Below are 123,567 nucleotides of genomic sequence, written 5' to 3'. Positions count from 1 at the left end.
GATTGTTCTCCACATCATTCACTTCACCTTACAAGTACAGGGATGTAGACAAAATGTAGCCCATCATTTCTGCACATGTCCAGAATTTGTTCCAATGTTGTCAAGTAAAATACATTTAGCTAAAACATGGTAAAAATGGATCCCCGTTGAACATGTGATAAGGCATCCTTCGCTTCCTCGACCGGTATTGTTCAATTGATGTCCCCATACTCGCAGTTAATATTGCCATGAAGTTAACAAACAGCTCCAGTACATGTAAGTTCAGCAGTTTGATTGCATTCACAGCTGCTCAAAATGACTGCACATTACAAGTGCATGTATACGATTTACGTGATAACAGTAAAGTCCAATAACTGACACTCGTTTGGGTAAAGCAGGTGAGTGCTTGCGAAAGCGAATACATCTCCCCTGCAATCCACCCTGAACACGAGCCGAGCCTGGATAAGTTAATGGCTTGCGTAAGGAAAACAAATCTTGTATCGCCGAAGAAATTTTCTCACGGAAATCGAAGTGAAATAACAGAGGGTATACAGTTCTCGAGGGCAGTGCGGGAAGAAAGATAATATCTAACAAAAACGAGGCGAAGCAATTTAGAAATGGAGAATAACTTACCTTGAAAACTACAACCAACTCGCGACGATGAGCTGTGGAAAATATTTTACAGGTACTCAAAACAGCAATGGCCACCGTATCGAACCCTCACGTCATATAAGCCTGCTCAATTCCTCCCAGAAGACCTCGCGATACGCTACACGTAGACAAATAAATTCCGCCGACGGTAACATAGTGGGGGCTGAAGCCCGGCCCCACAAAAACGAATAAACCGTATTTGTAAATAAGCTTACTACCAAGGCAAGTTTTAAAATTTTCTTTGTGTTAATAGGGAAAACAGCTCCGTAGACTGCCAAAATTTATCTTTCTGTTACGGTTGGAAATCTACAAGAAAGCGAGAAAATTTCCTGGATTAGAATATAAAAGCAAAAGTCACGTAACATATATGGCCATTTCCGGTAATTGTAGTCAGACTTCCTGTGCGTATGCCAACTTCCGGTAACGATGACCTCTTCGATTTCACGACATGACTTTTGCTAAGACGACTCGTCTCTACATAGAGACGACTCGACTCACTTTGAGTGTATTGGACAAACCCAGGCTAGCTAGCAACATGATAACATGAGGTTAAATAATGCCTGACCATTATTTTATTTTCTCTCAGTCTTGATAAAGGTCAAATGAACGAAAATTTAGACATCTTTTCTTCAGCCATTTTATATCGACGAAGTTTTAAAAAAAGACATGTAAAAGGAAACTTATGCGGAAATTTTTCTTTCTGAGCCGTGAAAAGGAATAAAAAAATTAAAAGTTCGAATACAGTCGATGACTTCAGGAAAACGTTTCTAAAATGACCGCGCACTTTAATGGAAGGAATGGAACTGAGATTATGTTTTGTGACGTCATTGTTGTCTTCAACATTGCTGCGTTTCTGCGTCAGTGATTCGTGGGGAAGGTTTTGGATCTAAGTACAAACCTTATTTTACTTGGGAAATGGCCGAGGAGTTCGACCGCTGTTCAGTGGGCAATATTCGCTTGTTTTTTGTTGTTTTTTTTTGTCCAATTGCCGGCTTGCAATCGTTGGTACCGCGTCTTTCTTGACTACAAGTTGACGAAGCTTGAAAGAGGGTCCCAACAAACTCCTTACTACAAGATTTCGTTCGAAGCTGTCTTCGGTAAAGTGTTTTACACAAACGCCCGAATGCTTCCGAGGCATGAAGCATTCTCGTTATATTTTTATAAGTCATTCTCTTTAAAGTTTTGGGTCCTGGGGGAACTTGAAAGCGCTAACTTTTAATTTTGAGTGGTTTTCCTCTGAAGCTCACTGTGAACTTGAAACCAAAACATTTTCAAATTTCCCGCATTTCTTGAGCTCACCAACATTGACGTCACAAGTTTTATTTCCGACAATTATCCGACAATTTTCCCAACCGCTCTACGATTATGAAGGATAAAACACAGTGATTTTAACATTCCAATATCTCCTCAATGCTTCGTCCAATTCGTTTGAAACTTCAGCATTTGTTCATTTTATACTTAATGAAAACATTGAACTCAAATGAGAAAAATGTCTAAATTTTGGTTCATTTGACCTTTAATTCTGTTTAAGTTAATTATCTCCTCGGCTCCTAGGTGCTTTTATCTATGACATCTATCACAAATGCGCAATCGCAAGCAAATTAAATCAATGGCCGTATTAGCCTAGAAGAACTATGACGCCTCATAGAAATAATACTGAGGCCAATTAAAAGTTTAAATGAGTAGTGAAATAAAACGTGTCATTGGTCTTCTTAGAAAAATGACCGTCGCCCGTATCTCAGTAGTTCAGACACTATTACGTCTCAGCCGGGTCCGGGGGTGCTCCTCATAATTGACTATTCGTTCGTGGAGGCTACGCCCAAACAGGGGTCAATTTTTTAAGCTGGAGGTATATAGAAGGGAAACGCTTTGACTAGTTACAGTATAATTAGTTTAATTTTTTTTTTTAAAGGGCGTTTCAAAATATTCCTTCCATATCACTATAATGACCTTTTTCAGCGAGTTTTAAATTAATGCTATTGGGATTTTGAGGGGTGGAAATTTTCTAGTGGGCCTTTCTTGGGTCGAAAGATTTGAGTAACACATTTTTTAGGGAATTTGAAAAGAGTGCCATTTTCTGTGGAAGGTACACATGAAAGGGTTATTTTCACGTCAAAATTGGTATATAAACGGAGTATAAAACTATGTTGAGCACTTCCTCCCCCATTTCCAACGGATGTGTTAGACATATTTTCTGGTAAACACGGCCGACGGTGCTTGTCAAGGTGACCTTAGAATGTTTTTCAAACTCGCAACTTGCAATTGTAATTTCTTTGTACATAGCATAGTTTATCCTAAATCTTTAAAGGCTAATACTACCTGTATGTACTTGTGTTAACTAATTTGAGGTAGGCAATTGCATTAAGAAGTAGAAGAGATCGTGTCAGGCGCCGATGCTCAAAATCTATCGGTCTGATCTTCATTTCAGATCTCTTAATGGGGTGAATGCTACCCCATGACATAGTACCATCGTCCGTTCCGTTCCGATAGATACCATTCAGGTTGCTCTCTCTACAGTCACCGTACCACCAGGCTCCTTTTAGATCTTTGGATGCTGCGCAGTTAACTGAAGATACGTCGTTATCATGATCTCGTGTAGTGAATGTACGGCCATTATGATAAGTCAGCCTATCTCCGGCAGTTCCTAAACCAAATATATCGGAAAACTAAATAAGAGAACGAACTTCAGTGTAGTCCTCGAACGAAACTATCAGAAATAATTGCACTTCTGACGTGGTGATAAACATGACAATAAAACGCATTGTTGGAAAACAAAAACTATATCTCTTAACTTCACCTTTCGTATGTTTAGACAGACATCTTCAGAAGTGACCGTTGAGAATAGAAAAAAAAACAACTAAATCTTAAATTTAAAATAAGTAACTAATTAACAACAAAAATGACAGAGGCTGAAAAAAAATTGCTAATAAAGGTAAAGCTTTTCGCAGCTAACATTATCATTTAGGGTAGGTTTCAATTCACGTATTAGTCTCTTTTATCTTGCAATGTGTATCTGACCGACCTTTTGCTAATATGTCAAAGTGCTCCCATTTTAAGTGATGACTAGTTGACTTGACCGGGTCTGCAATAGTAGATGCATGACAACTACTCGTGATCGCTTTACATGTAAAATGTTAAAAATAAACAAACTAAATTAACTTTGTTTAACGAGGGTAACACACAACAGTTTGACGACTGACAAACCCGTGGCCCTCGAATTCCCGATCGAATTGGAATTTCGAAATGTTGATTTTTGTGGAGGGAGGAAAACCGAAGAACCCGGACAAAAACCCTCGGAGCAAGGACGAGAACTAACAACAAACTCAACCCACTTATGACACCGGGTCCAGGATTTGAAGCCCGGTCACATTGGTGGGAAGCGAGCGCTCTCACCACTGCGCCACCCCCGCTCCCCCAATGTTCAGATTTTCTGCGTTTTGTTTTTCCAATGTTGGAATCCTGGCAGTCCCAACAACTAGCCTTATATACAACTTTTGACATTTAGGAACGGTTGATCCTATCTTTGCACGAAAAAAAAAAAAGACTTGATGGGAAGAGGGATTTGGAAAATAATTCTAAGGTCAATGCAACCATAAAATTCATTAATGTAGGTCTCCAGCCGGTTTGGTAATAATTTTGCTTTGTACATATACCCCTAAATAAGGTAGAAATAAGATTATTTCCTTTTGGGGACTTGACTAAATGAGACAATACAAATTTGTCTTGAAAAAATGTATGCCCTAACACTGCCCCGCTCAGTCTTGAAAGTTCTGCTTGAGTTTGCCACAAAGAAGAGCCATTTCATGTTTGATGGCTAATACTACCACCAAATTGAACCTAATTGACGTCAAGTAAAAAGACAGTTTCTGTTTTCCAACAAAGCGTTTTATTGTCATGTTTATCACGGAAGTTTGCGTGGTTTTTTGTTGTTAAGCTCCGAAGCCAAAAGAAAAGAGTAATTTCACTTATGTTTTAAATTTCTTTTGTTAAAATCTGTGTCCGGAGGTGCTGAAATCGAACGGTTTCAGAGAAAACAAGGGATATTTTCGGAGAGAAATCAGTCAAACGATTAATTACTAAAAAGATTTGTCCAAGACTTAACGAAATAGTGCGCATATCTCCAGAGCCACCTTTCCTTCGTACCAAGGCTCCGTTGCGCAAGAGGGACAGGTGAGTCTGGTGACGAAAATGCCCACAATGGGCTGTAACGCGACGGAAACGGGTTCTTGTCTCTTGCTAATTTCTCCCCTAAAAAACAGGGAGATAGAGAGAAACAAAACAAAACAAAACAAAACAAAACTGCAAGCAGCTTCCTGTAATCTGCTGATTAAGGGCGCTTTCCATTCAACCGAAATTTTAGAAACAGGGACAAATGATACGGAAATTTCCTGGAAAAGGTTTCAAAAAATCCGTAAATTGTTGAAATCGGAAAAGCGAATCATTCAACCAAAAATTACGGAAATTATAGGATGAAAATCAAATGAAACCGAAATTTCTAGGAAAACGTTTGGGTATACCTTAGGAGGTTGTCCTCTTTTTCGGAAATTATGTAAATTCGCAATTTTCTATTGCCGAGCTTTGTACTTTGCTTTGTCATGAAGTCTTTGTATCAAAATTCAGATAAAGAACTTCAATCATCGTCTATTTTTGTCCGCCATTTTGTCTGTCCAAGCTCAATTTTATCCGAGCTTTCAATCATTTTCAATTTCATCATTTTGCACTCAATTTCACTTTTCTGCACCGATGAAATTGCACTGACTTTGGATTAATTGACGGGCTCTTAGCCAATCAGAATATAGAAATTATTGCGTATATATTATTAGGAGTGTTAGCAACAACTTGCTTGAGCAATCTGCAAATAGTGAGTCCTAAATTCACTATGAACTCTGTGGAACTCTTTCATCGGATTTTGTCGATTGCACATTCATGTCCAATACACCCAACTAGAGCCGATTCGTCTGAGGCACTTGACGATTCGACTCGATTCACACGGAGTCGATCCGCACCACCGGAAGTTAAGACCCGTGAAATAATGATACATAAACGTTTCTCGTTCTTAAAACGTGACTACAAACTTGAGTCGATTCGTGTGAGGTACTTAACGATTCGACTCGATTCGCACGGAGTCGATCCGGACCACCGGAAGTCAAGACCCGTGAAATAATGATACATGAGCGTTACTCGTTCTTGAAACGTGACTACAAACTTGAGTCGATTCGTGTGAGGTACTTAACGATTCGACTCGATTCGAACGGAGTCGATCAACCTCGTTCCCAGGGTCTCTCATCTTACCGCCCTCTTCGCTCGCTCCAGGGGGCGGTAAAATGAGAGACCCTGGGAACGAGGTTGGGAGTCGATCCGCACCACCGGAAGTCGATACCCGTGAAATAATGATAAATGAACGTTTGTCGTTCTAAAAACGTGGCGACAAACTTCGGTCGATTCGGTGAAGCACTTAACGAAGCGACTCGATTGGTCGGGAATGTTTCCTGCAAAGTGAAATCGTGTCCCTTGCTGTCGATTCGTCATACCGGAAGTCGATTTGCGCAAGACTTAGAAAATATAGCGCATCTGGGCTTTGAGGGTGGGTTCAAAATGTTGTCGATTTGACACGACTCGATCGATTCGACACGAATCGTATCCCTTGCTGTCGATTCGTCATACCGGAAGTCGATTTGCGCGAGACTTAAAAAGTATAGCGCATCTGGTCTTTGAGGGTGGGTTCAAAATGTTGTCGATTCGACAGGATTCGACCGAATCGACACGAATCGTATCCCTTGCTGTCGATTCGTCATACCGGAAGTCGATTTGCGCGAGACTTTGTTAACAGATCCAGATAAAGGAGTAAACGCCTGCATCATACGTGTAAACCGTTAACGTCGGCCATGTGCTAACGAGTTATGCAATATATGATTTGCCGAGTTCTCATGTTCTCGTGTTATAATTCGAAATCTCGTGTTACTAAGTCGAGATCACGCATTATAAGTCGAGATCTCGCGTTATTAACACGAGATCTCACATTTTAAGTTAAGATCTGGCGTTATTAACACGAGATCTCACATTATAACTCGAGATCTCGTGTTACTAAGCCGAGATCTCGCGTTATAAGTCGAGATCTCGCGTTGCTAAGTCGAGATCTCGTGTCGTAAGTCGAGATCTCGTGTTATAAGTCGAGATCTCGCGTTTCTAAGTCGAGATCTCGTGTTGTAAGTCGAGGTCTCGTGTTATAAGTCGAGATCTCGCGTTTCTAAGTCGAGATCTCGTGTTGTAAGTCGAGATCTCGTGTTACAAGTCGAGATCTCGCGTTACTTACTCGAGATCTCGTGTCACTGAGACCCGAACGAAATCGACAGTAATATTTTGGTTAGAAAAAAAGATACTCAAATCCAGATGGCCCTTACGGGCCACCGTAGTTTGATGATCCGGACAGTGTTCTAGTAAAGTGCACAAACCAGCGTCAATATTCCGCGGAAAACGCCGTAACGGCCGTCTTTTTGTAAACATATATTACGAGCTTTAACTATAATGTAGAAATAAGAAACAGGTTATCAGAAAGGATTGTGAAGTAATAATAAATTAACCAATCGATCCAGTTACAAAAAAGCTTGGGCTCTGTTACCAATCGTTGTTGGGGAACAAAGCCAAAGCTTTTCTAGTGAAGAAAACACACATCGAATTGAAGAATAACATTTCAATATCACTGGATTAACATTAGGTAATTAACTTAGGTAATTTCTTTATACGCGAACAACGTGAAATTAACGTGCGCCCGACTCCAAACCTCGTTCTCAGGGTCTCTCATCTTACCGCCCCCTGGAGCGAGCGAAGAGAGTCGATCCGCACCACCGGAAGTCGATACCCGTGAAATAATGATAAATGAACGGTTGTCGGTCTAAAAACGTGGCGACAAACTTCGGTCGATTCGGTGAAGCACTTAACGAAGCGACTCGATTGGTCGGGAATGTTTCCTGCAAAGTGGAATCGTTTCCCTGGAAGTCTATTCGCAGTAGGCAGTAACTGGGATGTGAATTTTTTGACGATTCGAGTCGATTCGCCCAATTCGTCGCGAATCGTCTTTTGCAAAGTCGAATCGACTCACCGGAAATCGACTTGCGGTAGGCAATAACAGAGGGTGTGAAATTGTTGCGATTCGAGTCGATTCGGCGTTGCAAAGTCGAATCGTCTCACCGGAAGTCGACTCGCGCTAGGCAATAACTGGGAGTGTGAAATTGTTGCGATTCGAGTCGACTCGTACGATTCGTCGCGAATCGGCCTTGCAAAGTCGAATCGTTTCACCGGAAGTCGACTCGCGGAAGGTATAATAGGGTTAAGGACCTGTCATTAGGTTAAAAATAGTGGCATTTCAATAAAGTTAATTCACTCATTCATTCATTCATCCATCCATCCATCCATCCACACGATTTGCCCGTGGCCAACGGTTTGTTTAAAGGCCGAATACTTTGACCATACGCTCTCTTTGGTCACAGGATTCTTCTTGAAGGCGCACGTTAATTTCACGTTCGCGTATAAAGAAATTACCTAAGTTAATTATCTAATGTTAATCCAGTGATATTGAAATGTTATTCTTCGATTCGATGTGTGCTTTCTTCACTAGAAAAGCTTTGGTTTTGTTCCCCAACAACGATTGGTAACAGAGCCCAAGCTTTTTTATAACTGGATCGATTGGCTAATTTATTATTACTTCACAATCCTTTCTGATAACCTGTTTCTTATTTCTACATTATGATTAAAGCTCGTAATATATGTTTACAAAAAGACGGCCGTTACGGCGTTTTCCGCGGAATATTGACGCTGGTTTGTGCACTTTACTAGAACACTGTCCGGATCATCAAACTACGGTGGCCCGTAAGGGCCATCTGGATTTGAGTATCTTTTTTTCTAACCAAAATATTACTGTCGATTTCGTTCGGGTCTCAGTAACACGAGATCTCGAGTAAGTAACGCGAGATCTCGACTTGTAACACGAGATCTCGACTTACAACACGAGATCTCGACTTAGAAACGCGAGATCTCGACTTATAACACGAGATCTCGACTTAGTAACGCGAGATCTCGACTTACGACACGAGATCTCGACTTAGCAACGCGAGATCTCGACTTATAACGCGAGATCTCGACTTAGTAACACGAGATCTCGACTTATAATGTGAGATCTCGTGTTAATAACGCCAGATCTTGACTTAAAATGTGAGATCTCGTGTTAGTAACGCGAGATCTCGACTTATAATGCGTGATCTCGACTTAGTAACACGAGATCTCGAATTATAACACGAGAACATGAGAACTCGGCAAATCATATATTGTATAACTCGTCAGCACATGGCCAACGTTAACGGTTTACACGTATGATGCAGGCGTTTACTCCTTTATCTGGATCTGTTAGCAACGTTTGTGGCTGCAATTTTAAAGATCGCAAGCTAGCCGCTTTTGTACTTTCTTTGGTGTTGTTTTGTTCCAGTTTTGAAGCCGTTAATGCGGTGTTGCCATCTTATCTTCCCGCTCTTGGAATGGCTTACCATGGGAGAGACTCGTTAGTACAACAGTATTTTGATCTTGGTTTGAACTATGTTGAAATTATATCCTTTTTACTATTAGTTCATGGTACAAGTTTAAGTGTCAGGCAATTAAAGAGAATTCTTCGAAGGAAAGGCGTCACGATTCGATCGAGTCGAGTCGCATCGACAACATTTTCAACCCACCCTCAACGCCCAGATGCGCTATATTTACTAAGTCTCGCGCAAATCGACTTCCGGTATGACGAATCGACAGCAAGGGACACGATTCGTGTCGATTCGATCGAGTCGTGTCGAATCGACAACATTTTGAATGCACCCTCAAAGCCCAGATGCGCTATATTTACTAAGTCTCGCGCAAATCGACTTCCGGTATGACGAATCGACAGCAAGGGACACGATTCGTGTCGATTCGATCGAGTCGTGTCGAATCGACAACATTTTGAATGCACCCTCAAAGCCCAGATGCGCTATATTTACTAAGTCTCGCGCAAATCGACTTCCGGTATGACGAATCGACAGCAAGGGACACGATTCGTGTCGATTCGATCGAGTCGTGTCGAATCGACAACATTTTGAATGCACCCTCAAAGCCCAGATGCGCTATATTTACTAAGTCTCGCGCAAATCGACTTCCGGTATGACGAATCGACAGCAAGGGACACGATTCGTTACGATTCGATCGAATCGTGTCGAATCGACAACATTTTCAACCCACCCTCAAAGCCCAGATGCGCTATATTTACTAAGTCTCGCGCAAATCGACTTCCGGTATGACGAATCGACAGCAAGGGACACGATTCGTGTCGATTCGATCGAGTCGTGTCGAATCGACAACATTTTGAATGCACCCTCAAAGCCCAGATGCGCTATATTTACTAAGTCTCGCGCAAATCGACTTCCGGTATGACGAATCGACAGCAAGGGACACGATTCGTGTCGATTCGATCGAGTCGTGTCGAATCGACAACATTTTGAATGCACCCTCAAAGCCCAGATGCGCTATATTTACTAAGTCTCGCGCAAATCGACTTCCGGTATGACGAATCGACAGCAAGGGACACGATTCGTTACGATTCGATCGAATCGTGTCGAATCGACAACATTTTCAACCCACCCTCAAAGCCCAGATGCGCTATATTTACTAAGTCTCGCGCAAATCGACTTCCGGTATGACGAATCGACAGCAAGGGATACGATTCGTGTCGAATCGATCGAATCGTGTCGAATCGACAACATTTTGAATGCACCCTCAAAGCCCAGATGCGCTATACTTTTTAAGTCTCGCGCAAATCGACTTCCGGTATGACGAATAGACAGCAAGAGACACGATTCGTCACGATTCGATCGAGTCGAGTCGAATCGACAACATTTTCAACCCACCCTTTAAAGCCCAGATGCGCTATATTTACTAAGTCTCGCGCAAATCGACTTCCGGTATGACGAATCGACAGCAAGGGACACGATTCGTGTCGATTCGATCGAGTCGTGTCGAATCGACAACATTTTGAATGCACCCTCAAAGCCCAGATGCGCTATATTTACTAAGTCTCGCGCAAATCGACTTCCGGTATGACGAATCGACAGCAAGGGACACGATTCGTGTCGATTCGATCGAGTCGTGTCGAATCGACAACATTTTGAATGCACCCTCAAAGCCCAGATGCGCTATATTTACTAAGTCTCGCGCAAATCGACTTCCGGTATGACGAATCGACAGCAAGGGACACGATTCGTGTCGATTCGATCGAGTCGTGTCGAATCGACAACATTTTGAATGCACCCTCAAAGCCCAGATGCGCTATATTTACTAAGTCTCGCGCAAATCGACTTCCGGTATGACGAATCGACAGCAAGGGACACGATTCGTGTCGATTCGATCGAGTCGTGTCGAATCGACAACATTTTGAATGCACCCTCAAAGCCCAGATGCGCTATATTTACTAAGTCTCGCGCAAATCGACTTCCGGTATGACGAATCGACAGCAAGGGACACGATTCGTGTCGATTCGATCGAGTCGTGTCGAATCGACAACATTTTGAATGCACCCTCAAAGCCCAGATGCGCTATATTTACTAAGTCTCGCGCAAATCGACTTCCGGTATGACGAATCGACAGCAAGGGACACGATTCGTTACGATTCGATCGAATCGTGTCGAATCGACAACATTTTCAACCCACCCTCAAAGCCCAGATGCGCTATATTTACTAAGTCTCGCGCAAATCGACTTCCGGTATGACGAATCGACAGCAAGGGACACGATTCGTGTCGATTCGATCGAGTCGTGTCGAATCGACAACATTTTGAATGCACCCTCAAAGCCCAGATGCGCTATATTTACTAAGTCTCGCGCAAATCGACTTCCGGTATGACGAATCGACAGCAAGGGACACGATTCGTGTCGATTCGATCGAGTCGTGTCGAATCGACAACATTTTGAATGCACCCTCAAAGCCCAGATGCGCTATATTTACTAAGTCTCGCGCAAATCGACTTCCGGTATGACGAATCGACAGCAAGGGACACGATTCGTTACGATTCGATCGAATCGTGTCGAATCGACAACATTTTCAACCCACCCTCAAAGCCCAGATGCGCTATATTTACTAAGTCTCGCGCAAATCGACTTCCGGTATGACGAATCGACAGCAAGGGATACGATTCGTGTCGAATCGATCGAATCGTGTCGAATCGACAACATTTTGAATGCACCCTCAAAGCCCAGATGCGCTATACTTTTTAAGTCTCGCGCAAATCGACTTCCGGTATGACGAATAGACAGCAAGAGACACGATTCGTCACGATTCGATCGAGTCGAGTCGAATCGACAACATTTTCAACCCACCCTTTAAAGCCCAGATGCGCTATATTTACTAAGTCTCGCGCAAATCGACTTCCGGTATGACGAATCGACAGCAAGGGACACGATTCGTGTCGATTCGATCGAGTCGTGTCGAATCGACAACATTTTGAATGCACCCTCAAAGCCCAGATGCGCTATATTTACTAAGTCTCGCGCAAATCGACTTCCGGTATGACGAATCGACAGCAAGGGACACGATTCGTGTCGATTCGATCGAGTCGTGTCGAATCGACAACATTTTGAATGCACCCTCAAAGCCCAGATGCGCTATATTTACTAAGTCTCGCGCAAATCGACTTCCGGTATGACGAATCGACAGCAAGGGACACGATTCGTGTCGATTCGATCGAGTCGTGTCGAATCGACAACATTTTGAATGCACCCTCAAAGCCCAGATGCGCTATATTTACTAAGTCTCGCGCAAATCGACTTCCGGTATGACGAATCGACAGCAAGGGACACGATTCGTGTCGATTCGATCGAGTCGTGTCGAATCGACAACATTTTGAATGCACCCTCAAAGCCCAGATGCGCTATATTTACTAAGTCTCGCGCAAATCGACTTCCGGTATGACGAATCGACAGCAAGGGACACGATTCGTGTCGATTCGATCGAGTCGTGTCGAATCGACAACATTTTGAATGCACCCTCAAAGCCCAGATGCGCTATATTTACTAAGTCTCGCGCAAATCGACTTCCGGTATGACGAATCGACAGCAAGGGACACGATTCGTTACGATTCGATCGAATCGTGTCGAATCGACAACATTTTCAACCCACCCTCAAAGCCCAGATGCGCTATATTTACTAAGTCTCGCGCAAATCGACTTCCGGTATGACGAATCGACAGCAAGGGACACGATTCGTGTCGATTCGATCGAGTCGTGTCGAATCGACAACATTTTGAATGCACCCTCAAAGCCCAGATGCGCTATATTTACTAAGTCTCGCGCAAATCGACTTCCGGTATGACGAATCGACAGCAAGGGACACGATTCGTGTCGATTCGATCGAGTCGTGTCGAATCGACAACATTTTGAATGCACCCTCAAAGCCCAGATGCGCTATATTTACTAAGTCTCGCGCAAATCGACTTCCGGTATGACGAATCGACAGCAAGGGACACGATTCGTTACGATTCGATCGAATCGTGTCGAATCGACAACATTTTCAACCCACCCTCAAAGCCCAGATGCGCTATATTTACTAAGTCTCGCGCAAATCGACTTCCGGTATGACGAATCGACAGCAAGGGATACGATTCGTGTCGAATCGATCGAATCGTGTCGAATCGACAACATTTTGAATGCACCCTCAAAGCCCAGATGCGCTATACTTTTTAAGTCTCGCGCAAATCGACTTCCGGTATGACGAATAGACAGCAAGAGACACGATTCGTCACGATTCGATCGAGTCGAGTCGAATCGACAACATTTTCAACCCACCCTTTAAAGCCCAGATGCGCTATATTTACTAAGTCTCGCGCAAATCGACTTCCGGTATGACGAATCGACAGCAAGGGACACGATTCGTGTCGATTCGATCGAGTCGTGTCGAATCGACAACATTTTGAATGCACCCTCAAAGCCCAGATGCGCTATATTTACTAAGTCTCGCGCAAATCGACTTCCGGTATGACGAATCGACAGCAAGGGACACGATTCGTGTCGATTCGATCGAGTCGTGTCGAATCGACAACATTTTGAATGCACCCTCAAAGCCCAGATGCGCTATATTTACTAAGTCTCGCGCAAATCGACTTCCGGTATGACGAATCGACAGCAAGGGACACGATTCGTGTCGATTCGATCGAGTCGTGTCGAATCGACAACATTTTGAATGCACCCTCAAAGCCCAGATGCGCTATATTTACTAAGTCTCGCGCAAATCGACTTCCGGTATGACGAATCGACAGCAAGGGACACGATTCGTTACGATTCGATCGAATCGTGTCGAATCGACAACATTTTCAACCCACCCTCAAAGCCCAGATGCGCTATATTTACTAAGTCTCGCGCAAATCGACTTCCGGTATGACGAATAGACAGCAAGAGACACGATTCGTCACGATTCGATCGAATCGAGTCGAATCGACAACATTTTCAACCCACCCTTTAAAGCCCAGATGCGCTATATTTACTAAGTCTCGCGCAAATCGACTTCCGGCATGACGAATCGACAGCGAGAGACGACTCGTGTCGATTCCATCAAAGAGGGTCCTCCAATCGACATCCGGTTGGTCGAATCGTCAAGTTAAAACACGAATCGACTCTAGTTGGGTGTATTGGACAACCCTCTTTTTACAGGTGATACATTGCTCTTGAAGTGAAGGGTAGTTTTGGGATCTCAAGTGATGTACTTTTGGCGATATTTTCCTTTAAACTTCGCCTTTTTTATGGCGCTTCATGAGTAGTCCGAAAGGGAAGAAATTTAAAATTCTGTAAAAAAATCAGGTGATGATCAAATTGCCAAACCAGCCTCTCAATGTAACAAGAAACATTTGCTTGTCGCGAATAAAGGGTTTTTACCCGGATTTACATCGTTTTCTTTGTATGGCAAATTGTTAAAAATGTGTCCTAAAATGGCCGCTGAAAGCCCTCTCAAAGGGGCAAAACCAAGATGGTGGCCCCAGCGCTAAAATACGAATCGAATTGAACTGAAAGTTATATTTTTGTGAATCACTTATCTAGACCATTCATCTGAGAAAGTTTGAGGAATTTGATTTTTTCTGGTCCAAATGGCCATAGTTGAAATTTACAGAGGGCGCCTGTTAAGTTATGAAATAAAGCTTATCTTGATTCAGAATTTATTGTTTCAAATTTGATGAGCCATGTTTTTTTGTCATGTCCGGATCTTTTTCGATGATTCTAACGAAGGATATATTTTTCTCAAATTTATTAAGGAAGCCTTCGTATCGCCCAACAGGTGGTGAAATAAATTTTAGAATCAGCTTACAATTCTGAGCTTTTAAGACATGAAATATTTTTCTTCATATTCTTTGGTTCATAAGCTTTAGAGAAATGAATAGTTTTCTCCAGTTTAAAGTAAATCTTACCTGTGGAAAATTGTTTAAAAAGCGAGGTTTTTGATATATTCATAAATACAGAATCCTTCGCTTGTTGGAAAAATTGTTTATATTTCCTGTTAATATATGTTGTGCACAATGCAAAGGATAATTAACTTCTGAGCACAAAATATTTTAACTGAAAAAAAGCTTACACCCAACCCAGGGGTGAAAAGTTGGTCAGTTTAGGTTCGTAATTATTTTCAGACAATACAATTTGGAAAAGAAGCGTCACATATGATTAGAGGAGCATATAACAAGAGGATAACAAGTATAACAAGTATAACACGAAGGACTATATTTCGATTGCTTACTGTTTAAAGTCGACGTTCTCTTGACTAAAATGGTGTTTGTAAAAGACTGTCCGAAAACTGTACACAAAACGTGCTCGGGCCAATGAATGCCTGATTAACTACCATGCACAAAGGAACGAAAAACGCCGTACCGACCTTAAGACCATAGTTAATTAGAAAACATAAATAAAATAAATAAATATACATTTATATAGCGCCATTTTCCACTAATTGTCCATGGCGCTTTACAATACTTTAAAATTAAAATCCTAATTCTTTAAAAACCTAAAATCCTAAATCCTAAAAGTTAAAATCCTAAGAATTTAATACGCTATATAATACAATTAGGCTACAAATAAAAAGTAAAAACTACAAATCAAATGCACGCTTAATGCACGCTATATTCCTCATGTAATGCAGGTGAGAAGTTTTCAGATTCCCGGCCCCTGACCACATTTCTCTTCACATGCTACCGACAAACACTTTTAAGAAAGTAGGAAACGTACTGGAAATATCGCAACTGTTCTATACCATGGAAAACTTTAACATCATCACAGTGATGTAACTGAACTCTGCAAAAATTAACGGTATTGAACATGCAACTTTCTTAAGACAGAGGTTGCACGCAACAGGCTTGTGACTTACAAACCCATTGCCCTTGGATTTCTAATCAAATTCGAAGCTGTAATGTTGGTTTGGATAAAGAGAGAAAAGCCTACAATCACGGATGAAAACCGACAAGAACAATAAAAAGGTGTCTAAGAGAAGAAAAAGGAGACTCGGTCATGACACAGAGTTCGGGATGGTAAGTCAGGCCACTTGTGGGTATGAATAAGATTTAGAAAATAGCATCAGAGAGTATAAAACGCGAGGTTTATGGTATTAATTAAGGTGCAAGTTATGAAGTCACCCTCCGCTTGCGTTGGATAAAACACCATTGAAATCCATGACAGGAGAACGAGGAGCTGCGAAACATTCATTTTTACACCACAACGGATGTCTTCAGTTCTTAAGAATTGTGGAAAGAGTTATAGAAAATGTTAAGGTTACTGAGCTGGCACCAGCTAAAATTCAAGGCTCTGTAATGTGCCGTGTTACTGTAGTTGGAAACGTAGCAGTTGCAAGAGTTGAGCCATTGTCATTCAGAGTTATTCATGTTGGTTTGACACCTCCTGCTCTCAGTTAAGACTTCCTGTTTAAGTTATACATGTTTAATGTGTAACGGGGGTGCCATGATTTCATTGGCTGGCGGCATATCGTGTTAATATACATCTCGATAAAGGGGTGACTGTTTACAACTCTTCAAACGGCAATAACTCGCAATAGTTTTATGCGAGAGTACCATCTCTTTAAATGAATTAATAGGGTGTTTAGAGTTGGTAGATTATCACGAAATTTGACCTTTTCTTTTTATTTTTTTGTCTCATTCAGTTGTGTGTTTTAGGCATAGAAATTTTTTATATGATGAACGTGTCTAAAGTTATGAGGTAAAGCTTATCTTGATTCAGAATTTATTGTTTCAAATTTGATGAGCCATGCTTTTATGTCATGTCTAGATCTTCATTAATTCTAACAAAGGATATATTTTTCTCAAATAAGCCTTCGTATCGCACAACAGGTGGTGAAATAAATTTTAGTATCAGCGTACAATTCTGAGCTTTTTAGGCATGAAATATTTTTCTTCATATTCTTTGGTTTGTAAGCTTTAGGGAAATGAATAGTTTTCTCTAATTTGAAATAAAATCTTACTTGTGAAAAATTGTTGAAAAAGTGAGACTTTTTTTGATATATTTATAAAATGATAATCCTTTGCGTGTTAGAAATTGTTTATATTTACTCTTTATATGTTGTGCACAATGCAAAGGATAATTAACTTCAGAGCACAAAATAGTTTAACTTAAAAAAGCTTACACGCAACCTAGGGGTGAAAAGTTGTTCAGTTTAGGTTCGTAATTATTTTCAGACAATACACTTTGGAAAATAAGCGTCACATATGATTAGAAGAGTATATAACAAGAGTATACCAATTGTAACAAGAAGGACTATATTTCGATTGCTTACTGTTTAAAGTCGACGTTTTCTTGACTACAAAGGTCTTTGTAAAAGGTTGTCCGAAAACTTCGCACAAAACGTGCTCAAGCTAATAAATGCCTAATTACTACCTTGCACAAATGAACAAAAAATGCTGCCCCAACCTTAAGACAATGAATTAATAAGAAAACATCGCTATATTCCTCATCTAGTGCAGGTATAACAAATTTTCAGATTCCTGACCCTTGACTGCATTTCTAATCACGTTCTACCGACAAACACTTTTAAGAAAGTAGGAAACGTACTGGAAATATCGCAACTGTTCTATACCATGGAAAACTTTAACATCATCACGGTGTTGTAACTGAACTCTGCAAAAATTAACGGTATTGAACATGCAACTTTCTTAAGACAGAGGTTGCACGCAACAGGCTTGTGACTTACAAACCCATTGCCCTTGGACTTCTAATCAAATTCGAAGTTGTGAATGTTGGTTTGGATAAAGAGAGAAAAGCCTACAATCACGGATGAAAACCGACAAGAACAATAAAAAGGTGTCTAAGAGAAGGAAAAGGAGACTCGGTTATGACACAGAGTTCGGGATGCGAACTCAGGCTACTTGTGGGTATTACGCTCTAGAAAATAAAATCGGAGAGTATAAAACGCGAGATTTATGGGTATTAATTAAGGTGCAAGTTTTGAACTCACCCTCCGCTTACGTTGTACAAACCAGCATTGAAATCCCTGACAGGGGATCGACGAGCTGAGAAACTTTAACTTTTACAGCTCAAGGAATCTCTTGAGGGCTTAATTCTTGTGTATACTATCAATACAGTATTGAGTTATCACCAGCTAGAGATGCGTAGTCGAAATCACACCTCACTACGAGTCAGCAATGCGCACCCGTTTTTACGATGCAACTCGTCTCACTTAATAGTTTTAAAGGTGCTCTGATCTGTTTACTGACTTACTCGAGCGACTTAAACTTGATGGTTGTTTTTGTGAGTATGCAAACAGACAATTTGAGGCAAGTGAATTAGAATACAAACGTTTGAAGTAATGGCGAGAGTTGCAAGACGAAGCTGTGTTTATGCGCTTGGGCTTTAGCCGTTGAAGTTGACGACTTCAGGAAAGGCTGAGATTGCTCGGAACTATAGAAGCGGGAGGAGAAGAACAAACCTCTTCAGTCTAATCGGAAGATACGTCGCAGACAAAAAGCTGCGCAGATTCTGGAAAGCCAAGACCACAATTTTGTTTCTAGCGTTAGATGAACTTGGGAAATTATTGTTCCAAAAACAAACACTTCTGTTAAATTTAGGGGATGGCTCGTTTTTCTTGTCGATTTTCCTCTTGCGAACTTGACGAGGCACAAAAACAGAACGCGTGTTCTTATTATTATTTTTTTTTTTTGCGGTTTGACAGCTTTATTGAATGTTTAAATGCAAGCGGCTCCTTATTGGCCAAAATTAATTGCCAGCTCATTTAAGCTACCTGGTTTGGTAGCTGCCGACTAAAGTAAACTTAAGCTATTTGGACGACGCTAAGTGACTCTAAAAATCGCTCCTGAAAAATAGTTTAAAAAGAGAGGACGGGTTATTGACTAACGTGCTATTTTATTCCTGTTGGTTTGACTCTTCCTGCCCTTAGTTAAGACTTTCCGTCTAAATTATGCATGCTTAATTAATGTGAGCAAACGAAAATATTTATCTTCGGTATGGACTGGTAATATATAATATTTCTGCCGTTCTGTCTGCGTACGCTTTTAGCAAAGGATTCCATCTTTGGCGCCTTTTTATGGTCTCTTCTTTTTTTTTTTTTTTTTTTTGAATAAACGTTAGTAGTAGTAAACCATTGTGTAACACTCCTAAAGGGCTCGAATTCATATTGTTATCAATTACCCAGTGAAAAATCGCCAAACTCCACAACATTTTCCCTATTCCCTGTCATTGCTGTGGTATTTAATTGGACATTTAAGCTTTCTTTCTTTTTCCTCTAAAACGCTTGTTTTCTTCGACTTGACTCGCGGTGATGAAGTTAATGAGAATCTCGATGCAGTCTCGAGGTTAGCTTTTTTTCAAATTTAACACCTGGCTGCAATGCATTTAGTACCACTGAAAGTTATTTTTTTCAAATATCAGTACTATTGAATAGCACTGTCCATAATATTCATACGTGATTATCACTTTCTATGAATCTAGAATAAATTTGCGATAGAACGTTTTTGTCGGCATAAATTTCTCACGGTTTTGTTAGGCTGCAGTGGTTTCCTTATGATCTCTACATTCGTTGCGATCTCTCAAGAATTTGTTATTTTATTTTGACATATCGTTCGCAATAGACTTTCTAAAAGTCCTTTCCAATAATTCTTCCCTGGCCTGTTGGTTTCGCCGTTGGGAAGGACTTTTCCCACTTGTAGCGCGCGAAATTTTACCGTCGGATTTTTCCACCGGCGACGTAAATACACATTAGCCAATGAACAAACAGGTACTGACTATACGTCATGATGTCGCCCGCGATCAATGACACAACTCTCAGAGCAAATGTCTGCTGAGTTCAAGTGCTATAAAAATCTTTTTCATTTAGCTTTAGCTTTTGTTCTTGGATATACTTAACGATATGAATTTTATGGAAGCAATTAATTGAATATGGTCTATTCAACTTAATTTCAAGTCTTTGAAAGAAGGACAGGGAAAAGCAGTGGAAGGCTATTTATCCGACCAAATTGGTTACTTAATACGGGCGCGATAGATAGATAGATAGATAGATAGATAGATAGACAGACAGACAGACAGACAGAGAGACAGACAGAGAGACAGATAGATAGATAGATAGATAGATAGATAGATGGATAGATAGACAGAAAGACAGACAGACAGACAGATAGATAGATAGATAGATAGATAGATAGATAGATAATCTTTTTATCCACGGCACAAAATTCGTCAGCTTTAAAAATACCTATAAAAATACCTAATACTAATATAATGAGAAATATTTAAATAAAAAAGCAGCTTTCCATGAATGCCGTGCCTTACAGTTCTTCTTTGAGTGGTCGTTTGAATTGCCCAAGGGACTCTGTTTCCCTTAAGTTACAAGGAAGACTGTTCCAGAGAATGGCGCCACTATAGCTAAAGCTATTTTTATAATAGTCTGTGCGCGGTAATGGAACATTGAGTTTATTCTCAGAGTCCCTTAGGTCATATGCGATTTCTCGCCTTTCAAATTTAGAACTGAGATAGTTTCCATGTTGCCGTGCGTCTGTTCAGTAACAGATCACAGATCACGTCAAAATGTGGTAAGGACAAATAAGTGGCACACGAGGCGATAGCCGAGTGTGTCACTGATGTTCTTACCACATTTTGACGTCTTCTGTGATCTATTACTGAATAGACGCATGGCAACATGGAATCTATTTGCTTTATATAATAACGAAACAAACTACTACAGATAAAACTTTTTTATTTCAAAATCTTTCAACATAACTCGAAAGTCGGTCTTTGCCGACTTTGGCGAACACGATAAAAGCCATTTGACGTAATCTATTGTCTATACAAAATGAAGCAATCTCATTGTTTGCTATGCGTAGCAAAGAATTGTGATTGGTCCAGGAAAATCACGCCACTGTCAAACTTGACTCGAGCGTCGCTTCTCGTGGAATGAAAACTTACAGTGAAAGCAGAATTGAGCTGCGAAATCTACAAATCTAAAAGAAAATGCTGGAAAAGTCAAGTCAGTTTTTGTCATCAGAGCGGCCCTGTGAGCCGAAAAGTTTGGACGTTTGAACAGCTGACCGGCGTCTACGTCATAGTTTGAGTAGGTCGAAACACGGGCTGCTCTATTTTGTAGCTTTTGTACCTTATTCCGTAAAGTTATCCCACAGTTTCCCCAGACAATATTGCAAAACTCAAAGTGTGGCTGTATCAAAGCTTGGTATATTAGATCTCAGGTCGCCTGAGGGACAAGCTGCCTTATTCGTTTTATGGCCGCAACATCAGAAGCGACTTTCTTAGTTGCTTTCTCCATATGGCCATTCCAATCGAGTCTGTCATCGATGGTCACTCCAAATGATTTTGCGGTAGTGACCTGGCTAACTTGAAAATCATTAATTGCAAATCTCCGGGACTCTGTGAGAGTACTTAGCCTCTGCCTAGATCCGATAAGCACGAATTTGGTTTTCGTCATATTTAGGGTGAGTTTGTTTGCTCTCAACCAATCTAAGCTCCTGCCTGATCAGGATCGTTTGAGGGAATTAAGTTTGGACCTTTCGAGGAAGAACAGAGCCATTCTTGCAGTTTGTGTAATTGTTGCACTTTTAGTTGATTTAATGAATGACCAAGTTTCTTCTCTGCAAAGAAAGGGCATCGCAGCAAATTTGCATCGGCCGTTTTACCGTGCTGAAAGCAGTCGTCGATCGATGAAAGAATTTTGGGAACAGCGCTTTTATTCTCTGCCGTTCGTTGCGACTTCGATTCTCAACGTTATTTGATCAAGAGAGCTTTACAGATTAAAGTTCTCCCCAACTAATTCCATCTTCTTTGGTTCATTCGGATTCTTGTCGATACAAGCTACATCTACATAAGTTTATAACATTTGTCAGGCAGCTCTCTGGTCGATAGCTGGTTAATCTAGACTTAAACAAATAATTCTCGATGGTTTAAACACGGTTTTGTCTTTTCAGGAGGCGTTACTCAACGGAACAGCTTTCGCCGTTTGTCTGCTGGCTACATACTGCACTGTACACCAAGAAATTCATTTTAGTTAGGGAAGAGTTCTCGTAAACATTTTGATGGCAATCAGTTTTTGCTTTCGCGAGGATCGCGCGCGGAGCACATGAGAAGTGCGAAATGTCAATCATGTTTTTCGCGTCAAAAATTTACGCTCTGATTCACATTACTGCAGGTGAAACAAGTCGACCTCTCGCGACTTACGTCGCTCGCGCTCACCCTCACGACTTCGTCGCACGAAGATTACCCTCTCGGTTCGCTCGAGGGAGATAAATAAGTCGAGGTTTAAGGAAAGGTCAACTTGTGGCAAGTCTACGTTCGCAACAACGTACCTACATAGAAAACGTTTCCTCCTTTTTTTGTTTTTGTCAGTATTCAAGTTTAGTTAGGTAGAACTAACGTCGCTGTGGCGTCAAAGATCCCTGACTTTTTCTGCAGCGATCGCAAAGATCATTTGGAAACTGCAAGTAGCAAGCGTTTTGCGTAAGTTTTGACAAAGAGTGAATGTTGTGTCATACGCTTCTCGCGCTTAACCCCGAGGGGCCCACAGAGATTAAGCACAAGCAGGAGCCATAATCGGGGACGGAGACCGTAAGCACGCGCCATTTCTAGTATTAGGGTTGTCCCCATGATATGGGACAATAATTCTATTTTTAGAACAAATTGCGCCATCGCCTGCGGCACACGCGCGTACATGCTGCGAGGATTTTTGCGGATGTCGCGCGGGGGGAATGGCGTCCGAAATTCCCGAAATTTTTCATGTTCTTGGCCCACAACTCAACGCGTTTACGTCTGTTGGAATTTTGCTTAAGTATCTTCGTCGTAAGCTGCTCCAGTTTGAGTGAAGTAAGACAGTGTCGAATTTAGGTATGTTCCGCTTTAAAGCTTAGACATCTATCGCTGACCAAGCTGTGTTCCGACGGATGCTTCTTTTACATGAGCTGTACATTACTCCACTTTAAATTTCACATATGTTGAAGATTAATAGCTTTTCCATTACACAGGAAAAAACTAGCTGGATATATTTAGATATAGCAGAGCTTCAGGACTTAATAGTTTTCTAGCTCCTCTTGCCACACGCTTGCGAGGAATTTGTTAGTCTATCGCGACCGAAAAGTAAAACAAAATAATTCGGCTAGTTTGAGTTTCGCCTGAATTGTAAGCAACGCTTGATGCTTCATCAAGGCCCAATAACGTTATGTCCGTAGAAACTGCTTGGTTTTATTCGTGGAAAAATTCAGTAAATTCTCTGTTGTCGATGAATGAGAGCGCCCGCCGATGCTTATTTTGTACAGTCAGTAAACATGACAAATTGTACTTCCGCCGCACTTTCGTGTGAAAGCGTACATCGAACTCAAACAATAACTATAGTTTTTGAATATGTTTAAGATTGATAAATGTTTGAGAACATTTTAAAAGCTAAGCTGAAAATATGCGAATAAAGCAGAAATAATCAGCAAAGTTACGATGACGCTTTCTTTAATCAAAGTAGCCTTTTTTGCGTTCGTGAAATTTGTTGCAGCATCTCAGCACAAAAGATAACGAAAGAAATCTTTGTCAAGATTTGTTGACAATTGAAAACACCGACTCGGACTTGAAAGTGCACGAGCTGCACTATGCAAATGAGCTAATTGTACGCATCAGACTTTCCTTTCAAAAACTTTTGCAAACTCACCAAAAAAGCAGAAACAATAAGAAACCATTAAAACAGGTTTTGGTTATGATTAACCATTGTCTGAGAAACTGACAAATTAACTCGATACCAGAGTAGAGAGTTTTCTTGCTATATTCTTAAGTCTGAACAAACGCAAAAAAATACGCGTAAGCTTACAACTAGCGCGAGCAGATCTTATTATTCATTCCCAGCGGGAGATTGAAGTCTTGTTTTCGACCCTGAAAAACCCACCTTTTCCATTGGCTCAGAGCATAAAACTACATATAAGCACCCTGGTTTGTATTCCCTGCCTTATTCCCTGCCATCGGTGTGAAAAACACGCAAGATAATCTCTCAAGGTCTCTCAACTCTCACCATTTGATCATGCAACGTGACAACATTCACGTGAGAGCCCCCGACATGTGCGTGGATCTGGGCGGATATATGACGTCAGGATGGCGCAATTTGTTCTAAAAATAGAAAAATTGTCCCATATCATAGGTGCGCGCGGATCCCAAGACTTACGGTCTCCGTCCCCGATTATGGCTCCTGGCACAAGAAGACCTTAATTATCAAACACGAAAGACCGTGTTTCACCATATTACCCAGTACCGAAAAAAAAGTTGAAAATAAGACTTTTAGTGGGGTGTTTTCTGACGAACTTAGAGGTGTTTGAAATGTGTCTTAATATGAACATAAGTGTTTGATATATCTTAACAATCAAAACCGAAACTAAGGAGAAAATGAAGCAATAAAATTGTGAAAGTCTATGCTAATGAAGAACGTTCGCGCGAAAATTCTCCAGTCGACAGATTTGTTTAAAATTTCTACGGCAGTCAAATAATGAGTTACTTTTGTCAGAAATGCAAGAAAAAAAATAATAAAAATAATAAAAAAATGGGGCCACTAACTTCGTTTCAGCGATAAAGCGTGTGAAAAACTACCCTGATTTAAAAAAAAGAATTGGCGCACGTAATTCAGCATGGTTTACAGTGGTTTATAGTTAAAAATATCGAAGGTGAGTCAACGAACGCAAACGATCTTAGTCATATTTAGTAAAGGTGGGTCTGTTGCGTAAATAATTTCGAATTTTAACAACGTTTTTACAAAACGTAACCCTTCAAGGGGCATTTGAAACCGTCGCACAGATAAACTTAGAGTTTAAAAGAACGGAATTCGATGGTGCCTTTTGCAAAAAAAAAATCAAACTAGTCGATAGATTTTCTCCATTTTCTCACTAAACGTAGAAAACCTGTAGAGAAAATGATCTATCAAAGAAAAATAGGGGTCACCGAACGTCCAAGATCGTTAAATCCAGGCAAAGCTACAGCAATGGCCATCTGCCCTATCATTGTTCATTTTATTACTTAGCGCGCGCGCTCATGCATGACGTGGCGAGTGAATTTGCGTGCGCAGTAAGGATGCGCAGAAACATGTAGCGCGAACGTCCTTAAGATCAAACATCCAAACACTGTCATGGTTATGGCTTCGTTTGTTTAACCAAATAATGATTCTGAGAGTAGATGTTGAACATGATATTCTGCAGCCAGGCATGCACATTAAATGGTAAAACAAGCTAGTTATCCGACATTTGGGCAAACAGGTTGTCCGCTTCTAATTTTGCCATACTCTTGGGAAAAAAATCAAGTTGCGCATACGATGGAAATATTACAAACTTGATATTTCTGAAGACATTTATTTTCTATGTTTCAAGCTTACAACAATTTATTCCATAAACATGAAAATACCAGAGATGGTCAAAAATGATACATGTAAGGGTAAGGGTTTAGCCTTCGGGTGGGATCCTCCCCATAGAACACTCAATCCATCGGTTTAAACAAATCTGTCGGTCTGATCTTCATTTCAATCCTCTTAATTGGGTGAATGCCACCCCATAACCAAGGTCCCTGGCCCTCTTCGTTCGAATAGGCACCATTCAGGTTGCTGAGTCTACAGTCATCGAACCACCAGGCTCCTTGCACATCCGGTTGCGCGGCACAGTTAATGGGAGATGGGTCGTTATCCTGATCCTTTGTAGAGAATTTATGGCCATTATGGTAAGTCAGATAATCTCCAGCATTTCCTAAACCAAATATAAGAAGAAGATACGTCGTTATCATGATCTTGTGTAGGGAATTTATGGCCATTATGATAAGCCAGCTTATCTCCAGCATTTCCTAAACCAAATATATCGGAAGACTAAATAAGAGAACGAACTTCAGTGCAGTCCTCGAACGAAACTTTCGAAAATAATTTCACTTCTAATTTCCTTTGTTAAACCTGTTAAAGGTCCGTGGGTGCAGTAGTCGAACGGTTTGAGATAAAACAATGGATATTTTCAGAAAGATATTAGCATTGGACATGATGAATTACTAGGAGTATTTGCCCAAGACCTAGCGAAATAGTACGTATATCTCAAGAGTTACCTTTCCTTCGTACTAAGGCCCCGTTGGAAAGAGGGACAGGTGAGTCTGGTGACGAAAATGCCCACAAAGAACGGGAACGCGACTGAAACGGGTTTTTGTCTCTTGCTAATTTCTCCCCTGAAGACATCCGCCTCTCTTACATGCTGACTTTTGCGGAAGAAAGAAAGATAGAGAGAAACAAAACAAAGCTACAAGCAGCTTCCCTTAATTGGCTGATCAGGGGCGCTTTCCATTCAACCAAATCTTCCGAAATTTTCAAAACAGAGAAAAATGGTAGGGAAATTTCCTGGGAAAGGTTTCAAAAAATCCGTAAATGTTTGAATTTCAGAAAAGCGAACCATTCAACCAAAAATTACGGAAATTATAGGATGAAAATCAAATGGAACGGAAATTTCGAGGAAAACGTTTACAAAAATTTGGGTAATCCTCAGGAGGTTGTCCTCTTTTTCGGAAATTATGTAAATTCGCAATTTTCTATTCAGCGCTCTTTCTTTTGGGGGGGATCACAGCGAGTTGGACATCCCACACAAAGATTACGGCACGCAGTTGTCCGTTTCGTAAACGGTCGATGCCATTTACACGACACAGTTTTCTCTACTAAATCAAAGAAAAGAATATTTGTGAGTAGCCATTCAGTATCGTGCCCGGAATCGTCCTCTGTTTCCTAACACAACACTACCAGGTTGATCCGCCAAATCTCCGCAAAATGTAATCATAAAACGTGACTTTCTTAAATATTAATAATGGTAATTGAACTGAGTGGAGTGCAATTTGGTCTGAAATCATACGCGTGATTTCAAAATCGAACGAGCGCGTAGCGCGAGTTCGATTTGAAATCACAAGTATGATTTCAGACCAAAATTGCACGACATGAAGTTCAATTGCCACTTTATTAGATCCATTTTGAAATCGCACAATTTTATCGCCTTAATTTTTAGACTTTTGGTGTATTGTTCCAGTAGCCGGTTTGTTAAAAAAAAAAAAGCGGAACCGGAAACGCCTTTCGTCTCATTTAGTATGCAAAACGATGTCATGTGACGAAAACTCATCCGAGCATGACAAAGAAACAAGCGGTTTTGAAGTCAGAACGAAAATAGTCTGCTTCAGGTATAAAGGTTCAATTCTCGTCGCCTGAATCAATGATGGAAGGTCTTTCTTTCTTCTGTGGTTGAGGCTGAGACTTTTCATTGTCGTTGGAGAAGGAATTTGAAGGTGCATCCTGCGTAATTCTGCGATGGATTTCTTTTGAGTTGTGAAACTCCCTCGAGTGCACGATGCCCAGTGGATGGTACGTTTTTTTTCTTTCATACCGTTTAATGGCATGATTTGAAGGGAGTCCAGCTCGTTATCATCTCCGTTTCTTTTTGTGACCTCGGCGAAGGACTCAATACTCAGGACCTTGTCAAGTTCTTGCGGCGCCATTTGTTTCAAGATATTTCCAAGATGGCGGGACTAACACCAGCTTCGTAAGACGTTCATTCATTCACTGTTTTGTGGAGCGGGGTATATTTTGACTATGTTTATTCACAGCGACAGAGTTGAGCTCTTTTGTTGCTTCGTTTGAAACTACCAGAAACCTGGAAACATCTACCTTCTTGAGGTGGCCCTGAATTTGTTGTTGTGTGGTTTTCGTTTGTTTATGTTTTACTGGACTCGGTATCATACGGATTTTGAGCAGATGTTGAAGAAAAATCGCCAAAATAATCGTCAAAATGGACACTGAAAGTTGGAAACTTCCATTAAAGTAGGCGTTCAGCCTGAAGGAGCTGATAATCGTCATTTAGAAACTGTAATTAATTACATTCGTCAAGTTTTTTGGAAAAAAAAAACACAATAACAACAAAGTTTTGGCAATACTAGTTGCTAAATTCTCCACACAATGGCTTTTTGCCTTTCATTTTCCTGAAATGTTATTGTTTACTTTAAACTAATAGTGAAATCTGATTTGTTGTTTTGTTTTACTGTCCCATTCTCAATGGCTGAGAAAAAGATGCGATTTAGAGCAAAAAATAGTGCGATTCGTGAATAAATCGCACCATTGAGAGCCAATCAGATTGCAAGGATAACCAGTGATTTCAAAATGGATTTAATAAATGACAGAATTGCCCCAAGCATCAAATAAAAGGTAACCGCGAGCAAACCAGTGTGAGTATGAACCATTAAGCATTTGGTGAGAGCGTTATACTCCATCAACAAATTGTAACCAGTTTCTACATTGTCCAGGCCTAAACTAAAGCAGATATGGCGTCGTTCATTCTGAAAGGCTTAATTACCAATGACGGCATCGAACGAAAATCAGCTACGGCGACACGTATTCGAAATAAGATTAATATTCTATTTCAGAATCTTGCCACTTGTCTGTCAATAAATACTAACTTCAGCTAAATTCGCCAAGAAAGTGTTTAATTTCAATAATAGTAATAATAATAATAATAATAAAAAAAACCCGAAACAATATCCCTCCATGGTGTACAGTTGTTTTGCATAGGTTGGCTAAGAAATGTACGAAGATTTGTAACACGTGCAAAGGCTATTGTACCACTCATTGTAACATAGCGCGCGCGCTAGTCCTGTCTAAGTCCTATTGAGCCATCATGAACGAAATCTCTATATACGCACGGCCGTGCGTATATTAGATGACGTGTGCCGCTTCAATTTATCTGCAAAATTTCGGTCGAGTTTAGTGTGAGTTTCTTTTGTTTAATTTTCGGCAATGAGAAGATTATTTTGAACAATCCAAACTCTACTTCGAGCCTTTGACGTTTGCCAAGCTAAGATGTTTACTTAAACGTGAGTATTTTGACTTTGTTTATACTTTCATCCAGTATTTTTGACTTTGTCTGCCTACATTTTCATTATAATTAATTCGGAGAAGCGAATTTCTCATTGACAATTTTAGAAACCAGGTTAAGCGTTTTCGTTCAACTGTTGCTCAACTGATTGTGGCGTGTTGGGATCCTAATGACCTTTGCTTTTCTTCACCGTGCATTGATATACGCACGCTAGACATGAACCAATGCTTAATATAAACCCTTTTTTTGGGGACGTTTTCGCTGCCGTTGTGGTTTGTGAAAGGTCCCTGCTGTTGTGGTCTACACAAAGTCACGACGTCAACTTATAAGTCTTCTGTTTGCTTCTATATTTACGATTTAAACCTCAAAGTCATTGAAAAATTCCAAGCGAGCAGAAGTGCAGAATATCGTTGTCCACTCTTGTACAGTCAATCAGAAAATCCTGTTCTAATCGTCCCAAGAAATTTCCGAAAATTCAAATCGGAATTTTTGTACCAATGGAAAGCGTTCTAGATTTTACGGAACCTTTTCTAAACTTAAATTTTGTTCTTGCTCTAAAAAGGTAGTACTAACTGATATTAAAATTTATAAATCGATATCAAAGAACGTAACGAAATCAAACCTGTGTAACCTCCCAGGCTCAATCTGTATTTCCCTCCCTCACTCGCTACTTTAAAGGAATCGTATTCAGCGTAATAGGTGTTCCCTTCATAGTCTTCCAGATCAACACGAAGTTTGTACTCTTCACGGCTAGTCAGATGGTGTATATTGTCAAGCCCGAGCCAAAATTCACCATTCAGATTTCCAAAGCCACGTTTGTACTGGTTCCAGCCTACAAAGAAATCCACCGAGCCGTTCAGTCTCTTCTGGAACACTAACCACCCTCCTCCAGCTGTTATTTGGTCACAAAACACTTTAATGATCCCTGCACTATCTGGGTTGATCTTGTAAACACCGCTTTCCCTTTCTCCAGCTTTGTAAGTGTCAGCACAGTTCTTGGAAACTATGGAACAAACAAACCAGAAACAATAAAAAAAGAAGAAAAAAAACTTCTCCCAAACTTTCACGAGTGTTTCTACTAAACAATTATATTATGAGCTCGAGATTTCTTTCGCGTGATAGTTGACGAGGGCGAAGTCCGTATCACCTATAGCGCGATAGAAATCGATAGCGAATAATTTAGTTGTTTTAGTATCAATCTATTAGTCGTTCAAAACTTAATCTAATCCTCTTTGCAGACCCTTCGAAAACGCAAAGAAGCGGCCGTCATTTTGTTAACAAGGGCACACTGCTACGCTACTCACCATCTATCTCAGAATAGATAGTGAGTACCGTAGGCAATCAGAGAACGGTATTCGTGATAGAGCGCTAGTAGATTTATACTAAAACTCGGCGATGGAGACGCGGAGAACATGTTTCCATTTCTTTTAGAAAACACCGCAACGAAAAAAAGAAAAACAGCTTGTTTACTTTGATCATCAAAATGCAAATTCTCTTTGCTCGCGGCATCATTACGTCAACAGCTCGTGCTAGTTCTGTGTTTCTATCGAGTTTTAGTGTAAATCTACTAGCGTTCTATCACGAATGCCGTTCGCTGATTGGCTATGCTACTCACCATCTTTTCTGTGATAAATAGTGAGTAGCTTAGCAGTGTGCGCTTCTTAACAAAATGACGGCCGCTTCTTGGCGTTTTCGAGGTGGTTGTAAAGAGTATTTAGATAAAGTTTTGAACGACTACTAGATTTATACTAAAACAATTAAATTATTTGCTCTCGATTTCTGTGCGTGATAGTTGACGAGGGCGCATCTCGAGCTCATAATCTGACATTTTGATGGAAACACGAATTTTAACCAATCAGCGCGCGTACTTTCTTAGGGCTGTTTTCTAAATGTAGATGGCTCATGCACAATTTTTCACTTGCTAGAATTCAGCTGGCAATATGTTATACAAATTAATATAGCTATTACTCTCACGAAATATTAAAAATTGAATTTGTTCAGGTTATCTCCTAGAGTTACCTGTTTCACATTGTGTTCCATGAACGCCTGGTGCACAACTGCAGGTGAATCCAATCGCTCGGTCTGTACAGATCCCGTTGTTCTTACAGGGATTACTTGCGCAGTCAACAATATCTGTTTCAAAGGAAAAAATGAAACGGAGATTTAAACAATGATTTATGTTATATATGAGAGGACTTGCCGCATCAGGAACTTTATTTTTACCCTTTTAACACCTGCTTAATCGCCTTTACTAACCTCAATAAACCAGAGACATTAAGAAAAGATCGTTACTTGATAACAATATACACAGTGCGAAGGAGATGGTTTCCATTGGTGCTTGACATGTACTTCAAACCCTTGATCATCTGTATTTCTTACGCAAAAAAATCAGAAGTACCTTTGGATTTAGATAATTAACATAATCTGGATCTTATGGTCCACAATTTAAATTCTTACAGTGTAGTTCATTGTCGATTGATTGTCAGTATTAGGCCCCTATGTTTCAAAATAAATATTAACATTAATCTTTCTTATTCAAAACTTACAAGTTTCACACTGAGTGCCATTAAAGCCTGGTGCACAGGTGCAATTGAAGTCGTTTAACTGGTCTTTACAGGTCCCGTCGTTCTTACAGGGCTGACTTGCGCAGTAATCGATATCTATTTGAATGAATCAGATAAAAACGGCATTTATATAACTTGCTGCAAGGACAAAAGCCAGAACAAAGATATTTGCATTCTAGTCTGCTAATTAGAAAAAGCAAGCTCTGGTAGCGGAGCCCCCGCGCGCCGAAGTCGCGTGAGCGAAGCCTTATACCTTAGAGAATTATTTTGGTAACACATCGAGCTAAGAAAATTTGGTTGTCATCTGATTTTTACGACGCCCGCACGTGCGCCACTTGCTCTGTGTGTGCACGAGTTTTTCAAGGTCATTTATATTACCTCTTTTGGCCTAAAACTGCTTATGTTAATAAAAGAAACTCTACTTTCAAGATAAAATTTTGTTCTTAAAAGTCTTCCCATGTACACTGACATTGACAAGTAATCAAAGATGCATTAGATGATGCAAATTATTTCTGAAGGGCCAAAGTCTGCCTATATTGGATACAAGCTATGTGTAAAGTGAATGTAAAGCAAGCACACTGTTAAAGATGTGCATGGTTATCTTGAATAACCTAAAATTTCACTGAAGAGGTGGAAAATATCATTTAATATCTTTGCCGGTTCTGAGGTGGAGGGCTAGTACATGTAGATGGCTTATGCGCAATTTTTCACTTGTTAAAATTCAGCTGGCAGCATACAAATGAATATAGTCATCTGTTGGTGCGAAACGATCTAAAACAAATACCTATTACTCTCACGAAATAGTATTAATTGAATTTGTTTAGATTATGTCCTAGAGTTACCTGTTTCACATTGTGTTCCATGAAAGCCTGGTGCACAACTGCATTTGAATCCGTTCGCTTGGTCTGTACAGGTCCCGTCGTTCTTACAAGGATGACTAGCGCAGCCATCAATATCTGTTTTAAAGGAAAAGTTGAAATGGGGAATTATATAAAGATTTATGTCATATATGAGAGGACTTGCCGCATCAGCAACTTTATTTGTACCCTTTTAAAACCTGCGTAATCGACCTTAATAATCACAGTAAACCAAAGACATAAAGGCTGTTTAACTACAGTTTTGATGGGTTATAGCAGCCCAACTTCTAACTCTTTTGAAAAAGTTCTAAGATGTTTTTCCTTTCTTTATTTACTGTTTGCTTGAGTCTTTTACCATTGTAGGTGAAACTTAAACGATTTAAACGCCAAGAAATGGCCAAAATGAATGACCGAGTTCACAAGGAGAGATTAGGCACTAGTAGGTTAAATAATGTTTTTCTCAAAATCCACCCGAATGACCCCACCTCAAAATTTCAGGAGTAAGAAATTAACTCTGATTTAACATTCATGCAAAGTAAAATAAGAATCTGTAAGACAGATGTTTCGCAAAGCAAGAAAATGTGAAATCAAATATAGCTCCAAAGCTATCTTGCAGATTAAAATTTTGGCTCTAAACGTGATTCACCCCTACAAATCAACTGCGAAAATTTCATCATGGGTTGTACGGTAGGTTTTCGAGCAATCCTCGATGAAAGAGCAAGAGTGAATTAGTTAGCTTATCATGGCCTGTGTGATCTTGGCTTGATAGGAGTCACATAATGAGAAAAATTCAGAGATTTCCCTTTACGCGTTAATAGGTAATGTCAACACATTCAGAGAGTTGTAACCAAACAATTACCGTAAAGCCCTCAAGCAGTTTAGGGCCTGGGTCAGGAATGTAGTACGCTGGAAAAAACTGTTCTGGATCGATGTTTTACCACAAAAAATTAAAACAAACAAAGTGACAGAACTAATTTTGAAATTGTCTTAAACTCTACTAAAGTCCACACATGGAAACTTATTTTTATTTGGATCACGCACCTTGTCCAAATTTGCTAACAAAGTCACAAAAGTATGTAAAATCACGTTATTTCTGAGAAATAAGAGTCATATTTAGAGTGTTGTTTTGCGATGAAACTCTTTACGTGCTGGTGGATTTTTTGGCGAGATTTTGACAAGAAAGCATGAGAAAGACTTAAGGTTACCGTATACCTTCAGGGGTGTCTCGCGTCCAAGCGATGTAGCGCGTCCGGTTTAAGATGTGGATAACTGAACCCCTATATCAAATTAAAGCTTATAGAGCTGGCTATCAAACCATACCAAAAATTTTGAAATTAAATGAACTTCCGATTTTTTCACGGCCACTAAAAACGAGCGTCCTAATCATCTTTTGGTATTTATTTTTTTTCCTCGGTTTCAGCACAAAAAGCGCTAAAAAAGCGTGTCTGCGTTTTGCCATATTCAATTGCAGTAAAAAGTTACAGAACATTTTCGAAATAGGATTTAAAAAATGTGAAGTGATCGTACAAAAATTGCTGTCGGAGAAAAAACATTTCTAAATAAACAATTCGCAGACACGTGTTTGTTTTTTATATGTTAATCTAGCTACTGTCTAAATTTGAGGGCAATCAAACAAATCCCCTTTGAATTGTAACTCTTTAAAGTGTCTGCTTCAAGCGAAAAATTTGTTCGAGAAAACAGCGCTATGAAAAATCTCTTGCTTCGCAAACAAACTCCGCCCATAAACGCCTTCAACTGGGTTCTCAGATCACTGAGCCAATCAGCGCTTGGAAAATTTACTACCATTAACTCACGGTGAAATTTACGCGTGAATCTCCAGACAACACTTGTGTTTCGCAATGCGCTCAAGGCAGAGAGATAATTTTTCTGTAGCTCGGTTTTTCTTGAAGCTGGTCTGGCAAAATGGGGAAGACGAAAAAGGATACGAACGCTAGAGTGGCTGGGCGACGAGAACAAACTGAGCAAAAGGAAGCGCGGCGGAGCAAATGTGCATGGATAATATTCCAGTGGATCTCAATGAGTTGGACTGTTCATCGGTATCGGACTCAGCAAAAGAGTCACTGTAAACGTCGCTGTTATCGCTGTCGAGTTCCCAAATTTTTACAGAACCTTTCTCTTCTCTTAACTCGATCTTTTTGCCCGCTTGATACGATAGCTATAGCTTCATCCGCGAGGCCAACTTTCGCTTCTTAACTCACTGATGTGTTTTCATTCGTTCTTCGCTTTTTCGAACTGGTAAACAGAGTTTTCCGTGGTCCATGTTTACTTATAACTTAATAGAATTACACCTAATACGAAAAATGCTTGGACTAACAATGCTGATTAACTGAGTAGCCAGCCAGTTCGTAGTATCCATGTAGGTAATATTCCCGCGAAAGTAGTCTCGGTTGATTGCGTACACGTTATAGGGCTGTCAATCAAGAGGGAACTTTTACTTCCGGCCATAACGTAAAACCTCCATTTCTCCGCCATTATTAAGTTTTTTTTTTTTTCAATTTTGCTTTCAGAAATTAGAGATTACTCTTCGACCATTACTTTGAACCAAAAATCCAAATTTAAAGAAAATTGCCGATCTGAAGGTATACTGTAACCTTAAAACTTTATTTGGCCACTGAAATACGATACTGTCTTAGCTTCAGAGACTGATCTTCTTTGAAGTCTTAAGACTGATCTTACCGCTAGACCGGTCTTCCACCTGTTTTGAATATGGCTGCCTTTAGCTCGCGCTTCGCACAAGCCACAATTGTACGAGATACTGCTGTTAAAGCGTGTTAAAGCGTAATCGGGCGAGAACCTCAAACACTACTATTTTTGCTTTAAGGAAAGTTTTCGGAGCTTTTCCTAGGCTCACCTACCAGGAGTTTGCCATTTTCTCACAATTTCTTGCTTAACAGCTTGAAATAACTTTCTTTGGTTTGCCTTGTGGCCTTCAGTGGTAGTAGCATTACAACTTGAATCTTTGCTTCTCTAAACCGCTGATGTATTACAGGATTATAGTGCTATTTAGATCGATATCGCTCCCTCTTCATAACATCTTGTCTAATTCATGAAAGAATTCCACAAACACGCAACAATGTTCTTCGCACAACAACACTGATCTGAACACTACCATGTCGATGTGAATTCGCGCAATTTTCCGTACTTTTGCTATTCATTCCGCAAATTTAGATTCGCTGTAACTCAAGTCTTCCTTGTGTGATCGATATGTATATAAATTTCCATGTGTGAAATTTAATAAAGTTTAAGACATTCACAAAATTATTTGCATTGCTTTGCTTGTCTTAATTTTTTGTCGTAAGACGTTGATCCAGAACAGTTTTGTCCTGCGCACTAAAGTAGAATTATGGTTGGGCAGCTATATCTCTTGTAATATTTGTTTCACCGAGCTGAACTTTTCCCTAATTATTAAACTCGAGTCCTCCCTTGCCTTAACATATTATTTTGACCACGTGACATGTCACGTGATCATTTTGTTAAAATTTGGTGAATTGGAAAACTGGTGGCGAATTTTCATTCTATTGATCAATAAATGAGCGTTTGCGAAGTAAGTTTAAATTATCTACCTTGCTACGTTTGGAATGATCTCCCTTGATTTCGTTTATAGAAGATATAAATAGTCAAAAGTGGAGTTTTTGTTGAAAAAAGGACCTTTCAACCTATAACGTTTTTCTGTGAAAAGATGGACGGTCATTCCAAACGTGAGAGGATAAAAATAATTGACATGCATCTAAAACCCGTTTTTGCAGGATGTTATTACTAAAAACCGCCACCAATTCCTCAAATAACGGCTACTTTTCGCTAAACGTCACGTGATGTGTCACGTGACCTGTCAGAAGTACCAATTCTGCTTTAAAATGTTCAGGACGTCAAAACCTAACTGTGTGCTAAATCTGGTTTCATTGCCATTTATACCTTCCGCAGAAATATAACTAATAAATTATTTACACCAGTAAAAGCATGTGACCCAGGCCTTAAACTATTTGAGCAGCAAATTGGTGGGATGAACATCTTGAAAATCTCGTTTCAATGCAATACAGCACTTATACTGGAAAAGAAACACCTTTTCGTTCAGATGTAGATAAAACGACATCGAGCAAACAAACTCGCTCTACGTGAGAAAAGAAATCAAAAAGCTAGTAATTTTCTGATCGAATGCCATTTGCATACGTGTTGCCTGAATCGATTAGAAAACATGGATGCTCTCGAATCAATATATTGTTTACTATTATTCTGAACAGTTATTTTTATTGCGAATGTTACTGCATGTTTTCTAAGAGCCATACAGTTCTCATTCAGCTTGCTATGTATGGCTTTGCTCGTTCTTAAAAGTGAATGCTAGTGTCATAAGATGGTGCTGTCTGATCTGGAAGCCTAAACAACATACATTTGAGACATCTGGTCAGATCAAGTAAGTTGCGGAGTAAACAATAAGTCCTTCCTCAACCGTTCGAAACGCTTGTTCAGGTTTGATTCTTTAAAATCGAAGCAATGCGAAAATAAATTAAGCTAAAAACAACGAAATCCAAGTTTATAATAACTAAACAAGAGGTTATATTTCGATGGTTCTTTATTAAATATTTTCTTTGAACGCATGCATTCCACCTAACGTGCACTACAAGAAAAAATAAATAAATAACATAAATAAATAAAAAAATAATACATTGCGCTGTGTTCTTAACGTAGCGAAATACGAGAAACAAAAACTCGTATCTCGTATATTGCCGCTTTAAAGGCGGCGACGATATATTCGATATAAAAGCCCTCAACTTGGCTGATGTTTCGAGTTTTTCACCTTGCGTGATCAACTTTTTGTTGTGAATAGTAGAGAGCGGGTCTCCTTTGAGCAACAAATTTTGGCTTTGCTGCTCGTTCATCAAACTCACAAAGTGACGGTTTGTGTATCTCGTGAAGCAATCTCAAAGCCCACATGAAGCCTTACTTGTTACGAGAAAACAAACCTTGAATCCTGATAAAAAACAACAAAAATTCGACCAAATTTTTAATGCGTTTTGCTTCGCATCCGCGTAATGATCTCAAACTACACCATGAGCCCATGACTCAAAAGCAGTGGAAAACATTTGCATACAAGAAAAATTTTTACTTTGTTAACTTCTAATGCTGGGTTAGCATTAACCAGCTTCCAAAGATCCAGGCCCTGACTAGAACAAATTAACCTGGCATGAGCCCGCGATCCTATCGAAAACCAGTAACTCGGTCAGCGTTCAACTTTAAAAATGCACACGACCTTGACGAGCTTTAAATCTGAACCCGGGACATGATCACCTGATACTGGTCAGCGGATACCCTGTTTTTACAGGTGTCAATGGACCATAGCATAGATGTTCAATATCAAAAATATACGCTGTAAACCATGACTGCATGATTTGGTATTAGCTGGAGTATGGCCGTCATCCTGCGCGACGCCGTCGTTGGGTGCTCGCGCCCGCGATCCATGCCGCTGGCCATGTTGACCATGAAAAAAGAGTTGCATGGGTTTCTATTTCTATACATGCAAATGGTTCTGTTCCTATAGTTATGGTGCTCCACTTGGCGGCTCGTTGGGCCGCCGGAGCTCCGCAAAAAAGTCCTCCTTATTTGAAACCGTGCTCTTACAACGTTGTGTCGATATCATCGTTTTAATTTCGCTAACCACTAAGCAAACACACTCCAGTTGCTTTGTCGAGGTTGATGTGAATAATCGAAAACAAATACTTTTGTGTCCTTAGTCAAATTTTTCGCCGATAACTTCATGGCTAAAAGTAATAAAACCGTCTTTGTAAATACTGCCAAGCCTGATTTTGTGGTTTTCTTTGTGCTAATAAGGACAGCTGCTTCGTAGACTGGTAAAATGTGTTCTTTTGTTACGCCGGGTTGGATTAGCTTGGATTTGCTTAGAACTCTCCCAAGCTGGGTGAAAAGCACTTATCTACTTATTAATCCCTTCTAAATGCATTTCTTTGCATATTTTTATGGAGATTTCCTCGTTTTGTTTGTTCAATTCCTTCGGTTTTATGAAATGCTTACTGGTGAATTTCTTTAAAGGTTATTGCTAATTATAACGTACATTATAACTGCAAAACTGTCGGCACAATTAAGATTCAAATTACGCTTTAGCCTGAATAATATGAATTAACTTGAAAACCACACGTCTTTGAGATTTTGCATGTTTTCCGGCTTCTAAATTCATTTCTTGGCTTTATCTTGAATGATAATCGATATTAAACGAATTTTCTTTAACATTCTTTCATTCGTCGATTTTTCGATGAGAAATTTATGCTTATTGTGTTGATTAGTATTTAATACATGGGGGCTGCGCTTGTATTTTAGGCTTGGCGAAATATATATATCCCAACAGGCTGGCGCTTATCTTCGGTTTCCGCAGAAATAAGCGACTAGGAGTTATATCTACCTGCTCTTCCCCCCTTCTCTTTTTAATCCCTCGCAGGGCTACCCCAGCTTTAAATTCGTCAGAGCCCATATACACGTACACGTCAGTTGGCCAGGGCTTAAACCTGGACCACTGCATCCGGAGTCCAACGTACCAGCGATTAGCTACTAAGGCGCCAGTGTGCCAGAACATATCAAAACGTACTTTATTGACGACAACTAAGAATGCGTGCATATTTTTCTTTCCACAACATACACTAACACTCAGTTGACTGGAACAGCCTTTTTCACGGTTAGCTTTTCTCGTTTGCATTACAAATATAATCCAAGTAGTGGATGCGAGGCAATTCCGAACAGAAAGTACAAAATTGCCTGGAAATGCCTAACCACGATGTTGTATCATAATGTAATGTAAATGAGAAAAGTTAACCGTGGAAATGGTTGTTATCGAGACAAATGCGGAACTATACGTTACAAGCCAAAATCTAATTTTATGTTATATCCTTCATTTATCACTCTTTATATGATAATTAAATAAATGCGCGCGCTCTGACTGGCCAATCAGGTATGGTTTATTGTGCCAGTAAACTCATAGAAATTTCGCGTGTCTTCTGAATTATTGTATAAAAACAATAGACCACAAGTTTTTATGGTTTAGAGGCATGATAAACCACTTGGGATGTTGGAAGAACACTCGAACACTTCTCGTGTTCTTCCTCGACTGTCCTCTGTTCTGTTGTAAAGCACGCAGGAAGCGGTAGAGCACGAAAGAAGTGTAGGGGAAAACACGAGACGTAGTCGAGTGTTTTTCTCTATCTTGAGTGCTCTACTGCGTCCTAAGAGTGAATGCCTATAAAAATGGACCTAAATCGCCTATCAATGGCACAAGTCGGAAAATTGATTTCGCTTGTATTTTGTCCATAGATAGGTCCTAGTGAGAATAGAAACGGACCATAGTTAGTTTCTGCTAATACAGCTTTCTTTGGTAGAAATACGCCAAAAACGATTTCGACCCGATTGGGCTCTAAATCTACTTTCGGTTTTGCTGAATTTTCCGAATATTTGATTGCTTCGCGCTCCGCAGAACAGCTACTTGAGAATCTTTCAATGGATTTTATATTCAGTTCAGGTCTTCGTGGTATGACTGAGCGAAAAATAAAATAAATCAAAGTTAGTTTTGAGCCCGAAAAGAGATCAAACTGACACGCAAAATTTTACAGAGTGTTGCAAGAGAATTATTGCATGAAAACATCGCCATAGTTTTCTATGGGCTATAACTTTAAATACCATAAAAACACTTTCTATGGATTAAATATACAGCCACCTGTTAGGCTATCAGAAAACATCTCTGGGCAAATGATTTCAAGTCGCCCGCCTTGGCCTGTGTTTCTCATAGATTTTGCCCAAAATCCGCCGTTGGAATGTAAACAATTGCGTGACGCGGATAGCCACTCTCGAGTAAAATATTCGTTTCCAGCAATCCGATGAAAGCAATTTTTGAAACGTTGTTTAGATAAAATAATGGAAAATGTTTTTTGTTTTGTTTTGTTTTGTTTTTTGTTTAAGTTAGTATAAATATATATGTTTTTTCATTTGGATTGCAACACCCACGACATCCCTCATAAAGAACGTTTCTACAGTACTCCGGGAAATGATTTTAACACTTGTTTATTTTATTGGTTTCACTGATAACTTACAATATAGTGGCAGTTTTAGAGATACACTTAACAAATCCTCTATGGTTTATAGCAATTGAATCATTGACTGACAAATAAAGTCAAGTGGAAATACCATAATTTCTATAAAATACTAACTGCGTGATGGCATCTCCCAGGGGCACCCAACGACCGTTTTCTCTCGAATGCTGTTAGACGCTGTTTTAGGCTATCTGGAGTACTTTTAAAGCTCTGTGGGTTAATTTTAGGTTGCACTAAAAAAATTTTATCTGTTCGGATATTCTAGGGGAACTTGAGTATTCTCGAATTTATTAGGGCTTTTTTGTCCATTTCCCGAAAACCTTAGGTCTTAACGCCTTTCCGAAAATGATAGCTGACCTTTTTTCGGTACCTAAAACGACATTTTCAACAGTCCGAAAACAACAGACATTAAATTTCTCATATCACGAAAGTTTGAAGTGCCAATTCTCTCAAGAAAATCAGAGGGGATTATAGGCCTTCCGAACAGATAATTTACCGGAACGATCCGTTGGGTGCCCCGGATCTCCGCTCTTCTAGCTGTGTAGAAAATTTGTACCTACACAATATGCACAAACTCAGCTAGAAAACCCAGAATTTCTTAAATTGAATTAGAACAGGAAGTAACTGCGTTTAAGTTTCGATCATACTGGGAAAAAAACCATTTTTTCTACCTTGGTTGTTTGATCAATTAACTGAAATTTGCAGATCATAACACTGGTAGACAAATAAACATTACAGTGGTCGATCTAGGACTAGGTTTACACTAAAGGAGTTTTTTTTGGATTCGTAAAAGTTCCTGGATTCATCAATTTTAGAGTATTCGGATTAGTAGGGGCTTACAGTGAAAGGATATTCGGATTCTTAACCGTTTACACACGACGATAACTCCGGGAACATTCATGATGGAATGGTTAACAAGCAGTTTGTTGCCTCGACAACGAGAAACAAAATACCTCCGAAACTAAGGCTAGGGGTAGGTTGAGACAGTCTGAAGTTTTCTTTCAACTCGCTGACCACGGTACTGTTGTCGATCATGTCAGGTCCCTCCAGGTATTTATTCTGGTCTTTACTTAATATCTAGACCCGTCGAGGTTTTCGATCGTGCCATCGTCGTCATCTGCGCAGTAAAGTATAAATTGGGTTTCTGAGGAGTATGGCATTACCCATTATAAAAGTGATTACCTACACCTGAAACAGCATGAGGCAATCACCCAGCGACCGCCATCAAATGGCCATCAATGTGCCTACGACTCGACTACGACTGGATCATGTAATCCGCCATTTTCGTTCCACCGCAAACTCAAAAGATCACAGGCGGAAAAATATCCGGATTCGAGAGAAAATCGTTTACACGACAAAACTCTCCAGATTCAAAAGTTTTCGGATTCAAAGTTCCCACTTTAAATTCCGGATTCAAAATCTCTGGAGACACGACCAAACCGGAGAGTTTTTATTTCGAATTCGTCCACTTTTGTGTAAACGGCAAAATCAATCCGGCACTAAAACATTCGGAATTCATCACGAATCCGGAACAATTTCCTTCAGTGTAAACCTACAATCCTGGCCATAAGTTGTTGGGACACCTCCCCCTTTTGCGCGCTAAAACCCTCGATTTCAACTACGTCCTTAACGTTTTAGAACAAAAGATGAATAGAAGCAAGTACAATTGACCGCCCTCCCCCCTAGCAATGTTGCATGAAAACGAAGTTATTCTAAAGACTACATCGGATGTGGGAAAAAAGGAAAAATGGACAATAGAAAGTGGTTAGACAGTTGTGTTGGAACCAAACGCGATTGCTGGAGAAACGCTATTATTGGAATAAGACGTGAATATCTATCTTATCGTCTCTTTAGTTCGAGAATACTGTTCTAGGAGGCGAACAATTCTTGAAACGTGGCTATTCTGAAGCTATTGTCAAGGATTTTTTTCTTCAAGATTTTTATCAACATTGACAGGGGGAGAGGGGTAGGCGGGCTTGCGCGATTTTGGTCTTAAGAGAGGCTGCCTGTGAAGTCATCTGCCGTAACTGTCCCAACACTTTTGACCAGGATTGTAGTCTTACATGAATAGCGAACATCCATCTTGTTTTGTTAGCGGAAGTCGGTCACGGAAGAGCGAATTTCAATGAAATATATATATAATTTGATTAAGCAATTAGCCAAAAATAGGTTGGCTGCCAAAACAGTTTAGGGATTAGCCTAACTCTAACCTTAAGTTTTAAGACTGAAGAAAAAAAGAAAAAAAAGCAGTGAGCATTTCCGTTGTTTGAAACAGAAACATTCGCGCACAATGAACTATATGTATAGTACGTGCGTAACATGGAAAGCAATCCGTCTAGCACAGTAATTGTTCAAATTAACAGCTTACCGAGACACTCGCACTGTCGATGCCTTCTATTTATGATTTAAACTTTTAGGATTTGTTTACTTTACTTTTTCCGACTTTTTCCGACTTTTTCCGACTTTTTCCGACTTTTTAGCCGGAGGAAAGGCACTAAATGTGTTGGTACAAATAAAAAGGTTTAACCGAAAATCGATCCGTCCGAATCAACAAATACAAATTTAATCACTGTAGCGTTCCTTCAGATCACGTAAGGCTACAAACCAACAATATCAACTTGTCATCACGCTTAACAAATGAACTTAGAACGATTTTCTTTCTAGAACTCGCTCTTGTAATTAAAATGATCAAAGAAAGAACGACAGCTTAAAGCGACATAGCAGTAACACCCGAACTCCAAGTAAATTGCTTTTAATTGGCGTTTTTAACTAACGAAATTTCCAAAGCGATGACTTTCAAACTATTAAAGTTAAAAGTGGTCCATTATGTTTTTTTTTCACCCAAATGTTCTAAGATAGCCATCTGCGGTTTGTTGGAAACGAATTATGTATTCACGGTGACCGCCCGCGTCACACAATTGTTTACATTCTCACGGCGGTTCAGGGAAAAATTTCTGAGAAGCACAGACCAAGGCGGGCGACTTAAAACCATTTGCCCAGAGATAATTTTTGATTTTCAAACAAGTGAGTGTACAGTTAACCCGTAGAAAGTGTTTTTAAGGCATTTAAAGTCATAGCCCATAGAAAAATATGGCGATATTTTAATGCTATAATTCGTTTGCAACACATCGTAATATTTTGCGTTTCCGTTCGATCTCGTTTCGGGCTCAAACGAAACCTCGATTTATTTTATTTTTCGCTCAGTCATAACATGAAGACCTGAGCTGAATGTAAAGACCATTGAAAGATTCTTAAGTAGCTGCTGTGCGACGCGCAAAGCAATCAAATTTTCAGAAAATTTAGCACAACAGGAAGTAGATTTTAAGCTCAATCGGGGCAAAATCGTTTTTCGGAAATTTCTCCCCAAAAAAGCTGCATTAGCAGAAACTAACTATGGTCCGTTTGTTTACTAGCTAGAGCCAATCTATGGGCAAAAAATGAGCAAAATCGATTTTTCGACTTGTGCCGTTGTTTGGTCTGTAGTTATGGGCACTGGCTCCTAAGTGCTTTACAACAGAACAGAGCACAGTCGAAGCTTCTTTATTTGTTTTATGATAATGAATCCGATAATTTCCCCACGCATTCGGCTGAATTTTCAAGCCAAACTTTGTTTTCCAAACGAGAAAAAATGGCGTCAGCCATGCAATGTTCTCTGATAAAGCACGCTGAAATAGGCCAATCACAATCCTTGTTAGAGTCGTTCAAATAATTTGATTCGCTAACGAAGTGACAGCTCTCAATCACAACCTGGACTTCAGGTAAGCTTTCAGTTTCGAGTAGTTTGAGCGGCTTTCGAGAGAAGAACGATGCCTTCAAAGTTCGCTTTTAAGTTGATTTATAAATACGGATCTAAAGGCAGGTAAAGGTTCATAGTCCAGAGGAATCCTGCCATATTGTGACCCATGAAAACGTGCACTTTTCCAGTGGAAATTACGAAACGCGGAGCTCAAAGCTTGCGGATAAAAATGCGAAATCCCGACTTGAATTTGAAAGGAGTTACAGTTATTTACGGCTTGCAGCCGCTCGCCGCAAGATTGCCTGAACTAGCGTAAAAGTTAGAAAGACTTAACGGCTCCTACTGTTTCTACTCCGAGCACAGAAGAGAATATCAGAGCAAGCTTTGCACTGACCATTCGTCGGTTCACTTCGCTGAGATGAGTGGAGAAAGAGCGTTACTACACTGCATGTAAGTGTCGTTTGAGCAATTGAGCATTTTTACAAAAATAAAGCTTCTCATCATAAACAGAGACAGTTCAATTGTTGTTTTCTGTCGTCGTTTTACTTCTTAAGAATAATTCCTGCCTTCGTAACAAATATTATGTCTTTTATCGAAGCATTGTTTAGGTTACGAATTTGTTTGCTTCGCTACGTGTTTTGTCGGCGGGATCTGGCGAAACTTGTTATTTTAGAACAGTTTTAACACTACTGTTCCTAACAATGGTCTCTGTGAGCCATATTTGCTGCAGACAAATAGCTCGTTTCCACTGCGTTTGTCTGAGTCACAGGGGATGTTTAATTTGCGTCAAATTTGTCAAAATTGCGAAGCACAAATTTGAAAGCCAACTTACCGTCATCAACCCGTGCTCTGTTCTCTGATAAATAAACTTTGTCAAGATCATTGAGGATTTTTTTTAAAGTATTGTAAAGCGCCATGGACAATAAGTGGAAAATGGGGCTATATAAATGTATATTTATTTATTTTATAAATCACGCTGTTTCAGCCAATCAGAGCGCGCGTAATGTGGAAACTTTATTATAACAGCCTATAAACCATAAAACCTTCTGGTCCATTGCTTAATTAAGGTGGCTCAAAACAGTTTCCAGCACTTAGATTTTGATGTATCGTTATAACCACTCTTAATCAATTGATCCTACAATCATGGTATCAAAACACTGCCCAGTCATTGGTGAACAGGTTGTTATCATTTTCGTGACACATAGGAATAGTAGGACCTCCTAAAGACACCCTTAATTACAGCTTTAGGGGCTTATTATACAAAAACGGCACGGTGAATGTTTTTTTTTTTTTTTGTATATATTATAGAATTTTGAGAAGCATGATGAGATGCAACTTTTGGCAAAGTTTTAAAAAATTATGTACATATGGTTCAGAACCACCTTAAACTTTCAAAACTTTAAGGTAGCTCTGAACCCTATGTACAGAGTTTTTTAAAACTTTGCCAAAGTTGCATCTTAGCATGCTTATCAAAAGTTGGTAATATTAAAAAAAATTTCACCGTGCCAGTTTTGAGTCATGTTCCAAAAGCTTTAATTAAGGGTATTTTTAGCAGGTAATACCGTTGCTATGGTAACCTATTGTGCCACGAAAATTATAACAACCTGTTCACCAAAGATTGGGCAGGTTTTTGATACCATGATTGTAGCATCAGGTGATAAAGAGTGCTTATAGTGACCAATCGAAATCTAAGTGCTGGAAACTGTTTTGAGCCACGTTAAATGTCAAGCTAAATTCGAAACCGGCAGATGATTCTGTTCTGGGTCGCTGGTAAAAGTTGGGGTAAAAGTTCCTGGTATTTGTCCGCCTGGGTATGTATAACAAGATTATTTAAAACAAAGAGACTCTTTCTATGCAAAACTATGTGAAAGCGTTGTTCGTCTCGTCTCTCTTTCACTTTCACAGTACAATTAGGCGACTTACCGCTACAATTGAAGTTGCAATTTTTAAGAGCGGTGATAGTTTTCTCTATTTGTTGAATCAGTTCCTCTACAGAGGCCGACGAACTTCTTACTTCCACCATAAAAGTACACAGCGCGAGAAAAGCGAACACAATCCACTTTTGAGAAGCCATTTCTGAGGAAATGTAACCAACAAAGAACATATATACTGAGTTATTATTATTACTAGAGTGGGACTGGGTCGAGGTCTAAGTTGATATTAATACAGTCGAGCATTCAAGAATTAAAATGGTTGCTGATAGGGAGAAAAAATCATTGAAAAACCTTTCTATTTCGCTCAGAGATACCTTATGATGAGTTTATAAACATGATAAGATTTTTTTCTTAGGTCTACTTTTATTTTCCAGAAATTTCGCAAAAACTATAAACGACGCCGATGGACACAAAATGGGGGACATTAGCAACAACGCAAGATTTTCGGTTTTGAAAATTGCAAAAGGAAGCAGGTTCCTTAACTTTGGATATTTGTGTAGGAGCGCTATTAGGCATTGGTAAATTGTTTACGCGTAAAACCCAGTATTTTTCTCTTATTCGGAATTCACAGTGCGCGTGGATAAAAAATCTCATTCTAGGACAGTTTTTCATAAATATTTTTCCTATGCGGTATAGCCTAGAGTCACTTGGGATTAAGGTTGTCATTAGACGAAATGTTTTTCTTTTCAAGGGTATAAAAAACTATTTTGGGGCTTTTTATTACTGTATATATACGTATTAAAAAAGCACGCTCTAGTTCAAGTAAATTACAACCTCGACTTGTCAACAACCGCAAATAATTGTCGCTATTATCGCAACAACCAATATAAAGCACCCGTGCTAGTAAAATGAGGCTTTAAGGCTGGTTTTCACTAGTGACGGAGTCGTAATAACCTCTTACTAGCCGAGTTCGAGGGCCGAGCTGGAAGTTACGGGCCAAGATTTTTTCCCATGGCGCAACACACCAGTATTATTATTGTATCAAGTGAACATTATAACACTTGGCTTCACACTAAAAGCTAAGTTAGGTTTCAAGTCAGCACTTGACCCAAGTGTACTTGGAAATCTCAAATCGCACTTTACAAAACTTGGCTTCAAGCCTGATGATATTACTTGAAACATTTTCAGCATTTTTGCATTAAAATCAGTCACAAATATCACTAATGCGATTGTTCGGCAGTAGAATCGTGAAGAAATGCTATAGTTGCTTTGTTGATAAAGAGCAACACAACAATAGCAGCAACACAAAGGAACAAACGGCATCTTCTGTATTTCTCTAGAATGGCTCAACAAGGCAGTTTTCAGCAAAGAAATTGCTGTAGGGCTTTAGCTAACCTAGAAAATGCATTTCCGTGTCACTCGTCCAATGTTCAACAGAGTTGTTCGGGTGCAAAGAAATGACCTGGTTGAAACTTGAAACAGCAGCTGGTTTGCAATTTGCAGAAGCGCATTTGGTGTCGGATGATATGAAAAGCCATGGTTTAGAGGTGGTTTAGGCTGTCTCAATGAAATTCAAGCAAGTCGTTTATCAAACCGTTTATCAGAATTGTAGCAACGTTGCACATCGCTTTCAATTGGCTTCCATTTCCTATTGGTCAAGTGTGTTCTCAAGTGTGGTGTACTTCGGCTTTATCAGGTGCCCAACATGGTTGACCCAGCTATATTAATAATAACTGATCTTTTACTTTAAATTATACTGAATGTAGAGTATTTAGCATCATATCAGTGACTAGCTTTAAGCCAAAAATTGCAGCTCATTCACATTTGAGGGATATCAAACATCGGAGAATTGTTTTTAGTATTTGTTGGCAAACAGCTCCAATTTAGTTCGTCTGTAAGTCATTGTTTACATGTGACTTTTGAGGATGACTGCCATCTTGCGGGAGCGAGTGAAATGCTAAACCGTAGGGCAGAAATAGGAAAGACCTCAATGTTTGACATGATGTCATCGAAAATTATATGCCTCATTCCCTTATGGAAAGTCCAGTTGGTTTGAGTAATATTATGCCAAAGCCTAACATAAAAACTCATGTAACAAGCACCAAAGTATATCTGCGCCCGCTTGATTTCTTCCTCATTTCCTAATTGGCGAGAGGAACCCAGTAAAGACACTCGATTCGGTACTTGTTTTTTACGTATCAAACAGTGAAGTTAATTCGAGATCAATCGACTTTAAGATCTTCTATATATTGAGGCAGCCATTTATAAAATCTGTCTACAAATCATGCAAGGTATAACTTGACAATCAGTCATAATTTATATGGCATTTTGCGGGATAACAGCCATTTTGCCGAAGGGTAGAAATTGAGCTGAGAACTTTCACGATAAGATAAAAGAGTGAACTAAGCATTTACAAACAATAAAAATCTTACTTTACAGTTTCCTTCTCACATGAACAGAAGATACACCCAGGCTCGAGGTCACAACAATGAATCAAATCGAAGTAGCAGCCAAGTGAAAACCGACGAGTGACCCCGAATTGGGAAAAGTTTTTGTTTCCATCTGTAAAATTTTGACGCGCTGCATTATGGGAATGGTTTCCAGCCGCGTACCCGCCGTGTGGTTTATTCAGGGCGGAAAAAGGCTGGGTGGTTAAACGGGCAGTCCGCTCTTGGTCCAATGTGTGATGCAGAGAAGGACTGGCACGAGCGCTCCTTCCGCGCTTCCGGTGACATTAATGGCTGCCAAAAATCTCCTCTCGACGAACCGGAAATTAACTCTTCTTTATTTATTTCTGAGCCACCAGTTGTGTATTTTCAAAGTCTTTTCGATGATTTAGACCCAAAAGTCAATACGTTTATGGCTGTTGTAATGATGCTTAAGTAGTTTCGTCGTAGTGAAGTAAGACAGTGTCGAAGGCAGGTATGTCCCGCTTATTTTGTTCAAGCCGTGATCCGAGTACTCCACATTACTCCACTCTAAATTTTACATATGTTGAAGATCGATAGCTTTTACATAACATAGTCAAAAATAGCTTGTGCCACACGCTTGCAAGGATTTCGCCATAGAGTCTATCGCGAACGAAAAGACTGATTTGATAAATATTTGAGAACATGTTCGAAGTTTAGCTGGAAATGTGGGAAGACAGCAGAGATATTAAATCAGCAAAATTACGGTAACACTTTTCAATCAACCCGAATAACAATTTTATTTTGTTGTTTGAGTTCTTAAAACTCCTTGTCTTCTTCATTTTCGCAGTACAAAATTTCACTATGTCGAAGAAACCGTGATCTTAGTAGCTTTTTAGCGATGGCAAAGGGTAAGCGCATAATCTCAGCACAAAAGATGACGAAAAAAAATTCTTTGACAAGATTTTATATTGAGAAATTAAAAACACCTAATCGGATTTGAAAGTGCACGCGCTACATTATGCAAATTAGCTACTTGTACGCGTCAGACTTTCCTGCTCGCCAAACAAGCAGAAATAATAAGAAACTGATCGAAAACAGATTTTGGTCATGATTAAGAATTGTTCTGATTGTTCTGAGGAACGCTCAAATTAACCGGCGATACCAGAGTAAAGAGTTTCATAACGTTTATTCGTAAGTCAGAAGAAATGCAAAAGATTACGCGTACAACGAGCGCGAGCAGATCTTACAGCACGAAATATGAAGCCTTTTTTCAACCTGAAAAACTCACCTTTTCCCAATGCCTCAGAACAAAAATGCACCTAAAACCTTCCTTCTTCATATGGAAGGGAGTTTCGTCGAATTTCTTTACAAATCCAAGTTCCAGTGTAAGTAAGCGCAATCTGCTCGTTTTAGTAGACCCCAGTCTATTGCATCACACCTTTTTCCTCGGACCCGCTCGTTTCACCGCCCCACATATAAGCACCCTGGTTTATTCTTCCGCTTTCCGACTATCTACTTCTCATTAGATCGTAAGCGACAGAGTCATAAGCAGAATCGGTTTTCTGCTTCGGACTCCGTTGGTTTAATTACCAGTAGATCGTATAACTCTACATTTCTGACTGCGACTCCGACTACGACTCCGTCGCTAATGAAAACCAGCCTTTAGAGACTTTTACAAAGCACCAAAAGCAGAATCCGATTACTCTAATTCTGTCAAAAGTTTTTAAATTAAACTCGAAACTAGTTCGTGTATGCGGTCTAACTCCGCGGTTAAGTTTGTACTACGATCGTTTTAGCTTTCCATAGATATAAATACGTCTTTTTACTTATGCAGTTGAATTGTCCCGCAAGTTGAACTTTTCAAACGTCTTTACAGCAAGGATTTTGTTTGACAATAACACACTTGTATCGTGTCTTAACGACGAAAAAAAGTAAAAGGCATTTACAGAAAAATACACAGAAGAAAAGCATTGCAATAAGTGAGACTCTTTACCTGCAAATCTTCTCTTTGTCCTGAATATATATTCTATCAAGAATTCTTTGCACAACTCCTAGATTTCAACTGCCTAATGCATTCGTCAGTAAATACGCTGTTAAAACTACACGCGTCCTCCTGCTTTTAAAAGTTTTAAATTTCATTTTCGCGCGCGCATGATTACACTCACGCACGCGCTTAGACAAGTAGTCAAAAATTGGATTACACGTGACCCTCTTTGACACGGTGTCACGCCATGCAATTCTTCAATAACATATCTACCACGCTGCCTAACTAGATCGCAGTTTCAAACCGCTACATTTGAATTTTTTGCTCTCCGTTGTTTTACAAAAAGATACAGAGTGTGGAAAAATGATCAAAAAAGAAAAAGCGAAAGTTTCTCCGATATAACTGTCAAATTTACGGTAATTTTGGATTGCAAAGCTGTGGTTCATCACTTGATAGTGGTCACTAAGGATGGTGCCTACTAAATGCAAAGGTTTTTGCGCCACATTAGGATCATGCGGAAAAATTAAATCTTTTCAAAATTTGAAAACTTTCACGGCTACCCGTTACATTTTTTCCTGTCACGTCCCCAGTAGGTAAAACATTTGCGTCTCTCGCATTTGTTTTGCGAGCGCAGTACACCATCTGCAGGTACATGTTTACAGTTGGATTTCAGTTTAACAAATTGACGTCAGTTTTTCATGCGTCTGTCCTCTTATTGATGATAAATTGCGTCACTAACATTGTCAAAGTGGCTGTGGAACCACGAGCCGCAGGCGAGTGGTTCCACATTGACTTCAATTTGTTTGTTTGTTTGTTTGTTTGTTGTTGTTGTTGTTTTCTTTTTTACAATAACAAGACCCCTATATGGTCAAATATGAGGGGAAAAGACGCCGTAAACTTGCCGTAAACAAAGATAAGGGAATTTATTTCAAAATGACGCAAACATTGTCAATACCTTTTCTCGCTTTTTTGATTGGCTAGTTAAAATAGTCAATGAAATCCCATTGGCTAAAAAGTTGGCAGTTCGACAGCTAAAAGTTGAATTGTTGAAAGCTTGCATAAATTCAATTTTGTTCCGCCTGTACTCTTACTGATGATTAAAATGAGCTAATCAGCGCCCGAGAAATTAGACAGTTATTGTAAAAATCGACAGATAACAGCTAGTTTTCAGCTGGAAGCCGTTAACGAAAAGGTTCATTAAACTTGATTGGTGAGAGTAGGAAAATTTCGCTTTCATTTTAGTTGTGTACTTGGGACGTAGTTGATTAGGTCAATGCCAGCCCTAGCGCGCGCGTGGCGGTTAAACCATGCCTTGCGTAATGCGCAGAACATGATACGCTCGTTGATTCGTCTCTCACAACTTAAGGTGGCTCCCTATAGTTTTTCGACTGCACGCGCGCATAGGACGAAAGCTCAAGTAATCTGCCCGCGCTCAAAGGAAAACGTAAGTGTTTCGATTTTTGTGACGTCAACATGAGGTGAATTTTTTTAAATTTGACTCAGTTGTAACCACATATAATTCCGATAAAATATCCTATTTTTGTTAAAATCTGTCAGAACTAATCTAATATATTTAGAAGAATGACAAATTACAGAATATTGGAATGAACCGTCTGAACAATCTTGACTTTTTCCCACTTCAAAATGTCAAGCAATGTTATTAACTAAGTTTCCTTTTCTAACTCGCGCTCTATAGGGAGGGTGTTCGTAAATACTCTATGGAGCCACCTTAATTTGCCTTTGCTTGTGCCGCAGCGTTAATCTCATATCCAGATCTCACTCTGTTTGACGCCTGGCCGTGAGAGATCTGGGTTCGAGGTTATCGCAGCGTATGAAAATCTGCTCGCAGGCGTGACTCGATGGCCCATAATAATTCAATGTGGTCATCTCGCGCAGACTTCTAAATGACTTTGCCTATAAATAACCAAGTAGGCTAGTTCACATGTTGGATTATGTTTATAAACGGGACAACAAAATCGAAGTTTCGCTTTTGAAGGTTTATAAGTGACGCGATTTGTGAAAATGGCCTTTATAGTTTTCGTCTAGCGCACTTAACTAATTTTCACTGGCCAAACAAACCATTTAGATATGGTATACACATAGCATAACCCTCTTTTCTAGAAGCTCTTATTTGTGGAGTTATTCGTATACTAGAAGAGTTACAATTTCTCCTGTTCATTTTGGGCCAGTTTGTCATACAATAAGGAAAAAAATCGATTTTTTTTTATTTTAACCTCAGACCACTGGAGTCACGACGAACGTTGGGAATTCAAATCGCAATTCGATTTGTGTAATTCTTATATGATTCAACAGTAGTCTGAGCTATACCGAGGTAAACTTTTTGCAATTTTAATAAAAACTTAACTACTGAGCAGCACTCTGCCAACTGCAGTTGTATAACTTCTTTATTTCTCCTACGCGTTTCGTTTGACTAACGCACACTCCGTCAGGGCGTTGAATAATACAGCACGAAGCGCCTGTATTTATACCTAACTCATACTAGAGTTTACATTTCGTAAGAACACACCTACGGATATACATATAGGAATGAGAAACTCCGCGGTAATGCATCTAGTAAACAGGCGGTAAGTTTCGGAAAGGTGTGACATATTTTGTGTTTGTGCGTGATATAATTTTGGGACCCGCACTTTTAGCTAAAACTGTGGGCCGCAAAATTTTATTATACGAAACGCGTAGGAGAAATAAAGAAGTTATACAATCACAGTTGGCAGAGTGCTGCTCACTAGTTAAGTTTTTGTTATCATCATCATCATCATCATCATCATCATTATTTTTTATTTTAACCTCAGACCACTGGAGTCACGGCGAACGCTGGGAACTCAAATCGCGATTCGATTTGTGTAATTCTTATATGATTCAACAGTAGTCTTAGCGACACCGAGTTAAACTTTATGCCAAACCGTGGGTTGCTTTGGCCCTAGAGAAGACTTCATATTTTCTATTCCTGAAGTAGAAAGTTTGTTTAAACAGACACTGAGTTATATCATTATACTTAATAACTAACACTAGAAACTAAAAGGAAAACTGAGAGGAACTGAAAGGCCGGACTTCAAATTAAAGGCCTTGCAAATTTCGCTGAGTGGCTTTGATAACCGCAGTTAAGGGTGGAATCCAACTTTCTCGTTGTAAAGGAAGTAACAATATGGCCCGGCTTCAACAGAATAATTCTATAATAGTTGTCAGGCTTTGAAAGCGTTATTGGACGGGAAGGGGCTGTTGCATATCACCTGCACTACGCACTGAGGTTTGCCACCTTTAATGACAATCCGTATAATTCTTCTAAAATATGTTATGAATAATTATTCCATATCACGTTATTCGGGGTTCGACTGATTTGATGCAATCACACTTTCTACTTTGTTGCTAGCAAAGTCATTGGGAGATTGGTTACAACCAGTTTTAGTGAAGAAAAAACTTAGCTTAGGTTTTTTAGCTATTAGGAGCCAGTTCCTGTAAATACCGAGAATTAGATGACAGTCGCGAAATTTTCGATTTCTTCATATTTTGCCCAAATAACCTCTGTAGTGAGTTGTTTTCGAAAATACCATTCAAAGGTCCTGAAGCGCTTTAGTTTTTTCGAAATCGAGGAAAGTTTGAAAATCGCCATTTTAGCTGCCTGACGCCGCCGAAAATGGCCGAAAATTGTGCATTTTCTTTTCGCTCGTACAGATCAACGCGATGATATCTACCAATATACTTTGGGTAGCTCATAGTGCATGTCTTGCTGTTTCTAAATCATTAATTTGATTAGTAAAAGCTCCTAGTTTAATAATATTTTAGGCCGATAAAAGTACCTTCATCGAAGCTCGTAAGCGAAAGTGCTAATTTTAGCTAATTTCAATACCATCAAAAGCCCACTGGTACATTGAATTTGAAGTCGAAACTACAATTTTCTGAAAGCCCATACTCTATATTATGTTGTGTGTAAGTCTCTTCCGCGGCCCGGAAAAACTAACCCGTCGAGGGGCATAAACGTGTGGTACATTTTTGTAAATTCGTCATTCGCGGAACCAGCTACCTTCATCAAGAACAAAAATAAGCGAATGGAAACCTTTTTCGTCAATAAGGATACTTGTAATCTGTTTTTTTTTTCTTTTAGACTGACCACATGATTAACTTTTGCAAACATGTGAAGTTAAATCAAAATAGACGCTGCTTTTGGTACATTTTAATGTTATGCAAATATATTTCGATCCGCGCCGGCACGTGCATATCGCCCGGAACTGATTTTCCCTCCGCCTACTGTATGTTTCTTTTTGAAGGTTACAACTGTAGCACACATTATTCGTTCAATATCGGCAGTTTTAACTTTTGTGGAACACCCATGGCCACAACCAAACTTGACTTCAAGTGAAAAAAAAAACATTTTGAAACGTGAAGTTTGAGTAAACAATCGGTTACAGTTGCATCCGCCATGTTTGGCGTAAATATTCGAACACAATCATTTCACGTAAACAGGTACACTCTACTTTAAAAACAATCGTCTCATCGCGGCATTTCTTGAAATCGTGGTCTGAGACCAGGTAATGCCGATAACAAAGCGCGAGCAGTTGACGAAACTTCATGATCAACTGTCGAAACGTTGTACTTGTGGAATAAGCAAGATGATTCAAGCTTTGTATTTCTTACCCGTGTGCTTGCAATTCTTATGGATACAGTTCCCCTGTCTTTTACCACCAGATTTATAGATGAATTGTTCGTTTCCTATCACTTAATATGGCACATACCTCTGAATAAAACACATACTGTGACATCATTTTTCTTGGAGTGTTCCAACTGGCGTCCGCCAATTGCAAAACGTAAGCAACAAGACAGAAAACTACAAAGGCTTCTTCGTCAATCGCACTACGCTGTCCAGATTTCTTTCTTACAAAGTTTCCAGACTTCGCTCTCTTTTAAAATTCCAAGACTTCGCCGTTCTGTTGGCCAGTCCGAATAACTGTTATGGCCTTAGTTGAGTAAGTACTTGACTTTGTTTGGTGGTCCCAGTTCGGACAATTAGGCAAATGTGGATTGCGTGACAATCGGCCACTGTACCAAACAAGTCGATATCTGACGTTTTGCAAAGTGAGTGAAGGTGGCTACGTGGACCTCGAGGGAAGGGAGACACCCATATAAGAAGGACCTAAAAGGCATAGCTAAAGCTCCCGCTTTGGACCTTTTGAGGCTGAACACCCTGAGGGCTACTAAAACTTCATTTTTAACCCCTAAAAGGTACGACGAGCTCCCCCGTCCCGGGGGGGGCGTGGACAAGGAATCCAAACTGCTCCTTGCTCGCCTCGTGTAGGCAGGGTATTTTCTCTATGTCTGGTTGAAAAAATGGAAACTACAGTCGATCCTGCACAACCATCTCTCCACAAAGGACCACCTCTCTGCAACGGCCGCTTTTTTCACTCCGGCGGATGGTCACTCTTATTTTAATCTTTCTAGAACGGCCACCTCTCGACAGCAGCAACAGCCACTAAAACACGTCCCAACTGCCAAAAAAACCTCTTCACAACGGCCAGTTAATCAAGAACTGACGAACGCTGTCTACAAAACCCCATTTTTTATTGGACATGGTCACGAAACTTGATCCATGCCGCAGGTCTTTGGTCTCTATTTCTGTTTGGTTTCTGTCTTATTGATCATATATTTTGATCGTGTTACGAATTTACATGTTACACTAAGCCTTTTTTAAGATAACAATGTTGAAACCCAAGAAAATATCGGTGTCATATTTCACCCTACTGATACCGCCATATAACGGCGACTTTCCTCTGTCCCCAAAGTGGCCGTTGTAGAAAGTTTCGACTTTATTACTGTTAATAAAAAAACACACCCTTCCTATTGAACTTTAAAATACAGGTATATTGCTCCAGGTTTTTGGTGTAGAAATGCACCAGGGACATGACTGGGATGGAAAAAGAAGGCCTAGGAGGCACTAGTCTTAAATGGGTACGTGTTGAGAATTTACGTACATATTCACTCCTGTTACCGGTTCTTTTTTAAACCTATATAAACTATACAGTCGAACGTCCACTAACGGTCACCTCTCCACAGTGAACCCCTCTCTACAACAGACACATTTTTTTGTCCCAGTGGACAGTCCATACATTCGCTCTTATTTTTGCCGCTGAAATGCGCAAAATAAGGCTACAATACATAATGCTTAACTATTTTCTACCGCTAATTATTGATGGGAAGTTCGCTAGGTCAATAATTGTGAATTCTCAAGGTAAAATGAAGGAAAATTTTAGCTCCTCTGAGTGTCCGATGTTTGGAAAGCACAACAAGCAGAGGGCAACAGGAGTGAATACGTATGTAAACTCACACCGCGTATCAGATCTCAGATCTGATGCCCTCTAGGCCTCCTTTGTCCTTTTTGTATTCCAGCCCTATCACCGGTGCATTTCTATTCAAAAAGTACGAACGATAAACATGTATTTTAAAGGTAAAGAGGAAAGGTGTGCTACCTTGGAATCTACGAATCGCTTGACAGCCAGATTGAATAAGTGCTTCGGGTACTTAGGCTTTAAGAAGCAGCACATTCCATCAACCGACACGACCACACCCCCCATCCGGATAATTATACCATTTAAAGATCAGGTCTCTGCTAATGTAATGAAAAAACGTCTCACAGACCTTAGCTCAAAAAACAAGACCACCATTCAGCCCGTGTTCGTCAGCAGAAAACTCAACCAAGACCTTAAAGTTCGAGAAGTCAAGCCAGCCACTGTTAACCAACAATGTGTAGTTTATAAATTTCAATGTAACCCGTGTGATGCAGGATATGTTGGTTACACTCGCGGCCACCTCCACGAACGCGTTGATGGACACAAACAAAAATCGTCGTCAATTTGTAAACATTACTTTAGCGAACATAATTCCAACGTACCACCTTGTCTTTCAGAAGAATTTCACGTGCTTGCCAAATGTACTAACAAATTTGATTGCCTAATTAAGGAGATGCTTTTTATAAGAAAACTTAAACCATCCCTAAACGTGGAAACAGATTCGATTCGCCCAAGGTATTCACTTGAAGAATTTGTGATCCTTTGTTATTATGTTAATTTGTAGAGACTATAGAAATCAAATTATCGATATCGCATTATTTGTTCACTTCGCCTTGAGAATGGTGTCACGATGACGCCGAAACGTCGGCTTTTAACGTTAATATTCGCTTGTTTATGCTTTCATGTGTTGTTTGGACTATATTTGCTGCAGTTCAATAATTATGTGAGTTATTAACAGACCCAGTTAAACAAAGCAGCACTGAGTTTCACACATAATGTAAAATGCAAATTCAAAATAAATAGTGCTAACATATGCCTACAGATGCAAAAGCAGACAAAATACCAACATTTTGACCTGCACCTATAAAGAAGTAACTAATGTACAGAAAAGTGGTGGACAGTTGCTTTATAAACATGTTCTTACACTTTGAGTTAAAGTTGGCACTGAACAATTTTGATACTAAGAACAATGCAAGACATCTGCACTATGCCATGTCAGATGTGAGCACAAGAACCTAGTAAACCAAAGTCAGGTACACTCAGCAATGGGAAATGGGACACTCTGTTCTCCATTGTTATTTATTTTCTGTCATTGAAGTATTTTACTTTGTATCAACATCTCATCAATATGTTTTATGTGAGGAGTTGAGCTAATTCACAGAACTCTTTGTGCAACTACTATATTCTGAAAACCACTTGGAGACTCTGATCCTGTCATCAGGAACACTCTTCTGTCCAGCAGATATTCTACAAACCGTTACCCACTGATCAACATGTAACCTTACAACAAGCTATTGTAAGAAGTATAAAAAATGTACAGTGTATTAACATTATTGTTTTTTTATTATTATTATTATTATTGCGCTTACAGTTTCATTTTAATGAAAGAACTTAGTAAATTCTCCATGCAAATTGATTGTTGTTCAACATGTCTATATTTCCTTTACAGTCATGTTAAAAACTTGATATTAGAACTTCAGTGTAATTCAGGACTTACAGGATTCACGGTAATTCCATGAAACCATCTTGACACTTCATGTACAAGTTAATTTGACATCCCTCGGTAAACTAAGTCTTCTTCTGTCAATAGCATTTCCTGCTCAAATCTTATGTTTTGTTCCACTACTCCATGAACGGCTCACCCTTTGTCCATCTCTGATTATGGCTCCAGCTGACTGAAAACGCATTGAACACGCGTACGTATTGCGGACCTGTTTTTTAAACACTGAGAAGAGTCCAAATTATAGCACGGCCGTAGGCCTGTACTTTTGATGAAATTTAAGGTGTTTGGTACGAGGTGAAACACTCTCCCAAATGTTTGATATTTATTGGCTCTATTTACACTAGATGACGCATTATCCATCCAGACGGCTCATGGATAACGACAAGCTGCAGCGTAAATAACTGCCACCAAGATGATACAGTTCGTGGTGACAGAGACACCTTGCTAGGAAAGCGTGGCAGACATTCAAGCGATTGAGATTTACAGGATTTACTTTTCTACTCTCACACAGATTGACTTCGCTAACCAGCTGCTTGCTCATATGGCAATAGAAATCAAGCCTATAAACGACGATGAACATATTCATTTTCCATTCCCGGCTCGGGAAGCTAAAAAACGAAAATTGGGCATTATGATGGGAATTATGGAACCGGTCTGGAAAAAAATATATTATATAAATATTAACCCCCACCCCCCCCCCCCACCCCACCCCCCAATTCCCCCCAAAATTCCCCCCAAAATTCCCCCCAATTTCTTCAATTCCCCTGTCGAGGGGATGGTGTGGATATTTTCTGGGACCACACATTATAAAAATCTGTGCTATATATCTAACATTCTACATCCAGACAACTGCCATAGCTAATTGATTTCCTCTGTTTTAAACAAATTCATGAATTATTGGGTTGGAAAGGGATCATAGATATTTCAAGGCTGCTAACATTTGGGCCCGGTTCAGACGCCGTACTTTACATGCATGAGCCGAATCGAATTCAATGAATTAAGTTCATGTAAAGTACGGCGTCTGAATCAATTCGAAACGGCTGATTGAATTTGGATCGCCTCAGCTGTTCTTCACGCCTAGCTCAGCTGGGAATAACGGCTGTGGACCGGCTTTGATTCAGACGCCGATCTTTACATGAGCCGAACCAAATACATAAATTAATTTAATGTATTTTTAATGTATTTTGAAGACCTGAGTATGCGCAAAAGTATAAATTGTACGCTAGCGCATCAAAATGGTGGGTTTTGCCCGTCAGGGAGGAAGCCGATATATGCAGTTTGTCTTTTCCATTTTTCGTGTACAAACATTCGTCATAGTTTTCGTGCTTGTGCTTGAATTACGTGTGAACATTGCATTTGTGAATGAGCCTGAATATTGCAGTTGGGCTTTTTGCCCAAATCGTGTATTTCATGGCATACAAAAAGGTTGAAAGTTGAAATTGTATGTTGAAATAAAGTTCATGTGAAGTACGACATCTAAACCAATTTATCAGTTGTCTTCCTGCAGTTACATGTAAATAGATTAACGCAGTTTGCCTCATTCTGCTCCTTTTTGTCGACTTTTCTTATATTTTTCACAGGACAGCTTTGGACCGTGTTTGGTTGTAGTTTACTATATTTGGGAGTTCAGCACGTATCAGCGCTCATGCACTTTTATACCCTATTGAATTTGAGTCCAGCTGGAATTGAGATCGGCGCCTGAATCAATTTAGTCAGTCTAAATTAATTTGGGTCGGTCTAAATTCGAATTCGATTCGGCTCATGTGAAGTACGGCGTCTGAACCGGGCCTAAGAAATCCAAATTTGTGTCATAAGGCAGCCATTGGACTTGAATTGGTTGCCAGTAAAAAACAATTGTAAAAGTTTTGTATATCACCAATCAGTAAAGGATAATTGGTGTCAATGATGTTTTCTCAACATAACAAGAACATAACGTTCTTTTTCATTGTACATAATTACTAGAATGGTAATCTCACTCTTTATATTCTCATAATAAGAAAATAAGAAAAGAAATACACAGTCAAGGTCAGGCGCAGATTCCAGTATAGTCTATTAGTTTATAAAAAGTGAAGCCTATTGTTAGCTAAATGCTGATGGATCTCTGAGACCATTTTCTAAGATGAAGGCAATATCATTTCCACAATTCTCTTATTTTCATGGATGTATACAACACCTGGGCTAGGCCAAGGCCTGAGCCATGGCATTAAACCGCCAATGACGGGGAGGACACCCTGGGGACGAGTTTCATGAAAAAAATGGCGGCTGTCGCTCGAATTTACAACGCCTGATCCCCGCGCGCGTAAGCAGTTATTATTTTCTTTATAATTGATAAAATCATAAAATTTGGGGTGGGCCATAGGGTAGGCCACAGGGTGGGCCCTGGCCCAGGCCATGGCCTAGTCCAGGTTTTGTACACACCCTATTTTTATCCATAACAAGGGACAGACTGTTCTTCTCCTGGTTGGAGAAACACAAACACAAAAAATACTGCATGGGGTAAAAACTTTTGTTTATTTTAGAATGTTTGTTCTAGTAGCTGGTGTTAACAGCTTTACTCTGAAAATGTACATCCAAATTCAAAACAGTTCTTGAGAGCTGATCACTATTATTGCAATAAAAATGAAATTAACTCATCAGAAATGAGGCGCAAAATGATGTGTTGCGACGGGTCAATAAAAATTTGGAACAGTCGTGTTCCTTTCAGCTGCTTTTAAGGTACATACACTATTTGTTTTAGTTTTATGTCACTGAACAATAATTAACAACTTTTGATAATTTCTTCATATCAACTTATTCTCGATTACATGCATTCAGCCACTGATATGCATATACTTCATATGAAAAGGAAAATCATACAACACATAGTTTAGGCAAAAATGTTTAATGGGACAAGTTTGATTTCAGGTTAAATTTACTCAAAAAATAGTCTTATAATCAATGGGATTTAAATCATTACGCAACAAGAATGGCCACACAGGTAGATACTTAAAACATTGGCTTAAATTCAACTGTAGAAAATTAAACTCAACGCAACTAGATCTCGCTTGTGTTTAGGTTAAAAAGAAAATGTGCTAATTTTGAGTCACTCGGCTCAGTTTATCTTTTAAGTTTTAAACTTAGAATTGAGAGTTACATAAAAACTGAAAGCACCCTGCAAAAAATAACTATAATCTTCTTTATTTCAAATAGATACAGCCTTTCATGTAAAGTACAAACAGCAACTTACATTTCTGGATATAGTTTTACTTACCGTAGTGTTCCAGACTCTTTAACTAAGCGACCTGCTTCCCAAACCCAGTGAAATAATGTATTATCTTTCTAGGAAGCCAACACTGCCTGGTGCATAACGTTTCTGCGTTCTAAGGAAAATTTCGAACTCAACTTTGGCTGCCGTTTTGTTTTGGCCTTTTCAAAATGTCACGAGATAAAAATCTCCAAGATTTTTAGAGATTCCTGTCGCTGTCATACAATGTAATACGCTTCCTGCGTGACATTCTTCCATCCCTGGTAATTGGAATGGTTCAACTTTGAAGAGAGGTGTGCCTCCAGAAAATGTCAGTAGTACATGTCACGCTGCTTGGACTTGCCTAACTGAGAGACTTGCACGTTTAAGCTTAATACCATATGATGTCGGCGGGAATGGTGGTTGTTTCTTTAAGTCTGTTTTACATCAGCATTATGAAACTGCAGACTTGCACTTTCAAATTCGTTTGGCTGGAATTCAACATTTAAGTTATCATCCACAGTTGGCAAAATTACATTCACTTTTTTTTTCCGTAAACAGATCTTAAAATAGCAACATAAATGCCTATAAGTCCTTTTAACTCCCTCTCAAAGACAATGTCCTGTCGAACGCACTCCTCCAATCACTGATTACTACTAGTTCTTGATAGTGATGCTGGATCACATTTTAGACACAATAAAATACCGCATAAAATGGCACGTGGCTTAGTTTCCGTTAAAGGGTAGCCGCTTAATTAATACAGGTAAAAATAACAAAGAAAGACAAACATTGGACTGCTACAGGGTGGCCGCGGCCGCTTAATACAGGTAACAAATACAGCGCTTGTATGAGTGAAAAATTTGCACTTTGAAAATTGGCCGCTTAATAGAGAGAAGCCGCTTAATACAGGGCCGTTATATACAGGTTCGACTGTATCTCCTTGATCAGAAAGACAACATTTTAATGAACCATTTTATCCTTTATTAGTTAACATTAGGATTTCCCCATGACAGAATGCTGCACAATTTTTGTGGGGCATGAGTGAAATACAGCAGTTAAAATATGCTAAGTTCCTAAATCTCTACCATAACTCCCCAAAAAGTTGAAAAATTAATAGTATACCGTTGTGTTAAGTTGGAGAGTTAAATTACATCTAACTTGAAGATACAGTTAGTGCTCTTCACTTTTATATGAAGTTTTCTCCTGCTGGAATGGTTTGTGCCATCTCCCAAAGTAAGCATAAGTAGGGTGCAAAGAAATGAAAACCAATTCCTTGGGCTACCCTCTCGGTAAGCCGTAATTATGATGTACTTGCCCAAAAGCCCTTCTCGCTAACCTCCCAAAATTTCATCTCTCACAGTACTTGTACTTCTGTAATTTGATTTGCTCAAAGCATCTCCCACGGAATTATTAGGCCTGGAGCTATCGGACACGACTTTTTTGCAAGTAGGTTAACTTCGCTTGGACATGAGACACCTCTAAAGGTTTTACAGTAACCTTAGACCTTGTACTTATTGTCCTTCCTTCCATTTTTTTCTGAAACAATTTATGATACAGCCACCTTTAAACAATGTTTGCAATTGACTTAGCGGTGGCATGAATTCTTACACGAATTTTAAAACATAGTCTTGAATTGTTATTTGTTTTTATGCTGTACATCCAGCAATAGTTCAGTTCCTTTTCATAGTATATGCTATTAATACTACCCTTTAAACAAATTACTGGAATTCTACATAGTCTTGGGGCACTTCCCAAAAGTGACTGTGAAGACATATAGTTGAAAGTATGAGAGCTGTACAATACTAAGTACAGCTTACAGGTATTTAATAAGATCCATTCCGTACCACAAAATTGCAACATTCATGACATTTTCGTGTACCTAAGACCAATTAATTTAAAATACTGTAATTGCCAGGACAATTTATCTACATAATTACCATAATTACCAAATTTCTTCTGGTGAATATTTTACACTGCCTGGTTATATAAATAACTTTATATTTTCTAACACACAAGCGTTATCATTATTTAGGATAAAAGAAGCTAAGCAAAGCTAAATGCGCAAAAGCGAAGGAAAAAGAGGAGCGAAAAAGTCCAGACATTAAGCTCACTAAAAGGAAGGAAAATATGTGCACTATGAATTTTAGGGCTGCCAGAATTAAATAATTTGGGCCTTGAACTCGGAAAAACAAACCAAACTGTTTCCTGTGGTTTAAGTTCATATTATTGGTCCTCTCAGGAATATCACCATTCCTCATAGCTAAGCTATTCAGACATCTATAACGTCTCAGTTGTGTCAGCGAGAATACGTACTCAGCTGGATTTTTGCTGTAGGCAGTTCTATTAGGGAGCTTAAGGAAATCACGATGGCGACGCCAACGATAGAGTCACAGAACAAACCATTTAATGATCAGAACTATGGCTATGCACGTGCGTTATAAATCTTTGTACATTTCTTAGCCGTCTTTTGCAAAACAGCAACGCACGTGAAATGATAAAGTTCTCAATATTTTGGAGAACGCAAGCAAAAGCAGCTAATTTTTCGAATTTCAATTTGGAACTGAACGCTGGCGTTACACTTTTAGCTTGATAAAGTTCTGAGACCGATAGGCGTACTGAACAGATTTAGACAATTGCGAAATTCGAAGGTAACTTGTAAATTAATTTATCTTTCACTAGGCGTTGTCTTCAGGGTCGCCGTTGTCGTTGCTAAAGCTTCCAATTAACAAGCAGCAAGGAAGCGCTGATGCTAAAAATCCACTGGTCTGATTTTCATTTCTGTTCTCTTAATGGAGCGAATGCCACCCCATGTCATGGTTCCATCATCCCCTCCGTTCGCATAGACACCATCCAGGTTGTTCTGTGTACAGTCATAGAACCACCAGTCTCCTCTTATTTCATCGACTGTGGCGCAATTTGCTGTGGATACGTCATTATCCTGATCTTTTGTAGAGAATTTATGGCCATCATGTTCAGCCAGAAAACTCCCAGCAGTGCCTAAACCAAATATAACGAGAAAATAAATACGGTGAAGACTGGCTCCTCTTCAGGAAGTTTAAAACTCTCTCACACCTAGAAGAATTTCAGTAACGTTCTCGAACGAAACATGTAAATGGCAATTTTGTCCATGATTTCACCCCTGTTTTAAGGTGGCACCCTAGAGTAACACCCTCCCTATAGAGCGCGAGTTAGAAAACGAAACTTCGTTAATTTCTCTTAAAGTTTTCCCCGTAGAGATTTACCAGTACGGGTACTGTTAAAATAAAGCTTATAATATTCTGGTTGTCAATTTTTGGATTAAGGCCGTTACCATGGCGACATCTCATCTAATGACAGGCAGATATTTTCCTCACTTTGGCCTAAGTTCCTTAATATTTTTACTTTCCTTCGGTGAAATTTTTTCATACTTTGCCACATCATGGAAATGATATTGCCTGACATTTTGAATTGGTAAAAAGTCAAGGTTGTTCAGACGGTTTTTCCAATATTCTGTAATTTGTCATTCTTCTAAATATATTCGATTAGCTCTGACCGATTTTAACAAAAATTGGGTATTTTATAGGAATTGTATGTGGTTACTACTGAGCCAAATTAAAAAAAAAAATCACCGAAGGAAACGTAGTTTTGCTTTTTGTGCTCATGTTGACGTCATAAAAATCGAAAAACACTGACGTCTTCCTTTGAGCGCGCACAGATTACTTGAGTAAATCACATCCTAAGGTACCTTAGTCTAAAATGTGGGCAAACCCTTGAAAGTCAGAAACCCTTAACAAATTAAAAAGTCGGCTAAGAACACCGAACTTAACCGAACTGATTGTCGAAAATTGTAGCAATTGTTCTAACTAACCTTGCCTTGAACATTATAAAAAAAAAAAAAAAAAAAAAAAAAAAAAGTAGAAAATTATATGATTGGAATTGTAATCATTTTTATTAGCATAGCGAAAATTGTAAATTGCTTTCTTTAAATTGTAAATTGATTATCTTTTCTTGCTGTAATTAACTATGTCCCGTATATTTAGAATTATCTTTTTTACAATTGGAATTTTATTATTCTTATTAGTATAGGTGTCCTCAATTCGCTTCCTGTTTTACAGTGAGCTAGAATTTTTGCACGTTACTACAGTTATTTATTTATTTATCACCTTTTTTTAAACCTGTTTAAGCTAGGTCCGTAGGTACTGTAATCGAACGGTTTTAGTTAAAAATAAAATAAAATAAAATAAAAAAACAGAGGATATATTCAGAAAGGAAACCAGCTTTGAATATCTTGAGTTGGAGAAAAACTTAGTCCGAGATCTAGCCAGTAAATTCATTTCAAGTCCAAATGTCTTTATAGCCAACTATTTTTCGTGCCAAGGCCCCGCCGTTTAAGAGGGACTGGTGGCTCTGGTGACGAAAATGCCCGCAAAGGGCGGTAACGCGTCCAGAATGGGTTCTTGTCTCGCCCAAGCCTCTTTTCTTCTTAAATACCCTCACCCGTCTCAAATTCTGAGTGTCGCGAGAAAAAAAAGAAAGAAAGAAAGAAAGAAAAACCTACAAGCAGTGTCCAGTAACTCGCTGATTACAACTAAGGGCCAACTTATCAATCTTTTTAAACTAAAGCTTTGTTATAGCTCTACAGAAATCGTACTAAGTGATTTGAAAATTTATCAAAGAGCTTAACGAAATCATACCTGCGTATCTTATTCCCACGCTCAGTTTGTATTTCTCTCCCTCACTCGCCACTTCAAAGAAATCGTATTCAGCGTAAGTAATCTTTCCTGCAAAGTCTTCCAGATCAACACGAAGCTTGTTTTTTCTGCCGCTAGTCAGACGGTGTATCTTGTCAAGCCCGAGCCAAAATTCACCAATCAGAGATCCAAACCCACGTTTGTACTCGGTCCAGTCTCGGTAGAAATCCACCGAGTCGTCCAGTCTCTTCTGGAACACTAGCCACCCTCCTCCGGCTGTTATTTGGTCACAGAACACCTCAATGATCCCTGCACCATCTGAGTTGATCTTATAAACACCGCTTTCCCTTTCTCCAGCTTTGTAAGTGTCAGCACAGTTTTTGGAAACTATGGAGCAAACAAAAACGAAACAAAAACGAAAAAACAACAACAACAACAAAAACATACTCGAGGTTAACCCTCGTTTATATTAGCAAACTCATATCCTACCGCGTTACATTTTGAGGATGGATGGAGCTTCTCCCCCGGGTTTTCGTTCTGTTCGTTTACCGAGAATGAATCGCGGAGACACATCAATTTATGAGCAGATTAAAAAGAGCTCTTATACTAAAAACTTTATTGAGCTAGCTACAATACAATAACAATGACAATGGCAGTGGCAGTGGCAGTGACAGTGACAATGGCAGTGGCGGCGGCGGTGACGGTGACGGTGGCGGTGGCGGTGGCGGTGGCGGTGATGGTGATGGTGATGGTGATGGTGATGGTGATGGTGATGGTGATGGTGATGGTGATGGTGATGGTGATGGTGATGGTGATGGTGATGGTGATGGTGATGGTGATGGTGATGGTGATGGTGATGGTGATGGTGATGGTGATGGTGATGGTGATGGTGATGGTGATGGTGATGGTGATGGTGATGGTGATGGTGATAATGATAATGATAATGATAATGATAATGACAATGATAATGATAATAGTAATAGTAATAGCAATAATAATGGGCCGTTGCGATGGGAACTGAAACAGCAGTATCAAGGACACGAAGTGCGGCAATACAATATCATTATGGATGTTTCAGGCGGATTGTGCGGAAAGTTAGAAGTTACGCTAAAAGAGCTGGTGGGAAGGAGGAGCAAGGACGTTCTCCATAAAATGCAGAAAGCCGTGTTGTAGGGTTCCCTTAACATCGCTCAGACTTTTAAAGTTGCGACATGAACGTTGCTAAGTCCGTAGTCAACCAGGCAATGGACTGTAGAGATAGTTACTTTTGAACAATGAACATGGCTGAATCCGTAGCCAATGGGGCAATTACATTTTGGTGACTGTTTTTATTTTCCAAGATTTGTAATAGTTTTATTGTTACTATTAATGTTATTAAGGTAATTGAGAATGCTATTTCTGGAGAACTCTAGCCGAAGCCACGAACACTGAGCCAAGAAGTGGACCTGCATATAGCTACAGTGTATTTTTAAAGTAGAGTTTCTGCCATTTAAATGTGTAGAGTATTTTTTACTATTCTTATTTAAATTTTTTCGACAAATGACAATAGACAAATTTATAAGGGTTGTGAAGAATGAGTGTAATTTGTAATTCGTTTATAGGTTAGTATTTCCTTGACATATATAATGTCCTAAGAATTTTTACAGTTGTAATTTTTTATAAGCCACTAATAAACATTATTATTATCATTAAAAATTATTATTATTATTATTTAAATGTATAGAGTATTTTTTACTATTCTTATTTAAATTTTTTCGACAAATGACAATAGAGAAATTTATAAGGGTTGTAAAAAATGAGTGTAATTTGTATTTCGTTTGTAAGTTAGTATTTCCCTGACATATATATTGTCCTAAGAATTTTTACAGTTGTAATTTTTTATAAGCCACTAATAAACTTTATTTTTATTATTGAAAAAAAAAAAATAGTATTATCATTATTTACTTTTTTTTATTCTTTTATTGGTAGAGGTTATTTCAATAGCTAGAGATACTTAATTTTACAGAATTAAGGGTTTTCACTATAGTCAATGGGTTACACTCACGCGCCCCGTCGTACTATTTAATGAAGGCACAGTAGCATGCATACTACTGTATAATAATAATGATAATAATAATAATAATAATAATAATAATAATAATAATAATCAACATTTGTTTATCGAGGGTAACACAGAACAGTAGCAACTGAAAAACCATAGCAGAGAAAGATTCTCAAATATTAAAAAGCAGAGCATCCGATCAAGTCTAACAATTAAAACAAGAAAATTAAAAATTAGATGACAAAATGTTGTAGGGCCTTATAACTGTTCATAAATTGTTTAAAAATGGTATATGGACCTCGCATGCCGGGCGTTACTTCATAAACCTGCGAAACAAAAACACCAATACTTCTACAATACGGACTGAACAACCTAGTTCAATAACAAATATATATGAGTACCTTCGCAGTGTTCGCCTTGAAATCCAGGATTACAAAAGCATTTACATCCCTTGTCTGTAAAACCTGACTGACAAATGGCGTTGTTCCAACACGGTGGATTCTTTCCGCATGCATTCTACAAATAGAGAGAAAGTGCAAAAGAACAAATTTTGAACTGTTCCAAGGAAAACGGACTGAGATTAGAATATCATGGCCGTTTAGGATTTTCATTCAAATAAATACTACAGTTATAGCGAAACTTGGCAGGAATTTACACAAGTACCTTTGAGAGACAAACTGATGATTGCCATCTACCATTCTGCAACAATCGTGAAATCCAAGATGGCGGCTGTTGGAAGTTAATGATGGCACGTCTACGTTTTATGACGCCATAATTCAATGTTTGGGACCTCAAAGAAAGTTATTTTTGGGCATCCTATTAATCTTCCAAGTTTCACTGTTATAGCTTTAATACTCGGCCTTAAGTTGAAGGGTGAGAGTTTCAAAAGCCACCCCCTCCCCCCCCCGGAAAAAGCCCGTTCTAAATAGGGTTTGCTAACTTCTTTCGTCATCACTTTTGATAACAATTTGCTAATTTGGCAAATTAACGCGAAGGGCATAATTATATATTTTGATGTCCTCATTACCTTCGCACCACGATAATAGAAAACAGGGTCATTGACGAGGTCTGCGTCGTGTTCCAGATGAGTAGAATTATTAAGCTCGCAGGAATGCGTTCCACTTTTAATATCTTTGTTTTTAATATTAAAACTGACGCAGTTGTCATCCAGGTAGCAAAGATATTCACAGTCATCCAGGTTCTTGACAAGTAATGTTTTTATCGTGTGGTTCATTAAACGTCTCTCGGCAAAAAAGGAGTAGGCTGGAAAGTACAGCTTACGATCCTGTCCTGAAATAAATATTTGTAATTGTGAAGATTTCTAACTATGAAGATGATATTGTACTACAGCTTGTAGTCTTCACTGGAGATATCAGTGGACTTCCAGCTAGTTCTATTAGGCGTTTTCACTCACGTGAGCAGCAGTTGTTTAAAATAGTTCCATAGGATTGGTTTGGAAAACAACACGGCCCCGTTTTTTTTTTTCGGGATACAACACGACATATAGCAGACAATAGAGTATTTTCGACATATCAAAATTCATCGTGATAGTGAGGACTAGAGAACAAAAACAAAAGAAATGTATAAACATGTCATTCAATTTCCTTTGTTTGTGTCCTCTAGGCCTCACCATCAAGCTAAATTTTAATATATCGAAAGTGGCTTATTCAGTTAGAGGGAGCCGAAGAAATTGTGGCAGTGCGCAAGCCACTAAGCAACCCCCTTCCAAACCCCCTTTTCTCCTCTCCCTTAACCGAACGAAAAATTCACTTTTCTTGGAAATGTTGCTTAAAGAATTCTGGAAGCATTGATTTTGTGATCAAAAGTTAAGGATGAGATGGACTTTAAAAAAGGGCAAAGGGGAGGAAGAGATTCAGCCTTTGTCTTGGAGGTTCGAAAAGTGGCCGTTTCTCTACATTTTGGAACCAAAGGATCCCGTATCCTAAGACTAAGGTTACTGTAGATCTTCAAAGACCACATTTTTCATGAAAAAAATTCTTCGCTCAATGTACAGCAAAAACCTTGATTGATAGGAAGGTGGAGGCTCTCAAAATCGTTAAATGATATCCTGAGATATCGAGAAAAATAAACTGTTTTGGAAAAGTCTTAATGAATAGCTGGAGGCGCCCTGTAGATTCTTCGCGGTAAACTTTATCTGGATCTGGAATAATAACGATTAACATAGTTTGTTTCGTATCGGTTAAAGAAAGCATCTCTGGATTTTGGAATAAGAGTCTTTGGAAAAGTTATTAAGAGTTCTTTGAAAAGAAAGAAGAAAGACAAAGAATTATTTGATAAAAGCAACAAAGACGAAGTCGCGACTAGCAACAGAGGCTCATGGTTTTATGGCCTGCGTTAACTCGATCGTCTTAAATGCGGAAAAAGTAACTAAAAAAGAGCGCAAGGCTCTTTTGATATTTCAACTACTCCTCCTATAAGCCTTCTTATTTATAAATATAAAGATCAGCAAATATACTACTTGCGGACTCGAATCGAGCCGTGAAACATGGCGATTTCGACACGAACGAGCTCCTAGAATCTTTTAACCTGGTAGCCACAGTAATCGTTGTTATATCTTAAATGTGACAAAATTCCTAACGAACAAACTAATAGAAACGACGCGAAGAGGAAAGGGAGGAAAAGAACTCGAGAAGGAGGCTGCCAAACTGACGAAGAGGACGCGACTGAAATTCACACCTGCAGGCAGCCATGTGGACAATGCAGCGATGCAACGAATTCAAGACTCAGCAGCATTGAAAAGAAGCTCACCTTGCTCTTAGGTGTCTTTCCCGAGTTAGAAAATTGTAAGTCCAGAATCAATCAACTCGAAGAAGAAAATAAATCCCTACAAACAAGCCTGCAGTATGCTCAAGCAGAAATCGAAGATCTAACCAGTGACACAATCTTAGATAGTGCAGAGTGTAATGTATAGCTCTGGCACGATAGTCACACATGTCGTGCTCACTCCCGGTTTGTATTTACTTTGGTACCTAGGGCTTTTCCCCTTGCAGAATATGATCGGACAGAAACCTTGATAAGACATAATCTTGTCACAATCTTAGCAGTTCGTATGTTTCATGTCTGTACTTTTCATTCGATGTTCAACGATGACTTACAATTAGTGTTTGTCGAGACAACTTTCAAATTTTACACTGGTGTTTTACGTTGATTTCTGTTCATTTCAAAATCCAATAATACGTTGAAGTAGCAAATGTGACAATTTTTTGTACTGCTGTTTTCCTCGCAAAGGTATGTAACATAAAACCCTTGTAAAACTGAAGATATAAATGGAAGAAAGTAAATATCTTATGAGGAAATTGAACAAAGTTAAATGTCTTATGAGGAAATGGAAGAAGAACGATTTTGTGTTATTCAAAATGCAAGTTTTCTTTTCAGCGATAAACAAGAAGTATAATTTAATTGTCAAATATTCACGGAATACCCTTTTCTTACAGTTGCCACCTCAGTGATTGATTAATACAACTGAGAAGCGTTAGCGTTTCAACAAGGAGTATTGAAGGCGCTACTCAGTTGACCGAGATTATATATCCTAAATCGGTGAACTGGTCCCCTCAAAGACTGATTAAATTAATTTACGCTTTCATTACGTGCCACGGAGTTTGCAGCATTATTTGACCACTACCCTGGTTTCGTTTGTCACAAATTTACAATTTGAAAAGTTTTAATGCCACTAAATCGGGAAAGTTAGGCCCAGTTCAGACGTCGTGCTTCTGCCGTGCCGAAGTAAATTGCAATTTGGTTCGACTGTAGCACGGCAGGAAATCAACTCTGATTCAGACGTCGTGCCAGAGTCGAATCAAATCCAGGGTTTACTGAAGCCTCGTAACAATTCTCCTGCTAACTCCCCGAGGGAACGAAATCTCGCCAAAATACATTGACATAATTTATGAATTTAGTTTGGCGCGACAGAAGCACGACGTTTGAATCGCTGCCGTGCCAGCGTCGTGTAGTACGGCAGAGCTTGTCGAACTTAATTAATTGCTTGCCGAACTTAATTCAAAAGTTTGATTCAGACGCCGTGCTTCTGCCGTGCTTTTGTCGAACTTAATTCCTGAATTTAGTTTGGGACGGTAGAGGCACGATGTCTGAACTGGGCCTTAGGCTAGATATGAATTTTTTGGTCTCTTTCATAGAGATAATTGAAAGAGAAATAAATAAGCCGCTTGGGAGAAGCAGAACGTTTCCGTTCTTAATTTGAACTCTGCCAAAGTTTGAATATAGCAGATGATATTTGTTGAACCGAGCTGGGGGTAATTCTAAAAGATACTCAGTCACAGTAGCGCACTTTGCACTAAAACGGGAGAAGTGACGTTAGCCGAAAAATAACTGTTGTCCGTAAAATAAACTTATCGTTTATGACGATGGAAAGCAGCAATTAAAACACCAGGTACAGATGGCCTCACTTCAGAGTTCTATTGCTATTTTTGGAACGCTGTCGGCAAATTCATGTGGAAAGTTTTAATTATGCATTTCAACACGGATCCCAAAAAAGAATAAGAACGCGGAATATTTAACAAATGGAGACCAGTATCGCTCGCTACCTAATGATGCGGACTACAAAATTGCAACCAAAACTATTGCTCTTCGTTTGGAAAAGATTTTGCCAAGCATAATACATCCTTGTCAGTCCGGCTACGTAAAGGGTAGATTCATTGGAGAAAGTATCACACAATAGACTTCACTAAAATAAAAAATATATACCAGGTATAACTGTTTTCTTAGATTTAGAAAAAGCTTTGGATTCAATTAAATGGGACTTCATCTAAAAATGCCTTGAATCTTGAACTTTGGACCAAATCTCCGGCAGTGGATCAGCGTGTTCTATAAAAACATCTCCAGTGGTGTCATTAACAATGGCGTTGCCTCTAGACACTTCTACTTAGAACGCTGTATCCGTCAGGGTTGCCCCCTTTCAGGCATACTCTTTGTAACTGCTATGGAGCTTCCTGCCCAAAGTGTAAGACGGTCAAAAGACATCAAGGGCATATATTTCTAGGGAAATGAAGAGGTCAAGTTCACGCAATACGCTGACGACACAATTGTCCTTCTTGCCGATGTCCGGTCGGTTTCTAATTTGTTTGACTTAGTTTCACTGTTAAAAGAGTGCTCTGGCCTAAAAATAAATCAGGCAAAATCAGAAATGCAATGGCTTGGCTCCATGCGCCATAGGAAAGACGCAATTTGCAACCTCCAAATTAGCGATGATCCTGTTTACGCGCTTGGGGTGCACCATTTCTTGATACGATTTTACTTACAATATTGAATTGTCTCAAAAGGAAAATTTATTTGAAAAATTAGGTTCTCTAAAGAAAACCTTAAGTGTCTGGTCCCGAAGAGACTTATCTATGTACGGTAGAATAAATATTGTTAAAAATTTAGCCCTCTCCAAACTTGTATTCATTTCCAGCGTTATGAATATGAAGACTCCAAAGAACTTTGCAACAGAGGTCAATAAAAACGGCAACCCTCATCAAGAAGAAATCAGATGGCGGTCTTGGAAGGAAAGATTTTGTTCTTTTCTATAAGGCTTTGAAACTAATTTGGGTAAAACGGCTGTGCTCCGACCCAGATGCACCGTGGAAGTATATTCCAAAATCGTATCTCTCTACTGTAGGCGGCATTGAGCGCTTTCAACGTAGTTATGACTACAACCTTCTTGATCTTAATGGCCTTCTTCCGGAATTTTACAAACAAATTATTCATCATTGGCAAGAAATCGTCACAGCAAGACCGAGATACTGTCTCAGACAATCTGGAACAACAAATTCATTACGATTGACAAAAAAATGGTATATCTGCCTCATTGACACCGAGTAGGAATAAAGAAAATTTCAGACCTTTTTGACGAGCATGAAAATTGCTTCCTGCGTTTCCTTTCCTTGCGTAATAAATACACGCTAAATTGCAACTTTTTACAATATCATAGCCTTATATCATTTCACTCCAACCTAAATCGGCTAACGTCCGAACGCCAAACGGTGCAAGGCGAACGACGAACGGCGAACGGCGAACGGCGAACGGCGAACGGCGAACGGCGAACGGCGAACGGCGAACGGCGAACGGCGAACGGCGAACGGCGAACGGCGAACGGCGAACGGCGAACGGCGAACGGCGAACGGCGAACGGCGAACGGCGAACGGCGAACGGCGAACGGCGAACGGCGAACGGCGAACGGCGAACGGCGAACGGCGAACGGCGAACGGCGAACGGCGAACGGCGAACGGCGAACGGCGAACGGCGAACGGCGAACGGCGAACGGCGAACGGCGAACGGCGAACGGCGAACGGCGAATGTGTAAACCTGAAACAGAAACGAACATGGAATAAAGGTCTCCGATGATTGAATTGCAACTTTCAGATCAAAAGGGTATAATCACCATTGTCTTCATCTTCATAACGAAAAGAAGAAAGAAAAAAAAAAAATAACGCCCTGTCATTTTCGCACAGTTTGTCTTAATTATTCTTAGCCCATCGTCATTTATGCCACAAATACTACGAACAACGACAAAAAGGAATTGAAAAATATTTACTATTTTCTCCGTTTTTGAACGTGAGTTATTAAATCTCGTGATCTGAATTTAAACATGACCGCTGCGCGTGATCTAGCTGAACATAACAAATATTAAGGTTATTAGATATTCCACTTTCTTTGAATCGAAGGACAGCACGTAGTAGACCTGTGACTGACAAACCCGTTGCCAAATACCAAACCAAATTGGAATTTCAAAACGTCGGTTTTTATGCAGAGAGGAAGACCGGGCTACTGGAAAGAAAACCAGCAAGAAGAGATTCGACAAGAAAGTCAATCCACTTATGAAGCATAGTTCGGGATCAGTGCTGGCAACTCGCGTCCGCATTGGGTGTTAGGATACATAACTGAGTAGAGAAGTAAAAAGTACATTTTTGGAATTACAATATGCTGACAGTTTCGAACTCACCTTCCGCGTACATCGCAAAGAGAATCACTGAAATCCATGATAGGAGAAGGAGGAGAAGCTGAGGAATATTCATTTGTACACTACAACCGACGTCTTCAGGTCTCAAGTGTTATGGAAAGCGTTGAGACAGCAGTGAGCTATCGCTAGGGAGGTGTAGTCGAGATAGCAGCGCACTGCGAGTCGACATCACCACTTAACAAAATTGGATACGTTGGGTGACAGTGCGGTTGACAAGCGTGCCACCTGTAAACGATAAACTGTTTGCAGAGCGACTGTTTCTGCTCATGTCCGTTTGGCCCGCACCTGCTCTCAGATTGACAACCGTTTGCACTTTTATTTTGAAATAAAATATTTGCCCTTGGTATGGTCACTATTATAACATTACTGTGGTTTTTCTAATCTTCGCGTTTAAGAAAGTAATCAATCTCGCCCGCCTGTTTATGGGTGAATTTTTAGTTTCGAATGAAAGATAGGGCAAGTAAATCATTGCATAAATCTCCAGTTTCAAATTCAAGTTTTTAGCAGCAACAGTTAAAATCCTGTAATTTCTACGACATTTTCTCTGTTCTCCGGCTTAATTAGTTTGTGCCGTCATGGGTTTGTCCATTTAAGCATGCTTCGCATTACTGAAGTTCCTCGTAATATTTTTCTGCTTGACTTAGCTCACGATTAAGTAACCTGAAGATTGAATACAAATCTATGGAACATAGTTGCAATCTCTCGAAACCTCGAGCTTAGCTTATGTTGAAATTAAACACCTACTTGTAATTCCTTTAATCAGTTGAATGTTACGTCGTTATTTCAGTGCTTCAATTGAATAACACTGTCAATAGTATCCATAATTGATTATTACTCGTCATGAATCCAGAATAAATTAATTTTTAGGCTAAAAATTTAAATTTGTTAGCGTTTTGACAAAAGGGAAGATGTTAAACGTTATATTCTGCAGTCGGCAATGGTCAAACGTTAGTTAAACGCCATTTATTAATTAACTTTAGTAACTGGTCATAATTTGAATTTATTCTTTTTCCTTTTGGAAGTTTTGCCATACTCTTGAAAAACAATATCAGACGCTAGGTTTATCCGTTTTCTAATGTGAATACCGCAACCTTTATTTTTCGAAGACGTTTTTTTTTTTGTGGTTCAAGCTTACAGCATTTTTTTTTTCAATAAATTGAAAATGATACTGGACATATTTGCCCTGCACGCTTGAGATAAAATCAGTTGTTGTTCACTGCTTCACTGCTTCACTGCTTCACTGCTTCACTGCTTCACTGCTTCACTGCTTCACTGCTTCACTGCTTCACTGCTTCACTGCTTCACTGCTTCACTGCTTCACTGCTTCACTGCTTCACTGCTTCACTGCTTCACTGCTTCACTGCTTCACTGCTTCACTGCTTCACTGCTTCACTGCTTCACTGCTTCACTGCTTCACTGCTCCACTGCTTCACTGCTTCACTGCTTCACTGCTTCAATGCTTCACTGCTTCACGCCTTCACGCCTTCACTGCTTCACGCCTTCACGCCTTCACGCCTTCACGCCTTCACGCCTTCACGCCTTCACGCCTTCACGCCTTCACGCCTTCACGCCTTCACGCCTTCACGCCTTCACGCCTTCACGCCTTCACGCCTTCACGCCTTCACGCCTTCACGCCTTCACGCCTTCACGCCTTCACGCCTTCACGCCTTCACGCCTTCACGCCTTCACGCCTTCACGCCTTCACGCCTTCACGCCTTCACGCCTTCACGCCTTCACGCCTTCACGCCTTCACGCCTTCACGCCTTCACGCCTTCACGCCTTCACGCCTTCACGCCTTCACGCCTTCACGCCTTCACGCCTTCACGCCTTCACGCCTTCACGCCTTCACGCCTTCACGCCTTCACGCCTTCACGCCTTCACGCCTTCACGCCTTCACGCCTTCACGCCTTCACGCCTTCACGCCTTCACGCCTTCACGCCTTCACGCCTTCACGCCTTCACGCCTTCACGCCTTCACGCCTTCACGCCTTCACTCCTTCACTTTCTGTTAGACATTTGAAACCCCGGGAAGGAACCCCCATATGAAAAGGTCAGGGATGCTCGTCGAAAAAATTGAATTTAACTCTTAAAGGAGACTAATATGGCCGAGATACCACTTAAAACGGAATAGGTTCGATTACTGGCCAAGTTCAAGAAAGGATCCCGCGTGCACTTGTAGACCCGACTCGCGTATTCGAGAGATCAGCGGAAATCAAGGTTAAAAAACAGAAATCCCATGAGAGCATTTCTTTTAATTATTATTTCTTCGGGTGCACCATTATAAAGGATACTTTGACAGCTAAAATGGTGACATTTCGTCGTTAACACCCTAAGTTAGATCAGAATCCTTGATTTGTACCCGAGACGACGAGCATCCCCGACTTTTTAAAAAAGGAGTTTCCCCCGGGTATTGAACACCCGCCGTTTAAGGCCGCTTTACAGTCGCTTGTACCGTGTCAAGTTAGTTATTCTTTGAATTTCTGACGCAAGTACTCAACATCTTACCGCAGAAATGCTCTGCATTGAATTAATTTTTGCACGAACATTTTTATAAATAGAACCTTCCTGTAATTATAAAAATAGCTCATTTCTCAAAGGTGCCCGCTCATACAGGTTTAACCATACTCGACTGCCGAAAAAGAAGACGTTGAAAGTGACAAAATTGACGAGCTGTATGAATTTTCGAATGATTCAAGCCGTGATTAAATGTTTTAGACGATCAAGAGTCAAGACAATTGAGGAGGATTCGAACGGCGTGTCCCGCTGTTTATTTCTTCCTAAGATATTATAAATAAACGGCACGCAATGCATGCAGAAGCGATGACATTTAACTGCCATTTCTATAATTCTATCTAGAAAATTGGAAAATAAAGAAACAAAGGGATGCTTAAACGTAACTAGAAGACAATGGATAAAATACAACAATCACTCCAGTCCCGATACCTGCGTTTAACAACTGGAAATCTAACCAACACGTTGTCGATGATACAAGCCGCCGAAAAACGATTTTACTCGATCCGGAAAACCAGGATGGCGGTTTGCAAGGAAATGGGTTTAGTTGTTCTCCTCGCTTCGATTCAAGATAAATCGTGCACGACATAAGTGCGACATCATTTATCCAAAGGAATGTCGTATGCAAGCATTAAGCGATGACTTATGACGTCATCGCATAATAAAATTTAATACACATAGATACTGACATGGCAAATGAGCAACAAATAGTTACTAAATACAAGAAAGGACATTACACAAGGCTGGGAGTTCTACAGTCTTTAATATCGCCTTGGAAAGGGAAGGAAAAAAAAAACAAGAAGAAGAAGTTATTACAACACGGGGTATTTGTATTTGGTCACCCATCCAAGTACGAACCCCGCTGAACAGGGCTTAACTTTGTTGAGCGGACAAGACGTGGTGCTGTCCTTGTGGTATAGTTACTCTACGCTGAACGCAATTTTTTTTTTTTTTTTTTTTTTTTTTTTTTAACTTCTAAGATGAGAAAAGGTAACAAAGAGAAAAAAAAATCACTGATACTGGCTGGGAAAATAAAGAACGAAAAAATGAGAGGAATGAAATATGATAATTTCAATATTACTTGCTTTGGTGATCGGACAAGAAGCGGTACTTTCTTTATAATTGTCTCGGTCTCTCGAAGGAGGATAACTCGGTCTCTCGGACCGATAACTTCATGAATGTTTTCAACAGTGTTACATCTCCTCGTATATTCTCTTACCGCTGCGTTTTGCACTATTTCTTAACAATGCCAGTGGGCTTTAACTTTAACTTAACCTACGCATTAAAATCTCAAGTCATTGGCATCAAAACTGTCACTGTTTACAGACGATCCATTTTCCAAGTTGAGTGGCTCATAGCCACTTTGATTTATGTCAGCTTGATCTTTTAGCTGCGCGAATGTCACCCCACAAAGAGTTCGAGTTCTCGTTCGTTCCGTTTTGATAGACACCAGCTCAGGTCACTCGTTCAACAGCCACGGAAAACTCTTTTCACAGCTTTTGCTTAGTTTGCGTTAGACATCTACAATACAATGTAATGAAATGCAGTGCAGTGCAGTTCGGTGCAGTGCAATGCAATGCAATACAATACAGTTCAATAAAACTCTAAAGTGCAAAACACTTGGCTATGTATGAGGTGTGACATCATATGAAAGATAAAATGACCCACCGGCTAATTTGCAGGTATTCCACATTAATTAAATTTAAAATAGATATTATAATATACGAGTAAAAAATTGTAAAAAAGTTTAACTCAAATTTTGCAGGTCACTTTGTCTTACATATATTATTATTATTAAATGTTAAATTACATTACACAAAATATTTTTCTGCCTACGAATTAGAAAGTTCTAGAGATTCCCATGGTTGCTAAAGTAATCAATTTTTAATATCACTGTCAAGGTTTCAAAACACCGGGGTACAGGGGGAGGAACATCCCCCCCCTCCCTCACACTTTCCTGGGTGTTTATTGTAATAAGGCATCGAATTTCCTTTGCATTCGCCTTGCTCTACAGGATGAAAAATGTTTAGTTAGTCTTGGCATGCATGCATCAGGCCACGTACATGCAAACTACTCAAAAATCATGGGAAGTGTTATGTAATCATACGTGCTATTTCCGCAATAATGCTCGAAGTTCATAAGAGTAGAAAACGTACTTTCTGTGATCCTATTGAGTCATTAGAAACACAAATGGAACTTCACTTAATTGGGAGAACGAGGAATAATGTCGGTGGGAACAAGAACCGTAGGTGGGTGTTAACTCGCACACAGCGGAAGTTTGTCTCTCTTGCACGTGCTCTCATGCTTGCTCTGTTCTGGTGTACCGGCAAACAAGAAGCAATTTAAATTTAAGGTGGCTGGCAACATTTTTCAGGAACTTTCCCGTGGTTATGCTTTGACGCATTGATAAAACCACTCTATGTTAAGTGATGTTATAAAATTAGCATCACACTAATGCCTAAGGTAATGTTGAACAAGTTGTCGTTAAACCATGCAACAGTACAGCCTGTTAAAATTAATTACGGGGTAAGAAAAAGCAAGCAATTAAAACTTAAAAACAAGCCAAAAACAGACATAAAAAAAACCACGAAAGTTAGAGCCTGCAAGAATTTCATCCTTCTGTTCACCATGTTAACGGAAAGAACCCGCCAAACTATCAACAGTAGGAAGTATATTCTAAAGCATACTAAGGCTTTTTACAGTGTTTTAAAATCTTATGTATAATACCTTTCAAGCAGATTATCTCAAGGACGTCTCCACTGTTGAAACAAATTGCCCCTAAATTGCAACAAACAAGCAAAGCACTAAAGAGAGCCCTTTTTAGTGCCAATATTAGCAGCTACGTGAAGTAATAACTCTTAAATTGTGCCCGCAGCATAACGTCACCATTTTTTCTGAACATTTCAACGCTTTTCCAACTTTTAGCATTAATGTTTTCAGTAAAAGAAAGGGAAGGAAAACTTTAACGATGTATCGGCCTTATGTTCCATCACTGGAGGCTTCCTTGAATTTTATTCGCTGTAGCTCGTTGCAGTTCTCTTTGAAATAATGAACCCTTATCCTCGGAGGGGTTATAACACACAAAGACCCCTTCTCTCGCTAGAATTCAAGTTATTGTCTTTTTGGTATGTAGAACTATTTTAGGAAAGGCACCTGATTGGTCAGTTCGAGTGACGCAATAGCATTGAAGGTTGACTTTTAGTAGTCAATCAAATAAGCCAAAACTTGAGCCTGGAGTTTTGGAACCAATTTGTAATGAAAGAGGAAGAAAAATTCTAACTGGTCGGTGCTTTGAAAGAGCATTCCAAACAGATCTTTTTCGCTTTAGTCCGCTTACTATTTCTCGAGAAACAATTTTAGAGCACGTTAAAATGAAACTCTTACCAGCAGCCACGGCGCCTCGTGTGATTCAGTCGTGCAGAGAAATGACAAGAGCTATTTTCAAAGAGATCTCTCTCGTTCGAAAGGGTGCGGACCTGCAAACTGTGGTTAATCTTGCACAGCACTTTCTAAATTAATTTGCAAAAATTTGCACCAAGATTTCCGGAGCGAAAGTTTCTAAAAAACGGAAAACTAATATTTTAGCTCTCATGCGCTTTGACAAAAATTTTCCAAAGAGACGCTTTTCGATTTAATCCATTCAGGACTTTTCGAGAAATGACTTTCGTGCGTGTTTAAAAGAATGCAATTCTTGTCAGCAGCCAGGGCATGTCGCCTCATGTGAACAAGTCATGCAGAGATGTGACAACACTTATTTTCGAACTAGAGTTATGATAAACAGATAGGAGATAATTTTCCTGTCCAGCACTTTGAAATTGCTTTCCAAAGAGACCTCTCTTGAAACAAACGTTATGGTAAGTCTGAAGAAGCAGCTTTATTCGCCGTAGACGAAACCCCCTCCCCCCCCCCCCCCTTCAAACCCCCACCCCAAACCCGGGATATGTCGGACTTTAGAGGGGCTTTATCACCTTATTGGCAGCTCTTTGAGTCCCCAGTATGTGGGCGATTCGCGCGTGCTGTTGCTCTTGTCCTGAGGAATGTAAGGCATTAGTAGGGGATTCGTTCTAATCCAAGATGGCGACGATCGTTCTTGCAAGTCTCTAGATTTTAATTAAAGATTTAGACGGACGCGACCGGATGACCGTTAGGCATTGACTGCGCGATCATGGGACCGAGACTAAAAATAACTTTGACAGCGTGACGCGAAGCTTAAAGGTCGGCACACATGAGGGGACTAGTCCCTGCCACTAGTCCAAACAGCTAGTCCCCTGAAGAGGGATCTTATGTCCCTGGTTTGACTTCGTGGGACTAGTCGCAGGGACCAAACTTTGGTCCCTGCGACTAGATTTCCGTACAAAAATGACCAATTCACACCATGGGACTTGTCCCTTGTTGCAGGGACTAGTCGCAGGGAATAGTCCCCTTCCGTGTGCCGATTTTAAAATAAACTGAAAAAGATTATCATAGGGCACCGGGATGTGTTCTCTCAGGATCACAATCTCTTGATTGAACTAGTTGTATAAGATGTTTTATGAAGGGGGGTGGGGGGGGGGGGGAGTAAACGGAGCCACAATAAACACGCTGTCGTGACAAGCTTTAAAAAAAATCAAAAGAATGCTATCCTTTCCTTATGAATTTTACTTTAGTAAGGGAAGTTATTAAATAGCTAGCGAAAATCACAATTTGTTATTTTAAGCAAGATCAATTTAAAGTTAAAAAGATTGGAATCTAAAGAGTTTTTTTTTGTTTTTCAATATGCTTTGGGTTACAGATAAAAAAGCAACAATAACAACAACGACTTCAGCTTATTAGGATGGTAACTCGACAAACTTCACAAGCCCTGTATCGTTGGAGTTACCAAGAGGTACCACCAGAGCAACCCTGACCACAATAAAACAAACCCCCTCCCTTTCCAGCTTGGCATTCATGGGTACCGCTGCCTCCCCAATAGTATTTCCCCCTCCATCAAATACAACACTATCTTGTGACCCCCCTCCCCTACTACCAAACTTTCCTAATGCTCCTGGGGTGGCCGTCCGTTTTACCCGCTGTTCATGCTGCCAGCATGCATCCAGCTTGACCACCAGTCCACCCTTGAGCCGCCTCGTTCTCCATGTTCTTTCCCTATACTGGCACACCCTTGAGCGTTTCAACCCCCACCCACTCCCCAGGGGTTGTTACCACCTGCTGTGTTACATTCACTGGGTTGTCCCCCAGTTCCTCCCTTACGAGCTTGGGGTTAGAATATCCCCACACTATTGGTCCCTCTTGTTCCTGCTTGACCATCTACACCACAGGCGACCCAAACTCATGATTCAAGGAATCGATCAAATGTTAATGATTTATGTACGCGTATCGAGTGAGACGTGATTTCCTTAAGTGCGCGGTGTTGTGTTACACATTGGGCCGTTGAGAATTTGAGTGTTCTACAAGGCATTCGTTATTTTAAATTCCGTACAATGCCTTGTAGAGCGCTCAAATTCTTAAAGGCCCAATGTGTAACACAACACCGCGCACTTAAGGCAGTCACGTCTCACGCGTACATAAATCATTAATATTTGATCGATTCCTCGAATCGTGAGTTTGGGACGCCTGTGTCTACACCGTTATATCCATTTGACGCACCTCTTTCTCCTCAGGCAGCTAATAACAGCACTTTACTTGTAGTATAAACAAAACTAGCTCCCCTTCCCCTCGTTCCAGCATTGTCTTCTATAGACAGTTCTAGCTGAGCTACCGTCGTCCTAATGCCTTGTCCTCCTTTCACCTTCACTGAGTTTCCTCCCTCGTGTCCCACCACAATATTCAGCACTGTCACTTTATTCAGTCTGAACTTGCCTTCAATACACGCACCCTTGCCTCATTAGTAAGTTCCCGGATTGTTTCCATCGCTGTGTGAGTGTGTTCCTTCTCAGGCGCCCCAAGCTTTGATTGGATAGTTAGTGCTTTCAGCAAAGTTGAATGCCACAACAGAACCAAATGTTCCACTGTTCCCACTTGCTGTAAATGTCAAAGCAACTACATGTAAAAAGGTAAAAGGATTAAAATCTTCAAACGAAGTGGCCCATCAGTCCAGCCCTTATCTTAGTTTTGTAGCATGAAGCGACTAAGAGTATTTCTGCTCCCCCCCCCCCCCCCCTCCCGCTCACCTCCCCTTTGATGGGATGATATTCCATCGCGGGTTTACACCCCACCATTAAATTCGCTTGTTCTCACACATCTGGGTGGAGGGAGGCACTGTGAGAGTAAAGTGTCTTGCCCAAGAATGCAACCTTTCCACGCCGCGTTTCCACCAAGATGTAAAATGAGGTTGCAAATTGCAATAACTCTTAAATTTCGTGCGCACTCATTAGTCAATTTTTTTTATTGCTGACAAGAGCAGATGACACCATTACGCGTGGATGCCGACAATTTTGCCAGATTGCTTTCTACAGTTTCTTTGCGCGTGTCTAGTGTTGTCGGTTCCCGATGTAAACTGGAGTTACTTCAATCTTTTAAATCGTTTTATCTTAATTACAGTAATGATTTCAATTCAGATCGGATTCAATGTAAAGTAACGTATTAATCAAAGTTTGATCGATGGATGGAACCTGCTTATTTTGCTGTGATAAAAGAACTGATCTAATATCAGTGGAATGAACTCAGTAGTAGTAGAATCTGAATTATTCTTGTCTTGGATCTCTTATGGGAACAGGCCTATATCTCATCCTTGACTACGTACTGGACCTATATGCTAGAAACCACTAATGGGAGCATGCTAATTACTTACGAATAACATATATGAAAATATTGATTCTGATTGGCTAAGAGCGATGCACTTTAATTGTAACACTGATGCAGAAAAGGTTTTTTAAAAAATAAAAATCAGGAGTGCATTCTGTTATAAACGTGGGATACTAACTTTAAATCCGCTATCAATGGCCAAAAAATCGACTCTTCAAAGTAACATTTTCCCCTACTAGTGAGGAATCAAGATATGTATTTTGCAGACCAACCTACAGGGACTCACTCAGAAGTTCCCTTCAAATAGGTCTACTTGCAACTATAATTACTGATTTCAAGGAATATTTTTTTCGCGAAAGCTATAATTTTGAGTAAAGAAGATGACAGTAATTCAGCCCCACGATTGACGCTAGCGATGAGGACAAGGATACATTCTATGAGTTGCTCCAAAAGGAGATCGATGCCACGCCTCTCCATGGCCTACTGATCGTGCTAGGAGATGCAAATGCCAAGGTGGGATCTGACAACACTGGCTGGGAAGGCAGCACGGGTAACGAAGGACTGGGCACTATGAATGATAATGGCCTAAGATTTGCGCTGAGAACAGTCTTGTCATTGGAAACACTTGTTTTAAGTACAAAGACATTCACAAGTATACGTGGACATCACCAAATCGCCATGACAGAAATCAGATCGATCATGTGGTGATCCGAAAAAGATTCAGGAGATCGCTACTGGATGTCAGAACACAGCGAGGAGCAGACGCAGCAAGTGACCATCACCTTGTCCGATGCAAGATACGCCTGAAGCTGGCAAGGAACAGAAAGAAACAAATGTCAGGGACCATCTATGACGCTGCAAAGCTAAAAAATCCTTTGCACAAGCGGAGCTTCAGCATAGTCCTGAAGAATCGTTTTGAGGCTCTGAACAATGATCAACAAAGTGTGGATGATGCATGGACAGGGTACACAGACATCTATCGCACGACGGCGACTGAAACACCTGGACAAAGAGCAAGGTCCCGGAAGGACTGGTTGAGCCTCTCCACCTGGAACTGTGTCGAAGAACGGCGGAAGCTAAAACAGAGCATTTTGAACTGCCGCTCGGAACGAGTTAGGGAAAACGGACAGCGGATGTACCAAGCGAAAGACCAGGAAGTGAAAAAGAGAACACGGCCAGACAAGAGGAGGGCCTTGGAAAGAGTCGCGGAAGAGGCGGAAAGGGCAGCGCACCAAAACAATCTGAAATAGCTCTACACCAAAACGAAGCTACTAAGTGGGTGCCTCAAGAAGTCAAGAACTGGAATACGGACGAAAGATGGTAAAGTCATCACCACAGAGAAAGAAGTGCTTGAAAGGTGGAAAGAGCACTTCTATGAGGTCTTGAATGTGGCCTGTGATGAAACTGATCTTCCTGAAGGGTGTCAGCTCGGTGACTGCGAAGATCCCATAGAGATGGACACTGGCCCCTTCACAATCCTAGAATTGAGACAAGTCATATCTCGGTAAAGCACGGTAAAGAACGGTAAAGCACCTGGTGTGGATAACATGAATGCAGAAATTCTAACAGCCCTGGATCAGCTTCTGAATATCTGCAATCAGACTCTCGATCAGTGTAAAGCACCATCTGACTGGAAGAGAGCTCTCTTGGCCAAAATACCCAAGAAAGGTGATTCGTCTATTTGTGACAACTACTGAAGGATATCCCTACTTTCAGTACCATACAAAGTCTTCTGCAGAATGCTCCTGATGAGGATGCAGGATAGAGTCGAGAAGAAACTCGGCAAGAACAGGCTGCCTACCGACGAGGAAGAGGGACAACTGAACAGATTTTCATCCTCAGGAATATCTTAGAATAGGGTGCTGAATGACAAACACCCCTGTACATTGGTTTCATCGATTTCAAGAAAGCCTTTGATAGTGTGAGAAGAGACAAGCTCTGGAACATTCTCAGGCATTATGTAATTCCTGACAACTTCGTCGACATCATGCAAGAGCTTTATGATGGAAGCACCTGTTGCGTTGTTGAAAACGGACGAACATCAGAATGGTTTCCTGTAGAGACAGGAGTCAAGCGGGGCTGTGCTATGTCAGGTTTTCTTTCCAACATCATTATCGACTGGGTAACGAGGAACGCCATCAATGCAAGGAGAGGCCTGAGGTGGAAGTTCACCACGGTCTTAGAGGACCTAGACTATGCAGATGACATAGCCCTTCTCTCCAGCCGGCACAAAGATCTTCAAGAGAAGTTCAGCCGCCTCCATCAGGTCTCAAGATATATCGGACTCTGTATCAACACCACCAAGACAAAGGTGCTACGAACAAACGCCAAGGTCACCGACACAATTTCCATTGATGGTTTAGAAGTTGAAGACGTCAACTCCTTCATTTACCTGGGTGCCATAGTCCATGGAGCTAGTGGGTCACATGAAAACATCTCACGCAGGCTGTCAATCGCAAGAAGAGCATATGCCACTCTAAATCCTGTCTGGAGGTCTAGCACATACAGCAAGTATACCAAGCTGAGAATCTTCAAGAGCTGCGTGATCTCTATTCTCCTGTATGGCACTGAGATGTGGAGGGTTACATCAACTGACATGGAGCGCCTGGATGTCTTCCATCGAAAATGCCTAAGAAGAATCCTTGGCATATTTTGGCCATACACCATCTCCAACCGTGAACGTTATGAAAGAGCTAGAGAGGGTCCAATCTCAGAAACCTTGAAGGTCAGACGATGGAGATGGATCGGTCACGTTTTGAGGAGAGAGAAAGATAACAACTGCAGAGTTGCGCTCACCTGGACCCCTGAAGGCAAGAGAAGGCCCGGCAGACCAAAGATCACTTGGAGGAGAACAATTGAAGCCGAAAGGAAAGATCTGGGATGGACACGCTGGAATGGGGTTGAGCGGGAAGCTCAAGACTGTGATGGATGGCACCTGTTGTTACGTGGCCTTATGCTCCACTCACGAAGGAGCGAAGAGGATGAGTGAGTGAATGATTTTGGGAAAATTTTTGTGGAACAAATTTACTTGGATTTAGTAAGGAACGATTTTTGTTTTCTTTTGACCAACAGTTACGTGCTAGTAGTGGCCATGAATAAACACAGCATGGCTTGATCTGGAGCCATGTCATAGTAGAACTGACTTCAACTCCCCAGCCACGCCTGTAAAAAGTCAACTGCTTCGCCTTGTGCCAGTTGGGATTTTAATCCGTGTTATGTTTTTAATTTTTGTACTTTTATGTTTGAATGCACGGCTGCAATTAGCGCATCTGCAAGCAAAATGCTTTTTTGTGGTCAATGTGAAATAGAGAACGCTCTAGCTTAAATAAATTTGCAGAAAAAGTTCTATAAATATTATTCCAGACGCGGTCAAAGAAATACATGAGAAACCAAACTGATCAAACAAACAAGCAATAAAACGAGAATTGTAAGTCACTGTTCGTATAATTCCAATTTATTTTGAGTCCTATTATTGTGAATGACAATTACGGAAAGAGTATAGACAATCTTTGCAACTTCTCTTCTCGAGCACGACGTGTGTTGCAGGGAAGAGATTTGTTTCCGTTTACTTGCTTTTCGTTTTATTAAGTCTCGCCAAATCAGGTAGAATTCACAGAAAGCCTTAAGTAGCTCAACATTCCAAGTCTTGCAATTTTTGCAGGTGCAGTTTTGTTTGCAAGTACATCTGTAGTCGTCAGTCTCGTAAAGCGGTCGACATGCTCCACCGTGTTTACAGGGAAATCTTTCACAAAGACTCTGGAAAGAAGAAGTAGATCCGAAGCAATTTAGATCATTTAGATAATCTAGTTTAATTAGATTTAAGATCTGCTGGTAAAAATTTCCCATTTTAATTTTCCATTCTCCGTTCACCATTCAACAGTGACCTTAACTCAGTTACATTATATAGTAACAGGAGATACCTGTGAACAAAGTCAAGCTTTTCTAGTTTAATAATCCTTACGAGATATGGCAAACATGGCGTGTTATAGTTAATGACAGTATAGGTCACTTATTGAATCAGCACGCCAATCACAATTCGAAGGCGAATCATTTCCGTTATTTTTATAATTAACAAGACGCAGCCCATAGCCATTAACAACGAGCACAAGATTAAGTACCGATTCGCCGATAGCGAGCTAGCTCGCCTCAAGTGGTCATGTGTTTTGACTAAATGCATTGTGCTGTATACATCATATTTAAGAAATAGAAAACATGTACCGTGTTTCTATCGAGTTATAGAAACACGAGTGGAAGTTTGGGAGAACGAGAAATGTTGTGGGAACACGAGTCGTCTATAGGCGAGTGTCTCCACGGCTTTTTCGAGTTCTCCTAAACTTTCGCGAGTGTTTCTATGACTCGATAGAAACACGGAGAACATGTTTTCTATTTCTTTTAGAAAACACAGCGACGAAAAAAAAGGAAACAAGTTGTTTACTTTGATCATCAAAATGTAAATTCTCTTTGCTCGAGTCATCATTACATCAACAGCTCGTGCTAGTTTTGTGTTTCTATCGAGTTATATAAACACGATTTTTAACCAATCAGCGCACGTATTTTCTTAGGGCTGTTTTCTAACAAAAATTAAAACCATGCCTTGAATATCAGTTACCTACAGAATATCTTGTAGAACTGTAAAATAGATAGTTTATTCTCAATAATGGTATTCAGAGTGGAACTAGTCTGCTCATTAAAATCTTAAAATCCATTTGATGGTAGATACTAGCAGTAAGAGACATTACAGCACATTGCTTACCTTCATTTTCACCAAAGGGTGCTTCATTTCCTTGAATTTTGCCTTCATTACACAACCGAACACACTCAAAGGTTGAGGCATGGGCGCGTTGGTCAGCCAGGCCCAAGATATGTCTTATTTGCGACAGTAAGCTTACAACAAAGTGGATAAGAGATACATCAAGTAACGTCCTACATGCGCCAAAGCCGGACACGTAAACCCCAAAGACCTCTTGTTAGGAAAAATAGGGACCGTATACCCCCAACCAAATGCAGTGGCGCCACCTTTGGGGTTTTATGGTTGACACATATACAACACAATGAAAAAACAACTCATGTGATGCTAATTACACAATAAAAACAAACCTTATGGGAAAGTGCTAGTGGCAAGGCTGACCGTAAAATGTCACAAGTTTCTCAACCGTCTCTTTTTACAAACGTACTACCCATGAGCCTTCGCGTACTACTCTCCCACCCAGTTCTCCGTTCCGTGTCGGTAAAATATTAATTTATATTAATACCGATTTATCACAAATTACATTTTGTAGTCAACAGACACAGTGACTGTTGCATTGATGATATCAAATATCACAGGGCCTGGACTTCCCTCCACATCATTCGGTTTACCCTACAAGCAATGGGATGTACACACCAAAACATTACTTGCTTCCAGTTTGTCATATGCATAATTTGCTTTAATGTTGGCAAGTAAAACACGTTTAAAAAAACATCATAAGCATCCAATTTAGTGCAACATCCTCTTGAACATGTGATGAGACATGCCTTGCCCTGTGACAGCCGATCATTGACCAGTGTTGCATGACTGATGTCCCCATAATGACAGATTGTAACATCTTTACATGTTGCTAACAAACAGCTAAGGAAGTTCAGCAATTCGACTTCAATCAAATGACAGCTCTGCTTTACAACCTCAGTGGTAAGAACCTTTTTTTTCACACACGGCATTAATTAACATCAAAGCTTCGATTTGGTTGTATACTCGTTTCTACCTAAAGCAAAGGGACACGACATCATCTAGGTGGGGAGTCTGGTTGAAATTATATAAAATGGATCAAAGTTAAGAAAGATATAAAAGTTAGAAAAGCAGTTTATTTGGGTTTACATCTATCATATAAACACTGAAAATATCTTGTCTTTGATTTACGTTAAAACTCATTTCAGTCAACTCGTGTGCCGTGGGGTTAAATTAACGAAAAGTTTGCGTTACGCGTTATTAGCGAAACAATTGTATTACTTCTGATTTCTTCCAAATTTGGAATACAGGAAGCTGATAGTATTACTCAATTACTGAGTGATCTTGAGCTAAGACACTCAAATATGGCTTACATGACGAAACGATTTTTTCGCGATCAACGAAATAGGTCATTTTACAGTTGTGCGCTTAGTTACCTGGCCATGAATGCAAGCGAGGCTGGAGGTGACCTTGCTTTAATACATACCTGTCTGCTTTTCTCATTTAAATGCCAACTAGTTAGCATAAGAACAACTTGATTTACACAACAAAAGTATTAAGGTCTGTATCAAAACAAGGTTACCCCCAGTCTCGTTGACATTCAAAGGCCAGGTCATTAAGCAGGCAACTGCAAAATGGTCTATTCGCTTCAAAATGGTGAAACGCTGAAACGAATTTAAAACAAATTCAACGGATTCTGAGGATGGTTTTAGGGAAGGAAAACAACGCAGAAGGTATCGTAAGTAATTAACAAAATAATGTTTATATTTATCGTGACACTGGCGAAGCGAGAATTGTAGCTAAACGATCGCACGTTCCTTTTCGAGCGAGTTTCAAATGCGACTAAATATTCTTCAGATCGCGATTTTTCACGTCAAGATATCTGGCTTATTTATTGCCAGTATGAGTGTTGAGTCATCTTACGAGGCGTAGAGCTCAATAAGCTTCGCTTTCCAGTGTTTCGTCATCCGTCACGCTTATGCAGGCACCCGGATCGAAGAGCGCGATTTATCCCTTTGAACCAAAGAGTACTGAGAACTAGGGTAATTTGCGATCCGTCATCTTTGATACCTTTGTTTTGCAAGTATCGATCGAATAATCGACCGGCAGAAAACGTTGGATTCGTAGCTATTTAGCACAGACTGTAAAAGGAGGATTTGCGTATGGGGTACCATGTAAGTGTTGTACTTTATCCTATAAACATGAGTTCGCTAACAAACACATCCGATCTACAAAATACAAAATAGACATGTACACCTACATAAGCTCGGACGAAGTGGAGAGCGAGAAGCCCAGTGTCGCCGCTGTTGAGACCGCACCAGATTGAAAGGAAACCAATAGATTTTGTTTTGACAGGATTAAAATATAACAAATCTAAAATCTTTATTTTGGCCTTTTTACTTTTACTTTAATTTTTTTTGTTTTGAACTAAAATTTATACCGTGGTGTATTTAACAAAGCGAATGTGGTTTATCGTTGTCTGTACTCTTATCGACAACGAGTATGCGTCATCACAGTGGTCAAAATGTCGTGGGCTGACGAGGCGCAGCCGAGTGAGTCCACAACATTATTTATTATTTTTCTTTTTTTAGCATAAACAGTTTCTATGAATAGCGTTTAGTTTTGTTTAGCTTAAAGCCAACAACAGTTACTGGTGAGCGGAATGCTGTTACGCTGGTGTTTCTGGTTTTAGTACATGCTCAGTAACCTTGATATGGTTGCAGAAGGAAAATTTTGCTTTCATTTTAGTCGTTCAGTTATGGTGGCGTACACTTTGATTACGTCAGTTTCAGCCGCGCGTGGCGCGTTAACAATGATTTCCAGGCTGGATGATGTGCACAGCGTGTGTGAACTAATAGCTAACTTTGAAGTTCCTATACCCCCCTCCCCCAACAAAAAAATACCCAGTGAACCATACGTTGTATTGTGGAATTATAATCAGCACGATAAGATGCAAATTTCTCAAAGCTTAAAAACAAACCCGTCCAGGGGGTTCAGAGTTCACTTAAATTTTCGAGGATTTGATAAAGAGTGGACGTAATTATACCCTCAAAGAACAACTGCTGGGAAGTGTTGGAAACTGTAACCAGCCATTTACAGCAGGATGGCTATTTTGAGATGCTTCACTGAGGATGATGTACCAGTAAGAAAGCGGATAACTGGGCCAATTGCCATTACCCACCTAGCAAGAGACTTCGGTAGCATAACCGGTCTTTTATGTCAACAGGAAAATAAAAACATTCGAGCAAAGCAAACAAGATCAGACGGGTGGAAAAACTTCTTCTCTCGTTGTTTTGAATATCAAACATTTTCAGATGCTTATCCAGAAAACCAAATCTAAAGTTGTTTTTTTCTTTTCTTTTCTTTTCTTTTTGTCGTTTTGCTTAAGGACAGAATGATTTTTCTCTTTTGTTATGGCTTCATTTATCCAGGGACACTAATTTTCATGATACGAGAAGAGCATGATTGAGAAAAGCGCGTCCAGATGACATATTTGGGAAATAATACAAGACCAAACTCTAAAGACACTGATTTCCCGTTGAATTAACTTTATTAGTTTCCCATAAAAAGGTACAGCAATACATGTACTTAAACTGAGCTATATAGATTTTTTGGATTGTTTTATACCATAATGATTTGATTTAGCATCTCTTACAATAAGCATTCTCTATTCCAATGAACACCCGTTATTTTACCACCTATTCCCATCTTCCAATATTCAGGCTCAGGGTACCAAGTGTAATTAGTGAGTTGTGAGAGCGATTAACGTTCGTCTCATTACATTGCTATTAAGCCGCAGCCACCTATACAACGACCACCCCTATTACGCGGACAGTAATCAAGGTCCCGATGAGAGCTTTTCTACTGTTTTTACCTCTATTAAGCGGCCAGACCCCTTTAAGAAGCCACTATCCATTTCCCCAAGGGTGACCGTTTAATAGGGGTTGAACTGTAGGTGTTTCGGTGTAGAAGCAGTTTTTGTAGTTTCAGTGCTTTAGCCATTCACGGCAAAGGCGAAATTGAGTAAAACTAACTTGTCTCTTTTGGGTAGCTCTCAAAACAGAAACAAAAATTTAACCGGCACCCCGGGAGCTAAATCGAAATTTTATGGCGCGTTAGCATAATCAACAAGAGATAAACAGTTTTCCTCACAAAAGCAAAACAATATGTTAGCGCCAGATATTTGGATTCTTATTGTTTCGTGCCAACTTTGTTAACTAGACCCTACTGATAAGCATAAAAGACCCAGTAGTTTATAAAGGTTACAAAATAAAACAATTGAAAACGTGGCTTTATTTCTACGGTAAGGCCTACCGTTCACAATAATCTGTTACGAAAACGGAGCTTTTCTAAAACGCTCTTGAAGCTGAAGGTATTTGAAAACACTGGCTTTCCGTTTTTGTGTGAACGGAAAACATTTTGAAAACGGAGCTTTTTTGAAAACGATGGCGTCGCGATAATTTGATTTTCCTTCCCGACTGTTTTGCAAACACGAATCCAAAATGACCGGTGATTGTTGCGTTCTTAAATTCTTTCGGCCTAATGTGAACGGAAAACATTTGATTCGCTTTTAGAGTGAAACCTCCGTTTTCAATTTCCTTCGGCTTAGCGTGGACGGGTCCTAGAATTAAAAGAAGAAAAAAGCAGTAAAGAAAAATAATAGCCTACATGCAGTGATTTTCTCCCTCGGTTTCACTATGTACAACGGAAAAACCCATAAAGTTATCAGCAGCTGCTCAAGTTTGTTAGAAAATGCTAGAAAGCAAACTGAGGTTCCCTGCTGTGTGGCAAAACCTTGGTAAGTCTTCTATACAGCTTTTCTTTCCTAAGGATTCCACTGTTGAAACAAATTGATGAGACAAGTATTTTCGGAGCAGACACTTTTCCAGACCAATTCAAGGGAAACATTTGGCGCAGATATCAGCTAGTTTTAATTTATATTTGGAATTCCAATTATAGTGCCGCCATTTTTATTGCTAATATTGACAGCTACTTGACGTACTAACATTCACTAAAGTGCACTCCGCGTTATGATATATTTTTCAGTAAAAACTTTTACGATAACTGTAGAAATTCTCACGCTTTCATTGGCTAATTTATTATTGTCAATAAGCGGACAGACATGAATTTTTAATTTATGCGATGCGTCAACGAGCGAGAGCGGATAATTTGACAAAAAAAAACAGATTGGAGTCAGTTTTCATGCGTCTGGCCTGTTATTGACAATGAATTTCGTCATAACAGTGTCAAAGTAGTCTGCGGATCTACTTGGCTTTCGCCTCGTGGATCCACAGCTACTTTGACAACGTTATGACAAAATTCATGATCAATAACGGGACAGACGCACGAGAAACTGACGTTAATTCTTTAAACTTCTTATGGCAATTGTCGGGCTTTTTGTTTCATCAGTGAAGGCTTCCCTATGTTACGTTCGCTGTACCTCGTTAGTGCTCGTGCAATATAATTAGCGCTAAGTCTCACGAGACCAGACAAAAACTTAAAACTATTTTATACATTGCTGATGTGTTTTGCTTTGGTGAAAAAAGTTATGGAATAACCAGGAAAACTATTTTACTTGAGAAAAAATTAGTTTGAAGATTAAATCTACGGAGGGTTATGTCTACCAGTTGGTTTGAGATAAAGAAAACAAAAAACATGTTTTCGTTATTATGCGGATATCTCGATAATCTTCACAAGCCCTGCATCATTGGAGTTTCCACCAGTTACACCAGAACAACCCTGACCACTACAGTACGAACCCCCTCCCCCTCCAGCTTGGCGTGCATGGGTACCGCTGCCTCCCCCAGAGTACCCTCCCCCTCCACCGGATGCACCATTATCTTCTGACCCCCCTCCACCACCACCAAATCCTCCCACCGCTCCTGGTGCTCGCGCCCCGTTGTACCCGCTGTTCATGCTGCCGGCTCGACCTCCAGTCCAGCCTTGAGCACGTGATCCGCCCGTCTCTCCATGCTGTTTCCCCTTCCTGGCACACCCTTGAGCATACCAGCCTGCACCTACACCCCCATGGTAACTAGCTCCTGCACTGTTACATTCACCCGGCTGCCCCCCAGTACCTCCCTTCCGAACTCTGGACGGAATTTGCCCAACACTACTGGTGCCTGTTGTTCCCGCCTGACCATCCACCCCGTTATATCCACTAGACGCACCCCCTCCCCCTCCGGCGGCTAATAAAAGCACATTACTTCTAGTGTAAACAAAACTTCCTCCTCCTCCCCCTGTACCAGCATTGTCCTCTACAGACCGCCCTAGCTGAGCTGCTGTCTGGGTAGTCCTTCTTCCTCCTTTCACCTCCACTGAGTTTCCTCCTCTCTGTCCCACCACAATATTCAGCACTGTTCCTTTAGTCAGTCTGAACTTGCCCTTAATGTACGCACCCTTGCCGCCATAGTAAGTTCCCGGCTTGTATCCATAGTTGTATGAGTGTGTTCCTCCCCGGGCTCCCCAAGCTTTGATAAGATAGCGAGCGCTTCTGGGAGCGGTGAATTTCTGAATAGTTCCAAATCGTCCACTACGCCCACGCGTTGTAAATGGAACTATACATGTAGGAGAAAAAGGGAAATTATTGATACCATAATTACTTAACTAGTGTAAAGCAAATTTTATCTTCTGGAACTAGATAAATCCCAGCGGAATTTAAAATTGAAATTTTAGACTACTAATTTAGTTTCCGGAAGTTTTTGTCATTTCGACAAGGCCATTGCAGAATCCTTTTTGCACCCCGCTTCATCATAAAGAGTGAACGCTATGATCGCATTAAGCAAGCCACGTAATGTAGTCTCGACAGACTTTGATCTGTGGCAGAGCTCATTACCTGATGTTTAATCGTCGTTTTACTCTCGGTTTAGTTGTCCCAAAATGTAATTAAGTTAAGATCCATACGCCGACGTGTTCCATTCAAACAAACCGAGGCCCATTACAGTCTGAAGCCTCTACCAATTAGGTAATATAAATGAGCGTGCATTTGATCCGAGCCAGTAGTAAATAACCATCCAGACCTCGAAGGCTGAAATGATTACAGTCCCCTCATTTCAAATAAGTGCGGAGAAACAATCGAGGTAGTGAATACTCCATATTTTTTCTGACTGAATTTTCCCGTGTTTCAGAATTAAGTAAGCTAAGCGACTGTATGTAGAAGGCCGTAAAGTTGGTGGGAAGTTGTTCAGGCCGTAGTGCGGAGTTGTTCACTACAGAAATATAATGGAACGATGAAAACGCGATTATTTGGTTAACTTTCGTTAAGAATTATGCAATCCGAAAATGAAAATCAATCCTCACGGAACTCATCCACGGCAACTATGTCGCTAACAGGGTAAAAGGAAGCTTTTCTGATTGTTTAGACGAAAACTGAGATCAAAAGTTGTGCCTGCTGTAAAAAAAATACAATATAATCCCACGACCAAAATTTTGGAGAATTTTGTCGTTTGTTAAAGCATGTAGTTTTCAGCCTCCATTTGCCCTCCAGTCTTTGCACAGTTAGTTTAACGCACCATATCACTGATGTTATCCTTTTAATTTGGCATGTGATGGATTAACTTCAATTTATTAGGTGATACCATGCGTACTTGTTCAAGATAAATTTATCTTATAAATAAAGATCTTGGCATCTATTACACCTTATTCAGTCAAATTAAAAAAAAAAAAAAAAAAAAAAAGAACTTTGATATTCAATAAATACCAGGCTTGCCGCAGTCTTTTCCATCTCCAGCATATCCAGTTTTACAAGTACACTTGTAAGATCCTTTGGTGTTATGGCACACAGCATCAACATGGCAGCTATGGGACTTGGTTGTACACTCGTTTATATCTGAAACATAAAATGAGGAATTGTATAATAAGGAAACTGAAGGTGATTTCTTTGCTCTTATCGGCATGTCAAGATGCTCGATTCCCTGATTAATTTTAGCAAAAAAAAATCACAAAGTATGACTACTATAGCTTGAACGTTGTTTAGTAATGGTAACTGAACTGAGTGAAAAGCAATTTGGTCAGAACTGAAATCATGCGCTTGAATTAATTTAAAATCAATTAAACAAGCGCGGCTCAAGTATGATTTCAGACCAAAATTTCACGAAACGAATTTTGAAAATAGAGCAGTAACTAGGATAAGCCATGCGCCCCATATTTTAAAAAAAGTAAGTTAGACAAGTTTAAAATAAACATTGTGCGCATTTTATTTGCCCTCCAGTATTTGCACAGTTACATACATTGTAGCTTAGCTTTACCACATATATCACTAATTCTATTATTTTGGCGAATGATAGATTAATTTAAGTACGTCTACGCTGAGTGATTTCAAGTTTATGAGATTAACAAAACGCATAAATAAAGAACCATTTATATTGTAGGATGCGTAGTTAAATTCTATAAAGCTATCACGATGTTCGATAATTACCAGCACACTTTTTGCCATCTCCAACATACCTTATTACAAGAAATTAACGTTTCATGAAATTAACGCGAATTTAAAAAAAAAATTGCGCTAATTTAAGTCGCGTTAATTTATGTTAATGTTTATTTCCGCGCTGTTAATTAAGCTGCGCGTTAATTTCCGCGACGTCAATTACCGTTATTTTCCCCAAAATCTACGACATACTCCAGACATTCTTGGCACAGCCAAAGAATAAATTTTCACATCAATCTTTCACATTTGAAAATCGTCTGCTGTACTTCAACTGAATTTCCTTCGTGTTCGCTGTTTATTTTTACTTTCTTGGTGTGGCAGACGCGTTAATTTCCCTCATTTTCAAATTTTACCCCCTCTCTTACGTTAATTTCCTTTATTGGGAAGCAAATTTACCTTCAATTCGCGTTAATTTAAGTCGCATTGATTTCAAATACGTTAATTAAGACGAGTGTTAATTTCCTATAGTATGGTATCCAGATTTACAAGCACACTTGTAAGATCCATTGGTATTATGACAAATAACATTAACATGACAGCTACGGGACTTGGTGGTGCACTCGTTTATATCTGAAGCATAAAATGATGAATTGATTAATTAAGAAACTGAAGGTGATTTCTGCTAATTACTTTTAAGCACACCACCCGTCGATTTTTAGAAAGAACAGTGCCTTTTATGCAGCAATTCGTTTATTAGCGTTTTAAGAGGCGGAGATGGATCAGTTGCCTGCCTTTTATATTAATCAGGTTATCCCAGGCTCTCAATCTGTGGTAAACGAGATAAGGAATCGAGCACTAAAATAAGATAGGTCTCTCGCTTCCCCTCATTCGTGTTTTTTAACAAAAACCTTATTTTGACACAGAAAAGTCTATCAAGAGAAAAGTTTTCGTTGTTGAAAATCCTTTTGCGCTCTGCTTGAACATGGTCATAAAGAGTGCAGTCTGATATCTAATTATGCAAGTCACGTAAACTAGTCTTAACCGACTTTGACCTAGCTGGAGCAGAACTTTCTACTAGCCGTGCAAGGCCGACTAATTAACAATATTTGTTTTTCTTTTTATATCTCTCAAGGACATAAAAAAGTGTCGACTCAATAGCAGTCAAACATATCTGCCATGCAAAACATCCAGCCTTTATGAATGAATACATGTCAATCATGACGTCATATCATACCTAACTGACGTCTCGAAGTGTGCCTATCTTGCATTTCAAAATTTGTTTAGAAACATCAGTAAAATTCCACCCCGCAATTGATCGAGAAAATCAGGAAAAAAAAAGTGTATAAAAATTACGAGAACTGTATTTGGTTTAGAATAAAAGCTCAATAAATTTCTAAATCTTCTCTGACAAAGTGCAAAAACTTTGAAAAAAAAGTCAAATGTAACACGTCAGGAAATCGCCCGATGAAAATACCGATCAGTTCAAAGAAACTTAAGCGAGTACTCATAATTGATATACCATAATATTCGCGCTAGCAATTTTTGTGCTTGCTTTTTTTTTTTTTGCCCCCCAGTCTTTTGCAGAGTTACTTTGCTTATCTTTACCGCTTAAACCTCCGTTTCTATCATTTTTACAAATGATGGAGTTAATTACATACATTTAAGTAAGTGATTTCATTTTATAAAATTATCTAATCGCATAAATAAATTTCCACTATGTGTTGCTTTGCCTGCAGTCAAATTCTACAAAGCTACCACGATATAAGATAATTACCAGCGCACTTTTTGCCATCTCCAGCATATCCAGATTTACAAGTACACTTGTAAGATCCTTTGGTGTTATGACACACAGCATCAACATGGCAGCTATGGGACCTGATTGTGCACTCGTTTATATCTGAAACATAAAATGAGGAATTGAACAATGAGAAAACTGTGGGGATACCTGTTGTATATTCTTATGCCTACTATCCGTTGATTATCAGAAAGGAAAGTGCCCTTTATGTAGTAAATTGTTTATTAGAGGTTTTGCAGAGGACGGAAGTAATAAATTGCCTGCTTTGTAAATTGGTTATCCAACTCACGTAAACAAGTCTTAACCGACTTTGACCTAGAGCAGAACTTTCTGTTAGCCGTGCGAGGACGAGTAATTAACTGGCATTATTTTTCTCTTTATATCACCTAAGTACGCCAAAATGTGTTGACCCAATGGCAGTCAAACATACGTGACATACAAAGTATCTAAATTTGTTTATTTTAATTAAAGATAATTACGTATGTCAATCATGACGTCATATCATATCTAACTGACACTTCGAAATGTGCACCATCTTGAATTTGAAAAATTGTTTAGAAATACATGAAAAATTCTACCTCACAATTGATTGAGACAACCAGAAGAAATGTATAAAAATAGAAGCCAAACGGTAACATGTGAGGGGATCGCCCGATGAAATTATGGTCACCAATTTAAAGAAGCTTCAGGTCAACTTCAAGCAATTAATTGCCATACCAATATATTCCCTCTTGAAATTTAGGAGAAATCGCTCTACAGCTTGTACTTTGTTTAAGTTAGAAAAGTTTAAGATCAGCGTGGATATTTTTTTGTTTGTTTGTTTGTTTGTTTGTTTGTTTTTTTTTTGCTGTCCAGTCTTTGCAGAGTTACTAGTTAAGCTTAGCTTTACTACTTGAAACATCGATTCTGTCATTTCGGCAAATGATAGATTAACTAAGCACGTTCAAATAAGTCACTTCATTTTATATAAAAATTATACTAATTGCCTAAATAAAGATCTACTTTTTGACTGCCATGGAGTCAAATTCTATAAAGCTGTCACGATGTTCAATAATATTATTCTTTGCAGCTATTCAATTTATTGGGATTTTAAAATGAGTTCTTTGACAAATTTCATTTCAATACATGAACTGGAAGATATTTTGCTTGTTACCAGTACAGTTCTTTCCATCGCCAGCATATCCATCTTTACAGGTGCAATTGTGGCCTCCCTTGGTATTACTACAAGCAGCATTAACATCACAACTGTGAGAGTTGGTTCTGCATTCGTCTATATCTAGACAGATCAAAAGAAAGTAAATGATATCAGTTCAGTGCAGATAATATATTCAAGTTCTGCTTCTCAGGATGCGTGGAGCCTGATGCGCAATCTGTATTAGTCTAGGGGTTTAGCCTTAATGTCGAGGAATAAGATAAGATAGTTTCGACGAGAGAATCATTAAGTCTAAGTGTTGCAGTGCACAGAAACGTAGAAACGATCGGTGAAGGATTTCAGGCTCGTTCATTTAAGCAGATTATTGCATCACTTTCTAACAGCAATTTCCCTACACGATATTGAAAATCTACAGACCTAGTTGTCCCTTGCGACTAGTATTGCTTAAAGGGGTCATGTACACACTGTAGAAGATCTCAATTATGTTAAAGTAGTAAAGTGCCAAAATTGCTGTAAAACGTAAGTTACCAAAACATTTTCTTCCGTTTCCAAAGAATCCAGCTTTGCAAGTACAATTGTATGATCCCACAGTATTCCGGCAGATTGCGCTAGCATCACAGCTGTGGTGATTAGTAACACACTCGTCTACAACTAATTAAGAAATAGAACACGTGTTTGTTAATCTTACTTAGCCAACAATTGCCTTCGTGAATATGTTTAAAAATTTATTTAAACCGATATATGCGGGAGCAAAACCTACCCTGTGCAGTTATAAACTTAAAACCAAGCTACAGCTGTAGCACCTTTAAAATATATTTAAAAAAACCGCTAAATGTGCAGAAAAAAATGTTTCAAAGAAATATGATACTACAGTAGTAAAGTACGATAGGTCTCCTAATACATGTACAATCATTAAATAGAGATTTTCAGATTCTTTTTGGGCAGTATCTTATCTTTCTTTTCAACGGAAGCTCAGCTATCACTCATAAAAGGTATTAAGCAGTTAATTAGATAGACCATTTTTTACCTTTAAAACAAGTAAAGTTGTGGCAGCTACTACAAGACACATCAGTCCACATATAGCCTTCCTTAGCACCAAGAGTGTGTACGCAGTCCTGGTTTCTGAGATTGTTTGGTTGTTTTGGAGCCCAGAACCTAAATTTACTTATTTCTCGGTTTGTCCACACGAATGATCCTTCCACGCTTCGGTCATTAAGCCCAATCCAGGATCTCTCTCCATTATGGCGGTGCTGGATGTAAACGTTTTCCTCTTGGTTGTGGACGGTCACAAGATGCGCGCCTATCGTTAAACAGTGACACAGCAGTCAGCCACGAAGCGCACACAGAGCTTGTGAAATAACAGTAACCATTGAAATAACCCCATCCAGGCTGGCATATCTCTATATGTGGGGAAAGATGAAGATCAGATGAAATTATTCTTAACCAAATAATGATACTACTTGTCGTACGATGTACCAACGACGGGTGGAGGGTGGTAAAGGGCGATAGAGCGTAATTTCTGACACACGAAAAGACTAGGCCTGTAGTTTACAATCGGAGAGATTCAAAATGCAACTTTTCTCCAAAATATCTCTTCACAGTAACTACTCGTGGTGATAATTATTCGGAGGAAAAAAAATCAAGTTTTTCATTCCTTTTAAATGTGACGCTGTGGCCGTTTTAAGCATATTAAGTGAGTGTTTTGCTGTAACAAGTGGTTTGGTCATCTCCCCTCCCACCCCAACCCCCCACCACCCTCAACCTTTACAAGCCTGTTTTGTTTCATTTCATAGTAGCCACGTCTATTGATTCTTTTACATTATATTTGCTTTAGTTGTATAATTAAGGAATAATTTACAAAATCGAAGCAAGTTTAATGGAATTACTAATTCAGTTATTTGCAAGGCGCAAAATCTGTAAAGCGTTTACCTGACAACACGGTGTAGGTAATGAAGACAGGATCATATTTTGCCTCAAACAGTTCTTTAAAACAAACTCGAAAACCAGTCTTGTTAATATACTGTTGAAAGGAAAAAAACAATAATAGAAACATGACATCAGTCTACATTTTATAGGCGGAGGAGCAATCAACAGGGATGAAGTTTTATGACAAAAAGAGATGTGAATTCGTTATCGTACCCCTACCCAAGCTGCGATGGCATTATGAACCGGACTTAGATTCCCTCCTTTTGATGAATGATCAGCAGAAACAAAAACGTTTGGGGTTCCGTTGTAAAAGTTGGCGAGGTTAACATCCTTTTTGAAAAAAAGAAGGAGCATTTAAGTCGTAAATCAGTACTGCACCTTGTATTATATTGCCTGTCATTTTTCCATGATACCTTTGTGTTAGGTTAATTCCCTTTAGCTTGCACGTGTTCCTGTTTACTACAAAACTATATCCTGTCTTTTGCGAGTCTCTTGCTCAGCGGTAGAGTGTCCGATTACTGTACGTGCAATGACGCCAGGAGCTTAGATCTTTCTCGCATTCTTGACAATCGTTATCACTGTGTTTCTTCCAAGTTAAAAAAGGTTTTCTATATTTTCGCCCAGGTGATTTCTTGTGAGTGTTTAATGTAAGGATTGACTAAGCTACTCGATGTCTATCACCAGTTATCGTTCGATAGTAGATAGCACTCAGCTTGTTCTACGACTAATGAAGGTTCTTGCTTATGACGTCATATAACACTGCGAGACGTCATTACACCATTTCGAATCCACTATTTTGGATTTCATATGTTTTTTTTCTCAGAAAGTTAGAAAATAATGTTAAATGGTGTCTCTTAATCAAGAAATATGACTCACAATGTTTAAATGGAGCAAAGAAAGTGTAAAGGGCATAACTAACCTTGCAAAAAGCGTTATTATGATCGCCTGGAGGAGGTTCATTGTTCACAAAGTAGATCGAGTTATGTTCTAAAAAGGAGGCTTATGAAGGTACGTGAACGCCAACCAATTCTATTGGATAACAAAATACATGTTAGCAGGTTTAAACAAGAAGCTTAAAATTTAAACTCAGAATATACAATAATTGTAAGCAAAAGATATTTCGTATAGTGTGATCGTCCGGGTGAGTGTAGTTCTGAAAAGAACTGTTGTTCTTTTCAGAACTACACTCACCCGGACGATCACACTATACGAACTACTGATACTCCTGGGTTCAAACCATTTACTGTGAAAAGATATTTCCTTCATTAGATCGTAGTTAAAAACCATCGGATATAAAAAACTAATAAAAAATAGATCGCAAAGATTAGTGATATGCATCAGCTCATACACATACCACAGAAATATCTTGGTGGGATCCGGCGTAGTTTTGCAATTCCCTCAAGCAAACTTTACAGGACCATTGCGTGACATCTTCAATCCATAAACTAGCAGCGTCACGCTTCAGACCGGAGTGGTGGTGCTCAGCAGTCACAAACACAGAGGGTTTCACACGAAATGTGCCCTGGAAAACAACAAAGATACTTTTGAAAGCTTATACAAAAGGTTTTTCAGCTTCTCTCTAAAATTCACGTCACGCACTGTATATGCACGGTGGGACACATTTCATGTTATTAATGATAGCCGTGGCCTTTTGGCTCGCATCTACCACATTCTACTATATTTTTGTACCTTTTATATTATATTATACTTTTAACATCTTTCTTTGGAATAATAGAAGAATTAATTCAAGCATATAGATCTCGAGTTTCTATGAAAACAATACTTGATGAAAATCTGGCACTGCTCGAGTATCCAAAAGTACACGACATAAAGAGTTTTAAGGAATGTCGAATTCTTTTTCTCCTCCACTTTCTTATCTTACTATTCGTTCTATTCTTTATTCCCTTATTTATTCTTCATCGTTTGGCGTGCTTTTTAGTCCTTTAGGAGTGCAGAAATCAAAGTTTGTAGATCATCTAATGCAAAGGAATTGAACGCGCATTCCCATTACAACGGTTTTCATAAATCCAGTTTTATCTATATTACCAGGAAGCATAAAAATTTTGCTACTAAAAGCTAACAACAATTCAACAACAACAATTATAACTTACAGGTGGAAAATTCACAGCCTTACAAGTCGTTCCAGTCCACCACTGTGACATGCGCACCTTCCCGGTAACGCCACCCACAGGTGCACCTTGATATGCCATCCAATCAACTGTCACGTTAGCATTTGACTTTCGCTCATTGTAGCCTGCTGCCATCACACACGCAGTGAATCGTTTGTAATTCACATCCTCAACCCACGACACTGCGGCGTCGTGTACATATGATTTGTCAGTGGTATCGATATGATTGACAGTGATCTGCACTTCAATGGGTTTGTCAGGATAGAACACATAAGGCTTGAAAGCTATTGCTTCACAGTGTGAGTACCCCAGTGATGGAATATGCGGCATGTGACGACGTCCTCGTTGGAAAGGAAATCCTAAAAAGACAGAAAAAGATAACAAGAAGTATTTACATGTAAACAGAAAATCGACAAAAAATATTATCTATTACTTTAAATGCCTGTGACTGAAATGTCAATCGAGGGCCATTAGTTTATCAGTTTTGTTACTGTCAAATGTTACCCTCTCCAATAAAGTCTTATTATTATCATTATCATTATCATTATCATTATCATTATCATTATCATTGTCATTGTCATTGTCATTGTCATTATTATTATCATTATTATTATTATGCACAAATAAATAAATAAACTATGTAAACGTAGTATAATATATCAGTAACATATGTCACATTTGTTACAATTATCTATTAGACGTGTTAAGTCTTTGCTCTTAATTGATACTTTTTTTTAAACTTTCTCTCTCTCACTGTGGTCAACTTTGTTCCAATGATAGGGCCCAAAATATTGTAAAGAATGTTTTCTATAATGCGAAAACGTGAAAGATTAAAACCAGTGTACCCCGTATTATATCGAGGCAATTAATATAATTAAGTATTAATTAAAAATTGAACTCTAAAAATGATTCAAAATTTCCGTTAATTAGCTTGCACTGTCTAATCTGTACATGTAGTTCTAAAATAAGGGAGGAGCATTTGGTTAGTTTCCTTGTTTATCTCTTTACTTGCCAATTAATGAGTAAAGTGGGAGTCTCTCACCTTCGCAGCTACCAGGGTGTTGTATGGTGAGGTTCAACTGATGGAGACACATTTCTTGTTCAAAAAAGCACTTATTGTCGTATGTTGTACCATTTGATGAGCAGACTGGTTCATGGTACGATGGACATTTGTCTATACACACACAGCGGGCATCATGAGGTCCAAAAGCCTTACACAGACCGTGATAATGACATGTCACATCCAGACATGGATCCAAGTCTGGAAGGAAAACACTCAACTCATCAATTGTCAAAAGAGATGAAAGCAGCTTAAATTTGATATTACTTTGAGTTAGAATAAACCATATTTTTTCGCCTTGCAACAAGGAATCAGATATTTTCATTCATATAATTTCAACTTTTCATATAAATATTTTCCAAACTACGCATTCTCCGTGAGTGCATTCTTAGTCACAAACTTTCTCATTAACGAAAACATACATAGGAAATGGAAGGAAATACTATGGAGAAGGACTTTTCCTGCCTCCTTTGGCTCTGTGAGGGCTCATAACTCTGATGATGATGATGATGATGATGACGACGATGATAGTGATGATGACGATGATGATAAACAAAGCAAAACAAACCGTACACAAGGAAACAATATTTGTTTTGGGGTAAACTTTTGGATACAAAGTTGTTCAGCCTTTTTTAATTTTGGATATCACCTCGTCAGTTCCTTTGTTGTCGTTGTTGTTGTTGTTGTTGTTGTTCTTTTAACAAAATGATTGAGGGCTCTCATAATCTGGCAATACGATTGACCATTTGACGTCATACAGTGGAATCAAAATGGCGGCGCGGAGTATTCAAAAGCTATGAATTTTTTAAGCTCCTTACGATTTTCCCCCGAAGCTTTACGTGGTCTTTCTGACTTATTTTCAACCATGCTTGAGAAAGACCTAGTGTTTTTCTTGAATCCCTTGTTACTAAATTATGGCGTTTTTCTTTAATTAGTTACCTACCTCCAATCACGATGTAGTCAACGGTTATGGTATCTTTTTTTTGCCGTTACTGTTGTAGTTTCTCACACAAACCTTTGTATCTGTTGTGGATGTGTGCTATGGAAATACAAATTTAATTTTGACGAGAGGTTAAACACTTAAGTCAAGGTTGTCATGGAATAAGAAAACATTTATAAACTAGAGCGGTTTCAATTGATTTTTGAAAATTTTCGCGTTTGCTTTGGTTTCACATTACTATGGCAATTAGCTTACAATTTTCGCGCGGCTTTGTCATCCTGAATCAGAAGTAAAGCCAAAGGTAATCGTGACTCACTCACACAAGTTTTCCGGCGCTTCGCATGAGCTGCCGGTATCTGCTTCACTTTCTCATTGGTTCACTGGATTTTCTTTGTCCTTTGTGATTGGCCAGAGTGATAACCTTGATGTTGGTTCCATTACACTTAACTAGAAACGTCTCTATTGTTAAATCGACTTTTTCTTGAAATAGCTAATCGTATCATCCTGACGGTCATGTGACTTACCTCGACCCAGGTAACAACGGCGTTGCATTGAGATGAAAAAGAGTAGTTATTGTTGTATCTGTACTTTGGCGACACTATCACCACAGGAGGAGCATAAAAGGGATCAGTGAAGTTAATTGTCTGAAATGCGAAGTGAAACGATAGGAATAAGTGCGGAAAGTTGAAGCAAAAATTCTCGAAGAGAGATACGTCAGACCAGAGCCGTGACCAAAATAATTATGACTGAGGTAATAACCATGAAATAATTATGACTGAGACAATGTCGATGGTTACTTCTCTTCGATAGTATTTAGGGTGTTCATGACAACTGTATACAACAAAGACGAAACAAAATGACTGAATTAGGTGGCTTGGTTTGCCTGTTATTACTAGCTACGCGGGCCCGGCAGACATTAGGAGGTGAGAATACTAAAACTCTGCTTTCTTATTTCCCTTAAAACTCACAAGAAAAACAGCTGAAAACAATGTCCCAGTTGAGTCAGCTGAAAAGGCGAGTACGGGATATACAGTGGGTAATAAGAACTGGGGTCATTTTGGCAGTAAAAAAAAACTAAGCCTTCAGTGACAAGCTATTGATAGAAATGATGTCATAGCAACAAGAGCAGTTTTGCAAAGGTTGGTAAGCTGACAACTTGGCATCCCAAAATGGCTTCCACCTTTTTGTGATGTTGGAAACTCAACTTCGTCATTTTTATTCCTCAGAAATTTGATAGTTTGGGTTATGAGCTATCTTTTCTAAGGATCTCGCTGAGAAATTGTGGTTACATGTAAATCCGGGCTGTTATTATGATTTAAAGGTTTCTATAAAGAAAACCCAAACAGTCAGAAATTACTTTTTTGCTGCTTGGTAAATCTTACTTGGCAAAGAGCTTGGTTGTCCTGATAAGCTCCACGTGAGCTGGTGTCGTTAAACATAACTTCATTGGTCAAGGTAAAGTTTTCAAGCCTCAGATCTGTAAATGCCATCCAGTTCTGCAAAGTAATGAAATGTTTATATAAATTCATATAAAGAATTCAAGTCGAAAGTAAGAGAACTTCATTCGTGATAGAACGTGAGCAAATAAGCCTTGTTTAGCACTATTTAAACCCAAAATGTAAGTTACTCACAATTTTCATATTTTTATGTATTCCGTCGAGAATCTTTGTTTCCCTGAGACAAATTTTAAAGTTGTCCTTGTGTAGGTCTTCAATCCATATGGCCATGGCATCCTGAGGCCTCTTGGGAAACTGATGACTAGCAGTCACAAAAATGGCTGGAGGAGTCTTGAAAGGCTGAAATGTAAATGGTCAATTGTGATTTATTAAAGAAAATAAGGAATGTAGAAAAACATACCCTACAGAATGAAAACAAAGGAATCAAAAACCAAAGGCGAGAAAGATTAAAAGATTGAAGGAAAAAATACCAAGCAAAAAAGCGATAACACACAAATATGGCTCCCTGGCTCAGATAACAACAAAAAAATTGAGAAAGTCAAAAAGAAAAATAGTATATCAACAGTCAAAAAGAAAACCAAAAAACAAATTAACAAGAGGGAAAAAAAAAGAGAAAGAAAGAAGGAGAGAAGCAAGGAAGGGAAGAATGAAAGAATGAAAGAAAGAAAGAAAGAAAGAAAGAAAGAAAGAAAGAAAGAAAGAAAGAAAAAAAGAAAGAAAGAAAGAAACAATGAAAAAGGAAGAGCAAAAAAAGAGCGTAATGAATTCTTTAGTTACTTTTGTTTATTTCATATGAAGTTTTTTTTTTTTTTTTTTTTCCCGTTCGTTAAAACTATGTTGGCTAACTATAGTCCTTTTGTAATTTTTTTTTTGGCCTATTACTCGTGCCATGTTTTTATTCAGTTTTAAAATAGTATATATCACCTTTTTGTTATCTTTCCGTGCTCATCTTAAGTGGCAAGTGCCAAACGAAATGCCTATAGCGATGTTAGTTAACCTGTTTGAACGCGATTTTCTTACACGTTGTTCCACTTGTCCAAGCGTCTAAGGAAGTAGTTTCCATCTGAGATCCTGACGGAGGAGATTGCAAAGCCATCCAGTTCACTTCTGTTGTACCATTTGATCCTTCCGCGTACTCCACCACGCAGACAGTGAATCCATTGGCTGTAACATCTTCGACCCAGATTGCAGCACCATTACGAGGAGTTAGCCTCTTGACAGTATGTCCCACTGAGGCAAAAACCTTAACTTGTTGCCCGCCATAGAAAGGATTTGGGAAGGATATCTTCTTACAAGCAAATAAACCTGGTGCCGTGCTTGTAATGTTCCCTTTTCCAGCCTTGAGACTGAACGCTGTGAATAGTAGAGGAAAGAAAAACAAATGATTACTGAAAAATGGTAACTGCTAACAGCTGCCCAATTTCCACAATATGGACAAGACCGAATCGTATCCTTTCATGTATACATCCTGTGTTCTTCTTCACTCACATTTCGAACATAAAATCTAGACCTTCACAGTTAAATTTTGAAAGGGAAAGCAGAAATAACCAAAGGAAATCAAAACTGTAAACGTCCCATACCTTGACTGGCTCGAGCATCAAAGGCGACCATGAAGAAAATTAGGAACAAATGTAGCAGGAGATTTAGCTCGGAAGACATTTTGCAAAATAATGAAGAAAACCGTGCTTGTATAATACAAAAATACCCACTTCAGTGTTACGCGTTAAAACGTGTTTAGCGTAATAAATAATTCATTTTCAGTGGGAAAAGGTTGGGGGGAGGAGTGGGGAGGTTGTCTAAAATGCCATTTGCCCCAATAATAATGCATCGTCAAAATACAAACACTTTATATTAGAGTAACAAGAAATTGCCTCAAACCACCCAAGCCCCCCCCCCCCCCGCCCCCTCTCGTACCTAACAATTCTTTGTTTATTATTAACTGTTTGCAAAATACAAAATATTTACCTTGCACCAGCAGAATTTATATTTCCAAACTTTTAGCGAATTTTTGATTCCTTTGATTCAACTTAAATTAGTTTTTTTTTTCGATTTAAAGGGAATTCTGCATGGAGAGTTGGTCTGTCTGACATAGTTTGCGATAAGCAATGTGATATACTGGAGGTCGAACTCTTCATATTTTTCTTTCCTTTGAGGATATTCAGTTCACCTTTAATATATTTCAGACGTTAAATCTCTTTAACGATGAATTGATTCATTTGAAATCACTGTTCTTACGGCGTTAGCCTTTTTTCACAAAGTTCTGTGCGAGTTGAAGAAACTTCAAATTGTACTAAACAAAACCTAGTTTGAGCTCCTTTTACTGATTTCAGAACACGCTTGCTTCCTATACGTACCACAGTTCAATCTCGTTTTCCGATAGGGGATTGAAGGCGAAAAATATCTGTATTAAAAGCAAAAGCAGGACGCGAAAAAACTATACACGTTAATTGCACATACCTTGACTGGTTTCAGAAAAGAGAACGACCACGAAGAGAAAAATAAACGGTTGCCCCAATGGGAGATGATGCTTGAAAGACATTTTGCTTAAACTGAACGAAAACTGTGCTTTGATGATTCACAAAATCCCCGTCAGCGTAACACGTTAAGACGCACTCGCTGCGTAATGAATATATATTTTTTTTTGGCGAGAAATGCAAGTGCGGGGGGGGGGGGGGGGGGAAATGATGTCTAAAATACATTTTGCCCCATCATGATGCAATGAGTAAAAATCATCTACTTAGCATATATTTGAGTAACAAGAAATTTTTCGAATCACCCCAAACCCCCCAAAATATTTTTATATAAGTTGTTTACAAAATACGACATATTTATGGTCAGTACATGAAAGAGCCGAATTTTTTGTTCCTTTTTTTCTTCAACTAACATCAATTTGGAGCGCAGTTTTCAGCCTTTGTCTGCCTTACAAAATTTGCGCTAAGCAATAAAGACTAATATTATTAAACGTAAAACGCCAGGTCGACATTTTCTTAGTGCTTTCCTGAGAGGGCATTCAGTTTTTGCAGTCAAATTGAAAACGTTTCAAGAGGTAAATTAATTTAATGGATTTAATTTCATGCAAAACGATTTTTCCGACAAAGGCCATTGTTCACAAAATACCAATACAAAGCTCTGTATGAGAAAAGAAATTTCAAATTTTACCAAAAAAACTGTTTCGATGCTTTTTTGCAATTTTACAGACTCGCTTGTTTTCTGCGTGTTCAACAATTCAGACACGTTTTTCTAATCAAATTGACCTGCACATTAACCTTTTTACAACAAAAGAAAGGAAGACGCACAACAAAACACAAAAGCTAATTTCACATACCTTGACCAGCCTGAGAAACAAGAATAACCACGAAGATAAAAACGAACAGTTGTTCTACTGGGAAGTGACGCTCCGAAGACATTGTGCTTAATTAAACTGAACGAAAGTTGTGCTTGGATGATTCACAACTTCTACGTCAGTGTTACACGTTAAAACGTGTTCGCTGGCGTAATGAATAGCCGCTTTTTTGTGAGGTAGAGAAGGGGGGAGAGGGGGGCGGGGACGGGATGTCTAAATATCATTTGTCCCAACCTGATGTAGTGGGAATATATAATAAGCTTATATTTGGGTAACAATGAATTGCCCCTCCACCCAAGCCCAGAACAATTTTTTGATATAAGTTATTTATTGTCATTGTATACATGTATAACTCGAATTGCGAATTTTCATATCCGAACACTGAGCGAATTTTTTCGTTCCTATTTTTCCAACGATTTTAAGCGCATTTTTCAGAGTTTTTCTGCCTGACCAGCACAATTTGCGAAAAGTAATAAAGAACTAAATTTATTGAAATAACAGTCCAGGTCGAAATTTTGTTAGTGCTCTACTGAGAAGGCATTCAGTTTTCGCAATCAAAAGTTAAAATGAATTGAACCTGGAATTGGGAATGAATTTAAACTTGGGTCATGTAAAATGTTTTTCCCGGCAAAAGCCTGTAAAATATACATACAAAACTCTGAACGAGAGAAAAAAATTCCAATTGAATTGTAACAAAAACATCTTACTTTGAAGCAATCGTTTTGCACTTGTACAAACAACACTCGCTCGCTGCTTACGAGTACCACACTCCACTCAGTGCGCGTTTTTCGACGTGAAATCGACCCACACAGTAACGTTTTTAAAACAAACGAAAGCAAGACGCAGAACAAACCAGAAACGTTAGTTTCACATACCTTGACTGGCTTGAGAAACAAGAACAGCCACGAAGATAGAAATGAACAGTTGCCCAACTGGGAGATGATTCTCCGAAGACATTGTGCTTCAACTGAACGAAAATTGTGCTTGGATGATTCATAAAATCCACGTCAGCGTTACACGATAAAACAAGCTTAGAGATTCGGACAGTTACTTATTTCACCTGGGGGGGGGGGGGGGGGGGGAGAGAAGACTGGTAAGAGGTGTTGTCAATCGGATTTGTACTAAATAATATAATAGAATTAGAAATTGGTTAAGATGGTTGCGAGGATAATAAAATTTTTCTCCTGTCCCCTTAGGTTCCCACTCCTTGCTAAAATATGATATTTGCCCTTAATAATTTAGCAGTATTGGAAGTTGGTTTACATGGTTATGGAGATAAGAAAATATTCCCTAACCCCCTTAGCGTCCCCCCCCCCCCCCCTCCCCTTTACTTCCTACCCATTACGAACCTACAATGTTATTACGCTGTTGACTCATTTATTGAACGCATCTGTCTTTTTTTGCTTGAAACGAATTTTTCAGCCCGACTGTTTCGACTTAAACTTGACATTTTCAATTTACAGCCATGTTTTCAAACGTGATTCGCGTGAAATAATTTACGGTAAATAATAATTCACCATGAATTTATTAAAATCAAAAATCGGAAGCGAATTACGTTGCTCCCTTAGTTCCTTCTTATTTTGGCATTCAGTTTGGCAGTGAAATGTTTAGACCCTTGATATATTCTAGTCGAGACCAGTTATCCAAATTAATTAATTTGCAATTTGGTGGGCTGTATATGCTCTTCATTGTATCTCAACAAACAATGGCAGCGACTTCAAGCTTACCTCCACCTGCCAGTACTCTCTCCAAGCAAAACGTCCCAAATGCGATCAGCAGAAAGTATTTGGCTGATGTTTCCCTCTCATATTAGTAATCTTCGGGCAACCCAAAGACTCCACTGTACAAAGAGTGCGGTTCAGCCGATGAGCCCCTTCGCAAGGCTGCTCTGGTCTTAACGCGTTGCCGAGTCAACCACTAAGATTTTTTTCCTTTATGCTTTATGACAGAACTGTCAACTGATCGCGACTCAACTTTGCGTCCTTGATATTGACGTGACATTAGTTTTGATTAACGTCGCGTGAATTTTTAATTTTCACATAATTTTTACTATTTACGTTGCGATTCGTTCGCAAACCTAACAGATTGGTGACTATATTAGCTAAACTCGGTGACCGATACCAAAATTACTCCTCATCCTCCTAAATTTAAAAGACTATGATTTACAGGACACGTATATGGAGGAAATAAAACTCACAGAGACAACAAAATTCTTTGAAATACCTGCACGTTTAGTCTACAAGACAAAAGCCGTCCAGAGGGGGTCAACTTTGGTACAAAATGCCTTCGATCTTGTGGTCTCATATACATAATCGTAAAAAGAACCTTTTAGAGAATATTGTTCAACACGTACACACATACATACATACACACACACACACACGCACACACACGCACACACACGCACACACACATACATACATACATACATACATACATACATACATACATACATACATACATACATACATACATACATACATACATACATATATACGTTTATTTGATAAGTAGGTTTAAAATAAGCAACTGTACAGCTGATGTGGACCTACTACTACTAAGTCTAAATAAGAGAAACAGAAATTTACAATGTCGCCTTAGTTCAATAGCTTCAAGTCGCTTTCAATCGCATTTGTCCGTGTACTGATGAAGTAACTATATTATTCAGAAGCATATTTCTAAATTACTAAGCACACGTTTGAACACATATTGCATAACTTTAGACTAGCACCCGAACCGACGAAACGAAGTCGGGAACCTAACGAAACCACCGAACCAAGCGAAACGAAACGAGCGAAACTAGTGACACGAAACGAAATCCAATCGAAATCAAATCGAAGTAAGCGAAAACTGTTATCATTATTGCCGGCTAACAGTAACATAAACATCACGGTAGTGAAAGTCTATATTTCCAACCTCCTATTCCGACTAGCACTCTGATTAGACCGAATAACCTTCAGGCTGGATACTCAAACGGTTCCTGCTTCACCCTGTTCATTGTTTTCTCGGTAGCTGTTATCCGAACATTACTTAATTAACCTGAACAGCATTCCAAGTAGTCTGAATAAAGCCCATGTTAGTCTGCTCGTGGTAAGCTCTGAATAATGAAAACGTGTTTCTGATATATATATTTTTAGTGATATCGTTTCCTTTCGCTTGTTAATTGTTTCGATCATTTCAGCTGTTTCGAAGGACGGGTAGTTTCGTTCGTTTTGGCAGTTTCGCTTCGATCGTTTCATTTGGATATTTTCGTTTCGTTATTTCGGGTTTTAGTACAAATGCCGTACATAATAATTGGTCGATTTTGTTGATGGTAAATTCAATTTTATAATTACTGTGGTACCTTTTCCATGACAGAAAAGAAAAATATGACCTGCAGCAAGTACGACGTGCCTCGTTTTAGCCATGTTGTAGGCGGGACTTTAGGTTAATATCATTCGATTTTGCGAGACTAATTAACACTTCACCCAACAGTGGAGCGTTCGGATTCAGTAAAACCTCATCATCGTACGAAGCATCTTTTCTTGTTGGAATCACAACCTTTGAAAGCTTCACACACGGATTCGTGTTTCCATTGTAGGTCACCTATTCCAAGCATATTTGCAGAACTTGTCCGACTCCATTTCAGTCGTTTTCGATCGCACAAAGCACGCAAGATCATTTAGTCTTCTGTAGTGAAGGAAAGTCAATATTGACCATTCGCAGCAAGGTTGACTTCATGTATCCATTCTTTACAGTTCCCCAAATTTAAATCAGCATATCATTATTTAAATTGAATGTATATTGATCTATATTATCCTTCTTATTTGTAATCTAATACAGCTTATTTTTCATCGTACAACTTCAATACAATTTCATACACCTTTATACAACTTCATATGCCATCACAACCTTTCATACAGGGGCACGCACAAGTCTTTTTCTTGAAATATCTTTTTTACGACTCAATTTTTTGCTGACTGGGAGACCTAAGGCCACTCGCTGTCATTAAAGAAACTTATTTTCCGACTCTGGGTATATATTTCCCGTGTTTTGTATAAATGCCCTAGAATTACACCCCCAACTGTGCTGGGTGTGTATAGATTCGAGTAATGTGTTTGGTAGCTGGCAAATCTCTACAATGAAGGAAATGTGTTCAATGGGAACCTCATACACCTTCATATACCCCCATCTAGCTTCCTTCGTTTACCTTCATACAGCTGAAATTCCCTACATTTATTTCCTCCATACACCTTAAAGTACCTTCTTTTCCCTTCATACACCTTCATTACACTACCTTTACCTTCCTAAAAGCTTTATCCATCCTTCATACACCTTCATTTTCCTTTATTTACCTTGATACACCTTCATTTCTCTCCTTACACCGTCTTCCCCTTCACTCACCATAATCTTTCTCCATACATCTTAGCTTTGCTTTCATCCACTGACCTTTATTCACCCTGATTTAACGTGGACCTTCACAAATCTTCATGTAGCTCAATATACCGTCATTTTCGTCAAGACATCTCCATTTTTGTTTAAATGATTTACCTTCATAAACTTTCATCCACCCTCATATCCTTTTCATGTCTCTTCATCAGTTTACCTTCATTTACCTTTATTGACTTTCTAACATCTCACTCCACCTTCATACACCCTTATACACCTTCCTTTATCTTCATACATCTTAACTTTCATTCATCCACTGACCTTCGTATATCTTCATCTACCCTCATTCACCTTCAAAAATCTTATGCAGCTTCATAATCCCTTCATTTTCCTAAATACACCCCCCATTTTTTTAAACAATTTAACTTCATAAACTTTCATCCATTTTCATATCCTTTTTATTTATCTTCATCAGTTTACCTTCATTATCTTTATACTCTTTCCAGCACCTCAATCTATCTTCATACACCTTTATACCTATACACCCTCATCCGCCTTCATATCCTTTTCATGTTTCTTCGTCCGCTTACCTTCATCTACCCTTATAGACTTTCTAACATCTCACTCCATCTTCATACACCCTTATACACCTTCATTTTTCCCATACATCTTACCTTTCATTCATCCACTGACCTTCATATATCTTTATCTACCCTTATTCACCCTCAAATATCTTATGCACTGGAAAAGTTGAAAATTTACATGGACATGTCAATTTTAATTTACAGTATGTAAATCTTGATTTACATTCTTTGTAAATTACAATTTACATGTTAGGGTTTTGTAAAATAAAATTCCAGGAAATTTACAGCTTTTAGTACAGCATGTAAATGTTCTGTAAATAGTGATTTACATTGTCTTTGTCGACAATGATCATTTGAAGAACATGTAAAAACCTGTAAAATATTTTACGCACTTTTACAGTATCTGCCTTTGTAAAAAACATGTAAATTGCTTTGCTAAACCACGTGAGGAACGTGTAAATAATTCAAGCGAATGCTGTAAAAAGTCTGGAAATGTTATGTTTGTAACCCTGTAAAAACCATGTAAATGAAAAAAGGGGGCCTGTAAGAAACATGTAAAAACCATGTAAATGAAAAAAGGGGCGCTGTAAGAAACATGTAAAAACCATGTAAATGAAAAAAGGGGGCCAGTAAGAAACATGTAAAAACCATGTAAATGAAAAAAGGGGGCCTGTAAGAAACGTGTAAAAAGCATGTAAATGAAAAAAGGGGGCCTGTAAGAAACATGTAAAAAGCATGTAAATGAAAAAAGGGGACCTGTAAAAAACATGTAAAAAGCATGTAAATGAAAAAAGGGGGCCTGTAAGAAACATGTAAAAACAATGTAAATGAAAGAAAGGGAGCCTGTAAGAAACATGTAAAAACGATGTAAATGGAAAACCTAGAAGTTGCACGGGTGCGACACCGCAATAATTAAGCTGTCTTCTTGTGAACTTTCCGCGCATCCATAACGACAAAATAAAACTAGAATTGTTACTGCACATGCAGGCGTCCCAAGCTTACGTCTCTAGAAAAGAGAAAAATTAATTCTCGGACACGTACGTATTTATTCATGAAGGTCCATGAAAGCGTCACGTGTTGTGTGAGTTCAAGACGGAAAGAGCCCTGGTGACCGAGTTTGAACTGACGCGGAGTTAGGTTAGGCAGGGAACCATAAGGGACACCCAACGACCGTTTCCTCTCGAATGCTTTTCAACGCTGTTTTAGGCTATCTGGTGTACTTTCAAAGCTCTGTAGGTTAATTTTAGGTTGCGCAAAAAAACATTTATCTGTTCGGTTGTTCTAGATGAGCTTGAGTATTCTCGAACTTATTAGGGCTTTTTTGTCCATTTCCGGAAAACGTTAGGTCTTATCGCCTTTCCGAAAATGATAGCTGACTTTTTTTTCGGTACCCAAAATGACATTTTTAACAATCCGAAAACAACAAACATTAAACTTCTCATATCGCGAAAGTTCGAGGTCACAGTTGTGCCCCTGAACCGCTGAGAATGAACGAAATATCATCGATTTAGAGCGTTAAATATTCGGAAACATGAACATTCTACAAGTAAGATTAATACAGCTAAGTCTGCCCTTACATGTTCACTGTTTCTTCGTTTTTTTTTGTTTTGTTTTGTTTTGTTTTGTTTTTTTGGGTGATTTCTACCGTTTTGTGCTTTCATTGCCATCACTGTTATCCCAGTCCCTTTATAAGAGCATACCAGCCTTGTGAGTGTCCGATCTCCAACAAGCAGGAATCAGCGGTCTTCATGTTAGGTACCAGGTTCTCTCGGTTCTCCTGCCATGTTTGGCAGTTCATTGGAACTTGCATCGAACTCGAGCGCTGTTTTAGCGGGCCAAAATCCACTCTACCTTCGCTTCGTCACCGTGCACGGTTTCAAGGCAAAGTTTACCGTTACCCAGAAGTTGAAGATAGCGATTACAGGCAACAAAAACAACAGGTAAGCAAGTTTTGCATAAATTGAACGAGCAGAGTAAAGTAACGTCAAGATACGTAACTATACATTTCGTTTTGCCTTTGGTTGTGAATGTGTCATTATAAAGGAGAAGTTCCATTGCTTGTGGAATCGACTTTGGTGATGTTTACCTGCTGTGCATAAAGAGCTTTATTATCTGTTATTATCTGTTCTCGATAACTGAGCATGAGCATGCGACATTTGTTATTGGCTTATATGCACCTCATGATTCTTTCTGATGCATGCTCTTGTAAGGTTATGTTACCCTCTGATGTGAATGCTAGTAAGCTAAAATGTAATGTGCCATCTTCAGCAGAGAAATTTCTCTTATGCTAGAGTAAGTATTCTGAAGTTACTCAAGTGTCTACAGTTGTACCTACATGCAAGTTACAATATGCTGTTATACACAACTGTACATGGACATTGCACCCACTGGTGCTGATACTGTAGTAAGTTAAATGTTGTGGTATTTTCTTTCACAAAAAAAAGCACTATGATACTTTATAAAGAGGTATGCATGTACCTCAAACTGTCCTGAAAACTACACAGGACTTAAAAAAAAGGAACAGTAACTTGCCCAGGCAGGAAAATCTACTTGTCTTGGACGACACAGTATAGTCAATCGATTATTTCATAACAATCAATAGAAATTAGTCAATGATATCAGAAATCAATAAAAGGATTCGTCATGAGTCATTGATTGTGATCAAATTTTCAATAAGCATTATCAATTTATCTGATACTAGCTTATCTTTTAAGCAACATTTAATAAGAAAGAAATGAACAAAAGATTTAAAGTGAAATATGAAATCATGAATACAATTGCGTAAAAACATAACATTGTATCTCGTAAACAATATTTTGCTGGCTTACATGTATCAGGGACTATGTTTTGGGGGTTTTTGGTAGTGCCTTTGAAATCTACATAAAAAAGTTACAATCAAACATTGTGTTGAGGGACACAATTTTTCTACAGTTTAGGTGAACTAACAAAGAGAGACCAACTTTCAATTGATTCTCTAATGACTGATAAATTTGGTAAAGTCAAACTAATAACTTGAAACTTTTCTAGCATGTGAGTATGAATTTCTTTCAATTGATCAATAGCACTGATAACACTTACATTAATTTCAATTTATTGATTTATATCAATTTATGGATCGATTTCAATCGATTGCCTTACCCTGGGATGACCAGACAGCACTTTAGAGCCCTGTCACAGCTGTACATTTTACTTGTACAAAATTGGGCTCTTACCAAATACATGTAGGTTTCATGTGTCATGCATCTGTTCATGCATCTGTAGCAGGGCAGGAAAAAAAAATTGTAAGTCACTTGCCCAGTGGGCCAGTCAATTTCAGTTTTCACTTGCCCCGCTTAAATATTAGTTGCCAGTGTGGTGGCCAGTAAGGAAATCAGAGGACAAATGCAAATGAGGTACACTCGGATTCCAAACTAATTCTTGCTTTCAACCTAATAATTAACTAATCTTTAGGTCTTAAGTTTTGAAATGGAATGACTGGAAATTATCATTTATCAAGCTGGCATTTTTAGTCAGACTCACAAGACTACTGATGCTACATTGTAATTTCACTTGCCCACTGGGCCACTGGACTTCTATTTTCGCTTGCCCAAGAGCAAAATTTACTTGGCTGAGGAAATCAGACCTGGGTTTTTTCTTGCCTTGAGTAGATCACAGATAACATCAAAATGTGGTAAAAACAAAAAATAATCACATAAGCCATTACCAGAGTGTGTCACAGAATTTGTGAATTTTTCAGGCATGTGTCACTGATGTTTTTACCACATTTTGATGTCTTCTGTGATCTATTACTGAACAGATGCATGACAACATAGAATCTGTCTGCTTCGTAATACATAACAAAGAAACAAAAACAAACTTTTATGACGTCATCTGTACCTTTGTCCACCAATAGAGCATAAGTGCACGTAAGAAACAATCAAATTGTGCCTGCAAATAACTCGACTTATTATTTAAACATTGTTTGATAGGAGTTTGATTTATTGTGCATGAATATTACAATGTAGGAGATAGTGAACATTGAATAGTTACTGCCACAGATTTTGAGTTTAGTTCTTCTACATCATCTGACATTCAGTGCCTTCCAATCAGAGATGCAAATTTTTTGTCACACAGTAGCTACAGATGTAGATGTAAGATCTGTTTGATTGATGAATATTCAGGGTTCAAAATAATGGCCGGTCGACGGGCAATGTCTGGCCAGAATGGTGACTTGACCGGCCAAAAACTTCACTCGCCGGTCATGTTGACCAGTCATGTCATGTTGAGACGGTCATGTTGTTCATTCTTGAATAAACAATCAAATCCCCAACTGTAAATCTGAGAGTTTTTATCTCTTTTTTATTATGACCTCTAACGAAAACATACACCAATGCATACATGTATCTGTTCGAATGGCTAAAGACCATTCGCTTGCTGTTTGTCATACGTTCAAGATCGATAGGAATGCCATTCGAGTGACTGGGGTTAAATCTGTTCAGAAAAATATTAAGCCAATCTTTAAACGGTCTAGCAGTGACTGGAACAAACAAACTATGTTTGTGGGTTTAATTTGGCTCACATTATGTGTACTTGATTTTTTCGTAAATATCTTGACCAGTCAGAAATGAGATGTGACCGAGCTAAAATTACTTTGACCGGTCAACATGACCGGCTACAGTCCGATTTCAAATGTCACAGTACAAATTGGAATGATAAGAAACAAAATAATAACTCCAGTGTAAAATTCGCTGATTGATATCATACATAGAATTTGCTGATTTATACTCAGACATAACTTATCTTATTTAACGAAATATTTTATGTTACTTGTAGGATGAAGTAAAATTGAGAGTGGTCAATACATGCATACTCCTTGGCATTGATGCTTGATCAGGAAAAAATCAGCCACTGAGAAGTCTACAGTACCTATGACTCTATAAGGGGTCCAAGGTCCATTTCTTGAAGGCCCTGGAAACTTTTCAGGCCCACAAAGCCATCTTTAATTGAGCTGTGTCTAAAAACTAAGAGCTGTATATGCCTGAAACTTCTTGTGTGAAGGAAACCTCTGTTCATATTGAGAATAAGCCAATAAAACAGCTCTGTAAGCATAAGATTTCAGATTTTGCTATAGCTTTCTGGGTGCAAAAACTTTTTGGGACCTTCGAAAAATGGGCCCCTGGTGCATTACAGTCTAACATGGTGACCTTCAACACTTTCTGGCATAAATTCAACCACTTTAAACATTATTTTTAATGCTTTGAAGTATCACCTACACTGTACCGGTGTTAGTGAATTAGCATTAAATTTGAATATCTTAGATTGCTAGGTTGATACTTATTGTTCAATACAGCAGCTATAAGATTTCATCATAAAAAGCAAAGGCTATGTTTACATACATGTAGTACCACAACAATAATTTATTAACTTATGATGTGTTATGGGAACTATGGTACTAGATAGGCCTTTCAATTTCAACAGGTTCCTATGAATTTTTGTTTTACAGGACAGTTTTTTTTTATCACAAAAAGAAAAAGTAAAATTTTGAATATTGTTTACAATGAATGTTTTGTCAGGGGTCCAAAATGTTTGTCCTAATTGGATTCCGTACAGTTTTGGAAAAAGAAGGAAACTGTGACTTTGTAAACATAGCCTAAAAGATGTCAGAAGCCTTGTTTTATGTTATGCAATGTAGTATTCCTTTGGCATGAATGTTTTTATGATGAATTTAAAATGTCAATCTCTATCTTGTGGTAAATGTTTTTTCTCCCTATTTTCTGTTATTTCAAAAGAACAATTCACTCTATGAAAAAAGTTGATCAATATTTCACACTTACATTGCAGTAATTTTCATAATATGGTAAAGGTAAAGTCTGCATATGAGCCACGTGGCCCAACAGACTGGAGCTTATCCCGCTTTCTGTAGCAGGAAGCGACTAGGACTATTTCTACTCCCCCTGGATGAGATGCCAGTCCATTGCAGGGTTACCCCACCATTAAATTTGCTGGTACCCACTTATACACCTGGGTGGAGAGGCACTGAGAGTAAAGTGTGTTGCCCAACAACACAACAGAATGTACCCGCCTAGGGCTTGAACCCGGACCGCTCGATCAGGAGTTGAGCGCACTACATGTAACTATGAGGCCATCGTGCCTCCCACATTTTTCATAATAATTATTAAGGCTAATTTAATCCTACATTAATTACTTAGTAAGAAAAAAACAGTTTATTCATTCATTTTATGACAAAGGTATTATCATTATGTTACATTTGACTTTGTGAATTTAGTATATATTTAAGACAGGTATCCATTTCCAAACAATTTTAATTTAGTAATACGCCTAAATTGCAAAATTTTCACTAGTTGTAGCTGACAACAGTATAGTTCTTAATCATTTTATTATTTATGAATTAAATAGAGTTGAATATGACATGGTTTTGCACAATCTTGAAAAGGTCTTGAATTTTAGTAGTCTTCTTGAAAAGTGCTTGAATTCGGTTAAAGGAGCTCAGTCATGGTATTTTAAAATATTTTGGCCATGCACAAAATTACATTTAAGTCGTCTTGTTATGGAGTGAAAGAAAAGAAAACATGTTTTATTTGTTGTAATGTGTACATTGTAAACCTTATTCATGGCATATGAAAACTATTTGAATTTTACTGAGTTTGTTCTGATTGCAATAAATTTCTGATTCTGTATAAATTTGCATGTTTTCTACTATTATAATTAAGGTCAACAGATTTGATTACAATAAAACAGTATATTCCATGTATTTTTCTTCAAGTTATTATTTACAAGTTATTTATCGTACAGGGTTTCTCCCTCCCTTTTTCGATTTCCAGGTTATTTCCAGGCTCCCTTTTTTGATGTACATGTTATTTACAGGCTCCCTTTTTCAATTTACAGGTTATTTGCAGGCTCCCTTTTTCAATTTACAGGTTATTTACAGGCCCCCTTTTTCAATTTACAGGTTATTTACAGGCTCCCTTTTTCGATTTACATGTTATGCAGGCTCTCTTTTTCAATTTACAGGTTATTTACGGGCTCCCCTTTTCA

General features: G+C 39.2%; 3 protein-coding genes, 1 long non-coding RNA gene and 1 pseudogene across 5 annotated transcripts; 3 read left to right on the top strand and 2 right to left on the bottom strand.

Moving 5' to 3' along the window:
- The first annotated feature begins 56,901 nt into the window (after positions 1-56,901).
- LOC149104997 (uncharacterized) lies at positions 56,902-57,625 on the top strand. The gene has a single exon (XM_089272309.1). The coding sequence runs from the start codon at positions 56,987-56,989 to the stop codon at positions 57,623-57,625; it is 639 nt and encodes a 212-aa protein (XP_089128435.1). The 5' UTR covers positions 56,902-56,986.
- Positions 57,626-62,727: 5,102 nt separating this feature from the next.
- Positions 62,728-76,039, bottom strand: LOC149104996 (microfibril-associated glycoprotein 4-like). Its single transcript, XM_089298933.1, has 5 exons — positions 75,457-76,039; positions 69,526-69,788; positions 68,900-69,014; positions 66,461-66,844; positions 62,728-64,784 (listed from the first exon to the last, which is right to left on the bottom strand). Exons 1-5 carry the CDS (start codon positions 75,527-75,529, stop codon positions 64,537-64,539), a joined length of 1,083 nt encoding a protein of 360 aa, XP_089155059.1. The 5' UTR covers positions 75,530-76,039; the 3' UTR covers positions 62,728-64,536.
- A 9,167-nt stretch (positions 76,040-85,206) lies between these two features.
- On the top strand, positions 85,207-86,394 carry LOC149104995 (uncharacterized). Its single transcript, XM_089272308.1, has 2 exons — positions 85,207-85,257; positions 85,343-86,394. Exons 1-2 carry the CDS (start codon positions 85,207-85,209, stop codon positions 85,955-85,957), a joined length of 666 nt encoding a protein of 221 aa, XP_089128434.1. The 3' UTR covers positions 85,958-86,394.
- An 8,331-nt stretch (positions 86,395-94,725) lies between these two features.
- On the bottom strand, positions 94,726-109,976 carry LOC110057428 (uncharacterized; annotated as a pseudogene). The gene is made up of 18 exons (XR_016210094.1): positions 109,818-109,976; positions 109,235-109,590; positions 108,412-108,576; positions 108,163-108,276; positions 107,305-107,424; positions 106,784-106,879; positions 105,823-106,041; positions 104,763-105,139; positions 104,006-104,173; positions 103,571-103,680; positions 102,865-102,981; positions 102,655-102,745; positions 101,753-102,125; positions 101,254-101,376; positions 100,726-100,848; positions 99,552-99,674; positions 97,112-97,240; positions 94,726-95,969 (listed from the first exon to the last, which is right to left on the bottom strand). The product of XR_016210094.1 is annotated as an uncharacterized LOC110057428 (transcript).
- Positions 109,977-117,152: 7,176 nt separating this feature from the next.
- LOC149104994 (uncharacterized) lies at positions 117,153-123,283 on the top strand. Its single transcript, XR_016201385.1, has 2 exons — positions 117,153-118,824; positions 121,345-123,283. It is a non-coding gene; the product is annotated as an uncharacterized LOC149104994 (long non-coding RNA).
- The last annotated feature ends 284 nt before the right edge of the window (positions 123,284-123,567 follow it).

This window comes from Orbicella faveolata, unplaced genomic scaffold (assembly GCF_042242905.1).
Source record: "Orbicella faveolata isolate gen_17 unplaced genomic scaffold, um_ofav_v1 contig_34, whole genome shotgun sequence".
Classification (NCBI taxonomy): domain Eukaryota; kingdom Metazoa; phylum Cnidaria; class Anthozoa; order Scleractinia; family Merulinidae; genus Orbicella; species Orbicella faveolata.
Note: the sequence above shows the minus strand (reverse complement) of the source record. Positions and strands in the feature narration are given on the sequence as shown.

Bases quoted from the DNA above. Each gene is read 5' to 3' on its own strand.
- LOC149104997 (XM_089272309.1), top strand. From the start codon at position 56,987: ATGTATTTTAAAGGTAAAGAGGAAAGGTGTGCTACCTTGGAATCTACG.
- LOC149104996 (XM_089298933.1), bottom strand. From the start codon at position 75,529: ATGAATATTCCTCAGCTTCTCCTCCTTCTCCTATCATGGATTTCAGTG. The intron at 66,845-68,899 runs GTACTCATATAT...TTTGCTCCATAG, and splicing joins TCAAGGCGAACACTGCGAAG to TTTCCAAAAACTGTGCTGAC. The intron at 64,785-66,460 runs GTATGATTTCGT...TATTTGGTTTAG, and splicing joins CGTGGGAATAAGATACGCAG to GCACTGCTGGGAGTTTTCTG.
- LOC149104995 (XM_089272308.1), top strand. From the start codon at position 85,207: ATGCAAATGCCAAGGTGGGATCTGACAACACTGGCTGGGAAGGCAGCA. The intron at 85,258-85,342 runs GTAACGAAGGAC...ACTTGTTTTAAG, and splicing joins TGGCTGGGAAGGCAGCACGG to TACAAAGACATTCACAAGTA.